Source organism: Lonchura striata, chromosome 17, assembly GCF_046129695.1.
Source record: "Lonchura striata isolate bLonStr1 chromosome 17, bLonStr1.mat, whole genome shotgun sequence".
Classification (NCBI taxonomy): domain Eukaryota; kingdom Metazoa; phylum Chordata; class Aves; order Passeriformes; family Estrildidae; genus Lonchura; species Lonchura striata.
In genome coordinates this window covers 5,984,890-6,126,532 of record NC_134619.1, presented here as the reverse complement: position 1 = coordinate 6,126,532, position 141,643 = coordinate 5,984,890, and the positions used below count along the sequence as shown (strand labels likewise).

The following is a 141,643-nucleotide window of genomic DNA, read 5'->3' as shown; positions in this document are numbered from 1 at the left end:
ATGATTGCTGTTGGCAGTCCTTGCAGCCAGCCCTGCCAGAGCCTCAGTCTCTCCCACTCATTCTCAGCAACTGCAAGTACAAGGAGGCTTCTCCTTGGAGATCTTTTCAGTATTTCTTTCATCTCTACTTTTTAACCAGTTTAAACGTTGCCATCAGGGCAGTGTTGGTGAAATTCAGACTGGAAGCAAGTCAGCATTTGAGGATAAATCCAGGGTGGTTTCATCTCACCTAAAGCAAACATCAGCACCTTGCTCAGAGGAGGAGCTGACCTTTCTTTTCCTGCTTTCCTGAGGAGATGCCACTTCTTGCTGACAGAGCACAAATGGCTGGAGCTGGCACAGCCAGGCATCCTCTCCTGCAAATCAGTGACTGAACAGCTGAGGAATGATCACACTGCAGATCTGTCAGAGCTGCAGCGTTTACAGCTTCCCCACAGCACAGCTCCAGCTCGTTTTCCTCATGGGATTTTCAGTTTTCACCCCATGGCTGCATCCTGCAAACCTCTGCCAAAGCAGAGGGGAGGTGCAGAGCCTCAGGGGGGTCCTTGTGGAGTTTGGGGGGTGATGGTGAAGCTCCTGAGCCCAAAGCCTGCTGCAGATGGCTCCCGTGGACAAATATTCTGGAACAGGTGGGTAGCACGAGGAAGGACACCAGGACACATCCCCAGTGCCTGCCTGCACACCTCAGAGTGCTTGTTGTGTGCAGTGAGTGAGCTGTGAAGCCCAGAGTCACCTTCTGAGCCTGCATCTGCCTCGGAGGGCACCTACACAGATCAACAATGGCAGGAAGCTCCAGCTGGACTTGCTGCTGGTTCTGGGATCAGAGCACAGAGTGGGACATGGCAATGCAGCAGTGACCTGTCCTCCCTCAAGTCCAAGCCTTTTGTCTGCTGGTCTCAGTGTTTTCTGGTCTAGACTCCACTTTCTCTATCAGCTTTTACTGACTGTGCTCAATCTGAAATCCAGAATGAACATCACTGCTTCCTTGGTGTTTCATTTTTAGGTCATTAACTCTGGATGTTGTCGGAATGAGGGGCCCAAATCCTCTCTCCAGAACCAGCATGTCCTGTTTAGCTCCCATGTGAAAACTTTGCACCCCACTCAGCAGCCCTTACAGGAAGGATGGACACAGCCTGTCCATGGAACAATACCGGTGATGTTATCAAAAATGAATGGAGATGTTTTTCGTGTAAAAATCAGGAAAATTACCTCTACACAGCAAGTAGGATTCAGTCCTACTGACTAAGAAGATATTTTAAATTTGCATGAAGTGCAGTCATCTGGAATACTCACGTGGCTCTTTGGCTCATGGAGGAAGCTGGAATCTGAATGTGGAACACCACCACAGCTGTAGGATTTGTCAGAGAACTCTTCTTGCAGGAAAACTGCTTTAAAAGTTACCTTTTTCTGCTGTATTAAGTGCCTCTGTAGACAAGCTAATAAAAATTTCAGAGTGCATAAATTTATCTGCACTTTAATTTCTATTTATAGTTCTCCTTAAATAAGGAGGCAAACAATATCTCCAAACTGTTCCTAAGAGTTTGAAGTTAGACTGTGAAATTCCAATTAAATACAAAGATGTTTTTGGCACTATTAATGTTGGCAGCTTCCTTTCTCCTTTGTTACTGGCTGGGAAAAATATACCTGACACCAGTACCTGGGTTGAAAATTAATTGAAGTCTCCTGAAAAAGCGCTGACCACCATTGTGCTCCAGATCTCCTTGCTTTATTATAATACTTTTTAAAAGATGACACTGCAGTTCAAGTCCAGAACCACTCTACAGAACAATGAATAGTGTTCACTGAAATTGCCATTCCTGTGAACTTCACAAAAAAACACTGCAGGAAAATTAAAGATACAGTACTCCAGACTGACCAAGTTTCTGCTGGCTTGGAAATGAAAGAGGGTTCTGCAGTTAGAGGTCACTCAGCCATTAGAATCAAACTCTTAATAATGGCCATGGAAATGTTCATTTCTGTTTAAATCACTGATTGCTCAAACCTTTCCCTGGGTCACTGAAATTTAGTATTTCAGCCAGAATAAACTAGGAAATACTGAAGTACTTGTGTAGACTGCTATTCTCCAAGAGGATCACTGTATCTTTAAATGTATCCTGGATTAAACAAAGGTTTTATCTACACTTGTTAAATTATTGCACAGACCATTACACTGACAAGTACATTATGAACCCATGGAATGTTACAGTCTGGCCTGGAAAATAAAAGCAGCAGCATTATCCTTGAGGTCTCAACCACGAGGGAGAGCTGGCCAAACACTTCTTGAATTGTACTAATTATTAATAGGTTTCAATACACAAATAAAACATTTTAAAATAATCACTAACTCCCAGAATTATGTCTGGGAGCATTCTCCAAGACTTTCGCTGTTTTGCAAGTGGCAGTTAGTTTGATTTCTTGCCATTTTTCTTGTATCAGACCACCTGCAGGAATCCAGCTGCTCTGTATTTTCCAAAGTTGAAGCCATACAAAGAAATAAAAGCTTGGATCACCAGGGGATTTGAAGCAGCCATTGCAATGTTCAACTGGTGCAGCAATTTCACCTACTGAAATCTCCTGGCAGTTTAAACCTGTGACTCAGGGAGGGGATGAAAGGGGAGCAGAGCCCTGGTCACCCTGCCCAGGCAGAGCCCACGGTGACACCACGGCCCTGCCACAGCACAGGCTCAGATCCACGGCTGGATCCTCACTCAGCCAGGCAGCCTCAGCTCCAGCAGCCTCCTCTCAATGCCTCTGCTCCTCATCAGGACAAAAGGGGAGGTTTTGGGGAGAGGAGGAAGAATTAAAAAATAAAAAAGTCTGATTCATAAACACTTGCTCTGCACACGCAACTTGATGGGATTTTTTCTTCACAGTGCAGAAACCTCCCAGCTACCTACTCTGAAAAAAAAAAAAAGTAAAATTCAATAAAACAGTGGGTGTGCAAAAAAAGAAAATGCCTTTGTTTTGTCCTCTCCTCTGGAAGGCACGATCACACATTCAGGCTCAGAAAAGTCATTAAAAAATGCCCATCTGCCCATCAAACTGGCCAGGTGGCACACAGGTTTTGTGTCTGCAGTTACACCTTCTGCCATTATATTGATTTATTTGCATCTTCCAATAACATCTTTCTGTCAGTTATAGTATTTTGTTGCTTCCTTACAACATTGCAGAGAGAGATGGCAACTGTTCTGTCCCTGTTTCAACTGGAGGAAAAATCCTTACCCAAAGCTTCTGCTTGAGCAGGGCTCTGGCTGTTTGATTTAGAACATAAAAGTTTCAAAAGCTACAAAAATCAAATCAAAAGAACAAACAAATGGCTCATGCCAACTGTGGCTGCAAGTGATACATAAATAAACCACTTTTGTCCCAGACAAAGCTCACAGCTGAGGAGAACGTGCACACACACATCACAATAACAGTGACTGAGTGGACTGAAATAAAGACTCTCCTGCCACAAGCCATTTCAGGAGGTTTATGAAAGAGAAACCGTAATAAACTTGCACAGAAGAAGCTGAATCTGCTTCAGACTGGGCAGCAAACATATTGACAAAGAGGCAACAGAGGTGTAAGCATAAAAAAAACAAAGTTATGTTTGACATGCAGCTAAGCTATGACAATATTATACTGGGAACTGGAGAAAAAGTAGAAAAAAATCCTTTTAGTCAGGCTGTGAAGTGGTGCCAGTGGTACCATGAACAGCACTGCAAACAAAGAGCTCTCGTGCCTTTGGCACTTGCACAGGGTCTGTGCCAGCAGGGACACCTTGGGAATGGCTCAGCCTGGAGCAGCACTTGGCTCTGACAGCTCTGGGTCCTGCTGCAGAGGCTCAGAGACCATCAGCTTCAGACCACACTCTCAGGACAGGCAAGGGGGAAAAAGAAATCCCAGCCCTCACAGAACAGGGTGAGAGAAGACTGGAAAAATATTCCATCACCATCTGAAAGATCCCAGGAATAGAAATACAGACTCAGGCTATAAACAGAGCTACTTCTACTCAGAATTAAACCTTTAAAATCTGCTACTTACGAGGAAATTAATTTTATTTCCTTTTAAAACTGTTGATATTACTATCTGCTCAAAAACCTCGGTGAGCAGTAAAAGAAGTGGAGTGTTATTTAAGATAATTTTGACACCTTCAGTTGGTTGTTGAACAAATTAATCAGGTTTTAAAAGAAAAAGCTTTATAGGTAAGTAATAGGATCTACAAGGCTCACAGAAAGAACTCCATGCTGGAAAAGCAGACCACAGAGAACATCATGATTTGAGTTTTCAAGTGAGCTGATTGTTTTTGTGCTGAGGGTACATTTACAACCAATCCCCCAAAATAAAATGGGATACCTATGACACCTTTGCTGTTAAAAGTCACAATTCTTCTCTAGATATTATGGTTCATGTCATGCAAAGCGATTTGTTGGGTCAAAACTGACACATAACTGAATGTCCTGTTCCAGTCCTTAATGCTGACCAAGAGTTTCTCATGTTTCCAAAGTAGTGTTTCTTTAACAAGATCCAGGAAAAAATGTGGAGAAATATATAACAGAAACAGAGATACAGCTTAACACACTAAAGAATCATTTGGAAAACATGTTTAAATTAAATTTTACTATTAAATCCAGACATTGACTCATCTTGAAAGGGGCTTGCTGCCTGGCTTTTCCCTCAATGTTCTTGTATTTTCCACCTATTTTTTCTTGCTGGAATCTTCTTTATATTTTTTTTTCTTTCACTGCCATGTTGCCAAACACATGTCCAGAAGGACATAAGCAGCAAAAAGACTTCATTTTTTTACCAGCATTAACAAAATACTACACAGGTAGAAGGAAGAAAGAGAAAAAAGAGAGTACATAAAATCCTCAAACTGGGGCAAGGGCATAGGTGAGGAAGAAAAACACAACAGCTTTGCTTTTCTGTGTAGCAGAAACTACAATTGAGTGCAAACTCAATCCACTGAGTAAGGTGGGCAAGTAGAGCCATTCTGGATATCCCTTGAGAGCTCAGGTCAAACATACAAGTTTACACAAATAATTATCTAGCTCTAGATTCTGAATTCTAAGGAGAAAAGTAAGTTTTCAACTACTAAAAAAAAATAATGTCAGAATGTTTAAAAACAAAGCTCCAATAAAAAATATGTTAAAGACCATCTTGAATTGCCAGAGCAATCCATAAGGCATTAGAACTTGATGTATCCAACTGCAGTTTGCCCAGTTAGTGGCTGTCTTTCCAAGTCACACCCTGTCCTTTCTTTGCATTAAACACCCCAAATCTCAAATTAGATGAGGACTGGATGAACACCTATTAACCTACACATGCAAGGTTGTGCCATGGAAGTGTCCTTGCACAGATTTCTTTCCTTTAATATTTGTGTTAAGAAAGTTGCTGTAGCCAGCTCCAATAGTGCAAGGAGAATATACTTATCACTATCCTTAAAAAAGGGAGAGCCACTTTTATGTAAGAAAAGATTCAGATGCTACTTTTTTTTTCCCTATACCAGGGTAGAAGGAAGGAGAATGAATGGGAAGCACGAACAGATCAGAAAGGTCAGCCATGATAATCCACGAGTGTGTAAAACTTCCTCCCCTCCATCAAACCAGCACAGCCTCCCTTTCCCAGCTGTGCAGAGCAGGGTTAACACAGTTCTAAAATTCATCCCACAAACTTTTTGTTGCCTTAGAAGGTTTTCTGGTCTTGCTCTCCCCTCCTGTGTTCTCCCAGTTGGTCTCCCAGTTTTCCCAGCTGTCGCTGTTACTGTTCTTGTTGGAGACTGTTCCTGAGCCCCACACGTCCCAGCTATCCGAGCTCTTCTTCTCTGTGGAATTGTCCACATAGGTCCAGCTCTCACTGCTTGGAGATTTATGAGCTTTTGGTGCATCTGAGTTGCCAAAGGTCTCCCAGAAGCTTTGATCTACAGCATTGTTCTGGTAGCCCTCCCCTCCACTGTTCTGGTAGCTGTCTCCCTCAGCTGGTCTTTTGGGGGGTGAGGGGGAAAGGAAGGTAGAAATAAATTAGTTATGCCAAACATAACAGTAAAAATAAATTACACCAAAGAAAGCCACAATTCTACTGCTCTTTGCTTAAAAAAATGTTTGATGGTAAAGGAAGAACTAAATATTGCTCCAAATGACATAAGCTTGTTGTCTAATTCACAGATTTTTGTTAAGAGATTTATCAGGCCCAAGGAAAGGGAATGTGCATTTAGAGTAAGTTTTAAACCAAAATATGTGCACTGTTTTGTTCTCAGTTTAAAAACAGTTATAAACAAGGTTATATTGAATTCCTCCCTATTACATAGAGGAGGACTATCAGTAAAGACAGAGTAAGTTCATAATATTGAAAAATTACCTTTCACCACTATACTGCAGAGAATGCACAGGAGATAAAAATATATTTTCAAAGGGATAGAAAGCAAGAACAAAATATTACCTGTCAGTATTATCATCTGCTTTGCCTGAAAAGAAAGTGGTGACATCTCTCCATCCCCTACTCCCAGCTCCCTGAACCTATACAAAAAAAAGACACTCTATTCATTTGGACTGAACCAACACCTCTGCCAAGTCCAGCAAAAGCCAGAACAAATTCCTCCACTTGTTCCCATAAATTAAACACATTTAACTCAGAGCTCAATAAGGTTTTTGAGGGGCAGTTAACGTGGTGGATGTAAAGAACATACATTTGACAGCACTGTGCTGCTGGAAGAGGTGGGAAGTAGGTCAGGTTTAGGTTTTTCACCCATTGTTGCAACATCTTTTGAATTCTCTCCTAGATTTCCTTGACAAAAGCACTAGAATTAAATACATAAAATTAAATTTAATGAAAGCACTAATGTTTTATGATTAATGTAACTTATATTTCTACTGCTCTACACAGCTACTTTCACTTGTTTCAGCATTATTTCACTACCCACATAAAACAGGCCAAAAGCTGAGTCCTAGAAATGGATTAGAAATACAATTTTTGAAGTGACAATGTGAAAGGTACTATTCTGAGTTAGAGACAGGGAGGATGAATCCCAGAATTCAGCCTGAGAGCTTCCAGGCTCTAAACAGGACAGGTAACATAATTTATTTTATTTTATTCAAACAGTACCAAAACCTAAGACACTGAGCTGGTCTATGGGAGAGTTTCCAGTGCTGACTTTCCCAGTGCTAGAAGATACACACACTCCTTGGTAACACCATGCAGGTTATGCCAGCAGGTGTTAGTTAGTGCAGCATTTCTGTGCTTGGCAGCCTCAGACAGCACTTACCACGTCCCCGAGAGCAGCGGGAGGCAAAGGAGAAAGGTGCAGAGCATTAGCAAGTTTTACTGTACCCGTGGAACACAAGCTGTCTCCATATTCCCTCACACATTTTCTTTGCTTATAACTACCCCATGTCCTCATTCACATTACTAAGAGGACACCACCATGCCTGTGCAGCTTTAAACACCCCAGCGGATGTGCTGCCTGCTGAAAATTCCACTTGCTGCCTGCTGAAAATTCCACTTCCAAATTTCTCTATTCAACACAAGCACAGACCAAAGCTGCACTGGGGTTTTGTATTATTTTTATAAGAATATGGAGACTGGCTTGACTTGTTTGGCCTCCTGAAAGCCAGGCAGGCCACCTCATACCTTGCTGGCCAACTGCGATACCCCCATGGTGACCTCCTCAAATAGTTTCCCCTCTTTCACCTATGTGGACCAAAGTATTGGTAATTAGTCATAAAACAAAGTATTACTGAAACCTTCAGACAAGCTCTTTTGTGCTTAAATGTCAAGAAACCTAACCCCAAAATGAATCTAAACAGATTAAAGTCAAATCTAAGTAAGTTAAGAAAATTATATATGAAGTCTGTTGATCTATAGTGGAGTGAAGCTCAGTCTTTTGAGTTCATGGGAATTTTCTGTGGCTAAAAACCCAGTCTGAGGAAGGTATCACACCCAGTTTGAGAAAGGTATCATTTAAACACAGTTCAGGTATTGCTCAGCAGTAGTGTAATGATAAAACACAACTACAAAAAACATCTGCAAACATGAAGCTTTATCAATATATTCCACTGCATATAAAGGCTGCATTTAGAAATGTAGCAGGTCCCTTTTATTGTCTATGTTTTATAGATGCTTATTTAAATATTAAAAGGGCTTTGAATTTTGGTGGAACACAATATAACAGGTACCTTTCACCACTTAATAAATGGCAGTTGTTCCAATGCAAGTGACTTTGCATATAGAGCATACTTATTTCATAAAGCAACACTTACTTAGGACTAACAGCCCAATTTCCTAAGGGAAATTTAACTCTTTTTTTTAAAACACAAAATGCATAATTTCTCATTAAATTGTCCTACAAAATAAAAATCAGCTCAAGGAAATGCACCCTAAAAAAAAACCACCAGAAAATAATGCATCTAAGCCCTCTGAAACAAGCTGTGGATAATTCTAGGGAATAGAAAACCAATTACAGTCTTCTCCTGTGGTTTGAAATGCCATGTAAAGAATGGCAAATTAATAAAGGTAATGGAAGAGGAATTAAGTTTGCAGTATGGTTAAAACATTCTTTTCAAATGGCTCAAAGATGTTTGACTGAACTAAAATAAAGCTGGCATGTAGGTAAAACACTAGGAGCTTAACACTCCGAGATACAACTACTAATAGATATAAATACATATATATATATATATATATAAACAACTGATTTTATATCCATTTAGGGTGCATTTCCCCCTTGTTTCATCTTCCATTATTGAACATGAAATCTATAAAATGGTATCTAACATGAGAGAATGTGACAGACTCTGGTGGACACAAGAAAGGAAGGTGGAGGGAGTTTACCCTCATGAACATTTCTCTGATAACAGCCTAACTTGGAGTTGTTTGACGTCTCCCCTTTACAGAAAGACCCCCTGAGAACCTGGGCTGTGGCAGCAGGAATCAACCACTCCCTAAGTACAAGTATTTTTCTGCAAGTCATTTACTAGATCCAAAGTTACCTTTTCCTGTGCAGGTTTGAGAACATTTTCATTTAATGTCTGACCTAACTCTGACGCCTATTTAAAAGCAAAACAAAAACAAAGTCAGTTATATTTTCTTAAAAAAAATAATAAAAACCCACAGCCCAAACTTCTGCAGGCTCATTTCTCAGCAGTATCTCCAAAAACACAAGAAGCCTTTAGCTTTGATTCATACAAGCAGCATGAGCTGTAAAGCACACACAGCAAAGTGCTGCAGAAGACACTAAAAGACAATGAATTAAAATCAGATACACATGGCAATAGATGTCCAGACCCCAAGCAAAGTCTGACCTTGCACTGGAAGCAGAAGCAATGGTGCAATCAGCAACAGTTTTGAAGATGGGCCCCTTGCTAATACCTGCAGCTGAGTATTTGGAAGAACTATCTTCATCTTCTCCTTATTTTTCCATACTAATTAAATTACTCCTAGAATTAGATCTTTTGGGCTGATTTTCCCCCAATTTCCCTGTCTTGTAGTGCTCCAATTATCATCTGTTAGTAAGAGCCCAAGTGTTCCTGAGAAGTAACAAGAGCTAAAGCTGTGACAGAAGATTTTTGTTATTTCCTTTAAAGCTCCAGGCTTGCAGGGAGAAAAAACAATGAACTGCAGAAATCTGTTGCAATCCAGAACAAGATGCACAAGGATATTGTACTTCAAAGGCATCTTACAAAAATGTCAGCCCATGGTCCAAGTCACAAAATTACTTTCCCAAGGCAAAGCTGACAAGGACAGCAAGTTTAGAAGAGTCTGAAATCATTCCTTGCCCACTACTATAATAAGCCTTTGACAGACTTAAACTTTCTTCAGAATTGCCATATCATACTGAGTGCCTCCAGAATTATCCTGGTTAATCCAAAAGGGCCAATATATCAGACAATTAAGTTTCATTTCTTAAGAGTTCATATTTGATTACTACCATTGGTCAGGGTGTGAGCCTTCACTCATGTTCTAACTGGGAAAGGAGCACCTTCCACATCTTTCCTCCACAGATTCCCAGGTGTCTAAGAAGCCTTTCCCTAAGCCACTATATTCCCAGGATCTCCCCTTTTCCCAGCCATTAACTCCAGTACTTCTACTCCTTACAGGATAAAAATTCTTTGAGGAGCAAAGGCAAAAGGAAATCCCACTTCCACCTAGTGAGAAACATGAATGCAAATCACAAAGGGCTTGTTACTTTTGGAAATGATGCTACAAAGTGCTTAAGAAAAACAAGGGAGTGTTCTCACCTTTTAAAAACCCTCTGGAGTCTACTGAACTCAGCAAAGTGTTTGTTTGATAATAAAGAGTTTAACACACCCAGACTAACAGTTCAGGTGTCCAAGTGGAGTCACTGCTAGAATCAGGAAAAATTCTTATCTGATCTCTTACTCAGCCACATAATTTTGTAAATGTGGAATGGAAAAATTTGGCTAAAACCATATTTTCATCTAAATCACTTCACCTTTCCTTCCTATAGCCGAATTTAGGACAGCACTCTAACCACAGTAACAAACATCTCATTCAAGTGTCTGCCTTCCAGCAACACCCAGCTCCTGGCACATTCCTGGGGCAGACATGCAAACAGAAATCCTGAAATCATCAGTGTGGACAGCAGCACAGTCAATTTTCAAACAGCGCTTGGGTATCTCTATCCAACTTCACAAATTTTAACTAGGTTTGCAGAAATGTTACCATACAATGCACACAACATTATTCTAAACAGGTTTGATGTAAGGTAGAGAAAGAAAAGACAGCTCAGGAGCAAATGCACAAATTCAGCACGAACAGACAAGGAGTCCATGCACAAGAACAGATGTGAGGGTGTTACCGGCTCTGGCTGCTGCTTGTAGCCCCAAAACTTTACCCAGAGAGCAAAAGAGAAAAGAGCAAGGAAGGCAGAAGCAGCTTTTAGCAAAAAATTGGCAGCATTTTTTCAGGCAAGTTAGGTATCATGAACCTTTTTCAAATTTTAACATCTACTGACAAGAGAAACAGTGAAATGTGTTTGGTAACTGGGCCCCACATACACTTTTAACCAATGTAGTGCATCAAAAATGTGTTAAATCTGTTCTGCAAAGGGTCAGAAGTTTCAGGAACAAAATTTAACCTTCAGTAACACAGCTTAGACTGTAGAGCATCAAGTTACTGTAGTCCTTGTCAGTACATGTGATGAGCTTTTAAACTTAATACTATAGTTATTAATAATACTAAAGAAAGAGCAGCTTTTATTACACAAGGAAAACTGCCAGAGGGAATGAAGAGGAAGACCTGTAGAAAACTTCATTTTTCTTAAACCAAGTAGTAAATATTTCAAAGCATTGAAGTGGGAAGTTTGGGTGCTTTAACAAGTAATTTTTGTTCCAAACATCCCCAGGTTTGGCCATTTGAAGGATTAATATCCCAGTGCATAGACTTCTCCGAACACCTGCTGCTGCACACTGGTTTTGAGCAATACTTTCTATGCCTATCAGAAAGCCAACCAGGCTAATGCTGCACATACACAAGAGTTATAGTTCAATTAAAACTTCTGAACCATCTATAAATATCTGCAACTCACTCAGAACTAGGCAAATTAGGAACCCCTATTCTTTTATCATTTTTACATTTGAATTTAAAACCTTTCCTTGCAGACAGATCTTGCATGTCAGAGCTCAGTGTAATCAGGTCTGTCTCTGTTTTAACCCCAGTTTGATAAATGAAATCCTTTTGTCACTGCTATTTTTTAGAACATACACAAGCAAGTTGATTCATTAATAATATTGAGCAGTTCTCACTTTTAACATCTTACTAGGCTTTAGCCATGGGAAGCTGGCTTGCATTGTGTTGTATCACCAAGAAAACTACCTCAAGCTAGACCACATTTAAGGTTCACAGAAGTCAACCAGGGGTATGTTGAAGTTTGCAAGCTCTGCAGCCTCTCCAACACATCCAACAGGAATAAACAGCACAGTATCCCTGTTTATCTCTTGCTTAATTTGATCACTGCAGCTGATTGCGATTCCCATGGAATTAAAAGCTAGAACTAAACACTACTGGGCACACTGGTCTGCTGATGATCAAATCTAAGTCAATTGGTGCAGGCAAACACATGGCACTTAAAGACAATTAGATGGAGTAAGAGCTAAATCCATAATCACCTTTTGACTTGCTTGAGATCCAAATCTGGTAGCCTGTGAAGAGAAGCAAATACATGCAGGTTTACCTGGAATAAACTTTCAAAGACATGCATTTAGAAATGCTGCATGATCCTCTCCAAGGCAATGGAGCTTTGGCAGAATTTCACAGTGAAAAGAGAATACCAATATCACCCCCTCTGGTATTCCACTGCTAACTACACCACATTTTATTTACTTACACCCTCTTTAGCAGCTGAGGCAATTTTGCTCGCTCCAGTTGTAAAACTGCTCCATCCCTTTAAAGAAAGCAAGAAAGTTGTGAGCTACATATCAATAGTAACAGTAAATAACCAAGTTTTCATTAAAAACAAATTAGCTGAAGTCAAAATGCTCTAATACAGCTTGTCCTGTATTCATAAGAACTACCTGCTACTGAGAGAAAAATTAGAGCCTCTCACTTAACTGAAATATAGTGATGAACTTCCAGTATTTGTGTGAATTTGAACAAGCCAGAGTGTTTCAGATGTTACTCTGCTAAAAATAGCTGCAAGTGTGGGGAAAAATCATCCCATGCATTGGAAGACAAATTGTTTTCCTCTCCAGAATGAACATCCATGCAAGGAACTCAGCCTCCCAGAAATACAGGACTTCAGACACACTGCAATGTGTGTCTGTGCTCACACGAGGGCATTCCAGCCAGGACATTCAGGCAGATCCTGGGCTCAAAGCATGGCTCACAGGAATGGTTTCACCTCTCTTTGGCTGTCTTAGCTCACCTGCAGTACACTGCAGCTGTGCTTTCTGATCTGAACTCTCTGGCCTAAAATCTGTGAGATACCCAGAAGATATCTAGCTGATCTATACCAAGCAGCCTGTGGGATCACCTGGAATATAGTGATCAACTTGTTCAAAGGCTCAGGCATTACCTTTCTCTGGTAAGTTCTAGTGAAATTATTAATTTATTTTTAAATAAACAGTGGAACCTGGTGTGAGTATTTAGGTAGTGAGGCTCTACAGAGGGCTGTTGGCCACTAACTTTGGTAGAATACCTCATTGTATTTCCAAGTGACTCCAAACCCCAAATATTGCTCAGCAGCGTGACTTTGTAGCCCATCAAAGCAACAGTATGGCCCTGACTGCCTCTGACTTTATTCCCATTTTATTTCAACAATGCATCTTTCACTATCTCTACTTGAATCACGACAACTGTTCAGCCATATGCTGTTATCTCTTCACACCCTGTCACAAGTATTTCAAATGTTTTCATCACTGCTCAGGGCTTCTGGCACCCACATAAACACACATTTCAGTTGTCTTCCTCTGAACATCCCTAATATGGTTAACAGATTTAGAGATATTCCCTACAGGTAATTACATGTTTTTCCTTCAGCCCTGTTGATTATTATTTCTTAATCCATTGCTATATCTTCACTTATTTCTATGAACAGATACCAAACATAATTCTTAAGTTCTGCTCAAGTTTCTCCCTGTTAAAGTCCACCAGTATCTTCTTCACTCTTAGGGAATATAACCAATACTCTGCATCTCTCCATATCCATCTGCAGACTTAGTTTCTCCTCTCCATTCATATTCTCCCACACCAGGGACTAAACGAGAACAGCAATTCAGAAAGCTCCAAGCAATTCCTTACCGAGTACAATGAGGACATGGCATTATTCAGGAAGTCATCCTCTCTTTTTGGAGGGTTTACTGTGTTCCCAAACCCCACATAGCGATTCTCTTGGCCACTGCCACTAGAAAAAGAATAAACAGTACCTGTATCAGCATGCAGCCATTAAAAACATTAAACAAGAACTGAAAACCATGGAAGGATGACAATTGTTTTTGCAAATGGAAAAGAAAGTCCTGTAGCAGCCAGCACCCAAAATACAAAACTACTCAATAAAAACACCAAGGACCCACTGAGAAATCCTAGCTCTATATAATTTCCTCTGTGGAAGCTAATGTGGTCTTAATGATTCTCCAGTTTAACAAATCACTGACATCAGAAAGCTGAGGAAATCCAAATAAAGTGATACATGAAAATGAGAAAAGGAATGAAAGAAGCTTTATAAATGCCTCTGTTTAACTCAAATTACTGTATGGTACAACACACAATCAGAATTCCCTGGTTTGGAACCCACCACAATAATATTTGGAATCACAAACGTTTTCTTCAGTGCTTCAAACATTTTATTATGCTAGAAAGAGAGGCACTCAGAAAGTCAGTAAATATTACATTACCCTTGGTAGGAGCTGACATCATCATTTAACCAGTCTTCAAAAGCCTTGTCAGAAGAGGCAGCTGCAGTCTGAGATTGTCCAGCAGAACTGAAATAAAACATTGAAGAATCAGAGCCATGTTAAGCAAAACCCACCAGCTCAGCAGTGCAGCTTGATGTATATCACCATAATACAGGTTAGAAATTGATTCTTTATTTCATCTATCAAAAAGGGAACTCTAATGCAACCACTAAAAGGCATGAAGCTCTTGTTCCTTTGATTTACAACGGCTTTTGCAGTTAACTAGGATATTTAGTGCACAGAGTAACAAACACCACATGCAAAAACAGAACAACAGAATTGCTGTGGTAGAGAGCTTTAATGCTCCCCTGGTAATTAGCAGCAGAAGGGAAAAGTCTGTTTCTTTTTCCCTGGCATCCAATCCCAAACTGTCACAGCACCACAGTTAAGGTGAGGATGTCACACGCTACCTGTGAGAGACACAAATGTCTAATTTCAGGTGCATTACACGTCAGAATAAAACAAGCATGGCTTTGTCCCTGCTCTTGCTCACTTCTCTCTGCCATGGTTTAAGGCTCAGGTGCAGGGGGTGAGAATTATTACAAAAACAAAGTCCTGTTACTTCATACTCTAACTCCAGCTTGTTCAGACACCAGCACCAACAGGGTAAACCCAGCAGACAAGAAACCATCAGGTTTTGATGTTTTGTCTGTACCTGATGCTGTATCTGTACCAACATTAGATCAGCAGGGCACGTACCGGTGAGCAGAAGACAGAGACATTTTAGGCTGAGGTGGGGTCCAGTTCCTGGCAGGAGAAGTTTCAATGGACCACTCCTTGCCTTCAGCTACTGTAGCTACCTACAAGAGGCAGAATAGTTAAGAATGCCAAGTCAGAGATTTCATACAAATTAAAAACTGGTTCTGTAACAAAAGGACAAGTCATTTTTCCAATTTGCTACTGGATCACTTAACCTTTTTTCCCACAAGATACCAAATTTTTTGACTCCCAGGTTGTGATGTTGAATTGAGCCCTGGTTTTATTTCAGGCAACTGATATAGAAAATTAGACAATTTCCTCAAAGGGGCAGGTTTGGTTTGAAGAGGAAAGACTGGATTAATGAACAGATGTAAGCACTAATCACAGAGTAATGGAGGAACAGAACTACATTATTGTTGTATGTTACTACATACACTAAAGTTCTAGCAAAAATCACTTTGGATAGAAATGTACAGCTGAAGTAGTGAACTGCAGTGAACTGAGGACTGAGATAGCTCTACTGACTAAACAGCTGCAACAAACCACAGCACTGAAAATTGGAGCTACCTCAGCTAAATGCACAAATGAAAATTTCAATAGAAAACTCTTACAAGACTTGGGAAGAAGCACTCTAAGACCTTTAGGGTCCCAAGAGAGCAGTCCTGGACCGCCAGCTCTGAGGTACCAGACCCTTGGAATACCTTGGGCTAAATTAGAACGTGTTACTCAAAATAAGGAAGTTAGTGCAGAAAAGCTCCTTTTCTAACCCCACCTCATCTCCCAGGCAGGACAACATTTCTTTTTCTCTTCTGCTGAATACTTGAGCCATGAACTCATTCAAGTTTATATTAACTCTTCCAGGATTTCAATCTCTTACATTTACCTTTTCAGGAACCACTGCAGCGGTTCAACAAACTGCAACTTTTCCTCCTTTCAAAACCAAGAGTTTACAAAGAACTTTGATATTTTCAGATCATAGAGGTGAGGCCTCACCTAAAACTGAGCTTACCTGGTCTCTAAACAGAGCTGCAGCTTTGCTGTTGTATTTCTCTTGCATTGTCCAGCATGGATCATAATCATCTTGAGACTCCAAGAACTGTCGGAATTTGCTGTTACCTCCCGCTTTCATTTTCTCCAGCTCAATATCCTTCCACTTGTCCATGGTTACAGAACGCACAAAACTGAAAAGCAGGTTAAAAAAAAATAAAATTTAGATCACAGCTTGTTATAATTTCATGCTGTACCACCAGTGACAAAAAAAACTTATTACAACCCATCTCAAAAGTTGAGAGTATAAACATGTTGGAGAACACTCTCCAAGTACAGAAAGACAGATCATCATAAGAAGGTGGGCAGATCCTGACTGAAATAAGCCAAAATCATGTCTTTTATTGGCATTGACAATCAACAGAAGGCAAGTGACTGAAAAAGCAGTTCCTTCAAAGTCCAGAAATTAATCTAGCCCACTATGGAACAGAAACTTTTCCCATACTTCACTCTGCAATTTTCTTTTTCTGTCTATTATGTATTTTGACGGTTGGACTTGATGATCTTAGAGATCTTTTCCAACCTTGGCAATTCTACGATTCTATGTCCTCATCTCAGAAATTTCATCTTTTCTTCCATGCCACTTACAGAACAGTTCAAAATGCTCCTTTCCTATGCTACTTCCACTCACTGATGAGCTTCACATCTTCAAAAGAATGTACTTCAGAATGGCCTCCTTGCTTTGGTGATTTACAAAGTTTGAGTAATTGTTCCCTGCTTTGACCCTATTACATACACACTGTGAGTCTCCAGAACCCGTAACAGTTCTTATTCCATAGACCCCCATCTCAGCTGAGCACAGGTCTTGGAACACAACAAAAAATATCATATATATTACAAAGAAAAAATAAATTTCCTGAACAGAATAAAGCTGTTTCTTAGACTAGTTTTATACACAGCTAATTACAGACTAGGGACAAGAGAACAAAGCCCACTTTGGAGAGGAAAATGAAGCAAAACTGTCAATGAAATGTTGGATTTGAGACATTCTATACATCGCAAACCAACACATGCTGTTCACAGCCATAATAAACCCTGAGGAAATTGAGGAAATGCAACTCAGTCCACAGTCTGTTGGAAAGGCTGACCTGAGGTGAACTCCCAAGCCTCGGTGTTTTCCTGAGCACTCCAGACAGATCCAAATTCCATAGGTCACACTCACCCACTGGGGGTTAAATGCACCACATTCAAAACAGACCTGTGAGAGAAAAGCAGTTATTTCTGCAATCTGTCATCACTGTCCACGGGAAGTTTTCACAGCTCAAAAAGGCGAATTATGAAAACATCACACATCAAAAATAATTTCAGAAGGAAGGGTTCTTAGTGTTTGGAAATACCTTCCATGCTATCATTAACTTCCTTCAGGTATTTATTTATGGTCCTTAGATTATAAAAATTGCTGCATCAACTACAAAAAAAAAACAGTGAGGAAATACAGACAAACAAATGGAAATTACTGTCCAAAGCATTCATTTTGGTATCATTTCCATTGCCTTGAAAGTAACTAAACTAAATTCTTAAGGTTTCCTTGGCAAAATAAAAATGTAATATTTAAAGTTTGGAACATTTTTTCAGTCACACTGAAGCTGGGCAGTAAATTACAGCAGATCTAAACAGAATTTTTTCTTTGGAAATAGCTTTATTGTGCAACAATTTCAGTTTAATGATTCACCACTCAAGATTTAATGTATTGATATAAATAAAACTTAATCTTTCTATGGACTACCACATTTAAGGTATAATCAAGCTACTTGAAGTGGATCATTTTAATTTAAGTTGTGCCCCAGACACCCCTTGTTGAAAAGACCCCAGGGGTTCCAGCCTTACCAGAACTTCTGAAATACTTGCGCTAAATATGCAGCAATGTATTGTAATGCATACATGAGATATCCAAATTTCTATGTTAGCATTAGTGAGCCAGAGCACAAAGGCAACAGCAGCTGTAGCAGACCAGAAAACATATGGAGAAAGTAAAAAGCAAATTCGATTCTACAAAACTGATCTAAACATCAGAATTTTCTCACATTGTTCTCATCTTGTGCTCTGACTTCCTTGAGGACTTTCCTTGTTCTTGGACTTGCCATGATTCTGCAAAGGGAGAAAAAGAAACTTAAGTCATGATGATGGATTTGATGCTGGCAGGATGCTCAGTACCTCACAAGCACAGCTAGTGACAAAGAGCCTGGAATTCAATCCACTGACTCACAACCAGCTGCAGAGGAAAAACAGACAAACCAAACCACCATAAACCCCACAACCTTATTTTTCCATTTACTTTGCACTTTTGGGGCGATTTATTCATCTTAACTCCATCAGTGGAAAGGTGTAATTCAGTTATGGTTGAAAAGTGGGCAGGGGCTGATAAACACAGGAATTCTTCTGTCAGAAGTGGTATCAAAACCAACTCTACTGGATGCTGCTCCCAGAACCATCCACTGCCCTTCCTGAAAGCACTTCCTAACATCCATGATTTCACTGATCACATGTACACAACTCATCAGACCTACACAAAAAATAGCAGAAACTCTTATACTTCAGAGTGCAGAATACATTGCTTAAAGAGCCCCTTACTAGATTATACAAAAATTCGTAATTTTCCAGCAATATGGAGTTTGGTTGTCAACTGAATTCTAAGAAATTAAGGCAATTCTTGGGACCTTTTACACTAAATAGTATTGTAATTCAACAGGCATATCTCACTGGCAGACCTCATCATCTCACTCTAATTTTTATGATGCAGAAAACAGCAGGGAGCAGTGGCATGCTATGGATAAAATTCACATTAAGACAAAAAATGTGATTTACACACAGTAAACAGCCTGGAAAAACCCAAAATGCATAAAGCACTCATGATTTGAAGAACTACAGTGTAGGGTACAGCATAAGGCTGCAATTTAGATAAAAAATAAATTCCTATTATCAACTAATAGCATCATATTTAAATTAACTTTAAATAAGTAACATCTGTTCTCCCTTTTTACTTCCTCTCCATCTTATAATTTCTACTCCAGAAAACAAACTTCTAAGACAGAATTCACCAAGCAGACTAGAAACAGCACCAAGTACTAAATATCAAGCTTATTGGCCAGTCAAGATACAAAGCATAAAACAGCAGGTTGATATTTTCACCAAACAAAGGTTGGTATGAGAGGCAAAAAGGCCTTTAGGCAACTCTGTTCACTGTGCTGTTTGACCAAATAATCAAAAGTCCTTAGAACATCAATAAAATTAACAATCTCACAGTAATTTTAGAAGGTAAATGACTGTTACAGACAACAGCCCTAGGGGATGGAGGAAGTATTTATCTTAAATAAATCAAGGAAGGGTGTTTAAAAAGGTAAAATGCTACAGGTAAGGAAATATTGCATTTGTATGACTGGCAACAATTTCAATCTCTAAAGCAAAGCAGTACAATAAATAGTTCTGTGCATCACCTGCTAAGATAACATGACTCAGAAAGGAAAAGCTCACTGCTGTACCTACATATTGCTACTGCTAAAAGCAGAGGGTGATTGTAGCACAAGTCATTGCTTTTTATCTAAAGCACTTATTCCTCTGTAAATATCTTGTTAACAAATGCTTAATTTTGTGGAATTTAAGGTGAAGTGCTTTCATTGATGTTTAGAATGTGCCACCTTTTCAGCCTTAATTGCTTTGTATTGGGCAAAACCAGGTAATTGCAATAAAAGTCAATGCAAATAGTGGTGAATAAAATCTTCCTGCCATCCTGTATTAAAATAAAACTGAGCACAGTTATTTTTATCAATAATCTAATAAAAATTGTGTAATTTTAAGACAGGAGAATGAAAGTGTGTCAAGTGACTACTCATATAATTAAACACACCTTTTCCAATAGCATTTCAATAACATTTAACCTTCCACAACTCATGTGCATGTGAGCAGGGAGGGAAATAGCACTATGTGCATTTGCTCATGTCCTAAATAACAACCATAAACACATTTATATGATTCTCAGTCTCTGTCTTCAATTCCACTATCTGTCCCTGGTGAGCTAATGTAGAATTCTTCCTCTGCAGTACAGAAATTAAGTAAATAACTCAGCAGGAATAGCCAGACAGACAACAGTGCACCCTCTGGGCCCTCCTCTCTGCCATTATTGCTCTTTGCATGCCAACATCTTTTCCTCAGGAATTAATTTCCCCAGCATCTTCCTGTACATTACTGACAGCTTCCAAAGCTCCCCTCTTTGGTGGGATGTCCAATCCTCTTATTCCTGCCCTTCCTTTACTATTTTTCCTCCTTTTTTTACAGATTTTCAATCAGAATAACCAGCAGAGGCAGTCTACATGCAGAGGCCTGCCTCAATGGCAAACCAGCACTGCTGGAGCTGAACAGGAAAGCCTCTTCCCACTCCAACTCTGCACATGCCAGGAACTGTCTACAAAGCAGAAAGTTACATCCATCCTCCAACAGCCAATATCCAGCCCCCTCCAGAGCTTACACATGAGTTTCAGATCTCCAGCTCCAAGGTGACAAAGGAAGCAATTGCTTTTGGTTCTGCCATAACTACCTTTTTTTAAACAAAAACGGAAAGACTTAGGCAAACTGCAGTCAGAACATACACCCATTCCACATGCACCAAGTTCCCTGCCCAAACCACATCTGTCTAGTGGGAAGGAAGAGCTTCACCCACACCAAGAAAAGGAGGAGGTAACTAAAGGCACCAGCTTTTCATCTTGTCCTCCCCCACCAAAGCATTTGGAAATAAATGACAAAGTAAAAATGTCATGTTCTAAGCTTTCTAATAGGTAACACCTTTAGAGGTGCCTAGTTTACTTTTAATGATTTTCTCACAAAGTTTTAAGGGTTCAAATTATCATTGATCACCACCAAAAAGCTGAGGCCTGATAGCTGACTGGATATATAAGCAGTGCTTAAGTATATAAACTTAAGTATATAAACTTTATATACTTAAATCAGTGTTTAAGTATATAAACCTGTGCCGTTTAAGTTTCATAGCTAAATAATGAAGAAAGAAGCCACCGTAAAGAAATATACATTGTTTTGATCTAATAGAAATAGACATAAGCAGTAAAGAAAAGGTTTCGTTTTGGAGTAAATTTCCATTTATGAATATATATATTTCTGACAAGGGTTCCAAAGTGGAGTTAGCTTCACATAAAGCAATCTCACACTCTTATTTCCCAAACAATCTGCTCCCAGAGCAAAAACTAGATGTTCACCATATGAGTTTTCTGGTTATGAAATCTTTAGTTTGCTAAACAAGGCAAAAAAGGCAGAAGTGGACTAGAAGCGGAAATAATACATAACAGGACTTTGCTCCTCTGACACAGCACGAAATTCAGAGCCAGCCTGCAAAGGGCTTTGCGATTCACACACCAAGAGTCAGCGGGTGACGTGGCCTGGTGCCTTCATGGTGCTCAAGGCTCCCCCTGAGTCCCACCAGTGCAAAAAGGCCACAGCGGCTGAAAAAACCTTGGCAAGCTCACAAAGCGCCCATCTCCACGGAGCTGGCACGGTTCTCCTTCGCAAATACATCAAAGCCGAGCAGCTCCACACTCACCCAGCGCCTCGCGGGGCCGAGGAAGAGCGATTCCTTCAGGCACACCTGCGGTACCCGGATCCCAGCGGCGTCCTGCAGCCTCCCTCCCTCACAACATGGCCGGGATCCGCCGAGCCCTCCGGCCTCTGCTTTCTGGGCAAGAAAACAACGCAGAAAGAGCTGAAACAGCGGGCAGGGCGCTGCCTCCTGCCCGCCGCGCCAGCCTGGCAGCCTGCGGCCGGGGCGGCAGCGCGGGGGCCGAGCAGCGCCGCCTCAGCGCGGGGCTGGGCTGCGGGGAGCCACGGAGACCTGAGCAACGCTGCCGCCCCTGCTGGGTCCCGGTGCCGGTCCTGCTCCCGGTGCCGGCCCTGCTCCCGGTGCCGATCCCGGTCCCGGTGCCGGCCCGGCCCGGTCCCGCCCGGCGCCGCCGACGTTGCAGGGCGCGAGGCATTGTGGGCGCGCGGCTTAACCCGCTGCGGGCCGGGCCGGGTTCCATGGGATCCAGCTCCCCGTGCTCCAGAGAGGAGTCCAAGGGATTTGTTTCCAGCTGAAGTAAAGCTTTGCAGCGAGCCTTGCGGGCGCGCTGCTCTCCCCGTGCGGCTGCAAAAACGACCCCCGGGGTTTGTGGCTGGGGCTGCCCGTGAGGGTGAATTATGTGGAATGTTGTGGAATTCTGTGGGTTTTCCTCACACACCTATGGGTGAGAGTGCAGTGGTGATTTCAGGTGACGGCCCGTGTTGCTCCCAAGCTGGGGATAGCAGATGGAGGGGCTGAAGCTCCCCCAGCTTCACGTCCAGGCTGCTGTGGTCACAGCTGGAGCGCTGGGATGGTTTGGGGTACCCCAATCAATATATGGAGGAGATAAATCCCCTAAGGAGCATCCAAAGGAGGCCACAAGTTTGAGGAAGGATCTAGGGAAAGCCATTAGAGGGGTGGGTGAGGGTCCTTGCGTTGTTCAGCCTGAAGAACAGGAGACTGAGGGGAGACATCATTGAGGTTTGTGCTTCGTCATGAGAGGAGCTTGTTATAAATGAGAATTTATTTAGCCAGATTAAAAATAAAAATAATTTTATTAGCTGTCAAATTCTATCTAGCCAGCCACACAGAAAGGACAGAGCTGAGCCCGGGGTCGACCCTGGGTGTGCCACAAGGAGTCAGCCTCAGCAGAGGTTTTCTCCTATGCCCACACACCTCCATCCTGGCACAGGCGGTTTTTATAGAGAAAATTCCACCTGAGGCCAAGATTTTAGCAATCAGTCCTTTCTTCTATTCAGAGTCCATAGATTAATAAGAATTTCTTTTTTTGGTGATGAGGAGAAATAATTCAATGTCCGGAGTAGGTAAATTCTTGTTGGGAGTTTACAGGAAGGCTGCATCCACATGGATCTGTCTGAGTATTTCCATGATGTCCATCTCAGACGATCAACACCAATGATGGCCCATCACCCAGCCGAGCCACATCCTTTTACTTGTAAATCAGTTTCCAATATATACTCAGTCTCGCCTGCAAAAAAAAAAAAAGGGGGGGGGGGGTTGGAACTAATACAACGGGCATGATTTAACAAGTATCCAAATTACATATTTCATACAAGGAATGGCGCAAATTATATTTATTACACATAACAAGCTGGAGGAGCATCTCTGCTCTCTGTTGACCAGGGGTAGGACACAAGGGAATGGTTGAAACTGTGTCATGGGAGGTTTAGGTTGGATATTATGAAAAGGTTCTTCCCACAGGGGGTGGTTGGGCACTGAACAGGCTCCCCAGGGAATGGTCGTGGCCCCAAGGCTGCCAGAGCTCAAGGAGGTTTTGGACAATGCTCTCAGGGATGCACAGAGTGGGATTTGGGGGTTTCCTGTGCATGGAAACCCCAAAAAGTCTGGGTTGGACTCAGTGATCCTTGTGTGTCCCTTCCAACTCAGGACTTTGTCCCCAGAGATCCTCCCAAAGGTGAGGGTGGATCAGATGGAAAGAGCACCCAGAGTTGCTTTGTGGTGCTTGGAAGCACAGGCCAGGCGAGCACATTTATGCTATTGCTAACTTCTTTTTAATCATCAGCTGTGGGCACAGGGCAATGATTTAGTGTTTACATCTGAATCCCACAGAGACAATACGCTGCTCATTTCGGTGCAACTCCTAGTCTGGCCTCTGTACTTAATAAGTAGGCTATTATCTGACTATCAGCGCACAGGAGATTAACAGGAGCCATTTTCATTACCATTAATGGTGGCTACACACATAATGCCCTCACATCAATGAGAAGATAATGGGCCCTTAAGTGTGCGTTGTGTAAGGCTGACAGAGGAAGGGGTATGAAATATAAAGCAAACTCGGCTTAAATAACTTGCTTTTCCAGTTAAGGAGAAAGTAATCTCTTCTCATAAGCACCATCATTTTCTGGTAAACGTGAACCAACAGGCAATGAGGTTCCCATTACACAAATGCTGTGTTACAGGGCCTAATGAGCATATTAATCTTTGTTTTTCCATATAATTGGTAGATAATCCAGGGATTTGTGTAGGCCTTGGCTCTGCAGTGGTTCTGGGTGAATGTGTGTGCTCACAGCCTGAGCCAGGAGTCATCCTCAACCCCAGACACAGTGAGCAGAAAAGACTCACCTAGGTAAGGGCTGCAGGACAGGCCTGTCTGGTGAGCAGTAGGAATGAAAGGATGCCACAAACATTTGTCTTTCTCAGCAAGCAAATAAATGTGTTCCATTCCCTGGCAAGTGTGATTTGCACTGTTCCAGGAATTTGGGATGGGGGCATAGCTCTCTCCCCATCTCTGCAATGTGTGGCAAATGTCTATTCCGAGATAATAGATAATGCCAAGAAAAAACATTTGCAAAGGCAGCCAGCACTGCCTTCCCTACTTGTTCTCTTTATCTGCTTATGAGCTGTTTCTAGCTTGAAACTAAATGACAAATATTTTTAGCACAATTGCCATTGTTATAATTGTTATGCCCAATGTCAAGAACATATGAAACATGATGATAAGGAACAAATTACAGCATAAAATAATACAAGGCAGGCACAGTATCCTTGAGCTGTTTTCCATGTTGAGATTTTCCAGATAGAAATCATTTTGCTTGGCTTCAAAAGGACAATATGCAAACATGTAAAGGTCAGTCTGATTTGAGAGCACAGAAAACAGCTAGAGCCAAATTCTGCAGAGATTTCATGAATAAGTTCACCATAATTGCAGTGAAGAAGACTAATAGCAAATGGAAACTTACTAAGATGAGCTACCTAGTGTGCAATTTTGCTTGTAAATTAATGATGGTGTTGAAACTTCTTAGGAGAAAAAAAATCTCTGGAATAGGATTTAAACCAAAGAACATTCATTTTCACTTTTTTCTGTTTTACACATTTACTAAACCCTTTATAATCTATTAATAAGACTAGATTTTGGTTATTAAATATTACAGTCCTTGGCATTAATGAAGCGGCATTACCTCTTGGTTTAAACCACACAAAAATACCTGAAAAATTCTCTTCTAGAATAGCTGAAAGCCTGAGCTTCAAATAATAAAGGGAAAAGCCTTTCTGGACTTGTTTACTGATGCCTATGTGGGCTGAATTACAGCCCTCACTAGTAGCAGCACTTGTCATGGACCGAGAAACTGTGAATTTTTATTGCCTTTTTCCTTCCCAACACACCTGAGATGAGCCACTATATCAGGATGTCACAACACTTAAATTGAGGAAGAACAAGAAGAAAACCAGATCCCGTCTTCGATAAATCTAGTTAATAAATCTGAGGAGCAAGGAGGGAGGAATGGACCTGTTTGTATGATAAATGTCACCACTGGAGTTCTGCGTTGTCACTGTGCGTGACTCATGTAACTGTGTGAACAAAGTACACCTGTGAATGTAAGAAGTGTGTCTGTAACTGTGTGAGAAATAATGCAACACCAAACTCAGCCCTTCTAGCACCAGGAGAAGTCTGGTTAACTGATGGGACTGTGGTAACACCCTTTTCCTGCAGGATTTTTTGGTACTCCTGCTCTGAGTAGCACCCTGGGAACTGCAGGTTGTCACCTGAGCCACCAAAGGCTTCACCTCATTTTCAACCTCACAAGCTTGAGAGTTCACAGTGACTATGGGGAGGGTCTTATTTTTGTAAATCTCGACAGAAAATTTCTACTAATCTTATGTCACATAAAAAAAATACTAGAAAAATTGTATGTGACATATTTTCTGCCATGGGATGAAACACCAGTTGTTATTAAATGTTTATTTTTATATTATTATTTATTACACTGAATGAATAAGATTTATTTTTATTAATCATAGCACTTGGGACTATTGATACTCATTGCATTTGTCAGCCACAGTCTAGCAAACCTAGCCAGCTACAATGAATATTGCCATTAAACTACAGAAATGTCACATGCACTTAATAAAACAGTCTCTTCCCTTTCCTTGTACAAGGGAATATTACTTTTTTCCTTCCTTTTCAGCTGAGAACCCCATGTTTTCTGATACATTTCCTCAGTTAACTTGACACTGAGACAAATCAGTAACTCCATCTAATGAGCAGCACAGCCCTGCTTGTGGTGAAGGCACCAGAAGCCAGAGTTTAGGCAGGGCTTTAGTCCTACAGCTAAATCACAGAGTCCTGCCTATGCCATGACCACACACCACAGCTCCAGCACTGAATTTCGTGTCCAGCTCTTCAAAGCACAGACAAAATCAGGACAGTAATCACCCATCCTTCCTTTGCATATTTATAGGGAATTCACTTCTGATTGAGCTCACTGTGCCCACTCCCCCACACAGCTGGGAGGGCATTTTAATGTGCTACCCATCAGGTCACTCAGACATCCTTTCATTATATTTTTCCACCTCAGAGCTTGAGCTGAAACAAAACTTTAGCAGATACGTGTATTTATAAACCCTCATCAGTCCTTCTCCCTGTGCACATTTTTTTCATTTCAAAAACAGAACAAAATTTGGAAAGCTTTTACATGAGACCACAGGAAGCTTTACTCTGATATTTGAACAGCAAACAGAAAAGCAAAACCTTTTATTTTAAAAGCAGCTGTTACTCCACGCAGCTTTAACTTTGTGTTTATGTCACATCCATGTGTGTCACATCACAGTTTGTAGCACTGGCAATCAAAGCTGTCGAAGTGGTCAGTTTGGTCCAGGAGAGGGAAAAAGCCTGGAAGTGCTGCTTGAATCTACTCTGTGGATACTCAGAATGAACTCTGGGAGGCTGGTTCAAGTGGCTTATTTCCAAGGTAATTAAGTCTTTTCTTAAGTAAATGTGTGTAAAAAATGCTCCCTCAGCCTGGTGGCACCTGACACTGCTGACTTCTTAATGCGCATTAGCTCTCCCTGGCTGGGATTGGAGAGAATATCACTGAAAACACAGCAGAAAAATAGCTGGGTTTGTGTGTGTATGTGTTGGAATATCTTTGGACTTCATGTTCCATCCCCTCCTCGGGGCAGGACTCACAAATGCCTGCTCTGACACCGCACACCCACACTGCTGCAGATGTCCTTCAAGAGACATGCTAAAAGAAACTCGTTATTGATTTCTTCTCCAGCACATCACTTGAGACTTGTTAAATTGGCTGGGGGAAGTTTGTAATCATTTGAGAGGGAGAAATGATTCCTAAGCAAATGGGGAAGCAGTTTTTCTAAATGAGAGCTCCCTAAGCCAGTGCCCGAAACCGGAGACTGCTCTCACCCTTCAGGCGCTCTTTTTTGTCATATCATTTGAGAAATGCAACTGTTGCATGGAAACCTTGAATAATCACTTGGTATCAATACCCAGGGACCTTGGCAGCTGCGTTGAATTACTCCTTGGTCACAGTGCCTAGTGAAACTGCCGCTGGAAATGTGGCTGCAACCATGCCAGCTACTCAGATTGCATGGTGGAGGTGCTGTGCGCTCAGCTGTGCTTCCCCTGCGGGCTTTAACCCTTTGGGCACTGCCTCCCCTCTGCTCCAGGCTGTGCCTGTTTCATCAGGAATACTGACATAGAATCATAGAATATCCTAGGCTGGAAAGTACAAGGATCCATCAAGCTCCTGGCCCTGCACAGAACAATTCCTTCATGTGCCTGAGAGCATTGTCCAAACATTCCGTGAGCTCTGCCAGTCTGGGAGGCAAGACCACTTCCCTGGGGAGCTGTTTCAATGTCCAGCCATCCTCTGGGGGCAGAACCTGCTCTAAATACCCAACCTAAACCTCTCCTAACACAACTCCATGCTGCTCCCTGGGTCCTATCCCTGCATATGCCATGCCCAGCGCTACTACGACACTAGTCTGAGCAGCCTTTCTCAAGTTCAGTAGTTGTTACATGTTTTTGGTCTCCAGACCAATAAGACAGGTGGGGAATTTCAGTGGATGAGGGAGGATTTTCAGTGCTGCTGCTTGGGTGAGGTGGTCTGTGGCACAAGGCACCCCCTCAGACTAACAAATATGCTGGCATCTTCCAGGGTGTGTCTGTCTCAATGTTTTTCCTTTATAGCCATGGAGAAATAGAGCAAAGAGGGCTGTGAGAGGCTGTTTGTGGGATGTTATGGCAGAATTACCACATTAGCAAAGCTGTAAAGGTGTGGATTTGAACCTTGACTCCAGCGTAGAGGTAAATGGGTGCTGCTGATGTGTTTGATCCAGGGAAGGAATGATGCCAGTCAGGTTTCCTTCATACAGGCCTCGATCACACAAACAAGGCAGCTATATCAGCCAGATATGTACAAATTGTTCACTTTTTCTTACTCTGACATACCAGAGAACTTGGTGAATCTGCCTTCTCCCTGTGCCATACTCCACCTGCTCATCAAAGAGTGATAAGAATTTTTGTGCAACTCAGCAAGTTAATATTAGAGAATTACAAATGTGAAATGCAGATGATGGTGGTGTAAAAATGCCGAAAAGCCCTGATTAGGAGCTGCCTCCCCCCAACAATGGGGACTTCACAGGGATCAGAGAGAAAATGACAGATTTCACACACCAGTTCTGATGAATTTTAGAGATCGCCCTGGGCTGCAGGGAAACCAATTCAAAGCGTAAAAGTCATTGAGAATTCTTCCTTTCTTGTTCAGCGATGAGAACAATTTCTGAAACATTGTGCTTTGCTGTCACCGGGCTGTTTTCCTCAGCAATTAATTCACCAGGCTGCAAAAGGAGGGGAAGATCAGTGTGTGGTTCCTCTGACCATGGCCTGCTGAGGATGTGCCACTGTGGTGCTGCTCAGTTTGGGCTTCTCTGCTTCTCTAGTCCCTCTGGAGAGAAGAAGGACATGTCTGGGCCATTGCCACCTCTTGGGTCTTCTACCATGATAGCCTTGGCTTCAGCTGGCTTCAGTCCCAGAGCAGCAGTTATTAGCCCAGGGTAATGGCAGGTTTGAAAAATTACAAGTTTAAAATTAGAAGGTCAAAAGTTCTTGTCCTTTTTTTCATACTATCTAGTTGGTTCAGTAATCTTTCTCTATGCTGAAAGTCTTCAATAAGACATGTGGGACACATCACAAAGTCCAGTTTTTACAGCTAGAGCTGCTGCCCAAGGTGACTGGAGGCAACCTCGAGTCACCAGCAGATAGATCCTCTCCCTGCATCCAACGTTAATCTTGGAGACAGGAGAGAGCTCTTTCCTTCTCCCATGCAGGAAGATGATTTATCCTAATTCAGTTGTATATTTTAAACTTCCACAGTGTCCTGTGGCAGGAAGCTTCACAGCTCACCCACCTTGCATGTGCAGACTTGTCAGTGATCATTTTGGATGTGTCTGCAGGAAATCCTGCTGTGTGCAGTGCTGAGCTGCCATCACTCAGGCACTGGCAGTAAGGCTTACTTCTACTTGTGACACAGAAATAGGATGTGACGTGCCACCTAGGGAAGGCTGCTGTGTGCCCCGGAGCAGGGGAGCAGGCTGGCTGATTAGCTCTGGGACAGGCAGGCTTTGCCTTTGGGGTGTGGATGGAAAGGTTGGAACACTCTGACACTGCTGTGTTTGATCGGACATCTGCAAAGGCACCGTGACCCAGCTGATGTTATTAAAATGGAGAGGAGGTGGATGTAAATGAACCGAGTGGAATAATGCACCCCATGGTACCACGGGATGTAAGAGCATCTCCTGCCTTCAGCAGCTGTGACAATTAAAGGGTTTAGCTGTGAAGAGACATGTCCCCAGCTAATACTTTTAGCCTCCACTGCTCCTCTTGATCTGTCAGAGCAAGGAAGCTGCAGGTATTAGAGAGAACAAGCTGTGCTAAGGTGCTCCTGCTTTGTTTCAAGTGTGCTAACTTTGTTTCTTCATCTATTCTAAAGTAAACCTGTGACTTCTCCCAGAAATCTGGATGTAATTGGACAGGTGATAACAAGGTCCCATTAGCTAAGGTTAATCACCCCTGGCAATGCAGCTGGATCCATGAAACAATACATTTGGATGGGAAGAGGCTCCTGATTCAAACACTGTCTAGAACAGGGACATTCAACCTTTGGAGTATCATTTGAACCTGAGGAAGTTTCCCACTCCATGGAGGGATTCCATTCCCTCCATGAAGTCGGGATGTGCATCAGAATCTTAAAATACAGGCACATCCTCAGGAATTAAAGAAGGGTAAAAGAAACAACCAGGATCTCTTAAACATCCCTGTGGCCTGGCATTTGGAGAGAGCTGCAGCAATGACTGCTTGACCAATTCTTTGTCCTTGGTCCTCTCCTCATGGTGAGGGATGCAGGTGCCTGTGATTGCCTTGCTCTGTGTACACAAATCCCTGTACACCAAAATCCCTGCTAAGAATCCCTCACGCCCCATCCAGAACCTCTTAATCAGGAGAAATCCTTCTTAATATTCAGACTGGACTTTTGAAGCAACATTTCATCCATCGAAAGCTGAGGGTGAGTTTATACTTCAGGAAATAAAATATTCAGAATACTGAGCAATTTTGATTTTCTTTCTTTTTTTTTTTTTTTTTTTTTTGCTAAATTAAAGTTGTAGTTGTTTTAGGACTTAAACTTTCAAGGTAGATGTGTGGTCCTGCAGCACTCATGCAAGAATTCAGATGGTCATATACACAGGTAAGAAATCATATCAATTAAGATTATAATATCAGGCTCTGGGAGTTTTAAGTCTCTCTTTGAAATACAGGTTGTGTTATTCCTGTGGCCTCACCCTTAAAAAACTCAGGAAAGTCTGTTTTCCTTCACAGGCATGTGGAGTCCTGGCCAAGCCATGCTTGCTTTCTTCACAGCTTATCAAGATAAAAGTGCAGGTGGAAAAAATCCCATTTCTGTCAAGCTTAGCCCTTCAGCAGCAATACCTTTTGCTGTTTCACACTGTGTCTCCTTTGCAGTACAACTGAGCTGGAAAATAGCAATGCCTACAGGAGGTTTTTAGAAGCAGGAGGTGGAACAAGAGATGCAGAAAACCTTAAGAACCGGCACAAAAGCCAGGTTCTAACGTTCACGGCTGTATCACAGCTTTCCCCTGCTGTTCCCAGCAGTTTCCTGAGCATGTAACAAGTCCAGCCTAACCCCAGGCTGCTTTTGGCCAACTTGAGCTCCTGTTCTAATTCTGATGTCAGTTGCCTGACCCTACAGTGCAGAGTGAGACCTCCCTGTGCAGTTTGTAAGGAATGTTATCTGCATTCATGAAAAAATAAACTGATCTTTGCTCCGTTGCCTTTTCCATTCAGAATCCATCTTCTGGGGAATGTGAATACTGCCAAAGCTTCCTCAGTCCACAGTTTTCTGGGTGAAATAAATTGGTTTCTTCTCTGGGTGCTTTCTCTCTGCGTGTTTTCCTTTCACCTATAATAAAATGTGTTTTATTGTACCTGACTGCATTAATTGATGGTTTGGTTATGTACAGTGGACAGGTCAGATAATCAATATATTTTACAATTTAAAACCAGAAGGGTTTGTGATCAATTCAGAGTCTGCCTTCTAATCTCAGGTATTCAGACTTTGTTTGTTTGTTCTGTTTCTCACTGTGGCTGATGTGAATAACAATAATGTTGTTAATAAAAGGTTTTAAACATTCCTAGCACTTGAGGACCAATCCTGCTTCCTTCGGATATAGGCAGGCAGTGCTTTCCTCGAGTGAAATGATAGAGCTGCTCTGATTTCAGCTGCCACCTCCTTCTCACCCCTCTGCAAGGAGCAGCAGGCCGTGCTTATTTAAACTGGAAGTGGGGCTGATCACTGCTGGTGGGGAGTCACACCCTGCCTGGGAGGCAGAAATGAAACCCTAACTTGCTTCAGAGGAAGAAGGGACAGCCAGAGGCGACAGAACAAACTGTTGTGCAGACTCCAGAGCCACCGGAGATTGCAAAGAGACGACCTTGTCACCAGATGAGGCTGTCCCAAAGCTTCTTATCCTGTTGTGCTGAGCTGAGCAGCAAGTCTGTCCCACTCACAGTGTGTGGTGTGAGACCTGCTCCTCAGGCCGGCCACAAATGTGTGCACAGGGTGGCTGGCAGAGCCGTGCCTTCGGGATCCTGCTTCTCCTTCGGCAGGGAGGCAACGGGAAGGACTCGGGAACGTAAAGGAGATGGTTGTGTGTTTGTGGCCTTGCTCTGCTGTTCAAAATTAAAGTCTACTGCCTGGCTTTTCTGCAGCTGCAGGGTACAGCGAGTGGTGCGTACAAGGTGCTCAGATAGAAGCACTTTTGGAAGTAGAGTGATGCTCTCCTACATCCCTCTGCTCCCAGTCAGCTGGGATTCCTTCTCAAGCCTGGGTACACTGTAAAATACCAAAAAACGTGCATTTTAAAGAATCCCGTGTCTTATCGCCCTTTAGGAGTTTGTTTCCCATGCGCATCCACTCTGACAAAAAAAAAAAAAAAAAATTTAAAAAAATTATGAGAAAAACCATTGCATTTTAGGTTACTTTGGTGCTTCATAATGCTCAGGGTGAACATGCCAGCACCTGCACGGGGGAAAATATGTGGGAAGAGGAGAGGAGCTTCCACAGACCGTGTGGGAAGAGGAGAGGAGTTCCACAGACCGAGTGGGAAGAGGAGAGGAGCTCCACAGACCGAGTGGGAAGAGGAGAGGAGTTCCACAGACCGAGTGGGAAGAGGAGAGGAGCTCCACATCACCTGCACGGGGGCGCATATGTGGGAAGAGGAGAGGAGCTGCACAGACCGCGTGTTCTGCACGCACACCTGGCCAGCCCCGGCACTGACCGCCCACTCCCGCGTCCGGCCAAGAGGAAAACAAGGGGCTGCCCCGTCCGGGGAATCGGAGCTGCCCCCGCCTCCCGGGGGAGGGCCGGGGCCGGGGCCGGAGCATCCCAGCGCGCCTGCGGCGGCCCGGGGGGCGCATCCCGGCGTTGGCGGCAGCCCCCGCCCCGCCAGCCCGCCCAGCCTGCGGGACGGCAGCGCCGCCGGAGCGTTGCCCTTTTAAGCTGTGGCCCCGCTCGCCTCCTCCCCGGCTCCCGGAGGGGCTCCGGCAGCCGGCACCGACCGAGCGACACCGAGCGACCTCCGCGGGCGCCGAGCGGAGCGGAGCCCCAGGGCGGCGGCCAGCGGGCTGCCCCTGCCCTGCCCCGCCGCTCGGGGACCATGGGATGCTGCACCGGCCGCTGCACCCTCATCTTCCTCTGCACTTTGCAGCTGGTGAGTGGAGGCGCTCGGCATCGGGGGGACCGCGGGGACCTGCGGGTTCGGCTGCCCGGGACGGGGCCGCGAACAAAAGCGCCCCGGTGCCCGCTGCCCCGGGCAGGGCTGCGCTCCGCCGCAACTTCGGCTCGGAGCAGCAAGGTGGAGGGATGTCGGGCTGCGCACCGGGGACGCTGTGCCGTGCCAAATGGGATTTACCGGTGCTTAGAACTCAAAAAAAAGAAAAAAAAAAAAAAAAAAAAGAAAGGGGGGAAAAAGTAGTTTTCAATGAATAAGTTGGTGTTTATAAAATACAACTGAAAAAAAGAAGAAAATAATTACTCTTTGAGAGGAGTCCCGGCGGCTCGGTGGCGATGTTGCAACCCGAAGCAAACTTCATACGTGCATAATAAACCCACCGGTACCTTCAGCCTCTTTCACGGAGAGGTTCACCCGCATCCCGCCCTGGTCTCCCGCATCCCACCCTGCTGGGGTCTGTGCTGGCTCGGACGGAATTATTTCAAACCTCCTCGGGATGAAGTGCTTAGATAGAATGTGCCTGTTAATACGGATGTATTTATGTAGGAATAAACTTCCCAGTGTGCGGAGAGTGCGGTCCCTGGTAGGCACGGGTCGGTCCTTGGCGGGTGCGGGTTCCTGGTCCTTATGACATCTGCATTGATGGTAAACAAAGGTCTGGTTGTTCCCTGAGTGTCTGCTCATCCAGCCTGGATCTGGAGGGTCCCCTTCTTGTCAATAGCTAATGGGCTCCAGGGCTCCTCCAGCCTTAAAAAGGAAATGACAGCATCTAGGGTTTTAATTTCATTGCCGTGTCCCAAATTTGCTTTATTTTGGAGCGTTAGCAGCGCGCAGGAAAGGGCAGGCTTCCTGCGAAGTTCTTTTGAATAGTTTGCTGGTGCCAAGGGGTGAGTTTAGTTAAAACTCTTTGTTTTGGAGTTTGGTGCTGTGACAATGTTTCTTTTCTTGCAAAGAGTTAGGGAGCAGGACTGAAGATGGGAGAGGAAAACTGGGAACCTGCTAGTTTTGAAATGATACCCAGCGGCCTAAAATTGCAAGGGAAGAGGGTGGGAATGCACCCCTGTGAACCCAGACTAGCAAAATTGGAAGGTGAATGTGGAGGATTTGACTCATCGTTAAACAAAATACAGAATAGGAGTGATGGGGTTTTCTTGCACAAAGCATCTTGCTCAGCATATTTATGAGCGAGTTGAATGGCTGGGGAGTGTATTTAGTCTCCTGGATTATTTCTTTTGATTTTTCACCCGTGATCACATAGGAAAGAAGCTGCACCCTGTATTGCGTTAGAAATTGGTGTCTCAGTGCTCACTGTCTCTTAAACCCATCACTATGTCATCCTGCTCTAAGCCCACACTCACACACTGGGGGAAAATAAAAGGGAGGGAATGAGAAAAAGAAAAAGAAAAAAAGAAAAAGCCATGAGCTGCTGGTGCTGCTCTGATTTCTGACAAGCGTGGGAGTTTTCTTGTATCCAAGATACGGGGACAAAGAACCCCCAGCATTTTATTTTCCCTAAGACCCTCCTCCTTGAAGAAAAGAATCAGTTTGGCTCATTCTTCAGCAAGTTTGGATGCCTCAAGCTGTAGCGATTTCCCATGGCGCTTGCTGGGTGAATTGGTAGAGCTGGAAAAATGTGAACTATGGTGAGGGAATTTCTGGAGCTGTGCTCTGGTGGGGGTGAGGTCAGGAGATCCTGGCCAATTCCCAGCAAGAGCTTGGGTGAGGGTGAGATCCAGCTTTGATGGTGCTTTGTTATTTACTTGATTATTTAATTAAGCAAACTTTGTCTGTAAATCATCACATTACTTCCACGTCCGCATGGCCGAGTGACGTGCAGGACTCGCTGCTGCCCAGGGTGGGCTCTGCTAAGACAAAACACTGAAGCAATCAGGCCAAGATCATCAATAAATTATAATGACGTGAACTTCCTTTGTTCCTCTCATGTCTCTGCTCAGCTTCATCTGATACTTTGAACCCTTCACAGCCTTCCCTGTTTGTTGCCAAGCTCTGGGTCTCCCACTGCCCAAGTCCCAGGGGTGAAATTTTGGCTCTTGTGTGGACGTTTTGCCTCTGAGTTAAGTGGGGAGAGGATTTTGGTGCTGAGATCTCCCACTTCACTTCTACAGCACACTCCTGAGATCTGCTACGTGTTCTCTTGTCTGTTCCTCAGAGCTTCACACGGCTTTTTATATAAATGATGAATGGAAACATGAACAACCCCCAAAAAAACTCGACTCGGTGATGTGAGTTGCAATGCTTCATATAGATTGTTTTATTATTAGGTGCAAGTCGTTGAGTGAGCGTGTGGGGAGAGTTTGCACACTGCAGTCTAAATGTTTTCCTGGGGGGGGGGGGGGGGGGGGAAAGGCAGAAAACAAACAAATTCATCATTTGCAGTGTGAGCTCCCAAAGAAAAAGTTTGTGCTCCAGCCGGAGAGCAGAACAACCAACGTGTGAATTGAAGGAGCTGCTGCACAATGCGAATACCAACGAGCTCCTCAGCCCCCACGGGCTGAGCCCCGTGGCACAGGGAGAGGAGGAGAGCGTTTGCATCTGTCTGAAGAAAATCAGGGCTGACTCCCCAGCGGTTTGCTAATCAAGGGGGGAGGGAAGGCTGTAGTTTGAATAAATAATTTGCCGTGCTCCAATTTTAGATTATTGTTTCCTTGAAGTGTCCACGTTACGCTCGGTGCTTTGCTGAGCAGTGCTGCAAGGAAGCTGCAAGAAGGTTCTGGCTCTCCCTTTCTCTGTCCTGGTGTGCATCCCTGTCCCTAATCCTTCCATTTTTCCCAGTCCAGCCCTACCTCCAGCAGCAGTTTGGGTGAAAGTTGGCCCAGGTCAGGGCTGCCCTGTGAAAGGGTTTATCCTCAGCCATGGATGGCAAGGAGAAGGACCATCAGCAAAGTGTTGGGGTGTTTTTCCAGGGTTTGTGATTCCCAAAGGTTGTCACCTCCCCATTCTCGCTTTTCCCAAACACCTCTGCCATCCAGGAGCTGTTGCCACCTGTATCAGATCACCAGCCCTTCCTCATCCCTCCCAACCTTTGGGCAGATGCGTATTAAGAAACAAGAGCAAAGTTTAAATGAGCCATAGGCCTCCCCAGGAAAAAAATCATGAGGTTCTCTGTCAGGGAGCCTCTGTAGTGGGTAAAGAAATGCCCCGAGTAGGAATTAGAATTGAAAAAGGTTTGCTAAGGGCAGGATTTCTGAACCCGAATGGAGTGAGGCTGTCACACCCACCATTGGGCTGGGTGGGTCCTGGTGAGGAGCCACAGAGCAGGGCTGGGTCTCAGGCAGGGAGATATGAAATAATCATTGATTTGCTGCTTTCCTCTCGGCCAGTGTGAGATTGCACCCAACTGGTGAATTTTCTGGAGCAGTAAGTGCCTGTGCACCGGAGGCACAATGTGAATTTATTTCCACTGAGCATGGAAAAATTCCCTGGCTCCCTGTGCCCTGTCCCTATAAATCATCAACTGTAGTTTCTTTACATTCTGTCCATGGATTGAGAGCTCAGATGCCAAGCAAAGCCTGGAGACAATTTTACAGATACATTATAAATCCCCCTAGAATAACAGCTTCTAATGGAAAAAGTGACTAATACTTCAAATGAGCACAGAACAAGGCGCCCTGGGATGGGACTGCACATTGAGACTAACCAAAAGTAACTATATACATTTATTTATTTATTTATTTATCCATTTATTTATTTATTTATCCATTTATTTATTTATTTCCTCATGCTCTCTTTCTGCCTTGCTCCTTTCTTAGTGATTCCTTTTTAATCTCTTACAGAAGAGGATAACCAATTCTGGAAGCTCTTTGAAACCAGCACAGATCCTTCTCTCACTACTCTCCTGAAGTGCTTGTATTGGTTTGATTGAGGCATAAAATGATGCAGGGCATGTGAGGAGTGAGGGCAGAAGGGGAGTGGGGCAGACTGGCAGTGGGATGCCATGGAAAAGATGGATCTGGACAAAAATCCAGTGTAAGTTAAAATAATTGGAATAAAGGTATTTTTAACAAGGGCATGTGGTGATAGGACAAGGAGAAATAGCTTTAAATTGAAAGAGAGCAGGTTTAAATTAGATTTTGGGAAGAAATTCTCCCCTGTGAGGGTGGTGAGACCCTGAGAAGCTGTGGCTGCCCCATCCCTGGAAGTGTCCAAGGCCAGGTTGGATGGAGCCTGGAGCAGCCTGGGACAGTGGAAGGTGTCCCTGCCCTGGCAGGGGACTGGAGTGAGATGATCTGAGGTCTCTTCCAAGCCAAACCTGGATTCTGTGATCCTGCTTGTCTGACTCCATCCCTCAGCACACGTGGGCTGCAAGAGGCAGGGTGGCAGAGTGTGTCCCTCTCCATGGTGAGGAGGAGACAGGATTGCAGTGTCTGAGGGCTGCAGGAATTACTTGCTCGGCTTTCTCCTCTCCACCCCAGGGATCATTTGGGCTGGAGGTTGGGCGAGGAGAGCAGGACTTGTCTCTCCCCTCCTCTGCAGCTGCCTCTGGAGCCAGGGCAGAGTCAGGCTGCCCTGGGGGAGCTGTGAGCCTGCCCAGCTGCCGTGAGGCTGAGCACAAAGCCTTGGGGGGAGAGCAGGTGCAAGGGGAAGCACAGCGTCCCTTTGCTCATCACGCTGCCCAGGACCCCTCCAAAATTACCTTGTGCTCTCCCCAGCTGTTTATCTTCTCCATGGCTCGTGCTTAAATCCTAACCCCTCCAGGGAAAGGGCCAGCTTTGGTTGGTGTGCACAGCACCCAGTTATGTGATGGCTCAAACCTATCCTGAAGTCCTTGAACAATATTCCAGGCTAAATAATAATGTAAAACTAAAGACTGCGTTTGACAGATGCTGTCTTCTCCGTGTCTGTTCCAGACAAAGGAAAATTAAAGCTGTGCCAATAATAGAGCTCGTCAGCATTTTCCACTGAAGCTGACTTTCAGTAGAAACCTGGGGATTTGACTAAATGAATATTTTCATGAGACGTATCTGCTTTCCGTAGACAATCCTGACTTTTTCTCCCAAGTTTGGGCCAGAATATTTTGGCGAAAAGTCAAATATGTCCTGGCAAATGTTTACTGTGCTGGCAAACATTTTTAATTTTGGAGCGGTGGAGCTTTTCTTACAAAAAGTTGAATTTTTCGTGAGATTTTTTCCCTCTTCCCCCATTTTTCCTGAGCAGCTGGAGTCAGTACGCTGCAGCAGAAGGGAAGAACAAGGGAGGAGCAGTCTGGGGTCTGTGTTTCAGGCGTGCCCAGGTCTCCTGCCTCCCCACATCCGCCTTTCCTATGGTGCTGCTGGAGATTGCAGATGACTCACAGGAACTGTGTCCTCTAACCAAACCCACTCAGACCAGCAATGAAATTTGGCCAAAGCCAAGCCAAAAAAGCAGCTGAGGGCAGCGTGGTGTTGAAGTCAACTCTCCTTGGAGAGCTGGGGTTTTATTTCGGCTGACACAGAGAATTTGTTGACCACTCTGATTTTTTCTGGTCACTCTCTGCTCCTTTGGCTTCCCCTTTTCCTCTCAGTAGAAGAAGAGAAGGAGCTGGTTTTCCCTGATGGGGACCCTCTCCCTCTGGCTGGTGTGGGGTTAAGGGAGCTGACGTTGCTCCATTGTGTGCTAAGAATATATGGAAACTCAGATCGTTTTGGCTGGGGTGCAAAGTGGAGCTCTTCCAAGAATCTGCTCCAGGGGCCCTCAAGTATGAACTCTTGGAGAACAAACTGGATAACAAAGGCCAGATTGTGATCTCTTTTCCTCCAGGAAAACTCTGGATCAACCCATTGCTTTTTGAGCACTTAAGAAAATGCATATTATCCAGTGAGCAGCAAGTGCCCCAGCTGTAGCATTGCCTTTCCCATTAACAAAATGTTGGGGCTGAGGTCAGTAGAACTAAACCTTTCTTTCTTTTTAAAACACCCTCCAAAACCAGGGATAATTTGTGATTTAATGTTCCCTTTGTCCCCGCTCCACCCACAGTAGATGTGATGAGTACACCCAACTGCACAGGTTGTGTCTCTGTGTTTCAGTTTGGTAGAAAGAGTTTTTAACCAAGTGGAAACTTCTGTCTCAAAAGCAGCACATTCTTCACCCCTTCCCCGTCTAAAGAACACGAGGAGGGAAAAAATTACATTTCTGGACAAAAAAGGAAGAAAATACCCTAGCATTTAGCAATGCTTGCTAAAAATGATGGGGGTGTTTATTGTGCCAAACCCCAAATATTTTGAACTTTTACAGAAGCTTGAAAATACTTCTGAAAACAGTTGAAAAGTCTCCCCAAAAAGCAGTTGGTTTGTTGTTTTTTTTTTCGTTGAGGTTGTGCACCCTGGATGTTCTCACCTTTCAGATATCTCTGACATCATTATGGTCCCCCAAACCCAGCTCATGGTGGGGTTTAAGGAGAAAAATCCTCAAAGGGAAAGCACAGGTTTGGGTGTTGCTCAGGGTGGTGCTTTCCTGCAGTGACTCATCTGCTCACAGTGGTTTGGGGTATTTTTGTTGCAGAAGGAAACTCAGTGAATAAATGCCCAGTGGAAATTGGAATCTGAGATATTTTGTAATCATTGAATCATAATATTACCTTAGAGTTCATGAGATTTCAGACTAAGAATAAACAACTTCTGCTTCATTTGTTTATTGATCTTTGGTAAGAGTCAGAATCTTATTTCATCTTCTTCTTGCCAGGGATAATAGTAGGGATTACAAAAGTATGGATTAACAGGAGTAAAAAGTTGAGAATCAGTAGTAGTAAAGTAATAGTAGGAGAGTAGGTGGTAATAATAGGGAGGAGAAAAACTGAAGTGATTGAAGTATCTGGCAGAAATCTCTGAGATGATGTTTCAGCAGAGTTGCTGCTTCTTACCAGCGTGTCAGAATTGTGTCTCACCTTGAGCACAGAAAAGTCAATGGTGGTGTTGCTCTGGCTCCTCCTGCCTTAGCTAAGCCCTGGTCCCATATCTGAGTGTCCTTGTGAGGAACAGAAGTTTTATTTTGCTCTATGTTCTGAGGCTTCACAGACTATGGAGGAGCAAGCAGCAGATCTCTGCCGGGGCAAGATCAACATCTCCTCCCTTGACTTTGCTGTAGCTCATTAACATCAAATGTCTTTTCCAAGGGGTGCTTTTTGGTCTATTTTCCACAAGGGCTTAATTGCCATTTTCCTGGTGTCTGTGGCTCATTCTTAGCACAGCTGCTTTTGTGTCAGACCATGGGATACAAATATGTTGTTTATGAGGGAAGTGCATGTCCCAGATTTTCTCTCCAAGGTGAGAATTCATGGAAATCAGGAACGCAGCTTTTCTGATCCCCTCTCCCCCATCATCCATCAGGTGCTGCTTGGGTGATTCCAGGTTTAGTAATTGAGATGTCAGATTCCCTGACACCTTTGGGCTGAAAGGATGATGGTGTGGAAGCGATGACCTCAGCTGCCATCTGCCTGGGCCTAATGAAAATATACTGTGGGAATTGAGGCAACAGATTGTCTTCATCACCTGCTCGAGGCGGGCAGACGTCAGGACTTGCTGTGCCAGCTTCCTTTGCCACCTCTCAGCTACTGGCCAGCCCTGCAGGCAGCTTCCCACCTGCTCCCCAGGCTCTCTCTGGCCAGCAAAATATCTGCTTTCTTCCCTATTTCCTTTTTTTTTTTTTTTTTTTAACCCTTCATTTTTTCCCACCAAAGCTCAAAACTCAAGTAAACCAGGATCTTCATTGTGTTCTTTTGAACCAGTGAGCAAGCACACAGATGTGTGCCCAGCCCTGGTGTTTGTGGGAGCACAGGTTGTCCCCGTTTTCAGCAGCAGAGCCATCCCAGTGCCCAGTGGTGGGGTGGGAGGGCTGGATGTGCTGTGCTCTGTCATTGTGCCACCCCCGTGACCTGGGACATCACTGACCTGAGCTCAGAATGATACAGGACACACTCTGTCCTTCCTTGGTGAGCACTTGGCCAACTGGTCAAAGAGGAAAGAGCAAGAATTGAACAGTACTGAGGACAGTTCAGTTCCATTTCTCCTGAAGTCCTAAGACCTTATAAAAAATGTATTCAGGTGCTCAGATGAATACACAGTTACAGCAAATATACAAAACCTGGGAAGGTGCCTCCTGTGACACCTCTCAGGGGACCAGGGACCTGCCTTGTGTCTGTGGTGACCCTCCCAACAGCCTTGGACCCATTAAAGCATTTGGTGCTGATTTCTGTTTTCTAAGTGCTGTTCCCTGGGGATAGTTAATCTGTGAGCACCATTTCATGTGAACAGGAAGGTGAGCTAGAGGACACTGAAGAAGGGGATGGAGCATTTTATTACCCACACAACTTATAAAATATTGAGTGTAGCCTTGCATGGCGTGCTCTGAGTGCTGTGGTCATCCATCATGGATAAACAGGCTCCCCACAATTAACAGTTTGTCACTGTCTATCTCCAGCTCCATTTGAACATTACCTCTGTAGTAACCAGAGTCAATCTCACTACCAGCATGGTTGACCCCCTTGGAGATCAGGAGGAATCTTAAGTCCTAACCTTACTCAGGTTTGTTCATATTTAGGAAGTTTGGATGTTATTGTAAAGTACTACAACAAGAGCATTGTCGTGCATGTTAGAAACTTCTTTGAGTTGAGAGTACACTGGGTTCTACTCTAAGGTCTTCAAGCAAACTTCTTCCCCACCTGAAGCTCAGCAGATGGATGGTGTTTTTGTGGAGGCGTTGTGGCAGGGTCTTTGCTTAATATTACTGCTATGGTCCAGATACTTGGGAGAATGTAACTCTGTGCTGTGGGGCTTAGGGGCAACCTTTTCTTCTTTGAGAGATGCTGGATCATTGATACTCCTTTAAGAACTCCCACTTTGGTGGAAGGACCATATCCAAATGCTCCTTGAACCAGGATATATTCATGGGCACTTAAAAAAAAAAAAAAAAAACCCACAAAATTTTTCTGCTTCCCTGAGAAGGGATTACTGAGTGAAGCTGGCTAGAGGAAAATCTCTTGAATCAAAGACCCACCTCAGCAGGACAAGAAAGAGCTGGCCTGGTCTGACTGTCTTGGACCTTCATTTAAGGTCATTCATTTCAGGAGACCTTGGAAGTGGCGCAGACCACCGATAAGCAGTTGCCAGCTCACAGGTTCACAGAGATAAGGACCAGGCCCATGGGCTGATAACCTCGTGGAGAATGACCAAGATCTGAGCCCTGAGTTTTGGGCTGACTCCCAGAACCTCTCCAGAACCCAAAACACCTCTGAGGCTCTGGGCCAAACACCTGCTGCTCAACTGCAGCACGAAACACCTCCCGCAGCTGATCCCCGAGCGTGGGGAAGGGAACATCCGGATCTCTGGCCAGATTTGGGGACTGTGCATTTAGATAACTTCCATGAATATCTGAGCTGCTGGTCGCTCAGCCAACACAAACCCAGTTCCCAATTCCCCATGGCTGCTGGTAATCCGTGAGCAGATCCCACGTGGGAGATGGGCATGGGCTCTGCCAGGCTGCTGGCACCCCTGGCTCTGGCAGACAACACTCCTGCGATGTCATTGTGGGAAAGGCAACACACCTGCTTACATTGTGGATGTACAGAATTAGGGGAGAAATCAGATTATCCTAATTACTCAGAAATGCTAAATATGTGCAGAATACCGTTTGGCTAATTAGCCTGGGAGATTGCTGGCTGTTCAGCAGGGAGCAGAGTGGGTGCTGGGAGAAGTGTGAGGGGAGTTCACAGGCTGTTTTGTGCCCTTTGCTGTCTGAGCACGTGGAGAAAAGTGAGCTCGGATGCTTGGAGATGTGATTGCCAACCTTAAAACAAATTAAAAGCTGGGAAAGTGCAATTATTTTCTTTTTTTCAGATGTCTGACATTTTTTAGGATTGTGGGTCTCCAAGTTTCCCATCTCATTATTTTGAGCAGAGACATCCAAGGGAAGGATGAATTTGCCTTACTGCAAACAGCTGGTGAGAGCTGCACAGAACTTCTCAAAGGGATCTGCTCTGCTCCTTGTCCTGCCTTGTGCTGACACAGGCACAGCCCCAAATGCTCCTGAAGCCTGAGGAGACCATGATGTAGTTGGTTCTGTGAATGGTGCTGCTTTGTTTGCATTTAATAGGCTCATCTGCACCACTGAGGGGGTCTTGTGGCCCCAAATCTGGCCTGCTTTTTCCAGAGGCACAGAGCAAGTCAAGCAGATGCTAAGCAGGATGGAGGGTGGTTCATGCTTAGGTCCCAAGGTATTAATCCCCACATGTCCAGATCCAGAGAACCAGGCTGGCTCCTCCAGCTGCATGCTGGACACAGATCCAGCAAGGAAACCCTGAGGCTGTTTGAGAGGGCTGCTGGGAGGCTGGGACAGGTGATGTGCACAGCTTGATGTGTCCTACAGCCAGCACAGCTCTGCCATCAGGCCAGGGCCAAACCCAGATCTTCTGGCTGTAATCAGTGCCCAAAACTCACATCCATCCATCTCTCCTTGTAGCTGTGCTTCCTCATGTCTTGAAATAACCCAGCTTGGCTTTTACTCCTGACCTAGCAGAGATGAATGTCCACCTCAAGCTTTTCTGGAAAGGTTCCTCCTCCTGCTCCTGCAAGCTTGGGGTCAGTCCTGTGGTCAGTCCAACACAACATTATCTGGGCACTTCACTGGGAGAAGCTGCAAAAGATTTGGACCTCCAGGGCTGCCACTGAGACAGCTTAAAGCTGAGTTGTGTGACAGTGAGAAAGAATAGATAGGGTGATAGAAAAACTCTGCCATGGCTTCAGACAATAAAGACTGTGTCTCCCTTGTGATGAATAATGGCTCTTTGTTTTGTTCCTTAGATGACAGGGCTGTTAGAACTGCTGAGAACTCTCCAGTGCTAAATATATGGGTGTGCAATAAAGGCTCTGCAATCCATGAACTGAGACTGAATGGATACTTGAGTGAATCATTTCAAGTACAATGAATTTCTAGAGCAGCTCACAGTGACAGGAGGTGTTAGGGCAGTATCCTATAGGATGCTTTCCTTGCATGAGACGTATCCCAGGTTTCACGGCTGCCAGCTTTTTTCCTCATGAAGCCTCCCTTGGCCAGGTAAAATTCCTCACTCCCAGTTTTGGCCACTAACCTCTAAACAAAGGGCATTTCAGATGGAGCCCCAGGGTCTGGTGCTGAGACACTGTCCAGGTTTTCTATCAGAAATCCCAGAATCCCAATCCTGGCACACTCAATGGGGAAGAAGAAGTAAACCCCAGGTTCAGCTACAGGGCAGGGCTGGGAGCTCATCAGAACCCATCAGAAATAGGGTCCTGCTACAAAAAGGAGGAAAATGCTGCATCTTCCTGCTGCAGTGTCACCAGGCTGGAGGAAGAGGCAATGCAAAGATGTTGTTGTCACTGTCTGGAGTCGCCTCCGAGTTCTGCCAGATTAAACTTCCTTGAAATTACTTAATGTAGCAGCAAGGATTTGAATGTCCATTAATGTGGATTAGCTTTTCTATTTTAGCTAATCCTTGCAGCCAGACCCACAAGCAAGAAGATCACAGGACTTGGCGGGGGGAAATGGGCAGGAAGTTTGGAGTAGGAGCAAACCAAAAGTGCCATTGCTCCAGGGATGAAGAATCATCCCACACCTCCAAGGAGAGGTGTGGATGAAGCTTTGGTGTCACAAGCTAATAGAGGACAAGTCTTTGTCCCTTTCCACGGCTGAAGGAGACACAAGAGTCTGTGGGGGCCCCATGGGTGAGCTGCTGGTTGGGACTCAGCCCCCACAGGGTCACCAAAATCTTGCCCTGTGGAGCCAGATCACAAAGATTTGCTGCAAGTGAACATTGTTCCCCAGAGCTGGTCTATTGACCAGCTTCTGTTTCCAAAAGCAGAGGAAAGTGGAAAAAGAGAAGGAAAAGAGAAATTCAGCCTTGCTGTTGAATAAACCATGAGCCATTGAGGAGCTGCGGGTCTGCTGCAGGGGAGGGGCAGGGGCAGCACAGAAATAAGGGGACAAAAATGTCATGTGAAAAATGAAGCACAGGAGGGGCTGGCCATTGTGTGGCACTCCTGGAAACTTGGGGAGTTGGTTGGTGGGAGGCCAAAAGATGTGCACAATGAAGGAGAGACACTCGAGTGAACTGAAAATGCAAACAAATTTGGTAACACAACAGAGGAGATAAATTGTGCTCATAAAATAAACCATGGCTGAGTGACACTGGATAAACAGTTACATATAATAACACCACTGTTTGTCCCAGCCACCCTAATTGGGAGGCTGGGCAGCATCCGATGAAAACTCTGCGTTGCACATTTTCCCCTTCTAATGAGGAAGATTTTCCCTCCCCCCTGGAAGCCTCCTCCCCCCAGTCCCATTTAGCAGCAAACTGAAAGGCCTGGTTTCATTCCATTTTCCCACAGCAAACTCATCCTGGCAGGAACTGCATTAAGGAGGACAAGTAGAAAATGATAATAAATTGAGGACTTGCTTTTATTTCACCTTGTGACAAATCTATCCAGTGGGTGACTCAGGGAGGGTGATAAGAGCATGGACTGGGCTGCTGCTTTCTTTTTGGTGCTTGGTCATGTAGAAAATAACCCCATTCTAGCCCTCACTCAAAAGGGCTTTCCTTTAAAAATAATGCTTTTTAAAAGGCCCTGAATCCCTATTTGCCCTGTTGGAAAGCCAGCAGCTCGCCTCCATCAAAGTGAACGTCATGGCTCTCATTTCATCATCCACTTGGGCTGAGGAGCAAAAACAAAGGCCATGCAGCACCAAAAGTGAGGTGGTCAATGCTGTCAGCGCCAGTGGGAGGATTTGGTAAACCTTGGTGGGTTTTCAGCATGATTCTGTATTGCTGGTAAATCCCTGATGAGAATCTTTGGTTTTGCTGAGCTCCTCTCAAGCACAGCAGGAACCACAGTGGTGCAGGGGACAGTGGGCACAAGAAAACCACAGTGACTTCCCCCACAGCCACTCTCATGCTGTGAATCCCAGAAAATCCACCCTGGAGCCCTGATTCCCAGCACTCAGACTATGTTTTGCAGCAGAGCTGTGCTCTCACCCTTCCATGACTGCCCAGAGCAGACTGCAGTTCCCAAATTGCTCCATCACCCGTGAAAGAGGGAAGCACATCTTCAGCCTCAAATCACGCCTAAACTTTCTGCCAGCTCCCTCTTTAGGTATTTACTTGATTAATCTGTTTGAGCACATTGTGTGTCTCTGTTTTCTTGCTCTTATTAGAGGAAAATAGAGCTGGAGTTCTGCTCTGCAGCCTGCACTGCTCTTGGGAGGTGCAGCTGAGGAAGAAGCCCAGGAGGTGCCCAGCCTTCCTCACCTCTTTGAGACCATGCCGAGGGTGCTGGTGACAGCTCAGAACTCATCTTTGATCACATAAAATTGGCTCTGCCTCCTGAAATGGCTGGAAAACTGCAATATCCCTAGTTGGCATGCCTTGGAGGAGGCAAGGAAAGCCATTTTTTTAACCTGTAATTGCTAAGGTAACGAATCAATTGCTTAAGTAGGACTGATTTTCTTCCAGAGAAGTAATCAGATGATGAAAATCAATAGTGATTGATTCATTTTCTATCCACTTCTTAGAGGGAAGTTCTTTGTGGGGACTGTGGTCATTGGAAAATTCCTACAATACCCCGAAAGCCTCTGACGGTCCCTGTTTTGAACAAAATCATTGTTTTCCTGTTTGCTCCAATTTAAAACTCTTCCTGTCAGAAGCATTTTACTGGAACCAGAAGCTGAACTGCTAAATGTTTTTCTTGTCCAAAATGCTATTTTCTTCCCAGTTCTTTTTTCATTTCATGCTCTGATGACAGGCCTGGAAATTTGCTGGAACATTCATTAGGGGAGAGTTGGTCAGTATTTCTTCACTGATATCTATTTTTCAGCTGAAAAAATGGCTACATGTTTTTTCAACTATAATTTTTCATTTTGTCCTTTTTTTTTTTTTTAACGGATATAAACACATTTTTGTGTTTTGTTTGGTTTTTTTTTTTTTTTTTTTGTGCAAAGCACAAACATCAGTGTTACTGGTGATGATTAAAACCCAGCTGTCACAGTATGGGTCACTTTATATGATGATAGTGTGGATGAAATGCAAACAAACCACTTGGCCTGTTTGCAGCCCAACTCCTAAAATGCCTCCAGCTTCTCATCTGGGGGATGCAGGAAAGGGAACAGGGGGAGTTCACCTCTGTGCTGAGAATGTGACAGTGAAGGGAAAGGTGAGGGGTTAGGGTTGGTGCTGCTGTCACTATGGGAAGTTCCCAACCTAAGATGCCACCTCTTGTTGTCACCAAGGACAGGTGTGTGTCCAAAAAACCACAGTGGTAGTGAAGATGCTGTTAGTGCTGGGGCAGAATTATTGGTGTGGAATGTTACAGAACCTTTCTGCAAGTCTTCAGCAATCCTCTGTGTAAAATGAGGTTGTTATTCCTAATTTCACTGCATGGATGGGAAGACAGAGAGTCCCCAGCTGTGCTGGAGGGCTTTGGTGGAAGGAGCAGGAGCAGGAGCTGCTGCCTGTGGCATTACAAGGGGCAAGAAGCATCATATGGAGTTGCTGGTAGGTGGAAAGGGAAAGCTGCAAAATAAGGGGAATTGCATCCCTTTGGCTTCATGTTGTCTCTTCCTAACACCCCCAAATTGACAGCTAGGTGCTAAGAGCACTTCTCAGTGTCATGGTGAGGTGAGAAAGCCTTGCTCTATGAATAAAGGGTCCATTTGTACAGTAATTGCCATGGAAGTCTCTGGGTGACTGTGCTGAGTCCCCTCCTGCTTCAGGTTGATTAGGATGAGGTTTCCTTCGAGGAGCAAAGCTGCAGCAAGACCGTGGCAGATCCCAATTTCCTAGATTATTAATAACAACAATATCATTTTCTCTCTCTCCCCTATTTCTCACCCACCCTGTGCTTCCCTTTTAATGAATTCTCCTCTCTTGCTGCAGACTCTGCAGTGACACCAGCCTGATTTGTAATGTAAATAGGCAGCCCAGTGTAAAGGCGACCTGCAAGAGCACCGCAGGGCTCTAATTATAATTTTCATTAAATTCCCTCTGTTTACGAATATCCAAGCAATCTGGCATTGCAGCAGAAGCAAGAGGAAATTAAAGCAAAGCTACCACTTAGCTCCAGTGTCAGGGAGCAGGGCCCAGCTGTCGAGCAGAAACTGAAGCAAGGCTCCTCCGGATAAAGTTTTGAAGAGTTATTTCAGCTTTGGCATCTTTCCTCTCCCAAGCTTTTACCCCAGTGGCAGGGTTTGCATGTTTTTCCTTCAGAAGAGCTGGCTGGTGCAAGTGTTTTACACGTGGTCCATTTGTGACCTAATTAAGGGGATCAGCTGCTGGAGCTCCCAGTGCCATGTGCGGGAAGGAGCTGAGCTGGGGGAGCGGGGTGGGAGCTGTGGCTGCAGGGAGGGGACAGAGCAGGGACTTTGCACTCACAAGGCCCTGGAGGGTTCCTACAAAAGTCCAGCAGCACAGGGACCATTTGCCCCATGTGCTGGGAGCATCCTGGGGGCTGCTGTGACACAGACCTGTGCAAAAAACTCTCACCCTCATCCTCTGCTGGATGAGAAAAAGGGCTTCAGGTGGCTTTCTGCAGGTGTTTTGTCTTTTTGTCACTCAAGCCACACAGCTGACCCTTCCTGAAAAGGAGGTGCTGCAGGTGCCACCCGTGAATTAGCCTGGCAGGGCACACCAGTGGACATTTCTGTTCACAAAGACAAAAGCAGGGGGTAGGCTCAGTGTCACCTGGCCACAGTGAATCTTTAGTCTTGTGTGGACAGGACAGAGGGAAAACTGAGCCCGGTTTTAGAGCCTGAAACAAGAGTTACTGCTCCCCTGGGGAAACTGCCAGTGGTGTATTTACAGCCACAATTCTGCTTTGGGGTAAACAGCAGTGAAATAAAATTGCAGTTTGCAGTAAGTGCCTATAAAATAGCAAAGAGCGACAGATTTTTTTCCTAAACTGGGTGAGTCCAGCTGGTGTCTCATGGGCTTTATACACACTGAGAGTTTTGGTCAGATCTCTGAATAATTTAAAGTCTTTCTAGTACACTTGAGAGTTCGAGGGGTCTCTGAGCTCTTTGCATTCTGCTGCTCCCACACCCAGGAGACTCCAGAGAGCTGCATCAGTTCTGTGCTAGCCCTGTCAATGGTTTCCCTTCTCTGTTAGCTAAGCAGATGATGGCTAGGATAGCAGGTCAAAAGGATATAGGTTGTATTCCCTAAACACAACAACCCCTTGGCTAATTTTCAAGTGTTTTCCCTTTTTTCCCTGCATCCCTTTCATGGGAACAAGCCCAAACTTCAGATAGACTTCATGGCTGAGCAGAGCCAGGGATCACACAATATAAAGCCCTGTTGGTAGGGAATAAATCTCCGTATTAGAAAATTAAATTCCTGCTGATCTCTAGCACTGCTCTACCTCACAACCTTTGGAGTGTTTAGATGGGTTCACAACTGGTAGCAGAGCTCCAGAGGGAAATGGCTGCTGAGTTAATGGCACACATTTAATATATATTATTTCATGCAATGGGGAGATTTGTGCTCCTGGCAGGAGAAGTTTCCCCCAGAGCTGAAGCTGTCAGCCACACCAGGATGCTGTTCAGGGAGCAGCTGGGATGTTTGCCCAGGATCAGCAGCATGAGGTGGGCTAAGAGAGCTCAGCAAGTTCTTCAACAGATGAGGGAAAGCCAGGAGAGTGGAGCCTGAGCATGGGTGATAAAAATATAAGTTACTTGTTGAAGAAACTCACTGTTTTTTATGTCATTTGCAAATGCAGTGACATCCCCTTCACCCCAGTGCCTCCTCTCTCTGTCCCAAAGCTGGAGACTCAAAGCTGAGCCATGAAACTGAGGGAGAAGAACATTGAGGGGGGCACAACAGATTAATTTAATTCAATTTAAGTATGTTTGGGCAACTTAGGTTGGAGTGTTGACGTAGGTTGCAAATAAAACAAGTTTGTCATTCCTGTCAGAGTGCTTTTCTGCCTGGATCACAAAGGCACCTGCTTATTAATTTAGGCTGATTGCTGCTCTCAGCAGTCAGCAATCACAGCAGTGTGCAGAGCTGAGGTGCCCCCAGGAGCACAGGGAGCAGCAGCTCCCACATCCAGTGCTGCCTGCACCCCTGGGCTCGGAGCCCCCAGAGGAGGTGGGATCCATGGAACCAAGCTGGGAGGGCTACAGAGCACAAGCCTCATCAGACACATGACTGACCCTGATTTGGGAGAAGTTGAGGCAATCCAGAGCAATCATTTTCCTGAAGCATTCCTAGGAAGCAATGTTTTTCCCAGGAGCTGGATTCTGAGCACCATTCAGAACCTCAGTTAATTCCCTGTCCTGCTGACCACCCTGCTGAGAGGGTTGTGGATCAGCAGAGAGCACCTGAGGATGTGCCATGTGGCAGGGACCATGGGCTGGGGTGCCTTGCTAGAAAAAGTACTGCCAGCTCCTGACGTTTGCCAGTTCCGTGGCACAATCCAACACTTGGAGCAAAAAGACTTAAAGAGGTTTGCTTGGATGTGTGCCTCAGATTGTTCCAAGGAAGGTTGAGAGTGGATATGAGGAACAATTTCCTCACCAGAAGGGTTTTAAAGCACTGGAACACGCTGCCGAGGGCAGTGTTAGAGTCACTATTCATGGGGGAATTTAAAAGATGTTCAAATGTGGCACTTGGGGACAACTTTAGTGGCGGGCTTGGCCATCCTGAGGGAGCAGTTGGACTCAGTGTTCTTGGAGGGCTTTTCCAACCTAAAGGATCCCATGATTCTGTGAATTGCTGGCCATGGCCTGTGTCTTCAGCTGAGCAGAGCTGGTGGTTCTAAGATGCACTTAGGAAACCTCAGTCCCCCTGGAGCCAGAGCCTCAGCTCCAGACACAAACAGCCTTCTGCACTGCTCGGTGCCAGTCTCATCCCTTATGTTTGGCAGGATTGTGCCTTCCCTGGAATGCTAAGCAGCATTTGGGCATGTGGGACTGAATAATGACATCTCTTTGCAGCTCAGATGTTTCTGGGAGGCTTTGGCAGCAGAAAGCTCAGGGCTCAAGGTCACAGCAGTGGCACTCCTGAGAGCATCCCTGCTCACACACAGAATGATGCTGGGAGGGGAGGACTCAGAGCTCAGAGGTGCCAGGCCAGGGGCAATGAGAGGTGAGGGCTCAGCACTGGCATGGTTAACAGCAGGACGCTCCAGACTTCAGCAGGGAAGTTGTGATGAGCACAGGGAGGGTTTTACACCTGCCCAGGCTCTGCCCAGGATGGTTCTGGGCTGGGGGAAGTCCTGATCCTTGGATGCGACACAAGGCAGCCTAAAAGTTGTGTTTGCTGGAATGTGATGGCCAGGAGCAGCCAGGCCCTGCTGCAGGGAGTGACCTGGTGTGGGACCATGATGGGGACCCCCCTGCTGCCCCGTGGGGCCCTTTGGCAGGGCCAGCACAGTGACCAGTTTTCTTCTGAAATATAAATGACTTCAAGGTACCAGCCCTGCTGTTGGAGGCCTCTTTCATGTCTGTGTGAACAGAAGAGGTTTCAGCAGCTTCTGGGGAGAAAACAGAGCAGAGGAGCAGAGAATGGGGCACATTGTATGCAGTGGCCAGAGTGACCAAAGATGCCTGAGAGACCAAGTGACAAACAGAGACCTCCCGTGCAATTAGTCTCTTGACCTCTGTGGTGGGGAGAGGGATGCTGGGAAAGGAGCTGTGGCTCACAAGGCCCCAAGGAAGGTTTCCTTGACAACACTTACTGAAGAAAAATGAGATTTGATGAATGCAGTGGGTGTGAGCACGTGAGAGGCTGACTTTGGGAGAGACAAGGACGTGGCACCTCGCAGAACGAGCCCCTCCACTTGGGGATGGGAAGTAATGGCTCACCGAGCTGCTTTTTCAGATAAACTTAATTAAAGAGCTATTGCAACCATTCATATTTATTTAGAAATGCAGCCACTGTGGTAAAAGCAGACATTGTTTAATTGTTTTTCTACTCACAGAATCTTCTCCACCTTGAATAAGCACTGGCACAGAAGGGATTTTTTTTGCTCACTTCTGATAGTCTCAGCAGCTTAGGTTTAGGATTCTTTAGTTCTAGCATTGTCCCAGCATTTACAAAGTCAAAGGAATTATATAGAAATCTGTGTAGAATTAAGCATTATATCATAATGATACCAATATATTAATAATGATAAACTGCAGACAGGTCTTTAGTATTGCCAAGCTTAAGAACCAAAAAAAAAAAGAAGATATTTGTGTTCAAAACCTAAATAGACATACTTTTCAAATTATGCAATCTGAGACTTTTTAATTCATTCCTGCTGTTACAGGTAGTAGGGTGTAAATTCCCATCATAGGAGTCGTAGCACTGAGACTTTGCCCTGAGCTTGAGCCATCACATCCCATGGCCAAAATACCTCAGGAAACCAGTGCAGGTTTTTCCTCAAGAAAAGGCCTTTTCCAGTGAAAGCTGAGATGATGTTTGCACAGCAGACAAAGAAAGAGCATCTTCTTAAAAAGTGAAGCCACTTGGCAGGAAATCAAACCCTGGATCAGGGTGTTAGATCAGCCAGGAGCCAGAGCAGCATCCCAGCAGTGCAGGGGGGACCCAGGGCTGCAGCTGAGGCTCCTGCTGGGTTCAGGCTGGAGAGAAAGGACAAACAGGGGGTTAAGTGGCAAATAGTGGCAAATTTAGTCTTAGTTGAAGCTGGAGGGAGGACCAAGAGCTGGAGCAGTGCGTGTCCTCACAGCACAGAAAGACAAGAAGTAGCAAAAGAATTTTCAGGTTGTTTTCTTATAGGTCAAGTGGAAAATTACCTGGGTTTCTGGGTAAAATGTTTTTCTTTTTTGTTGTTTTGTTGGTTTCTTTTCTTTTTTTTTTTTTTTTTTTTTTTTTGCAGCAGCAGCAGCAGTAGGATCAGCCTTTCCTATTTCTTCCCTTTATTGCCCTCTTGGATATTTAACATTTCATTTTGACACTTAAGGTTAAAAGCAGGTTTGCTTACAGAAATAAATACAAAAGGATGTGCGACTGTACCTGTTGTGGTGTTTTCTGAGCACCTTTCCTGTGTCTGTATGAGTCAACATGTCTTGAGACTGATATTTTTTTCTTTTGTGACCCAATTGATTTCAGAAATGCAGTGAAAGACACAGTTACAAACCAAATAAGATTAAAGGCTTTAAAAGCTTAATAAATTAAGAAGAGCAAATCTAGCTGATAACATGGCTTTGATAGTAGGCTATAAAGGGAGTTAAGGAATTACAGGTGCCTGACTGTTCAGCAGCATCCCTTCCTCCTCAGCAGTATGGGGGCACAGGGGAGCAGGTTGGACTCTCCAGCTTATCAGCAGGAGAGGAGCAACAGAAGACAAAGTTGAGGGGATAGAAAAGATTTGAGGGACTGGAATTTAAACAAGCACCCCCAGGCCATGCTGCACCAGCTCCGTGTCCTGCTGGCAGTGACACCTGCCAGTGACACTGTCCTGCCAGAGCCATTGGAAAAGCAGTTGGAATGGTTTGAACCCCCAGTGAGAAGCTGTCCCATGTTTTGAGATGTTTTCTAGGACTTTTTTGCTGTTTTGCTTTGGGCACCCCTCCAGCTCAGGTACAGCTTCTCTCTCTGGAGAAGTTTTATGGTGTGATGCCCCTGAGGATCTCCAGAGCTCTCTGTGCTCCCTGTGTGTGGGCTGTGGGATGGGCTCCCTGAGCTGCAGAACATCCCTCTGCCTTTCATCTCTTCCCCAGCTGTATAAATGAATGATGGCCCAAGAGAGAGCTTTGGCTTGTGTTGTTTGCCTGGCTAACAATTGCTTCACGTGGTTATTTGCTACTCCAGTTTCACTCAGATCAGCAGAAATGGGGTTTATTTTAGGAGAGAAAATTCTGCCACAACTCTTCTGATTTTAGTGCTGCAATAAATCATTTAATTTAAAGAAGGAAAGGGAAAAGTATACTATGGGTTAGAGAAGCAGAAGGAGCAGAAGGAATCCTTGTTTTAATAAGAACGGTCATAAAGAAGAAAAATTTGTCCTCCCTGATGGAAAGGTACTGTCAGCTTTGAGTGGGTTGAAACCTGTGTCACAATCGGTGACATTTCTCTTTAGAACCAGTATCTCTGGAATATAATAGGCTTTCTCAGTAGGACAGTGTGAATCATGGTGAGGACCTCCACAGTGAGGATATTGCTGTGCACAAACCTGGCAGCACAGGAGAAAGAAAGATGGCATTTCCCTGCTCAGCAAGAGGCACCCAGAGAGGCTCAGTCCCAGAGAGGGGACAGAGATCAGGGCAAAGCCTGGCCCTGCATCTCTGAGCAGGACTGGAGGGACCAGGGCTGAAGGACACTGTGGCATTCTTCACATCCCAACCCCAAATCAAGCCCCAGCATCAGCTCTGTTTACCTGCAAACCTCAGCAGCATTTTGTGGGTAAGCTGTGCACACAGACCTGCAGTGGAACGAGTGCAATGGGTGTTTCTCAATTTGTTTCCAGCAAATATTTCCTTCATTATGGTAAGTTCCTGAGGGAACAGGGGGAAGCCCAGGATAACTGCAGGCTGTATTTCCAATGTCTGGATTGCAGCAGACTCACTCCCTGCCTGTCACTAACACAGTGTTGGAATTTCAGCAGTAGCATTTGCTTGTCACCAACATGTTTTACAGAAAAATCATAATTTTTTTTTTTATAGATGAGGAAACAGCTTGTGTGAGCTCACACATCCCACATCCCCTCTCCTTCCCTGAGCCAGCAGATGGGCACAGCCCATCTCTGGAGCAGCATCTCTTGCCTGAAGTTCCCATGTACACAAATCCAGTTTAATAATGCTGGGAAAGTGGCACAAGAAAGTAAATCAGGATGGAAAGAACCTGGAGACAAGAGAGGTGAGGGAGAAGGAAGTATGGTGAAGATAATTTTCAGGGTTATGGGGAAAAAGAAGCTGTGCCCAAATCTGAAGTTGTGTAGATTGGCAGATCCATCTCCAGGGTGGTCATTTATCTGTCGCTTCACAGCCCTGGTGCAAACAAACCAGGAAATAAAACAAGGTTGTGGCAGGACAAGCTTTCCCCTAATGACAAATACTCATGGAGTAGAATGGAGAAGAAAACACACTCCAGACATGGCTTGCCCTGATTCTGGGGTGGGAAAGCTCATGGCAGAAGGCTGGGTAGGAGGGGTCTGTGCTCATCCTGGTTTTCAGAGCCTGCAGGCAGGAGGGGAGGCTGGGCAGGGCTGGACCTCAGTGAACACCCCACTGTGTCCCCGGGCAGGGTGAGGCTCTCACACTCCTCCTGGAACACACAAAGCCAATTAAATGCCTGATTGGATGAAGCAGGCACAGTCAAGGGGCCCTGTGCCAGCCAGTCAGGATCCCAAATGTCCCAGTGTTAATCCCTGCTGAAGGATTAAGCGTTTAACCTGTGGCTGGGGTGGCAAACCTGCTGTGCTGGGGGAGCAGCACTCGCCCCACAGCCCCTCTGAGGCCACAGCATCTTCCAGGTGCTTCAGAGGGAGCAGAGGGTCCTGCTTCTAAGGGAAGATTATTTGACAGAAGAGAGAGATTTGGTGACTGCCTCCATTCCTTCCCCACTTTCTGTCCTTCTTGGGAATAGGATAGCACAGAGGGAAAGCTGCCTACCCCCTCCCTGACTGATTGCCCTTAACCACAGATTTCTTTGAAATACAGATTTTTATTGAACTTTCAAAGTAGTGTTGGGAATTGAAATACCTTCCTAGCCCAAGAGAGGTGTGAAGGCAATTTCCCCACTGAGCCAGGAAGAAGGAGGAATAATGGTCATTTAACAGATGTGGCTTCTCTCATCCTGGGGCTTGAGAGGAACCTGCAGCTACTCACATCCTTAAATGCTTTAAGCCATCCCAGAAGCACTGCTGCTTAGATCCCAGCCAGGAAAAGGTGTCACATAGCTGATTACACACAGCAGACCAGGATTACTCATGGTTAATGCCTGATTAGGAGTTAAATTAATATTGACTGTCGATAGTAAATTGTAATTATTTATTTAGCCAAAAATAAATATGAAATGTCATAATGCAATCCCAGTGGCCTACTGTGATAATTAAACATACTTTCAAATCTTGTACTGACAGGGAAGACACAGGTCCATGGAGGGGCTTGCACTGTGCTAATAAAGACAAAAAAAAAACCCAGAAGATCTCTCCATGCAAGGCTGGGCAAGGGAGAAAAGCCTGCATTAGCAGTTTTCCCCCCTACACTCACTATATTTCTCCTACAGATAGATGATTTAAAGGCTGTGGGCATGCAAAAGCCAGCAAGCAATTGCACGTCCTCTGTGCTTTTTCAGCTGCACAGAGGCTCAGGGCCAGGGGACCAGATGTTGTCTGATACACAGATGATGGCTACAGGTAAAAAACACATCTTTATGCAGATGTGGTTTGAGAATCAGCCCCAGCACTCCAACAGTAATGCAGTTTTACATCTAGAACACAGCACTAGCCTTGAAACATGTTATTAGTGCTGGAGAGGAACACAGTCTGTCCTGGAAAACTGATGTGCTGGCAGAATTTCCTTACTGGTGGCAGCATTTTCTGAGGGGCAAAGGTGGAGGAGAGAGTTTCCTCCTCTCCCTCACTTTGATGGATGTGTGCCAGAGAGCAGAAACACAGGAGGTGTCAGGAATGATGGAGTGATGCTGAAGGCTCTGAGAAACGAGCTCTAGAAAGTTACACCGACATCTTTGTGAATGGATTTCACTTTCAACATTGAAGATGTCCCCATCCCTCTGCTCCCCTCTGCCAGAGCCCCACAGAGGAATGTCCCACACAGCCCTGCAGCTCAGCCATCAGAGGAGCTGGGATGGGAGCAGAGGGGATGTGTAAACAAGCCTTGTGTCCTGCTGACCTGGTTCAGGGGCAGCAAATTGCTTTGGGAATGGAGTCCCACCTTCAGCTGCCACAGGGCTTTGCTCAGGGAGCGTGTGAAAGCCCTGAGCACAACCACTGTGGCTGCAGGACTGTAACTCTCCTTGTCCTTCTCCCTCCAGCTCGCTGCACTGGAGAGGCAAGTGTTCGACTTCCTGGGGTACCAGTGGGCCCCCATCCTCGCCAACTTCCTGCACATCATCATCGTCATCCTGGGGCTCTTCGGCACCATCCAGTACAGACCCCGCTACATCGTGGTGGTGAGTGACACCTGGGCAGCCACAGCCTGGCCCAGCCCTGCTCTGGGGGTGAGGGGCAGAGCAGAGCCCCTGGGTGCCCAGGCAGGAGCCCTGCACGCTGCTCTAGGCAGAGGGAGTGCCTGGCTGTGCCCAGGAACCCGCGTGTGCCAGACTGGGAAGGTTGCAGGTCGTTCTAGGGAGCCCTGCCCAAACGCTGCCCAGCTGAGAGGAGGGTGAGGGGCTGGACAAGTGCAGCACAGAAACTCTTCCATCCCTCCAGCCCCTGTGTGGCTTTTCAGTCAAGAGAGCATTTGAATATGGAGAACAATCAGAGGAAGAAAAAAAGGATTTCAGTGTTGACTCAGGGCATTCCACTGCCCCCAGCTAGGGCACACATACATTAATATAAATATATACATAGACACTAATTCCAGTGACTTCCTAATGTTTATTGCTTCTCTCTCCCCAACTCCATTCCTTCCCAGTATGCCATCTGGACTGCAGTCTGGGTCACCTGGAACATCTTCATCATCTGCTTTTACTTAGAAGTGGGAGGGCTCTCAAAGGTGAGTGCCCAGGCTTTGCAGCAGAGGGTGTGGAGCTGAGTGGGGAGGGGTGGGCTGGCATGGCTGAGGTGAGGGCTGGGAGCAGGTCCTGCCCTCCTGTCTGTCGAGGGGGCTGCCTTAGCAAGGATGGGGAAAACTGAGGAGTCACTGTTGGTTTTTGGAGCTCTTGGCTGATTGGTGCAGGTGGTGGCTGGAATAAACCCTGCTACCCTCACAGCAGCTGGAGTGCATTTGCTTTCCAGAGGTGAGAGCAGACCTGGCAGCAGAACCATCCTGCGGGGAGGGGGGGTTTGAGGGCAGCTCCAGCTCCCAGCAGTGGTGCAGAGGAGGGCTAGGAGATCCCCAGATTGCAGCGGATCCTCCTGGGATCTGAGCCCACCTTGGCAGGAGGGTGTGTGATGGAGGGGAGGGCCCTGGTGCAGCACTGAGTGTGGCTTTCTGCCAGCCTGCCCCAGGGAAGGGCTGCCTGGGTTGACCTGAGCCAAGGACTTTGCTGGAACTCTACACCTGACCCTCTCCTGATGTTTTTGTGCCTCCCAGTCCTGCTGAAGACTTGCTTTGCCTGTGGTTGTGGCAAAATATTTCCTGTTGTACCTTTGGGGAGAGGCTCCTCTGTCTGCTGAGCAGAGAACATCCCTCCCCAGAGGGTTCTGGCTCATCTCCTTGGGATGTGCTTCCCTTCTTCCTTTTTAAGTACAGTTGTAGTTTCTCATGGCTGCTGGCCAGGCTGTTGTGAGTTAATATGCAAAGTTCTTTGAAGACTAGATTAGCTGAGTATTGCTGTCTGCCTAATGAGGGGTGAGTCAGAAATAATAAAAATGGGAGGCAGGCCCTAAATGAAGCCTGGGCTGTAAGCAATGAATTCTGAGTGTTGCTGTAGCACAGCAGACTCAGAGTGTGAGATGCAGGTTCATTTCAGAGTGCTCCACATCTGGCCCAAATTCCAGGTCATGGGCTGGAGTTGCAGTCATAATTGGAATTGCCCTGTGGTTTTATCAGGCCTACAGCAAGTCAAGAGTGGCAGCCAAAATCCTTTGCAGATAAGAAAATGTGACTTTCTAATGTCTCAATTCATCTTCATTTCCCCTCTCAATTAACTCCATAAACTTTGAGGGAGTTCTTGCCCAAAACAGTGATTATTCATAGTCTGAAATCTCAGCCTGAGATGATCTCGATGTTGGCCGTGACCAACTGAAAAAAAAAGAATTTTATGTAACTGTTCAAATACTCCCTTCTGCAGAGAAAATGTTGGCTTGATAAACTGCTCTGGGAGCTTCTCAGAGCCAGTGTTTGCTTCCAGCCAGCTGGATACTCATGTTTGCTAATCCCAACCTGCACTGCAACACATCAGGTTGCTGTTCTGCAGTTCAAAAACAGCACCACAAACTCCTTTTGTGCCACACAGGAGCTTCTCCTGGTGACCTTGCTCCGTGCTGGGGCTCATTTTAGCCAAGCCAGCACACAGAGAGGTTTCCTTTAGCCTCCAGGGTGACACTTGTGACTGGGGGTGTTTTTTATAGAGTTGGGCTGCAGTGTAAGTTGTTACTGACTCAGTGGACTTTCCTCTCAGGCTGCAAAGAGAAATTAGTTCATTTAATGGCAACCAGCAAAACCAAGAGAGAATTTGTGCTTGCTTGGCTGTAAAGTAGTTGACAGCCTTGCCTCTGTTCTTAATGAGCTATTCTCACTTTAAAAAGCTGTTTTGTAAGGAAAACTAATGATGCTGCTTCCCATCCTCCTCCACTTTCACTGAAGTAATTTGGGTCTTTGTAGTGGCAAAACAAATCTTCGCTTCCACCAGAGACCAAAAGATCCACCTGAAGCAGGAGCTGAGGTTTCTGTAGGACACTTCACAGGCTCTCCTGCTGCATCTCTGGAAACCTGATCCAAAGGCAGCTGGTGTTTTATTGATGTCAGTCGTGGGATCAGACCCCAGAAGTACATCTGGGCTTGGCTGGACAAGGGCAGGGCAGTGTCAGCCAGGAGTGGATGGCAGATTCTAGGGCTGCAGGTGCCTCTGTGTGCCCCAGGGCCCTCGGGAGGAGGCTGCCCTCCAGCCCTGACCAGGAGTCAAAGCTCATCATGAGCCTGGCAATAGGCAGGGAAATTGCAAATATTGGAAGAAGAGCTTTGGTGGAGGGAGGCTGATGGAGCTGGTCTGATAAACACAAGCTCATTAACTACTAGACTGAGCGTGAGCACACTGGGGAGTGCTTGGACAGCGTTGTGCAAGTCCCTTAAGGGGCTGAGAGCTCTGGAGGTCCTCAGGGTGCTGTTTCCTGTGGGATTGCTGGTGAGCCTGGGGGAGTGGGAGCGTGGCATTCCTGCCAGCCCTGCACTGATCCTGCTGTGCTCTGACAAGGGCAGCCTGCCAGGGCAGGCTTAACAGTGAGAGAATGCAGAAAGGGCAGGGAACTGGAGAGAATGGAGTTTGGTAACTGGTGCCTGGTAATGACAGCCCAGTGCAGCTGACACAGGTGATAACTCAGGTGGGGTGAGAAAGCAGAGAAAGGATTCAAGTGTTTCCAGTGTAACAGATTTGAGAAAACCACAGTGAATTGAAAAGATGAGGAAACAGTTATGTGTGTTCATTGCAAACAATTCTTTGTGCTCTGCTGCCTAGATCTGACTTCACAGCAGTGAAGGGATGCAGGATGAGGGCAGGGAATTGCTGCTCACAAGAACAGGGACGTTGTCCTTGTGCCCCCCTTGCTTTGGGTGCCTGGCTGATCTCATGAACAGAATCCAGGGATCCCACAGTCCCATGTCAGCCCATGAGTGATCTGTCAAAGGAGTTGAGACAATCTCTCAGTTATGAGCTTTAGGTCATCAGTAGAATAGGGCTGATAGGTGCAGTTTGGCTGTTGGCTTTCCCTTACCAAGGAATTGTTCTCTGCTGTGTCTTCCCTCCACTTCTCACCCTCTTTCCTCCTGTCTTTCACATTTCTTGAAGTGCTCCTATATCTTCCAGGTTATTCCAGCATGTCCATTCCATGTCTCCTGGCCCTGGAATTGCTGAGGATACTGTTCTGGTCAGCCCAGCTCAGGGGAATTATAACTAATTACTAACCAGTTACCAATCACTAGTTGTGCTGAATTTTTTATTCAAAGGAAAATTCTGCTGATCGCTGAATCTATTCCCTACTTCTTGGAAGAGCTAAGCTGACTTGATTTCTGTCTTTCTATCCTGCCAGGGTTTTTATCTTGGAATATTTTCTTAGCAGGAGTAAGAGTGTGAAGTATGGCCCAGCAGAACTTCCTTGGGTGGCCAGACCCAGGTGGATCAGCACCTTCCCTTGCTGCTGGAATGCCCAGGCACATAGCTCATGCCAGCTTCCCTGGAAGTGCTCTGTCAGTGAGCAGGAGAGTGCTGGAGCAGCCTGGATTTGCAGAGCTGCTTCTCAGCACTGGCAGGAGGTGGTGATGTGCTCGGAGCAGCTTCTGGCAGCCTTGCCCTGCTGACTTGCTCTACTCCTGAGCACACTTGCAGCTCCAGGTGCTGTGCCACTGCTCCGTGGTGGGGCTCACAGCCCCATTTCCAGGTTGCTGTTGTTCCTCCTGTCCCATCTCCCTCTTTTCCCCACATCCATCTGGCCATTTGGGTAGTGAATTGCTGGGAGTTGCTCTGCAGTTTGCAGGCTGTGTTTGCAATAATATGTTAAGCTTCTCACTGTCTACTCGAGCGTGAAATGCATCCCTCCTGCAACCCCTCAGTCTGAGTTAATTATTAAAATCCTGCTGTTAAGACATATGAGCATATGTCTGTCCAGCTGCCATGCTGACTGACTCTTCATCATGTACTTGCAAAATATTCAGAGAGGTTTGAGGAACTGGTGTCCTGTATTTCAATGTATTCCTTTGTCTTTTCCCTTTGGAATTATCCTTCTTGAATGGTGATTTTCTATTATTTTTTTTATCCTTCCTTTATATTCTCTCTTGTCTATGCACTGCTTTGATCTGAATCCAGAGCTGTGGTGGTCTAAAGCTCCTCTTGAAATGGAAGCAGCCCTTGTGAGACAAACAGGGTTATTTGTATTTCAGAGAATCTGGGTGGCATCTTGGGATGACTTTGTACCTGGTTAAAATACCAGGAGGATGGATAAATGCATGTGTATGTAAAACTGTCCCTCAACTCCTTCTAAATTTAGAACTTGGAAGCCTGAGATTTGGCTTTTAAATGCTGTGGCATTGTCAACAAACCCACTGAGAGACACTGGGAGTGTTTCTCTGTGTCTCAAGGTGGTGCAGGACTGAAAGATGAACATGATATTTCTTATTTTAATAACAAATGTTTCCATCTAAAAAGATTCAAAATGTTTCTGCTGTCAAGCTCTGGTGGCTCCCAAATGAGGTTCAGTTTGTTCCAGAGCTGTCCTAGTGTGGTTTTGCCTGATAATTAAGGAAATTTGGGGGAGGCAATTCAGAAGGCTGTTTAAAACAAGAAATAAAACCACCTCTGATAGTGTCCCTTAGAAAATAATTTCAGAGCAACTTTCAGGAAGCTATTTTAGCAAAAGAGCACAGCTGGCTCCGTGGGTGTTGGAGGTAGGTGTGAGTTTCCCATGGGTCACACTGGGGAAAAGAGGCTCAGGGAAATGTGGGTGCTGCAGGTTCAGTGCTCTTGTCTTCCCTCTCACCCTGGTGCTGATGGGTGGCAGCCAGGTGCTGCAGCAGCTCAGAGTGAGATGTGATGTTTTTTGGCTGGCCTTCAAAGTGCTCCGAGAAGGAGCTTGGGTGGCTGCTGGCTGGTGTTCCCCTCCAGGCTGGGGGTGAAAGAGGCACTGATAGCCCTGGCACACACGGATCCCTCTCCCTGCAGCAGGGCTGGCTCACTGCTGGGGCTGAGTAACATCTCCCAACCCACATTCCACTTCTGGGAGCATTTCAGTGTGTTTAGATTTCAAATGCATCACAGAAAGCTTTTGGGAAACAGCTGTTCCCTAAACCTTCTTAAAACTGTCTCTTTTCTCCCGATTTTTGTGTGCTGTTCTATTCATGGTCTCGCTTCTCTCCAACTGCATTCTCACACAAACGAAGCTGGCAAACCACAGGAGACATCCTGGAGTTGTTTTTGTGGTCTCCCAGCAAGCTCTGAGCAACAAAGGGATTTTCTTGAGTGCCCTTTTTATTGTGCCCCATCACACAGGTATCCCCCGAGGGCACCCAGCCAGGGACACAGGCAAAGGAACTGCTCTGCTTTGCATCTTGAGACCCTCTCGTGCTGCCCTTGCTCCAGACAGGGGCTGGTTCAGGAAGGTGGCTGTGAACACAGAGACATTCCCTGATCCCAGTGTGCAATCAGTATTCACTTTACATCTGTGAGATGGATGGCTCACGAGTCTGAGGCATTGTGGTGCTTTTAGAATCCAAATGTGCTCAGTTTTGCCAATCTGCTCTTCACTGATGTAGAAATTTTTAATTTTTTTCCCCTTCTTTATTTTTTTCTTTTGTTCAGAGCTGGAGTGTGATAGCTGGTTAGTGAGAGCTGGTTAGCACCTCTGTTCCTCCACCTGCCCACCTCCAGCCACACTTGTTCTGCTTTTTTAGGCTGAATTTACAAGCAAGTTCAGCTTCTTTTTCTTCTTTACTGCAAGTACAGCAAAGTTAAGCCAGAGCCAAATCTCCGAAGGCTGACAAAAGGGAGATTCTAGAAGGAAAGCAGCCTGTTTCTTCCTCTGCCAAACACACACTGATGCCTCTGTAAGGAGCAGAAAGGACACTGAGGGCTCTGTCTGCATCAGTGAGGCAGAAGGTTTGGGGAGGCACCATCTGTGAGCTGGGAGAGGGAAGCCCTGGGGACTGAGGTTGAGAGCAGATCCTGTGGTGCCCTGGGGAACAGCTTTGGTTCAGTGCTAATGGGGGGAGCCCCAGGCAAAGAAACAGGAATTCACTTGGGGGTTTTCTTGGTTGTTTCTGTTTGTTTGTGGGGGTTTGTTTTGTTTTTTGAGAAAGATGTTTTCTTCTTTTCCCAACCAAAGCAAGTGAGTGCCTTGTGGGAGAGAGGAGAGCCCAGCCTGGAGGCCTGGCTTTGGCTGGGGAAAATCCATCAGCCTCATAATACACAAACTTGGGGGAAGAAGACCAAGCTTTGCAGAAAAGCTGTGATTTGGTGACTTCCTGAGCTATGTGTGGGCCACTGAAGGGTGAAGCCTAGGAGAGGGCTGATCTCCCAACTCTTCATGGAGTTTTTTCCCCGTTGTCTTTGCTGCCCCGGTGCCACGCTCCATCTCTGTGCCCTCCATCTCCTGCACAGCACATGCCATCTGCTGTGGTGATTATGTCAGGAGCTTGGCAGCTGTCTTCTCACCTCATTGTCCCCATTTCTCAGCACGTGCTTCCTGCAGCAGATTGGAATAAGGGCTCTGCAGGCTGCTTTGGGGTGTCTGTGCTGGACAGAGGGTCCCCACACAAGGTGCAGGCAGGGCAGCTGGGCACTGTTCACTGGTGCTCTGGCTGGCATTCAGGTTCCTGCCCCTGTGACTCGAGTTTGGCCCTGGACATGCTTTTCAGTGTCTGTTTTCTATCTGCAGGACTGCCTGGCTTGGCTCCTGTGTTGGCTGTGGAGACAGGCCCTCTCTGGAGGGTAATTTGGAGCAGGGGCTTGGATAAGCTGCTCTGAATCTGTTTTTCCTTTTGACTCGACGGGGAGCTGACACAAAGGAGCTGCCATGTGAGGTTTTCCATGTTGGGAAGTGTGAATACCCCAAGCTCTGACTGCTGCTGTTCTGGGAGCCATGGCTTTTCTCCCAGGACTGTGTGGGACCCTGGCACGAGCAGTGTGAAATAGTTTATGGATAGGTGCTAAAACCTTTAGTAATGGGTGGGTGACGTGTGGATATCCAGCATTCATCCCTCTCTGTAGAGATACAGGTTCTCTGCCTTTAAATTTTTTAATCTATTCTTCAGAATAAAACTTCCAACCCCTTTCCTCGTTTTATGGTCAAAGGGAATTGTTGATTCTGCATCAAAGTGACCTGAGAGGCTTTCAGGGGCAGCCAGCACTTGGCACTCATCCATGAAGGGTTGCAGCTGTTCAGCCAGTCCTGAGTTTGTCTTTTACCTTTGCCATGTCCTGCAAGCTCAAAATCCCAAAGCTCTTCTGAGTATTCCTACAAATACTAAGCTTTTCTCAAGTGTGAGGAAAGTATGGTAGTTTTTAAATAAGTACTTGGCTGCACACCAAAGCCCTGCACTCCTTGTGTGGCATTTCACTCTGTAACCCCCTCAAGTGGTTTAAAGTATTTACCTAGGAAAGGCAAGGGAGCAAAACACAAACACTTTTGAGGTAAAGTTGATAAGAAATTGCAGGGGAGGAGTTTGGAAGAAGCTGCAGTCAGCACTGTGAGGTCACCTGGGCTTGGCTTGGCTGGGGCTGACAGGAGATGCAGAAGCACCAGATATGAAGAGTGTGGAGGGAGATCAGGTAAAATTGGTGCAAGATCTTGTCAGACCTGCTAAAAGCTAGGAACAGAGGAAGATCTGTTGGGTTTTGAAACTCTCTTTGGGGTTATGAAGTTCATATTTTCCAGGTGCTTGTGTTGATTCCCATGCTGGGAAGAGCCTGGCAGGACACTTAGTGCTGCCTTGTTTACCTTTTTCCTCTGGAGTTACAGGGTTCATCTCCCAAACCCAACACTTGAGAGTTCTTTTCTGGGTGAAAAAACCACTAGCAAAATGTTCTTGGGTCTGCAGCCTGCACCCAAATTGTGCTGCTAGAGGATGGTGGAATAGATTTGTTGCAGGGCTGCCTCAGGAGTGGTTCTCATCACAGCAGCCTGCCTGGGATGTATATTTACATTAGGTAATAGGAAGAAATTCTTCCCTGTGAGGCTGGGGAGGCCCTGGCACAGATTGTCCAGAGAAGCTGTAGCTGCTCCATGCCTGGAAGTGTTCAAGGCCAGGCTGGATGGGGCTTGGAGCAACCTGGGATAGTGGAAGGTTTTTTAAGGTCCCTTCCAAACCAAACCATTCCATGATTCTAGGAAGGTATATCAAGCCAATGTGCTTTGATCTGTGCTAGCATTTTTGGGGAGTGGGGATCTCAGAAACTAAGTTTTCCATTGATTTAACAGAAAACTCCATCTGACAGCATGCCTGCCACTCTCAGAGTAAACAGAGCTCTCTTGGCAACTCTTCCCTTTAGGACAGCGAGCTCCTGACATTCAACATCTCCCGGCACCAATCCTGGTGGAGTGAAAATGGCCCTGGCTGTGTAAGGAAGGAGGCTTCCATGTCTGGCATCAAGGGGCTGGATAACCATTCCTACATCTCTGTCATCGGCTGTGCCCTGGAGTACCGCTACATCGAGGTCATGCACAGCTCCTTCCAGATCCTCATCGCGGTGAGTGCCTCCTGAGGGAGCAGCTCCTCACGAGATGCTGCTTTGGTTTTGTTCTTTTCCAGACACACAGGCTGGCCTGTGTTTTCCACCACTTTTTGTATTGCCTGATTGCAAAAGCCTCTCTAAATGCCTTTTGTTGGATTGTTCTCCTGCTCTCTCTTACGGAAATACTGCTTGAAACAGTTGGAAATGGGTATCAGCAGCCTGATGCCTGAAGTATCGGTGCAACCATGCAGCAACAAAGGGTTCTGAATCCCTGTTGGGGTGTGGGAATTCACATTTTGACAAGGACAGAGACCCGTCTGGAGGAGGGTCAAAAGGAAAGGTTTTGACAGGACAAGAGGAAATGGCATCATATTACACTGGGGAGGTTTAGTTTGGATACTGGGGACAATTTCAGCACAGAAAGGGTTGTAAAGTACTGGAACCAGCTGCTCAGGGAAGTGGTGGAGCCACCATACCTGGAAGTGTTCAAAAAATGTGTGGATATAGAACTTGAGGACATGGTTTAATGATGAACGTGGTGGTGATGCTGGATTGATGATTGACTTGGTCTTAAAAGGTTTCTTCCAACCTTAATTCCATATTTCTATGCAGAATTGCTTTTATTCCCCATGGCTCAGTGATGGGTGGTGGAGCACATACCTACACCTTTGTTGTGAACAATCTCCAGAAAATGAAATCACCTTTTAGGAGGCAGTAAGCAGCATGTTTTCCTTCTGCTGATATCCAAGATATATTCCCTAAATGTTTTCATCCACTCTTTCCTCATCACAGTCTTCCTCAGGCTTTTTAAAGTAATCTGCAAAAAATGCACCGTCCTTAACGTTTGCTGTTAGTTGTTTCTCACTTTTCTGTGAAATTAACTGAAACAAAATATCCACTGTGCCACTCACTTAGGTGCTGCTCCTGCATTTTGTAGACCACGGCTTTAACCTGCTTTGTGTTGTTGCTTTGGGGTTAATGGCTTTAGTTACAAACGTGTACTGGGAAGCCATTCGCATTTTGGCTTTCAGTTTTGGCTTAAAAAAGAAAGGCGACTCACTCTGTTTAAATGCTGAAGGATAGCAGAGATTTTTCAAGTTTCTGGAGTGCCAAGTACTTCTCTGCACGTTTTTGGTACAGCTTTCCACTGTCCTGATCCTGCATTTCCTATTAGCTGGGCTGGTCTGTGTGACCCAGTGAACTGCAGGGAGGGAGGAGGGCTCAGGCCCCTTTCTTGCCATGTCACAGAGAAGAGGCAGAGGCAGAAGCTCTTGTTTCCTGACTTGGATGAGCCCCCTGGAACGTGTGCTGGCTGCTGATATTCCCTCAGTTCTCCTTCAGGCCAAATGATCTGCATGAACCTGTCTGAGAGCTGCTGCCATGCCTGTGTGTGAAAAGGCAAACCTGTGTGTCCAGGAGAATACAGCCTGCTGTCTTTCAGAGAGGGCTTTTAGGTGGAACAGGATTGGTGAAACAAGGGCAGACTTTGCAGTCATAACATCCCCTTTTAAAGCAGAGAGATTTCTCACTCTTAGCATTGTTCCTGAACTCCTGAGCTGGTACAGCCCCTGTGCCCTGGGCCAAAGGTTGAGCCAACAAATGGTACTGAGTTTTTTTGGAGTAGATCTTGTTTTTTTGGCAGCTCACTGACTTAGGCACGTGGCCCTGGGCTAAGTGATCACTCTGATATATAGAACTCTGTCTCTGGCAGTGGCTTTTCCTTTGCTTCTTCCCAAAGGCACATGACAATATTCTCTGTGCATCTGCAAAACATCACTAAGGGCCAGATGGGGAGACAGGAGGGAAATATAAGACAAAATAGGATTTAGGGAAATACTTTCTGTCTCTCTCTTTCTCCCTGAGATTTAAGGTGCAATAAATTTTTGAGTCCTAAACCCTGGAAATGGGGTTAAAATACTCGTAGGCAAGAAACCCATATGGGCTGAGCTATGCAGTGAACTAAATTTCTACTTGTCCTGTAATAAAAGGAGAGTATTGAAGCCCGAGGTCTGTAACTGCTGCTGGTTCTGAAATGCTCATGTAATTTTGTCATGTAGTGGAAGGAATGGAGCTTTTCCCCTCTTCTTTGAGGTCAGGCAAAAAGCAAGTCTTTCTCCCTCAGACCTTGCCTGAAAGCAGTCAGCCAATTCTCTCCCTTTTTTATTCTCTGAGGGTCAAACTCTTTGATCCCTGCCAGTATCTTTTTCTGTTCTCTTTATCTCACTTTGAGGCAGGTTTTATTACGGGCAGCTGTCCCCAGAGTGCTGGCAGGTACAGTGCTGCAGACAGGCAGGGACACAGATCAATAGCACAAAAACACAAGCAGCAATGTGAAGGCTCAGGGGATGCAGCAAGAGACATGACCTCCTTCCCTCCTTGTCTGAGACCAGAATAGGCAGTTCCCTTTTAGGAAAGGCAACAGACAGGCAAAATTTTGCTTTCAGTAGTTTGGTTTTGCTTTGTCTAATGTTTTTGAGAAGTTGTGGGGTGGGGTGGGGGGTGTGTTCTGCTTGGTTTGGTTTTCACCCCAGATACAGCACTGTGAAATCCACACTGTTGGAATATGCAGTGCCCAACTGTGAACACTTGATTTTTTTTTTTTTTTTCTGGAAGTTCCAAGTCCTTGAGACTACTGAGAGACTGTACTGCAGTGCTGTGTACCTGGGACAAGACTGAATTCAGTCTTACATGCCAATGGAGAGGGAAAAGCAAACCTGGACCCATCTGGTGAGCACAGTGTTGGCTGTCAGCTTGACTCCTGCTGATTATATCATCCTGCTCCTGGGCATACATTTGAGGATACATAAGGTCTCAGTCTGCTTTTGCTCAGAGCTTGTCTGCACTCCTTGAAGGCAAAAGCAATTCCTTTAATCTGGAATGCAGTCAAACTTGGGCGTATTAGTCACCACACATGATACAAGTTGCTGTAGGGCCCAGTATGAAAATCTTTCTCAATGCTTTAGCACAAAACATGGAAGTTAAAGGAGGTAAAAGCTCATTGGGGCAACATTTAAAAGTCTGTCCTGGCATAGATATGAACTGTAAAGATAATGCTACCAACCCAGGTAGGAAATGCAGCAGCAACTTTGTCAAGATAAGAATCTGCTTTGCTTTTCCTTAGCAAGGATTCATCTTGCATGTCCCCAGCTCGCCAGCCAGCAGGGAGAGGAGTGATTCCCAGTTCTGAAATACCTGGCATAGCTGTGGGCTCTCCATATGGTACTTCTGGGAGTGGGGAGGCTTGGGCTTTTCCTGAGGCTTCACTGAATGGGGTAGAAATTGGAAATGTCTTCCCAGGCGCCAGAACTCGCTGCCTGCCTGTCTGTTGTTTTCACTCAGACTGACAGGTTGGAAGGTTCCCAGGGAGGCAGCAAGGCAAGCCTTGACAGCAGATGTTATGTGAGAACCAGCGTGCAAGAGATGCCTTGCTCTTGGCAGAAGGTAGATTTTCAGTGGTTGTAATTGCATCCAAAGAGTAAAGAGGTCAAGGAATTAAAGGATTTTGATTGCTTTTCTTTGGCTGTCTGGTCACAATAGCTCTTTCACAAGCTGGATTTTTGCTTTCTCATAGAGGACTTCCCTTCATTTCCCCCTCTTCCACTGATGTCAGTGTGCACCTTTCATTAGCTCTGATTAGAAGTGAAACCTAGAATGCATCTGCCTAGAATGCATCTGAAAGAAGAGTCTTTCTGTGGTGGAAAAAGCAGTGGCAAGTTTGTCTATTGAGAGAAGAGTTTCACTGGGACAGGGGTAGACTAAAGCCAAGATCTTACACAAGTAAGTGTAACACCTCCTAAAATTTGCCTTCCCATCCTTTGTGCATTTTGCACACTTGCAGCCAGCTGGTCCCTTTCTCCAGGTTTTTCTCTGATTTACTCTTTCTGGCTCCAGCGCCTTCATTCAATGCTGCTGTTTGATGAACAGTTTTCAACTCTCTATTAAAAAGTTCACTTCAGAGGACTGAGGGGCAGGGGGATGCTCAGACATATGTTCCCCCCATTCCCTTGGGGCACACTTGTCTCCTCCTGTCCTTCCCACTCTGTTTGCCTGCGGAGTGCTTGGGGCACCCCAGCTCCATCCTCTCCTGTGGGGCAGCGTGTGCGTTCCCAGGCTGACAGAACACACCTGCCCTCAACATGTGTTCCTAATAAAAAGCTTAACCAGATCCTTCTGCAGCTTGGAGAAGCTGGTACTGCACATGCAGAACAAGCAGAGAAACAGCAGCAGGGGCTAAAGCCCTAGAACATTCTTTGGGGAATTAGAGCAGTGGCTTAGTGTCATTTTACATCGCTGACGTTTTCCCTCCTCTTCCACCTCCCCGATGTAATTTGCAAAGATCCAGGAATTATTGGTATTTCCCTGGGATACAGAGCTTGAACTCCTCCTTTGTATTGAAATCAGCAGCCAGGATAGCACTTAGAGCAAGGGTGAAATTATTCCAAATTGTTGGCTTCTGTGAAGTTTCCTGTTGTGTGTTAATTGCTGATAAACTGGGTGATGTTTGGGGGTTTGACACATCTTTATCAAACATGCAGTCAGAAGAGAATTTCAGGTGTTTCTTGGGGACTGCTCATTCCACACTCCAGCAGATTATTCCAGGGGAAAGACTGGATAATCAGAGCAGCATTTCTCCTCCTTAGCTGTATTTCATTCATATTTATTCTGAAGGTGAGACACAGGGATTCTTGTGAATTCAGTTAATCCTTGAGATTATTTAATTTGAGGTTATTTAATTATAGATGAATCCTTTAGAGTATTTAATTACAGTTTAGGTCAGCATATAAAAAAACAGAATTCATATTTATGTTGTACATCTCTTCCCCCCTTGCCACTGAGACTTTCCTGTTCTGGCCAGATCACAAGACAAAGCTTCTTTGAATAAGAAGTTCCACTCAATAAACAAGTTTATTTTTATTGCTGAAATGCATCTAAAGAAGGAAAGGATTATAAAGTTAATAAAAAGTAAATTTTAAACACTAAGCAGATGATTTTGAAACAAAGCCAGGAGATGGAAGGAATCAAAAAAGAAAACCCTCCACTGCAGTGAAGCTGGGATTAGAGATTTAGGGAAGTTCACTTAATTCACTAGCTTTTCATTGGTTGGTTTGTTTTTCTGAATGCAAAAAAAGTCACCTTAGTCATAAAGTGAAAAATGTATGGGGTGAGCAGAATGATGGTTGAGGGTTATGGAGCATTAATTTCTGTGCAAAGCAAACTTCCCAAGTCAATCACATTGCTTGGTGCTTCTGAACCGTGAAAAATGTCCCGAGCTTTATCAGGTTTGCTGTGACAGTACAGCTGATAATCGTTCCTGACTCTGCTCATAAACTGGGCAGGTAAATCATTTTCATTGGTAATTCTATCCAGGGTCTCCTGACACAGGTACCACATAAGATTTGTGTCAGCGTGTTATAGAGTATAATAACAGCGAGTGGATTTAGGGCTGGCACTTTGCATGGCTCTTCACCCAAAGTTCCTACTCTGAAAGGTGTGATGGGAAATCTGGGGAGGGAGAAAACAGTCCTGGAGTTCCCTTGGAATCAGGGTGTGTATTCAGGGTGTATCAGTTTCTCAAGGTTGGGATTGAAGGCACTTGAGACTGTGTTTCATGTTTGGACTCAGGTGTTTATTATTTCTTACCTGTGTTACAGTCTCACTACTGTGAGTTCGGCAGCTTTTTCATTAGCAAGGCACAGAATGGCTAACTGACTCTTGTTACAAGGTCTTTTTAAGACTAAACTATCCAATTAAGAAATGACACCTAGATTATTTTCCCTTTTAACCCAATAACTGATCCCTTGAAGTCTACAATGCAGACCTTTCTGTCCAATCACAAAACATCACCCTATGAAAAAGAAGGAAGAAGCTAAAGAAGAACAACCTGCCTCCCCCCTAAAACCACCATCTTGCTTCATATTTATTTCTATATTCTAAAACCCCAAACTCTTAAGTTTTCCACCCTGTGATATTACATACTTCTAACCAACTACACACCCATAATCCCAGTGCTATTAATCAACTTTAAAAGCATGTTCCACGACCGCAGGTCAAATGCAGTGTTCTCCTGTGGATCTGTGCCTTTTAGCTTTTAAAATTCTCAGCATCCAGGATTCCAACAAGGGTGCATCTTTCCTGCCTGGATATTTGTGTAAATTGTGTTATTTGACCTGATGTAAGAGGCTGGATCTTGTAACTGTAAAAATGCCAGAGCAAGCACAGAGGATGTGTGTGAGCACACTCCCACTTTGTTACTTGGGTTCCAGTGCCTTTATGCTGGAGATCAGGGTGTGCAGAAGGCTGGTTGCACCTCTCCTGGAGTGCTGGGATGTGCAGGACGCACTGCTGTTTTTCCAAGAGCATCTCTTCAGATCCTGCATCCCCGGGGCTTCAGCACCACGGCCAGAGCCCGGACCCGGAGCCCTGCGATCCCTGGGCCCGGCAAAGCTGCCCCAGGCCATCGAGCTCCCCCAGCACTGCCAGCCCCACCACTGAACCTGGCCCCAGGTGCCACATCTACTTGTCTTTTAAATGCCTCCAGGGATGGTGACTCCACCACTGCCCTGGGCAGCCTCTGCCAGGGCTGGATAACTCTTTTAATGATGAAATATTCCCCAATATCCAATCCAAACCTCCCCTGGCACAACTTGAGGCCATTTCCTATTTTCTGCTTGTTTCTTGGGAGAAGAAAACCTTTACCTGGCTACAACCTCTTTCTAGGGAGTCACAGGGAGCATTAAAGTCCTTCCTCAGCCTCTTCTCCTGAGCCCTCTCAGCCATTCCTCATCAAATTTGTGTCCCAGAGCCCTGCCCAGCTTCGTTGCCCTGACCTGCCCAAAAACTGCCACAAACTTCAGGGAAAAAAAAAAACAATTTCCAGGGTTTATGGTACTACAGTACGAGCCATAGGAGAGAGGAAAAATCTATGATATTCTGTTTGGTTTTGATTTGTCTGCCTTAAACAGTGATAGCTCCATTCTGACACAATTCTAAAAGGCAGCAGCTACAATGAGATTGGCCATTGCATGTGGCCAGAGGATTTATGTTTCCCTGTAGCACACAGGAGCTTATCCTGAAGCAGCCTTGGTTTCAGAAATGCCCAGCAGAGGAATGAGGGAGTCCCCAGAGCTGCCCTTCCTCCACTGAGTTTCTGGGATGTGCTCCCATAAGGCTCACCCAAGAGGAAAGGAGTAAGCTGTCTTCTCTTTCAGATGACTGTAGAAAAATCTTCAAAGGAAAAACAGGGTTTAGTGATGCTACAAAAACATTCAATTTCCTCCCAACAAGGCATGTTTTGTCAGGGAGAGCTGGAGGAACCACAAATACTGTAAAACTCCCCAGCAGAAATCTCATTATCTTGCCTTTTGTTTTCGGGTGTGATGTATTTTTCTGTCATATTAGAAATGAATGGACTCTACTTTTCAAGCCCTCCCATGCATCATTCTGTCTCCACTTGGAGTGAGTCACTGTGTGTTACAGGCTGACTCTTGTTCCCAGGAATTGAGTTCACAGTGGAAAACAATTATGCCTCACAATAACTTTACTAATGCAGTTACTGTCAACCAAGATCTCGCTAAGTGGGGTGTTATGTAAAGATGTGAAATGAAGGATGGAGAGGATATTTGATTAACAGGAAGAAGGCAAAGCAAAATAAGACCCTGCTGCATCTGGAATGCTTAACTCCCATAGTAGCAGGAGTTTGTTTCTGTGTTTAGACTGAGGAACACCTTGATAGTGAGCCTGATAGTGAGCTGTTGTAAAGCAGCTCTGATACTTTAGAGTTTCTAGAAACTACCAAGTTACTAAAGATTTTGGTGTCTGAACATGTCTGCCAGTACAGCACCATCCTTATGGTTAACTAATTTTCTATTTCATCTGCATAAAAACTACTCACCTCTAATTGGTAATTTACCCCATATGACAGGAATGCTGAGCTGACGAGTTCTCATTCAAGCTCTATTGTTGTCTGTCCCACAAGGCCCTCTCCTGTCTCCCCATCACTTCTTACAGAGACTTAACTTAGCACAGGAGCTTCAGTTTCAACAAAGCCAACCCATGTTCTTGCCAATAATTTAAGCAACTGAAGGTGAGGATGGGTCTGACAAGTTTTCCTTCTGAAGCTTTGGGTGTGCTCCATCAGTGCCTTCCCTGACACCCACACCTGCCTCCAGCAAATATGGCTTGGCTCCACAGTTACAGAAATGCTGCCAAGCTGAGTGTAAAGAGTGCCTGTTGAAGTTGTGCCCAGTGGGTTCTGACCAGGCTCACACTGGCTGATGCTAAAATAATTTATTCTCTCTCTTTTCCAGCTGGTGGGCTTTGTGTACGCCTGTTACGTGGTTAGTGTTTTTACAGAAGAAGAAGACAGCTGTAAGTATTTATCAACAGATCCCTTGGCAAAGGTTTTAGTAAATTTTATTTTTCAGATGTTTGTCTGTCAGGACTGAGCTGCCATCAGACTTCTTTCCATCTCTGCCTCTGTGTGTTTTGGCACTAACTACCCCTCAAGGATCAGCTACTTTTACCGTGAGGGTTTTTCCCCCTGTGTCACTCTGTGTTAGATGCTGTAATTCTTCTACACTTAGAGCACAAAAAGAGCTTGGTTTTGGCTTTTCAGCTGGACTAAGCCTTGGAGAAAATGGGTAGCTGCTTCTGTTCTCAAGCTCCTATAGCCTGAGAATAATGGCTCTGAAATATTACTGCTGTGATTAAAAGTACCTACAGCAAAGCTTTCAGCCCAGGGCTCGAGTGGGAGACCTGCAGAGTCTCATGTGCCACGAGCTGAGGGTGAAGCAGACCATGAGAGTTCTTGCCAAGAACCAATCTGACCACTAATTTAAGAGCAGAGGAAGTGCTGTGTTTGAATTAGGAGGGGGAAGGAGCCAGCTCGCTCATGTTGGGTACACAAATCTCTTCAGTGACAGCCAGTCACTGTGACAGGTGTCAGGGTCTGTGGGACCTGTGCAGGTATCCAGCTGCTCCTGGATTGCTTTGTCCCTCTAAAATGCTCTTTGAGACCAATATTTTTACAAACAGAAAAATGGATGCATAAAGTAAATGCAAAGTTAGATCTGCTTGGCAAAGTGTTGGGTCTAAGCCAGTTTACTCCAGCAAAGAATCTCATCCAAAAGATTTATATCCAAGTATCAATTCTTTTAAGGCATTGGTTAGGTTTGTGCAAGTAGCTTTGTTGTTTTAAAGAGCAGCTGGCATGGAGGAGAGCTGGAAAACAACAGCTTTGAACTGAATATTTGAAAGTATGTGAAGAATGTGTTTTCATAGGAGTGAGAGGAGATGCATTACTTATCTGCCTTGTCCTTATGTTTTTTTCTTTCTTCCTTCCTGGCTGAACTCATTCTCCTGGCTTTATTGATCATTTCTTTAGAGCTTGGCAGTGCACTTAGAGAAGGTGCTACATTATAGTAATACTTTTTAAATTAGGCTATAGCTCTTCTATTAGCTAAATAGCTCCAGTTCTGAGCCCCTGCTGAATATTGTAAAGCAATAACTTGACAGAACTAATTTTTATAGTAGGGATCTGTTAGGAGAGGCAACAGCATGGAAGGAAGCTTTATCTAGGAAACACAGAGCTGGTAATTTCAGGATATGTATTTTTCTTCCCACTAACAAATTCACTTTCCCTCCCAGTTTCCCAGCTTGGAGTTAAAATGCCAGCTTGAATAATTAACAATGACAAACCATCAATATTTCACACTCACAGGAGTAGATCCTTCCAGTGACCTGAATAAATTTGAGCTGCGTTTTAATTTTCTCTTCCATTTGTGGTTTCCTTTAAATGTTGCTTTGATATGCAGCATGAAGTAATTATAAGTGCAGAGGCACATTAATCAGAAGCTCATGTTAACGTGATTTTCATGAGAAAACACAGCAGTAGGGACCTACTAATGCTGAATTGTGGGCAAGAATATTTTAGATGTGCTAATGCAATGTAGTGAATCACAAGGAACCACACTTCAGATTTTTTTTATAAGTGTCTTGGATTTTGATTGCCCTCATTCTTGTGTGTTCAGATGATAAGACTTGTTTGTTCAAGGTACTTGAGAGTGACTGAAAATTGCAATTCTTTAAAGTTTCCCAATTTAGGCGTTCTACAACTGAGGTAATAAAGTTAATATCTTGGTTTTGTTTAAAATGGCAGCCTGTTTTGATTTTAGAATACTCAAACACTTTCAAAAGTGCCTGAGAAAAGGTAAAGTTTCATTGAAACTGTTTAGGAATTATCTCCACAATTAAGTTAGAACCTCTGCAGATTTCACTCATTACCTCCAGTTGTCCCAAAATCACAGTATCAGCCTGAAGCTCTCCATCAAGATGGAATTTTTCAGAATCTGTTGTCCTTAGGTTTCTAAATATATTTTAAGAAGTTTGGGTATTTTCACATCCTGTATATTAGTAAATATTTCTTCTATTATTTGATCAGCAAAAAACCCTCAAATATCTTCAGCTTAAATTTAAAATAATAGTGCCACCTTCAGGAAAGAAAAGTTAACAGGCACTTAAATAGTTAATAAAACTCACCAGTTATTTTTAAATGGCACTTGGACAGGATGGTTTTCACACTTCCATACAAAATGTACTAACTTGGCATCAAAAAATGATCCAAACTGGGTCAGTTTTAAAGGGTTTTACAAGGCCTGCGAGGTCAGTGACAAATCACAGCACCTCACACCCTCCTGCCCTGGCCAGCTCTGTGCTGCAGCCTTGGCCTGAAATCCAGGGAACTGAGACAGCCTTGGAAAATTCTTCCCTGGTTTCTAAGGGAATTGTCACTCAGAGCTCTCCCCGCTGAGCTATGCTGCCCTTCCGTGAGCCCTGGAGAAGGGAAGCATTGTTCCTGGCTGTGCACAATTCAAAGAAATCCACTTGGCAGAGGGGATGCAAAAAATACCAGAGCTGGAGATAATGAGCTGGTTGCAGTTTTCCAAAGCTGCTCTGTTGTCTTGCAGGAAAGACAAGTGGGGCAAGAAAGTTCCCACTTTGCTGTGTAACCTTCACAGGGAGGGCTGTGCTGCCAGCCTGTCCCTGGCACTCGCTCCAGAGCTGTTCTCCAGCTTCCTCCCCTCAGCTCTGCCTTTGTCTGCTCCTCTCACGTGCAGTCACAGCGTGGTGGCAATACCCAAGGCTTTTCTAGGGTCTTTGTTAGCTCTGCTTTAAGTTTTGTGTTTGCTCAAATCTCCTCTTTGGCATGCTTGCACATCCCAGGAGCTTCCAGAAATCCATACCTGAAAAAATCACTTTTCTGTTCTGTCACTAATTTTTGTGTTTATGCCATGACATTCATCAAGCCTTCCTTTCATTTCCCTTCAACTTTCTGGCCATGTTTGTTTGTTTATTTGAGTTTTAATTTTTTTTCAGTTGATTTCATTGGTGGATTTGATCCATTTCCTCTCTACCATGTCAATGAAAAACCCACCAACCTTTTGTTCAAGCAGACATACCTGTAAGTATCATCTGTGCTAAGACACTCCACGTGCTCCTTGGTTTCATGGCTCAAGGGTACCACAGGTTTGGGCTTTTTCATCCTTGTAGGTTAATTTCTCCAACAGGGTTTTCAGGCATGGAAGGAATGAACAAATGGGCACCAGAAGGTGTAAAGCTGCCCTTTCTCAGCTCCAAAATAATTTTAAATTCTGTTGCCTCGAAGAACAGAACCTTCCACGTGTGGGGCAGCCCAAGAGTTCAGCTGAGAGCAGAAAGGGGAGTTGTCCATAGCACCTTCTCTCATACCAATAATGAAGGGCCGCTGTTGAATTCCCATTTCTGCTCCCTGAGGCACAAGATCACAATTTCACTCTGTCCACTTAAAAGCTGGTTCTTAATGAGATCCTCAAACACAAAGACCAGTTCTGTCTGTTTAAAGCAGCAACGAGATCTGATTTTATATTCTTTAAATGGATATGCAAGAGGCAGTTCAACACATGGAAGTTGTATACAGCAGCTGCTGAGCAAGGCTGTTTTTCAGGAACAATATTACCAGAATCCTGCCAAAAAGAAGAATATGAGTGTGGTGGAAAATAGTGGGGCTGAGAAAGAAAAACTTCCTTGAGGTAGAGTGGTAGATGTGCCCCTCTAGTTTCATAAGGACTTGCTGCCCACTTTGTCACTTCAGCGCAAGTAATTTCTGCAAAGCCATTGAATTCCCTGTAACTTTGGGGGTTCTCTAGTGTTATTACAAGGGATGCTACAGGAGATTAAATATTGATTTCTCTCTCATTTTGTCACAGTGGGGTGGAATTTTTCATAGTCTGCAGAAGCTTTGCAGCTTTAAGCAGCTCCCTGATTTACTAGCTGGATGCAGCAGCATGCTGAAAAAGCATCACATTTTTACAGTATAGGGTTTGGGCTGCTTTTTTTAAATTGGTCATTTTTAAAATGACCAATTCTGCTTTCTGTGGAAGAAGCTGTCACTTCTAAATGAAGATTCCCATATGGGGAGATCGTAATATAAAGAGAAGTTAGCAATGTAAAACTTTCTTCCAGGGCCTCAGTAAGAGGGGAAGCTGCTGCTTAAGTCCACAGAGAATTTTGTTGTTCTTCCCTCCCATTCTTTAGCCCATCACTTCTCTGTTGATATTTTCTGCCAGCACAAAATAATATTTCTTTGAGGCTAACAGAAGGCGAAAACAGCTGCTGAGCTGGAGATAATGCGACGCTGTATAAATTTCAGCAGCCACCAAATAGCAATTTTTGTTTATTTATTTCATCCTATTGCCTCTCTTCCATGTGTGTGAATGGGAGTGAGGGAAGGAAGGGATAATTCATTCCCAGGTTATGGTGCCATGGAGTGTTGCAGGCTGGGGCACTGACTGCCAGATACCCTTGTCCAGCTGCAAAAATCATTTACTGATGACTTGAAGGCAGGTATTTTTATATATATATATATATATATATATATATATATATATATATCCTCTTCAAAAAGATGCAAAACAACAAATACATCCAACCTATTTGAAATTTAAGTTTAAGAAGAGCTAAGGACCATGGGGTTTCTGGTTTGAACTCCTTTTTGTTGACGGAAATGCTGAATGAAACCAAATTTATTCAACAACTGATCACTTGGAGCTGACTGCAAGCAGGAACCTTCATTTTAGGATGGCATCAACCCCTTGGCTGCAGTCAGATGCATTTTCTGGGCTACCACACTTACTCTAATAGGATCACTTTCCTTCATTCCCTAATGGAATGTTCCTATTGATTCCCATTTTACCTATCCTTTTGTGATGATACCACATTCTTTCCTCCCACTGTGCCCTTTCCTGCATTTTTTTCAAATCTCTCTTTTTCATATCTCTGAATTTATGAGTTTTTAGAGATCTGAGTATGAGTTTTCAGAGATCTGCGACCCCACAGAACAATGACATGAGCTGCTGAATTCAGCATTCAAACTGTGCACCCCAGTTCTGGCCTTCAGCTTCCAGCCACAGCACTGAAAGAAGTTCTGAAATACCTTTGCCTCCTGCCAGGAGGAAAACACACCTCCCCAAACTGTTTCTGATAATAGGTACTTCCACACCATAATCCAGTTATGTCCAAGTTTTATCATAATGATCTCCCTGACCTCAGCTTTCAGCCTCCAATCAGTGGAAAACCTCAGAAATTTTTCAAGTCAGGTGTTACTTTTCTCTTTAAAAAAAAGACACCGACAACAATCAACCATCATTTTGTGCTGTTGTTTACAAAGACAAGATTTAAGAGTGCTCATCTCAGTTCACACCTTGGACACTCACACAGCAACAATGGTATTCTAAAAATAAAGTCATTATTTCTGTTTCAAGTTCCACAACTGCTTTTGTTCCACATTTCATTGACTCTGGGGAACTTTGGTTGTGATAGTTACTGTTTGAAGTCACAACCTTAAGTAAAAGAGGCTCAAACTATAATGAAAAAAATTGTTCTGGTGGTTTTACTGCACAAAAGAATTGCCCTTAACTCAGTGCTGATTGCCAATCAAGGCACCACACTAATTATTTAATAATAATAATATATTATCACTCTTGATAGAAGACATTTTAAAGTCTTCAGTGCCTGAGCTTCTGTGTCAAAATACTTATCCAAAGGATAGTAAATCACTTCTGGAAAGACAAAGTTGCTCACCTGAGGTTAAAAGAGAGTATTTCTGGTGAGTTTTTAGGAAGAAAGGGTTGAATTCTTCCCTCAACTGAAGCACAAGTTCAGGCTGTGCCTGCTGTCTCCCCTTGTGCTGCACAGCCCTGGGTTGCTTTTCTTCTTGTTTGTTCATTTGTAGTAACAGAATTCTTATCACTTGAGGCAAAAAAGCATTTTTGCACCAATAACTGGAAGTGCTGGCCAAGCCAGCTTTGACATTTCTCACTCAAGCTGTTCTCTCCAAGCCCCTGCACTACCTGCCAAGTACCCAGAGCATCCTGAGCATTTGTCAGCATCCCCTGCCTGCTGAATCCTTTCAGTTTCCTGACATCACTCTCCAAATTTGTTTTGGAAGGCAGCACTGTGCAGTCTCGATTATAAAGCAGAATAGCCTCAAAGCATGATTTTCTACACAGGGTAGTGCTAAATCAAGAACCTGCTGGATGATAGGAGGTGATCTCTGTTTATTTAAAAGGTACAGGGACAAGCACTAGATCTTCCTGCCTTTTAAGATTGTGTTTGTAAGGCTGAGCAGGGATCTGCACCTCACAAGTTGAGTTCACCCCTAAAGCTGATCTGGCACCTCAAGTACTGCATCACTTTAGGGGCTTCAGAGCTTTAATTAGAGTTGTGTAGCCAGATTTTATGGACTTTCCTCAGATCTACCAATGGAAAGGGCCCTGTGTTAACACAGGGTGTGACTTTTACCAGATGGAGACCTCAGTATTGACAGGGCAGCAACAGGAGGCATTGGTTAATTGAGGGATCTGAGGCTCCTGTTGGCAACTGCTCACCTTAATGGTCCCTGATGGGCCACAGTCTGCTGGCCACAGGCACGAAGCTGCTGTGAGCATTAAAGGATTTGTCCCCATACAACCATCATCCCCTACTGGCTTAAAGTGGGTTCTTCAATACATCAATATGTACAAGCACACAAGTAACATTAAGTCAAAAAGTCAGAGTCCAAGACTGAAACATGGGAATAAGAAGGAGGGGAAGGAAAACTCCTTTAGAATTTCTATTCCAGCTATCTTCTCCAAACTTTGATAAGCAGAATAATTTACAAAGGAAACTTAAACAGGAAAAAAATCCCACTTTGTTCTGAGGAGAGAAAAAAACACAAAACACTTCTGCTTCTCTTTCTAGGTAGACTTTTCCCCAAACAAACAACATGAATTTGCAAACTCTTTTGATCATCCTGAAGCTGCATGTGTAAGAGGTGATGTTCCAGCCAAAAGCATTCACTCACCTTTACTGCTGGCTCCAAAAGTAGATCTGCTTATCCTGCTGCACCTACACAAAAAGCACTTGACTGCAATTTCAAGCAGCTCCTTTATCCTAGAGATGACCCTTAGCTTTTTAAGTTTCTAACCAAAGTTTATGCAGCTCCAAACGCTGAGGATCCATAGATCTAACACTTGAGCCTAACTGCAGCATATTCAGGTCTGACATATGCATTGCATTCTTTCCAGGCTTGAAGACTACTTAACCACATTACTTCTGAGCTCTCAATCCTATTCCTCATCTGTAGTAAATAATATTTAAAAGTCCAGAAGAGGAAAGAAAAAATTGTCCTCATTATTTCCACACCATTTCTGCCACATAAAGAAAGCAGTTGGGTACTTGCTCCACACTCACAGCCTGCCTTCACCTTTTTTCCCCCTTTTCCAGGCCTGCGTAAGTGAAGAGGAGCCAGAGGATGGATAAACCTTGCACTCCACCAAAGGTGCTGCAGGAAACAGTCCCCTGGGGCCTGGATCTTTGGCAAAGGAAATGCAGGATGGTGAACTCCACTCCGTTTTTTTGTTCCTTGTCTCCTTTTCAAACGCAATGAATGTACATCAAAGAACGGCCACACGGTTGGTTTTTAATCCTCCAAGTGCCCTGACGAACCTTTCCTACCACAGTCTGCTGGTACTGGCCCAGAAGTGGCACAGGCCTAAAGACCTCTGGCAGAGCAAGTTCACCAAGAGCCTCTCAAGAGCTGCAGTTCAAGTCGGAGCTGCTTCCTTGTGCCACGGATCCAGAAGAAGGAAGCACTGCCCAACACCCTGGGACATTTCATACCTTCTGTAGTTAGCGTCCTCCCCTTTTTCTGAACAGAGCCTAAATCCCCTAACACGACTTCACATCCTCCCTGCCTGTGTAAAATGAGGTGGGGGCTCTTTACACCCGAGTTACTTAGGCATTGTCGGGTTCCAAGTTAGAGATGAGAACTTCTCCCTCCTTTGTCCCCACCCAGCCAGGAGCCCTTGCTCGTTCTCTGTAGACATGGCAGCAGCTTTGTCCTGGAGCTCAGGGTGCTGTGGCCTGACTCCTGTAACGCTGAGCAGCTGGAAACTACGGCAGCCATCAGCTCTTCACTCAGCTTCACCCCGTTCCAACCAGCCCAGCCATGCTTGGAGCAGCTGTAGCTTACTCTGGGACTGCCCAGCTACGTTGAATTAACCCTGGTGTAGCTGAATCCTGCTGCAGGCCCTGGAAAAGCCCCAGTTCCTCATGGATCAGAGGTGCCTTCATCACCTACAGCCACGCCTATTCCATGGAAACAGCCTGCTGGAAGAGTCTCATTTGTGACAAGCTTTTTGTGGGGAGGGAAAGGGCTGAAGGGGAAATGCAAGTGTAATTAAGTTGCATTAATGAGCTGCAGCAGTTGATTAAAAAGAAGAACAAAACCAAGTCAGCTTTGTTAGCTGTGTCTCCCAGCATGTTACGTGTCAAAAGCAGAGGAGGAGCAGTTGTCAGCCAGCCCTGGTATTTTTGGGCTGGTACTTCAAGTGCTGTTGTAATTCATTATTGTCTTGCCTAATTTGTTTGGGATTACTTGGCATTTTTTGAGAAATGTTTTTCAGAAGGGTCAAGCTTGAAGCTATGCTAGGGAGAAGTGTGAGGGAAAAATTAAATAAAAAATAAAAACATTAAGTGCTAAATCAAAGACAGAATGATGCAGTTTTTTTGGTTTTTTTTTTTTTTTTTTTGTCTCATCCCACAGGGCCCAGGAAGCAAAATCCACTCTTATAAACCCAAATGTACATGCACTGAGAAAGTATTTTTTGCTTCTATTTCAGATAGCCAAACATCCCGAGTTCTGCTTGGGTGCAGCTGCAAGTAAAAATGTTGTTTTTTGTAGGGTGTTTTTTCCCTTATTTTAGGCACCAAAATCCACAGCTTCTCACTGTGCAAAACAGACAACTAGTTTCATCCTAGTTTAATACCTTAAAGAAAAAAGGTCAACCCTGACAGCTCTGCATGACAAAAGAGTAATAAGTAAGAGTAATAAGTACCTCCCTTATTAGTGATAGTGTCACTACTGAGTTAAAAATAGCAGTGAAACACAAGCTGCTCTCCATTTTGAGATCATACACAGCAGTGTGCACACACTTAGAATTCTTTCTCCACCTCTCCTTTATTCACTTTCTTTATGGATCACACACATTCCTGTCTGCCAACCTGATGGTCCCTGGAGAGGCAGAAAAACAAAAAGAGACAAAGAATACACAACCTCTATTCAATGAGATTTTCTCAGGAAAGTTTGCATTTGTTTGGGGCTTTGCAAATTAATCTTTCCTTTTCTCATTAAGCACTGACTTCACACATTTTAGGTTTAATATGGTTTCTTTTCCTCAGAGAGAGTATTATCAATCAGATACCAGCAGTCTTTGTCAGCCTTGTTTGGGAGCAATCAAAAATCAGCATAGATGGTGGAAAAAGCACAGTTTCAGCTCTGAATACCTGGAACATTTTACTGGTAATTTCAGGCAGCAATTCCTCTAGAAGGTAAAGGAGGGAATTTCTGGAATTGAGATCTATATGTTTTTAACACTACACCTCTCCAGCTGACCAAGCCTTGATGCCACTTTCACCAATTAAACTGATCAAAACTCATTACCAAGCACTCTAAAGAGATGAAGCATCAAACTCTGCATTTAACAGCATTGTCTCTTGGCTTTCATAGACACTAGTAAAGATGAATGAAATAAAAATGTGATGACTGAATCACTTCAGAACTACCCCTCAATTGCCTGTGTTCATTGTAGCATAAACCACCAATTAACCAGAAGTAAACACCAAGCCCATCTTCAGGTAAGCCTATAACAATGCAGTATCAGTGACTGCCATTCATCATAAGGAAAAAAAAAAATCAGTCTGAGAATAAACAAAGCTACCAAGGGTCATATTCCACACTTTATCTCCTCCAGGTTTTATTAGTAGAGTCATTCCTCCTCATGCCTTAAGAACTCCTCCCGTGGTCTGCTTGTGCTAGACCCACCCTGAGTCCCTCAAGGTGACAGTGCCCGTGCCCTGCGAGAGCAGGGACTGCCAGCCCATCCCACCCCAGCCCATCCCCAGCATTATCCAGGAGCAGCTGGAGGCGGTGGCTTCCCTTATCTCCAGTTTCGGAGTGCCCTCTGTTGGGGACAGACATCGCTGGAGATGCTTCTCCAAAAACAACGTGGCACCTGGTTCTGAAGGGCCATTTCCCCGCAGGAGATAAACCAGCTGCTCCCTTTCCCTGGGGTGGAAAAGCCATTCACCATTCCCACACTGCTCAGTAGGGTTAGCCCCAGAAATAGTTGGTGCAGCTCCAGCCTCGCTTAGGTTCCAGTCACACTCAGGTGAATTTGGAGGAAATAAGTGTTGCAGCACTGAGCTGGTGTTTTATCTTCTCAGATTACCATATCTATTTAAACTATGAGTTTCTGCTGTATTTATAGAGGCAAAGCAAAGCCAATGATACCTTGAATCCAGACAAGCCCTCATTTGGCATGGTGGTGACATTCTGTTCCCTGGGAAAGCTGCTGTCTGGCAGAGACACAACCAATTCCTCCAAGAGCTGTGGAGTTTAAACCAGCACTCAAGTTGTAATTTATGTCATCTTTGCCAATTACTCTGCTAATATTCCTTTCTTCTGAAGTCAGGGATGAAGAGAGCTGCCCTCTCATGGGATCCACAGATAACTGACACCTTCAAGTGACTCACAGGCAAGCCCTCAAGCTGTTTAGTAACCAGAGCTGGAACCAGAGAAGCACTTCCAGAACTGCAAAAAAAGAGCCACCTACCAAAACTCTGCAAAGACTTCCGATCAGAATTATTCTGCATTTGCAGAGTTTCATGTATCAGAGCCTTATTCTCCTTCATCCTTATCCCTTCTTTTGCAGTTTCAAAGAATTTTGAGGAGAAAAATTCTTCCCTGTGGGGGTGGTGGGGCCGTAGCACAGGGAAGCTGTGGCTGCCCCATCCATCCAAGGTGTCCCTGCCCATGGCAGGTGGTTGGAATGAGATGAGCTTTAAGGTCCCTTCCAACCAAACCATTCTAAGGCTCTATGATCCATGTGTTGGCTGTAAAATTCCAAAGGACACTAATGGATGGCAAGAACATCTGCTTGTCTTAGTTATGCCCACGTAGCACTGAAGGACAGAGGTGATTTACAGCCTGATGTCACTCCAACATCTTAGGACACCACCACACCATTCCCCCAGTAGGGAATTGTACTAGCATCAGATATTCAGACCTCCAAGTTAAATAAAGGAAATATTTTATTCCATTAAAAAGAACAGTTTAATTTTAAAAATGTACTTCCTTTTCCTTCACTTAACAAGGCATAGTGTGGATGAAACTTAATCTCTTTGGCTACATGATAGACTATTCCAAATTCTAATAAGAATCACCAATTTAGCCAGAAAAGAGATGTTCTAGTAAGGTATGTTTCCAGAGCAGTTTTCCACCAGGATAACACTCAACAGCCAGGGAAGAGCTCCATAAGAAGCTTCCAGGAGACCACCCAGTGACCCTGAGCACAGAGCCTTCCACCAGGGGAGGTCAGCTGAGGGCAGAGAGTTAGGCCAGACCTTTTCCACTTAGTTATGCAAATTTGAGTATAACTGAAATGTTTCATCAATTGTTGAAAATTGAACAAAAAGAGGAGAAAAAAAAGACAGCAAAAAGGGGAGAAAAAGGTAGATTCTCCCTCCCCAACAACACATTGTTGCTGAGTATTCTAGTCCCAATGGAATGCATTTTGTACAAAAAATACTCCAGTTTTCAATCAAACTTCCTGAAGGAATCACTAAAAGAACAATCTCTAGACAACTGTTAAGTGAGTGAGAAAGAACCAGAGAGTCTGCTGAAAACAGTCTTTGATTTCAGCACAGGGCAAAGATTCACTTGAGAACACAAAAATGTGGAGAAGGAGAATCTCTTGACAATAAAAACCTCATTTTGGAGGACAAAAGAACCCAGCAGAGTTTTCCTGGAGCAGTCCTAAAGCAAGAGTAGATAAAACCAGCAGTTCTTCCTAGAAACACTGTGCACAGGAGCCACATTTAGTGAGTTTTTACCCTTATGCCAAGCTACCCTGCAAATAAGATTGCGCCAGCAAACTATTGACTTATTTTCTCCCTCTGCTGAGTTGTGAGTTGTATGGACTTCTCTTCCCCTTGGGCGCACCACGGCTCAGGACATGAAGGCTCTCACACGGCCCTGGATGCCAGCCCTGCAGATGGGACACAGCCTCAAATTGAGGGCACATTCTTCACAAGCTACCAGGTGGCCACAGGGGACAAACACAACAGACACATCTTTGTCCATGCACACTTTGCACGTCCTCTCCTCTTGCAGGCGTCGGAGCTGCTCTTCTGTGCTCAGCTGAGACTCATCTTTACCAAAAAAAGGGGAAAAAAAAAAAACCAAACTGTTAGTGTTTTGTCACAGCTCCAAAGTGCCAGTTGTGACAGCTTAGGAAGTCACACAGCAACTTGCCCATTGTTTTGTTCAGAGACTGTGAAGATGGCAGAAATACCTCTCAAGCAAGCTTCATTTAAGCAGAAAAATTACAGCTGCTGTAGACTGGCTTATCTACACAAGGTTCAGCTTATTTACACTCACTGGACTGAGCAGGGACACAGATCAACAGCATTTACTCTGTTAATTATCCCCATAAACTGGATTTTTTTGTAACAGCTGCTCCGCAGGGGCACTCCAATCCCTGAATAAGGGTTCCTGTGCTCAAGTGCCACTCAAACTAGCACACAGTCCCCTTCAAAATTGAAAAAAATGAGTTAGTATAATGACTACTGATACTGTTATTCTAGAACTCCTCCCAATAATGCTTTAGCTCAATTCCCCACACTGCTAGCCCAGAGCACCTGATTCCTTCTGCCGCACAGATCGCATTTCTTGTCTTGATGTTCCAGTCTCTCTCTGAACAGCACCTGTACAACCAGAAAAGAAGATGGTATTCAATGCTACCTCCTTTATCCTTCTCCTGACAGTGCTGTGTGAAAAGAAAAAATAACCTGGGCCTCAGAAGCATTTGGTTAAAAATTTCTTATCTCAGCCTGGCATGGCTGATGTTCTTGTGGTGCTTCACAAGAACCTCTTTGCCAAGGTCTGTCTATCCACATCACGTTCTCTCCTCAAAGGTGTTCATCTACCACATCAGCTGGTCATTCCAGCTCCTTTGCTACTATTTAATCAAAATTTCAGTTTTGTGGAATTTTTTCCATGTTAGCTACAGAAATGGCAGACCATGCTGTGGAGGCAGGAGCTTTGGAACTGCATCGTCAAGTAAGCTTCACTTGGCAAACAGATAACACAAGACAGAAGTTAAAGAAAATATATATTACCCAGGCAAGAACTACAGCTATTTCTAAACAGGTTATTGATTCTAATTTTAAACAGGCTTGGAGTGATCATCCATCCTAGGAGCTTTGCTTCAGGCAACTGCCTCTGCCTGGATCAGCTGTGAATTTGCGCACGAGCCTGCACATCATGGAGTGCAGTTCCTGCAGGTCTGAGGGCAGCAGGAAACACCAAGGATATCCCCACCACAGCCCAGTGCAGGCAGATACAGCAACCACAGCTTCTCCAGGTTTCTTTAACTCAGACCCTCATTGCTCAGGCTCCTGAGGAAAGGCAGGCTTGAGGCATTACCCCTCAATCCAGCCTGGGCAGAGTGAAGGCAGACCCTCAGCACCCAGCAGTGCTCCAGGTGCAGTGAGAAGAGGTGAAACACCCCCTAAGCCCAGCTGTGAGTCAGGCCTACCTCTCCTTCCTCCTGCACTGCTGCTGGCCCCCCAGCCTGACTGCAGCAGGTCTGAAATCAGCTCAGACTCAGACAGGTAGAAAGTCCCAGTCAGCACAAATTTATTCTCTACCAGGTTGGCCACCCAGGTGGGGTCAAAGCCCATCTGCAGGACATTCTGCACTATGAAACTCTGATCCTCAGAAGGATGAGCCAACAATTTCCAGTTCCTCAGGGGATCTGTAAAGCAGTGAACAGGTACTTTATCAAAAAGGCAGAGCTTTGGGCAAAACGTGTGCCATTCCTTGAAGGTGTTCTACATAATATGGCATTAATATATCCTAGAACACTCCTCAAGCTATCCATTTAGCTAGATTAACTTCCACATTTATTTTTTAACTCAAATCATAATTCACAAGGAAATTAATCAAAGCTAATTTCACAAAAGATACTTATTTTGGATGGTTTATTTTACTTTATCAGTGAACAGTTTCCTGTGTTCAGCATCACTCCATAATCCTTATCTCTGTTTTCACATCCCAGAACAGACGCCTCAGAACTGCTTTCATGAGCATCAAGTAGAACATCCCAATTGAAGCCTACCTCAACCATTCAACAGTAACAACAGAAGTAGGAAATTCAGCTGGCAGTCACTTCAAAGGCTCAAGTCTTGCTTAAGCTTATGGGAGCCAAACTTCACCTAATTTACATTTCTGGGAACAACTGATAAATGGGAATAAATCCCAGGAACAACATTTTCATGAACATCTAGACCCTCTACTGTTCTCTGGTTTCTTATCAAGCATGTTTAAAATGTTGCAGTGAAGGGCTTTACAGACAGACATCAACAGCAAGAACATCAAAAGGTGAGTTAGGTAAGCACCCAAAACTCACATGATTATCCAAACTAGCTACATGTCTCTGGCTTTAGACTAAGAGGTCTCAAAATAACAAGTAATTTTGTTTCTTGAACTAGAGACCATTGCCTAAAACCAAAGCAAAACAACTTCTAGAATATCAAAACATCTCAGAAGCACTGCGTCTACAGAGAGCAGAGCAGCTGAGGTGGGCTGGTGGAACTCAGACTAGACCATGTTCACCAGAAGATAAAACACCATGGAATTACAGCACTGACCTTGGGAGGAAGAGGAGTCTTGCTCAGTCTGATCCCAGGAATGTCTCTGAAAATGATACAAAAAGAGAAGCACGTGTTCAAAACTTTCCCATCTACCAAACCTAACCCACTACACACAGTGTTCACGACTCACTGGAGCCAGCAGGGTGCCAGAAAATGTCGCCTGAACGCTGTTAACAAATTCTCTCCCCCTTGAATGCAGCAAAAATTCACACCTATGAGCAGAAAAGTTGAAATACATTAGTACAACATCTCCCAAGTGAAAGTAGCAGTTTGAAATTTAGAAGCAAAGAGTGTTATGGGCAATGAGCAAACCTCTATATAGCCATTAAAGACAGGGTAATCAGGTGTTTCACCTGCCCACCTCTTGCACAAAGGCTGACAGCAATAGGATCATGATCCCTCCCTTTTAACTCAGTCTTCATTTTGGCCCAAGATGAGCTTGGTTGGAATATGCTTTAGCAAAGACCACGGGACAGTGATGGGAGAGCAGTTCACAGAAAGAAACAAGAACTGCTGCAGAACCCCAAGGCTTACAACGTTTGTCTCACCACGCTCCAAGAGTTGTGTGCTGGGCAGCGAGGGAAGGGAGGAATGAGTGTCCCCAGGTGAGCTCTGCAATCCCAGTTACCTGATGGTCCAGCACGGGGACAGGTGGAGGTGACACGGGGCTTGGGTGTCCCAAAACAGGTTCGCCAATTGGAGAAAATGGAACCCAAGACCAACTTGGGAGGGCAAGCAGAAGGTTTTATAGAGAAACACAGGAGGAGGGGTGTAGGAACAATAACCAATGAGGGTAGAATTGGGGAGGGGTCTAAGGCAGGACTAACAGATCATAAACCTATTGGGAAATAGGGGAGTGGAATAAGACAAAGTAACAAATAGGGTGTCAAGTGTAACTAAATGGACAGGGAACACTCTCGAAGAAGGGGAGGTGACTAGAAGGAGTGACAGGGAATGTTCTAGGGAAAGAGGCAGGAAAGGAAGGATTGACAACTTGGAGAGGGAAGAGCTTGGGAAGACTGACAACTGGGGAGGGGAGGAGATTAGGGAGGAGGGAAATAAACAAACATTGAACGAACATCAATTTAAGGAAAAAACACACCACCACGTTACAATACATTACTCCTACTCTGAGGTACAAAAAGAAATGAAAGCTCTTTGTTGCCAAAGAAAGTTATTTATTGAACTCTTAGATGGTGAACTCCAGGTGAAATTAGAGAATCTCAGGTCTGAACTGTGCCATTCCACCTAAGCTTTTACATTTTATTTTGCTTTTAAGGTGAGAGGATATAAATATTGCTATCATATGAAAGAAAAGTATCAGTGCGAAATGCATGACCTATCTTTTGGGGTATTTGTTAAGCAAGACTGACTTACTCTGGGTACCATTTGGCATGTTCCCTCCAAGGATCATCTCCAAAGGACCAGCTCCTCACGCCTCCATCACAGTAAAAACACCTCACTACATCTCCTCGTCCTGAAAGGGAGATCAAGAGATTGTTTGACACCTGAGACACTATATGCCCTACACGAACCCTGGGTGAGACTTGGCACAAAACACAGGCTTTGGACAGGAGAGATGAACACATGACAATTTACTAACAGTGCACATTGTAGAGGGGCAGGAATTCAGTCTGAGCTCCCAGAGCTGGCTGAGAGGATTCCAGAAGGGGATCACAAGCTAACAGGCAGCATCCATGGCAGCAGCTGAGCTGCCATGCACAACCCCCCCAGCCAATCCCCCTGCCTGCCTCTGCAGCAGAGCTGTAATTAGTTACACCTATGAACACACTGTGCTCACTAACCACAATCTGCCATAGTGCAAATATTTCCCCTGGCTGGTCAATTCAGAGGACTATTTCTTCAAACCTGTTACCTAACCAGCAAAGCATTTTCAAAGGGAAAGAACAGCATTTTATTGATATTCACATGCATGCGATTACAAGAAATATTGCCAATTTTCTGCAACAAAAAAAGGTCTCTGATTTCTGTATTTCAAACAAAGAGTCCCTAGAGAAACAAGCCACAGCAACAGCCAGAGGGGCTGGTGCCATACAGCTGTCACTCAGGTTTGGGGTTTTGAGAAGGAAAGGCTTCAGTGCAAGACACAGCCTATCCGCAACATGACACACCAAGCAAGCTCCTCAAGTCCTTTTAGAAGTGCAAGGAATAAATACACCCAATGGATCTTAAAGCACAGACTTTTCTGTCTGTAAAACATCTGTTTAAAACACATCACCTTTTCCTCTCCTGCTGGCAAGGAGGTGTTTACTCATGGACCCCTCAGTACCCAAAGAGGAGTTAAATGTTGGAACAAATTCTGCACAAGCAGCAAGAGAAACAGCACAGACAGAAGGAAGGACATGGTTTTTAACCACAATACACATACACACAGGTATTTGTAAGAACAACAAAACAGTGAAACTTTCAAAAGTTCACTTGAATAAGAGTTAAGGACATTTCCCCAGAGTACCTACCTGTGTAAAAGAACCCTGCTCTAGCCAGTTGCTCTGGATGCATGCTGGAATTTTGTGGCCAGTTCTCAAACGTAGACAGCCTCATCTCCTCTGTCACCATCTCGGGGTACTCTGGCTCATTGGGCTGGGCTGTCTCCTCACTGACTATCCCCTGCAAGACACTCAGGAACTGCCCATCCACAGTGTCAAAGATCTCCTGCAGGGACAGCATCTCCTGGTTCCCAACATCCTCACCAGAGAGGTATTTACAGGAAGGGAAGAAACGCAGGTGCTCTATCATGGGGCAATCACCAGGTCTCCAGTCCTTCAGGATACCACCACAGCAGAAACACTGCACTTCATCCCCGGGGCCCAGGTAGAAAAATCCAGCCTCCACCAGATCTCGGGCAGACACAGGGGCAGTGCGGGGCCACTGCTGGAAAGTTCTGAGCCTCCTGGCCATGCTCCTCATGCTGGCCTCGAAGAGGTGGCGGCGAGCAGCCCTGGGCTCGGGCGGCTGGGCTGGTGCCGTGTCCCCCATGGCCGCGCTCTGCAAGAGAGGAGGAGAGCCCAGAGCGCTCAGCTGCGCTCCCAGCCCCGGGCAGCGCTCACCCTGCTGCATTATTCCTCATCCCCGTGCACATTCCAGAAAGCTCCTGCTCCCAACAAAGCCCAGCTTGGTTCAGAAGCCCAGACACAGATTGCGTTTCTGTGCTTTGCTGTTGAACTTTCGCTGAGCCTGCGCTGGTGTCCCACGGGAAGAGTCCAGTGCTTTCCAAGGCCCTCTGCCAATTCACAGGAAAGATGGAACAGAGAGGGGAGGGCAAAACCTGTGCTGCCTCCCAGCCAGCCTTTGGCATCTGATCTGCAGATAAATCCCCAGCCATTTTGTACGCCTTTAAACTAGCATGAAAAAGGCTCTGCTTTTTATTCCCTAAACCAGGCGTGTCATAACAAAACAGAGCAGCCACACCCAAACAAATAACATCTCCAACTCCCATTTACAGCCACACACCGCACAAAATATCACATTTCTCATGTTTTTATCATCATGATTATTAAGCAGTGATCATCTAGAAATAGCTCTATAAAAGACAGCTTTTCCAAGCCATGGCCTAAAATAATTAGGTACAGTTTCTATGAGGTGGTGCCCTTAAATCGAGGATTTTATAGTTTTTGTCACATTCTACCTGTGCTACGTCTGTGCAAGAGGAAGAGCAAAAGTGAATAAGCTCCCAAGTGCTTGATTCTCTAAATTCTCACCCTGCTTAAGGTAACAGTCCCTCCCTAGGTAATTAAGCTGCACTGCAACTCAGCCACTACTTCCAACATTTTCCCTATGGCTGGCATAGACACTTTCAAAATGCCCTACAACAACACAACTGAGAACCAGGAACAATTTAATTCATTTGGAGAGAAGTCTCTACAAAATGCAACTAAGTAAAAGGTGCAATTAACCCCCTATTTTAAAATTAAGGGCCCTCCAAATTCCCTCCCCCCCCAGCTCAATAAGCGAGTTCAACTCGAGGAAGTGTAACTTCCTATTTACTGGTTATCAGGGTTAAGCATTATTAGAATACAGCCCCCAAAATGTCACACAGGAAAATGTTAAATCAAAGGGAAAAAATATAAATACACATTTTTAAAAAGTACCATTTTTTGAGGCTGGTACAGCACATTAAAATGATAGATAACTACAGCAGCGCACAATAAAATACAAATAAGTGGAGACCACAGATGCAGCAGTTGCTCTGCAGCAAACACCATCACAGACTCTGAAGAGGCATAAGAAACACTTGGGCTATTAGCATCTCTGAAGAACTGTTTCTCTAAATTTAAAGCTGTAGCACATTTAGCGAGGAAAAAAAGCTTACAGGTCATTTTAGTCACAAAACCCATAGCTATCCTCCATAGGTGTTATACATTTAGTGAGATTTTTAAAAGCACAATCAAACTTATTCAACCACATGCCTCTCATAATAAAATGCAGCAAGGAAAAGAAAGTTGATTAGCAACCAGAATTCCCTTCTATAAAGACAGGGACAGAAACAAGGCCTGGAAGAAAAGGCTGTAGAAGTCTCTTTCAGAAACTGTGCTTTATTTAATGCAATAAAGAAGCTACTCAAGAACTATGTCACTGGTATAAGGAGAAGTCCATAGAGGCTTTGAGGCCATCAGTCCCTGAAGCCCAGCAGATTCTGCAAGCTAAGCAGACTGAGGAGAGACAGATTGTTTGCCTTCACAGCAGATTTTGCTCCCAGAAGACAGAAGCTTGTTCATCAGGCACAGCCCCACAATCCATGCTGCTCTCATCTTGAGCCTTAACAAAGCAAAAGCTGTAACTCTTAACCTACAACAAATTTTGGGTTTCACAGAAATGATGGCCAGATTATCTTAGCCTTCCTCCACCTAGAAAGCACTTGAGAGCAAGCTTCACAGGTTTTGCTTTCTGTCTTCACAAAGAAAACTATTTCTTCCACAAAAGACTTTTTTTAATAAGAGGTGCAAGCATAAGAGAACAACTATATTTATATTCTGCTTATTAAGAAGGCCATTATGGTTTTCCTTCATATTCACATACTCTGCAGAAGATTCATTAACTCTGCTAATTAGACTCCCCAAACCAAATTAAAATTTTAAATAGCTATAACACCACTAAAAACCAAAATTCCACCAAAAGCCACTACTTACATAGGAATACAAAGCCACAACAACATTAACACTCATACCGACAATTAACACAATAAAAATATCCCTTAAAATAAACCCCAAATTTACCTGAAACATATTAACTAAACCCCAGAAAGCTTCCATAATTTAAATCTCTCTCAACACCAAAACTTCACACAAAAATCCTCTCTCCTCAGAGGTCTCCCCCAAAGCAGAAACACTCCCAAGGAGTAAGTGAGCCCACCTGCCTCAGAAGCCATTTATAATGCTTAGTAGCCCCCAATTGGTTGGGATGGGCTGAAGTTCTCTATTGGCTAATGAGTCCAAGCTTCATCTTTATAAAAAGTAGTCACAAGGCAAAGTTAAGCTCAAATTTCATCCAGAAAATCTTGTTAAAGCCTAGTCTAGTGCCAGGTGTGACATCCTGACTCCTATGATGTAATGGCTGTCACATCCCTAGTTTGCTGTGACTCTATAAACAGTATTTCTGCATCTTTATCAGCTTGTTTTCACATGTGTTTTGCACCTTACATTTCTTAAGAAAATGTACTGTAAAATTAGCAGATAAATAGCAACAAGAATTTTCTCCAGACAGCTTGAACAGATTGCATTGCCTTTACTTTGAGAATCAAGTCTTTTTCTCCACTTGCATCTTCGCAACTTGAAATCCTCCTGTTCCTTTGCCTTCCTGTGGTCACAATTCCACAAAATGGAAGATTTTAAGGATAATTTTGAAAGGTGCAATTACTTGAAAATGTGTTTTCCTTTACCACTGCCTGAGAAGATGCATAAATCTACTTGTAAACTCTTGAATTATTAGTTCTCCGTGTAAACATAAGAACACAGGTGGTTCATGTTTCTTAGAAATGATAAATGAGCATTTTGCTTTTAATAAAAAGGTCCAGAGTCTTTTTTTTTTTTTTTTTTTTTACAGGCAAGCCCATACAATTGTTCTCATTATAAAAAAGTGTTGGGTTTTTTGCTAATTAAATATTTGTTAATGAAAGCCCCTGAGCAGTAGAGGGCAGTGCTTTTATATGACATTTACAGAATGTTGTAACAAGAGAATGAAGGTCCTTAGTGAATTTCTTTGTAATAAAATACATATAACGATAATTGCATGTTATCTTGCACTCTGTGGGTCCTGTCCTTTCTAAGTCTATGCTGATTTTTGAAGAATGCATCCTAAAAATCCAAAGGTCAGAGTTATCAAAATCCCTCCTGCAGAGGCTGCTTGGGGTCTGCTGATGGCTTGTAGCAAATCACCTGTTAATCAATAAGAGTGATTGATAATTCTGATTTTATAAAGCATTTTACAAATAATGATCTAATTTTCTACTGCTTGTAACCACCTGGCTTCTCAAAGTTGTGCACAATTCCACCTGTTTTAGGAGAAGCTCCAGCCTGATTGTTAAAGAGAGAAAAGCTGTATAAATCTCAGAGGAGCTCAAAAAACAGCTTCTAAGTTGACAACATTGGTCTGTTTCTGGCAGTGATTATTTGTTTTGGCTTTTTTTTTTTCCTTGTATACATAACATTCTTCCATCATAAAAACTTCAGGACAGGTTTAAGGTTGATTATCTGTGGGGATTCACTCATGTGGTTTTGGGGGCAACATTTCACCAGAAGCTGAGGAGGACCAGTGAGATGACAGTAGCAGAAGTAGCATAAATGACTCCAAGTGTGGTGCTGAGAGCAAGTAAAAACAAGTCACCATGTATAAATGATAGGGGCTTATTTTAGCACATCAAAATTTGGAAAGCAAATAACATATTCAGTAATCTGTTGTATGCAACTTATACTGATCTTTTTTAGCAAGTCATGCATTTCCAGTTTCTTTTCAGAGCATTAAGATGCCCTACTGAACTTCTGAATGCTTCATAAAATGAGGAGTGTCATGAGCTAGTGATAAACAAATGTGGGAATCAGTAAACATCAATCAGGAGTCCAGGACAGATCAGTGATAATGATCAACAGTGCCATCACTAGACAGTGATTGGAAACACTCGATGAAGAAAGGAATATAAACATAATTAATCAAAAATCTGCTTGCTATTATCAACCTGATTCAGAAGGAAAACAATCAATACATACAAGGGCCAGAGTATATCTGGAGGCAGCATAATAAAAAGCTTGAAAGCACTGAAGTGACTGGAGGCCCTGGAAAAACTCCAGCAGAATTCATCTCCACCCTGGAGGTGCTACACAGCTGTAAGAGGCTGAAGCTGTTCTGTGTGGCATAGCTTGAGACTATTGTGCTTTCATCAATAAATTAAGAGTTTACTGAGGAAAGAGGCTTTTATAACAGGAGGGAAAAAAGGTATCAGTTGGCACTGGTGAAGAAATGAAGAGGCTGGAACACAAAAGGAGACACCATAGCTTGTCACTTCAACTGATGAGTAAAAGGACTGGGTATCGAGCAAATTTATGGCATCATTCCCATTCCCACTTGCTCAGATGTTAGCCACTATTAAGAGGTGGATCCATTTTTCAGAATAAAGCATTCAGACCCTGAGATGTAACTGCTTTGCAGCCTGAAGCAGAGTAGACAAAATCATTATAGCTGAAGGCCTAGGCACAGATGACTGCTGCTGTTTCTCCATTTAGGGGCTCTCTTCTCCTCTTCTGGCTGCCTCTTCCTGGCATGCTGTCCATGCTGTCCTCCCCCTTCCTTCTCCTGAAGGTCCTGCTGCTCTGGTCCTGCAGGGCAGCACCTGCACTGCTGCTCTGGTCCTGCAGGGCAGGAATTGCACTGCTGCTCTGGTCCTGCAGAGAAGGACTTGCACTGCTGCTCTCTGGGGAGCTCCTGCCACAGGAACACCCGGGAGGAGCCCATCTGCTCAGCTGCCTCCCAGGGCAGCCCCGAAGGACCAAAGCACATCTGGGTGTTGATACGCAGCTCCACAGCATCCCTAAAACAAATCTTGCAGACAGCAAACAGGATCCAACTCAGTGGATAGTGACAAAGCACTCTGAAAAGTGACTGAGGACAAACACAAAGCCATTTCCTCAGGGCAGGGCAAAGCTCAGAAGCCTCACTTTGCTGTCTCATGCAGCTCAAGTTTTTCTTTTCCCATAAGAAGTTCTGCCATACATCTACAGTGATCTTCTCTGTCTATCAACATCTTCCTCACTGCACTTCCCTTGGGCCCTTTTCAATAATAACAAAAAAAAAAAATTAACACATTAATAAATATAAATGGTTTATTTTTCCACACGCTAAGAATCATTCATTCAGGAAGCCTGGAAAATGTTGCTATGAAGTAAATAATAGAATCCCAGAATGGTTTGGGTTGGGACCTTGAAGTTCATCTCATTCCACCCCCTGCCATGGGCAGGGACACCTTCCACTGTCCCAGATTGCTCCAAACCCTGTCCAACCTGGCCTTGGAAACTTCCAGGGATGGGGCAGCCACAGCTTCACTGGGTAATCTGTGCCAGGGCCTCAGCACCATTTGAGTAAATAACTTCTTCCTAATATCAAACTTAAACCGCTTCTCTTTTAGTTTAAAGTCGTTCTCCCTTATCCTGTCACTGCATGCTCTTGTAAAAAGTACATTTACTATACATAGGGACTGCTGGAACTAACACACAGATGAGTAACAAATACCTGTGTTGTGAAGTGATTTCCTAGGGATTCAAATCTATTCATCTCCTGCCCTAATTCTTTCCCCTGGCCCCCATTACTATGGCATTTGATTGCCTCAAAACTTTAGGTATTGTAATAGTTAGGAATAGCTAAATGTAGCTTGCAACATGATTCATAAAAGTACTTCAAATCAAATCCTATTAATATCTCAGCCCACAGAACAGAACACAGTACATATGAAAAGGAAAATCTGCAAAGCACATCAGATACTCAAAAAAATCAGTAGAGGAACAGGCCTTAAAATCTAAAGAACTTCATGGTTTCAGTGTCCAGCCTATTATAAAAAATATTCCTGCTATTGAAGAGTGGGTTGGCCACTGTTCACTTCTTTTTCAAAGGAAAGTGTTTGTAGAAAATAGCTTCTCTTTTATTTTTCTAAATGTCTTTTGAAGCTGAAAAATATGAGTTTCTTTTTCAAAGATTACTTTTTCTCTTTATTCAGTTTTCTAGCCCTTCTTGCCCCTGACAGTGGACCCAATAATCACGAGGGGAAAAAAAAAAAGAAATGTAGAGTAACCCCAAACCCTATCCATTATTTGTTTTCTTTTTTTGTTTCCCATAACATTCTGAATACTTGAAAAAAAATCTGTAAAAATTCTCTGCTGCTGCAAATTGAACAAACTATTTTCAGTTTTCAGCAGATCAACAATCCAGTGATCCAAAGAGCATGCAGAGTGCTCAGAAGCCTGAGCAGCAGCAAAGGGATTGAGAATGCAAATTAAAATTTGAGGAGGAAAACTGTGAGTATGGAAAATATAAATTATATTATCTTGATTTTTTCCTTCTTAAGTAGCATCTGTAGGTTTCTCCAAAGATGAATCACAGCTCTTCCTCTCCCTCTGGCTGACCTTGATAATTTCCCAATTCCTTCTGGTTCTGACATGCAGGAGCCTCACATTTGGGCTCTATTCCTTTCACCTACTTCAAGCCAGGAGGTAGAGAAGCAGAAGAACTGGAGCCTTATGTAAACTGAGTGGTATTGCAACTCTAAATTATTCATTTATAAATCTAACAGCTCAGAAGAGATCCTTGCCCACTTGTGGCCACAGTTCCACCATTCAGCCATTGAATTACCTGTAAAGAAGAATTTGTCAGGGATTGTTGTGATTCTAATGGAGCTCATCCTACTTTATAATTGGCAGAAAATCAGCCATCAAGAATCACAGAACATCTGATTTTCCAATTAAATCCTGCTATACTTTGGACTGTGTTTTTATTGCAGAGAATGTGCCTGGCTGCCTGAATATTGCTTGGGCAACAAGCAGAAAGATCTATTCTCGAGCTATTCACATTACAATTATCTGCTTTTCTCCATGCAAATTGGCTTGGAATTAATTTATTTTGTCCCTGTATCAATAATCAATAGGAAGACTGAAAGATGAGGAAGAAAAACAACAAAGCAACCTGAAGTCACTGCAAAGAGATGAAGGAAAAAATGCATAACAAAGAAACCAGACTGACCTTACAATTTAATAGAAACCCCACCACAGCAGCAAGAAGGAGTTGCCAAGGATGAAGATCAAGAGGGAGACAGGGGAGAGTTCCTGTGCTCAGTCATTGCTCCACTGAGCTCCTTGCCACAGCTTTCCAAGGATTTTGTCTTGCAGGGAACAGCATGTGTGATGCTGATGTCAGATGGGATCTGTTCACAGGCCACACTCTTTGCATATGATTTCCCTCCTCATGTTTTCACAAACAATGTGTCAGTGACATGAGAAACAGGAGAGGAGAACAGCTACAATTTCTCTGTGTGTCTGCTTTTATTTTTCACCCTAAAATGATGGAAGTGAATGCTGGGTCCTTGGTTTGGGAACATTCCGCAGGGGTGTAGGGTGCAGGAGGGACATGATTCCATTATGGCAATATTTGATTTTCTTCCATGCTCATAACAGAGAGGGCTGCATAAAATTCCTGTAAAACCTGAATTAAAAACTAATAATAAAAACACTAACACAAATATGCTGTAGTTTACACATGAACTCTTCTGAGATTTCAGAGTGCGTTAGCAAAGGAAGACAAAGATAAGTACAACTTTTTCTTAAACTAGAAGAACACATTTCATTCAACTAAGAGAGAACCAAACCCCATGTTTCCCCCTGGGTTACTTGTTACCCTCCAAGAGTATCCTAAGTTATATAATATATATATAAATATGAATATTGCTTTATCCATATCCTTCAGCTGAGACTTTTCATCTTACTGGTTTTATCTCTAAAAGACTACGCACTTCTCAATGGATAGACAAGATCATTCATAGCATTACCAGGAAGAAAAAAAAATTTCCAAATGCAACAGAAAAAAAAAAATATTCCCACAAAGACTTAGACGTGTGCATGCATGTAAGTATGTGATATGCTGCCGTTGGGTCTAACCTAACAGGTACAGCCTAAGAGCCCCCTGTGCGTTGGGATGCTGAAGCAGAGAGAGCTTTAACATTCTGCCCACATGCTCTCCTGGCAGGATGATTCATAGTCACATCGTTTCTATATCGAGATGTGAACATACACAATCACATGGACTTCGGAGCAGTGCCCATCACCCAGGCACCCAGCCTTTCCCTTCTCCTTCTGCACACGTGTTCCTCTCTCCAGCCATGCTGATCACTTTCTTTTTAGTCCTGTTTCTTGAAGCTCTGCTCTTTGGACAGACTTCCCAGCTCTCTCAGGGAGTGCCCACAGCAGGGATTTACTGATTTGCTCCATAATTACACTGAAGGCAAACAGAATTGGAACAGGCCACCTTGGACAGGGCTTGGAGCAACCTGGTCGAGTGGGAGCTGTCCCTGCCCACAGCAGGGATTGGAACAAGATGATCTCTGAGGTGTCTTCCAATCCAGTCTGGGAAAATTAGTGTTTTCTAAGAAAATACTAATTATTACTTCCTACCCAAGTCAAACAGAGAAGCCAGAGCATGTCCAGGTGCTGAGGATTAAAGCACCACTCTTTCTTCTTTATCATTGGATGTCTGATCAGAGAAAGGACAAAAGTGCACTCTTCATTTCAGATATTTTATTACAATAGTAAGTACAAACTCAAACTCAGTTTTCAAACATGTGAAGACTCGGGTTTTAACTACGTCTAAAGAAAAGCATGATTGTGTTCTTCAGTGTATTCCACAAGGACCAGAATTTGCCACTTTTACCCCCAAAATTAAGCATGGAGATATTACAACACTTTGTGACTAGGAGGACTTAGATGTTGATCCCACAGAAATCAACATAAACTGGGCTAAGGGGCCCAAATTCCACCCAGGTTCTGCAAAACAGCTGGAAGAGGAAAAAATAATTAATCTGATAAAAACCCATGTTGAGGGTGGCTGCTGGCTGTGTGAGGAAAGGTGGGTCTCCCAAAGCTCTTGGGTGAACCAGAACAGGCTCCCCAGGAAAGTGATCAGGGCACTGAGCCTGATGGAGCTCAAGGAGCTTTGGACAAGGTGGGATTGCTGGGGGTGTCCTGTGCCAGGACAGGAATTGGGCTTTGATCATCCTTGAGAGTCTTAAACTGTACCTGGGTATCAGGAGGAATTTCTTCACAGAAAGAGTGATGAGACATTGGAATGTGTGGCCCCAGGGAGGTGGTGGATGGCCATGGCACTCAGTGCCCTGATGTAGCTGACCAGGGGCACTGGGAATAGGTTGGACTTGATGGTCTCAGAAGTCTTTTCCAACCTAAGTCATTTGGTGATCCTGGGTCCATTCCAGCTCAGGAAGCTCAGGGATTCTGTCTCAGTGATCCTGTGAATCTGCACAGCTGAGCCTGTGGGCAAAGAGTCCTCTCAAAGACTGAGGGAGGAACAGAATCAGAGAATCTTCTGAGTTGGAAGAGACACACAAGGATCGAGTTCACTCCTGGCCCTTAACAGGACGCCCAAGAATCCTCCATGTGCTGTTGTCCACACGTATCTTGAGCAATCAGGCTCGGTGCCGTGGCCACATCCCTGGGGAGCCTGTTCGAGTGCCCGACCATCCTCTGGGTGAAGAACCCTTTGCTCCCAAGGAAGTGAGGCACAGCCTGAGCTGTGCTCCGTGCCCTCGTCCTGCCGCTCCCCGGCTGGGCAGCCCGAGTGCCCTGTGACGGGCTGTGAGGCAGAGCCATGTCTGCCATGCGCCCCCTCCCTCCCTCCCTCCCATGCATAGTATCCCATGGCCTGGCTTCATATAGCATGGCCAACCATAACATAGCATGGCCCAGCATAATATCACATGCCCATGTCACATATAGCATGGCCCAGCCTCATATAACATGGCCCACAATAATATCGCATGGCCCGGGCTCATATCCCATAACCCAGCTCCATGTCCCAGCCCTATATCCCATGTCCCAGCCCATATCCCATGTCCCAGCCCCATATCCCATGTCCCAGCCCCACATCCCATGTCCCAGCCCCACATCCCATGTCCCAGCCCATATCCCATATCCCATATCCCAGCCCCATATCCCATATCCCATGTCCCAGCCCCTATCCCATATCCCAGCCCCTATCCCATATCCCATATCCCCTATCCCAGCCCCATATCCCATATCCCAGTCCCATATCCCCTATCCCCTATCCCAGCCCCATATCCCACATCCCATATCCCAGCCCCATATCCCACATCCCATGCCCCAGCCCCCTATCCCCTATTCCGGCCCCATATCCCATATCCTGGCCCCATATCCCATATCCCGGCCCCATATCCCATATCCCATATCCTATATCCCATATCCCGGCCCCATATCCCCTATCTCAGCCCATATCCCATATCCCATATCCCCTATCCCAGCCCATATCCCATATCCCATATCCCATATCCCATATCCCATATCCCCTATCCCAGCCCATATCCCATATCCCACACCCCACATCCCGGCCCCATATCCCCTATCCCAGCCCATATCCCATATCCCATATCCCGACCCCATATCCCCTATCCCAGCCCATATCCCATATCCCGACCCCGTATCCCCTATCCCAGCCCATATCCCCTATCCCAGCCCATATCCCATATCCCATATCCCACATCCCGGCCCCACATCCCCTATCCCAGCCCCACACCTCCCGCCCTCTCCCGCCGCCCCCCGCCCTCCCCGCGCTCAGCCCTGCCCGCGCTGCCGCGCACGCGCAGAGGCGCCGCCGCCCCGCGCGCCTTTCCCCGTGCGCTCCCGGCGCTCCCCGCGCGCGCTCGCCGCTGACGTCACCGCAGCCCGGCGCCCGCCGCCATTGGAGTCGGCGGCCGCCGCTGCCCCGCTCGCTGCGGCCCCAGGCCCGGCCCGCGGGCATGTGAGACACGGGCCGGCTCCGCCACCGGCTCCGGCACGGCCGCGCCGCGCCTCCGCCGCCCGCTCCGCCGCCCGCTGAGGAGGCGCCCCGAGCAGGCGCCAGGCGGCCCCTTTCCCTCCCCCTCGGCCCCGGCCCCTTCCCCGCCCGGCCGCCGCCTGAGGGGAGCGGAGGCGCCGCCGCCGCCCCTCCGCCAGGCCCCGGAGCTCCGCGCCGCGCCCAGCGGCCCTGCCTCGTTCCCCGGCGCTCTCTGCTGAACCACGGGGCCCTGTGCATGAATTATGTCTGCCACAAGCGTTGACCCTCAGGTGAGCGAGTGGCGAGGCGGCCCGGGGACGGGGGAGCTCCCGGGCCTGCGGGTGCAGGCCCCGCCAGGCTTTTCTTCTCCCCCTTGACTGCTTTAGAGCTCCATCGTTCTCCTCAACTTCCCCCGTGGGCTCAGCGCGCTCCCGCCTCCTCCCCGGAGCCATTTCTCAGCAAGGCCGGGCCTGAGGGATACGTGGAACACGCTGCTCCAGCCCTGCTCCAAACAAACCTTGAGATGCTGCTGGCCATTTTTATAAGTCTCTTTCTTCCCCGTCCTCGTAAGCTGTGGGGTTTGCAGTGCCTATGACAATATAAGCGTTTTTCTAAAATTAACTTTTTTACTTCCCTTTTTCTTTTTTTTCCCCGTAATCACGTGCTGTGGCTTCCCAGAGACCGAAAGGACAGGATAATAAAGGTGAGGAATCGTGCTGTGATCTGGTCGCTTAAATTGTTACTGTAAGAGATCAATTACGCAGGTACCTGTAGGTGAGCAGAAATGTATGGCTGGTACTCTGCATGGAAAACATCTGGGAATGAGGGAACGTGTGCTTTGTTTCGAAAATAACATGACTGCCATTCATCCGAGCTTGCCTGCATCCCACTTACTGCTGCTGGGTTTGCAGTGGGAAGGACTGTGCTGGAACTAAATAATTCTCGTTTAACATGAAGCAAGTTGCTACATAAAGTCACAAGGATATCCCTGTACAGTATATGTATTTTTGCCTACTTTTGCATGCTCTGTGAGTGCAGTTGTGTTGCTGCTCTGCTGTTGGCTGAGATAGTTACTTAAGTCCATAAACTTAATAATTTTGGGAACTTGAAAGATGGTTAATTTATGATGAGGTAATAAGTATTTTTATAACTATTCTGCTTCAATTGAAATTAAACTTAGTAACAAGTCATCTGAGAAATACCTTCATTCTTATTGTGATCGCTTACAAATATGTAACTGTTAAGACTTAGAAAGTAGTAATATCTATCTCATAAATGCTTTTTCATACATCTTAACCTGCCTTGAGAATCCTTCTAGTTAAACGTTAAACACATCTCCCTGTGTTTGTAAACACTCTTTTACCTCTTCTCCCCTTGACAAACTTTGCAGAAATGCTCTGCTAAATTCCCAAACTTGTTTGCTAAACACTTTATTTGGTGTACTATTATATTTAGTTCAGCTGTTCTGTGAAATAGGTAAATATAGCAACTACCACACTGTGTATTTGACCTTGGTTTTTCAAATTTAAAGCAAACAGGAAATTATTTGAAGGGACCTAGTAGCTGGTTTGGGTTTGTATATCATTCAGTAATGGGTTTCACATGAAGTAGGACTTTATGGCAGATATATATATTTTTTTCTACAGATGAGAATGTTGAAACTTAAGTTTTCCTGAAAATATCAGGATAACAAAGCTCTTAGCAGTCTTCATTTCATAATACAATGTAACCTCACCTCATCTTATTTTAGCCAGTTTAAGCAGAGAATAACACATGCTGGGAGAACTGTGAGTTTGTGTGTTCTAATTATGGGCCAGAACAATAGATGCTGTTTCTCAATCCTTTTTCACAAAATTGTTCTCAATAATGATTTTTTTGTTGGGAGTTAATTCACATGAGTTGTTTACTCACCCTCAGCTGTAGAATTTTTTATTACTAATTTTTTTAATTTACTCAAACTTTGTTTTATAAACAGTTATATAAAGAGAAACAATCTGGGGGGTGGGAAGTGTCATCCCTTGGTCTTTTTGTGAGTCTTTCTGGCTTGCAGAAGAAGTATGGCTTTTCCTAAAGTAGCATAGGGTGGAGCATCACTCCTGCTCCAATGCTGCTGCTGTTCTAATGTGCTGTAACCCTTATTTTGTAGTACAAAATGGTTCGTTACATCAGAAGGACACAGTTCACGACAACGATTTTGAACCTTACCTTTCTGGGCAGTCAAATCAGGTTAGTGTCTTTTTAACTTAGTTTTGGTTTTTTTGTTGTTGTTGGGGTTTTTTTTGTTTGTTTTGTTGTTGTTTTTGTTTTTTTTATTCCTTAGGGATGTTGTTGGCACTCCATTCATAGGATTGTGTGGAGGGGGCAAATGCCTTAAATAGAAATGGAAAAAGAAATGGCAGCATATTGTGTTACTTGGTGATAACAAGCAGCATTTGTGTTCCCAAAGCTAATATTACTCTGCATTTCCAGATGGCCACAAGTGAAAATGAAGTTGATGCTCCGAGGAGCTGGAGCTGATTGCTCCTCCCCTTGCAGGTTATTGGTGTGGCTGGACTGGGACAGCCTGATCTTACAGTTCCTTGATAGGCCAGTTGCTTGTGGGAGTTTAAAAATTCTGCTTTAGGGCTCTCCTGATTTCTATTATTTATATAATTATAAAAATTAATGTAGTTGAGATTTGGGTTGGATGCTCTCTAGGTGCTTTGTAGAGTCCCATTTTTTACACTTCAGCAAATGTTCTTTCATGTTCTCTGATACATTTTAAGAATTAAAGATGTGTTACTTAAAAGTAAGGAACTGTAATGTAAACTCTCATTATAATGTACATTAAATCAACATCCATGACTAAAATACTATTATAATTGAAAGTATTCTCTGAAGTAATTCTTGACTTCATATTCAAATCTTTTAAGAGAACAAAATTTTTAGAAACTGGAGCAGCAAAAGGTTTTCATTCACAAGTATGAAACTCCATTTCAGAAAGAAACATTTAGCAGAGGTAAACGATGGGATGGCGAAGTGTTATGTTTTAAAAAGGAAATTTATAATTCAGCCTGAAGCTGTCAGATGCCAGTGTTAATATTGATGACATCACTGAGCTTGCTTGCAGCATAGACATGTTCTCCAGACTTAAAATAATTTAATGGGAGGCATTCCTTCTTTTGGAGTTAACCTACTGTGGAAAGTAGGAAAGCCTTTGTGAGGAAAAAAGGAAGCAAAATCTTAATTTTTAATTCAGAATTAATTATAAATGAAATTGAGGTTTTCACCTCCCCTTGATTTTTTAAAGTTGTGCTTTGTCACATTTGTATGTAATTTTTAATGACTAAAAACTAAACTGTGAAATATACTGAATGTTCACATAGAAAAAATGAACCCATCTATTATAGTTTTATTGTGGGAAATTTGTCTTTGCTGTCAGCAAGCCAAATTATTAGGATTAAATAGAAAAATTGCTATGGTTGTTAGAATTTACATAATTATAATAAAAGTTTTCTTTATGGAAGTGTAGCTCCATTGACCAACTTATTTATGCTGCAGTGAAAAAATTGGCATGGCACAACAAACAATTGTGTAGGTCCTCTTACAATTTTAAGTGGAAAGTGACAGTAGCATTAATTAGGACTGTGAGATTTTGTACTGAAGACAACCATGTTACTGAACAAAGCCTTATTATCCAGTTATCCAGTCAGATTTATTCATCCCTTGAAAATTACTGTAAAGTACAGATAACTTAAAAAAAAGATTTGAAGCCAACTGGATATTTAAAATAAGCTTTAGAAATTAAAGCCCCAGCTGACACAATAATATATTTAACATCAAAAATCAAATGTGAGTAATATTGTGTTAAAAGTACTTTTAAGAGCAGAGAGAACTGAGTCAAGTAGACTCTTCATCTACAGATTTACACTCAGCAAGAGCATCCTCCTGTAAAGTCAGTGAGAACCAAGAGATTCTTCCTATGGAACAGGAATCACCAGCAAGGAACATTTTTGGGGGGAGATTGTTTTCCTGGTTAGCAGAATGGTTAAGTTGGTTTTGTTTTGGGTTTTTTAATAAAAAAGATACAGAAGGGTGCAGAAAGGTCAAGAATATTGAAATAAATGTTCTGCTGTTGAAGGGAAGAACTTCTGTTAGGGTTTTACACACTCTGGCATAAAGCCAGTTAAAATAGATTGAATGTTTGGTAAGGATGGCTGCTGCAACTTTCCTTCAATCTTGTTAGAAAACCTTGTGGAGACTTTACAGGCTGTGTGAAGAGATGACAGCTGCAGGAATTGTCTAAAATTCTTTAGCCTAAATATTTCTGAGACAAAACACTTGCTTTTCTCTAGACTTACTCTTTTTAGTCTTAAATTCTATACTTGTAGAATTTATGAGCATAAGTATCTTGAGAACTGCTTATATCTTCTCCCTTTCATCTACATTTGCTTTTATTTTTTTTCTTAAATTAGCACTTTAAAATACAACATTCAGGCAAAGTCTTTCAGAAAAATGGGTTTTTATGCTAAATATTGATTACTTTAGCTTGGGAGGCTCAGAAAACTCAGTGTATTTTAGAGGATCATCTCATAGAAAGGTGATTTTTGTACCTCTTGTTAGTGATAGAATTTGTGTGTAAATAAGAGAGCTTGAACAGTGGCAGAGATCATTTCTTTTGAATCAATAACATTGGATTTTGGCTGTTTCCAATCTCTGAAGTGTTTGCAGTACTGTATGGATCTCTTGGAGGCATATTGTGGTATCATTCTGTGTATGAAACATAAGGCTATTGAATTACTCTGGCTTTGGGGTGTCATGGAAAAGAGGTCATTGAAAAATGATCAATCAAAATTATTCTGTATCCATTGGATATTAGACTTATCTTCAGCAAGGAGAGATTTTACTTTTTTTTTTTGTTTTTTAAGAAAGCTAAGAAATAATCAGATTTTTGGAGAAATGTCTGAAGTTCTGGTACTGTTTTCCTAATTTTGCAGATAGATTTTTCTTTTCAAGTTTGAAATTTAGCCGTTTGAAAGAAGAGTTCCTCTTCTTAAAATAGTCTTTATGAGTAAGGAAAGACGAGCTACTGTTTGACTCATTAACAGGAGATGTTGACCTTCCCACCCCCTCTCTGGTAATTATGGTTGGAGTGTCACTTTGGAAGGTCTCCAATATATGTGCTTCAAGTTGATTTGAAGAGGAATTAAACCCACTTTAGAACATCCTGGCTTTGTTCTTTTGCATTGCTGAATGTAGAAATCATATGGAATGCTTCAAAATCAGGTGCCAGCCAAGTGTTAGTGAGAGGAAAAGCTTTTCAGCTTGTCTAAGAAACAGTTGAATGGGAGGAATTTTCAGAGGGTGTATAAATGTTTGGTCTCTTTTTCCATGAGTGGGAGAGATGTCCTGTTTGGAAGGACAGTCGGGAACACTCCTGCACAGTTGTAACTTTACTACTGAGGGAAGAAAAGACTTATGCAAAAGGTTGGAAAGGGTCTTTCTCCAAGAGGTTGAATGGCTTGTGTCATGTGCCCTCTGGGCATGGATTTGTGTCTGGTGCACCAGGCCCTGTAATATCAGTTTGTATCTTTCCTGTGGCAAACTTGGTGTGTGTGTGTCAGAAGTAGCCTGTGTATGTTCTATTGCTTGAGGTGTGGTTTTTTTTGTTGGAGACTATTGGCCCCCCAAGACAGCTCCATGATGAGGATTGTAACAGTATGTTATATGTATTGTCATGTTAAGGTGATTTAATCTAAATCTTCTTCCGTGTAGCAAGCCAGAAATGCTAAATATCCTTAGTTCTGTGAGCTACAGAATATAGTTAGATATGTTCCTAGCAATAATTTGGGGTGTTGGATAGTAAATAACCTTAGTAGTGTAAGTGAGATTACATGGTTTCAACATCTCAAGTACTAACGTCAAGGTGAGCCCCTAGTCCTGGGGTATTATAAGTGCCCAGATAGTTCACATTCAAAGAAGCATTCAAGGCTAAAATGAAGTAAGGTCTGTCATTAGAAATTACATTACCTTGTCTCTAGTGTTCTTTTCTGTTTGGTGTTGTGGCTATTTATAAATGAAGGGTTTATTTATCTGGTGACTGTTTTTTCTCTTTAACAGAACAGTAGCTATCCATCAATGACTGATCCTTATCTGTCCAGTTATTATCCACCATCTATTGGGTTCCCCTATTCTCTCAGTGAAGCACCATGGTCTACAGGAGGAGATCCTCCTATCCCTTATCTCACCACCTATGGACAGCTCAGTAATGGGGATCATCATTTTATGCACGATGCCGTTTTTGGACAGCCTGGGGGTCTGGGAAATAATATCTATCAACACCGGTTTAACTTTTTCCCTGAAAATCCTGCCTTCTCAGCTTGGGGGACAAGCGGATCCCAAGGACAGCAGACACAAAGCTCAGCATATGGGAGCAGTTACAGCTACCCACCCAGTTCTCTGGGGGGTACCATTGTGGATGGACAAACAGGATTTCATAATGATACATTGAATAAAGCTCCTGGAATGAACAGTATTGAACAGGGAATGGTTGGACTTAAAATTGGTGGAGATGTTACAACTTCTGCAGTGAAAACAGTAGGTTCTGTTGTTAACAGTGCCGGGATGACAGGCGCCCTCTCTGGGAATGGTGGATCTAATGTAAACTTGCCAGTATCTAAACCAACCTCTTGGGCTGCTATTGCCAGCAAGCCTGCAAAACCACAGCCTAAAATGAAAACAAAAACTGGACCTGTAATCGGAGGAGCGTTACCCCCTCCCCCTATAAAGCATAATATGGACATAGGTACTTGGGACAATAAGGGTCCTGTAGCAAAAGTTCCTGCCCCCCAACAGATACCTTCTCCTCAGTCTGTTCCACAGCCACAGCAACCAATTGTTCAGCCTGTTCCAGCTCAGCCTCCTCCATTGACCCAGCCACAGTATCAGACCCCTCAGCAGCCGCCCCAGAACCGCTGGGTAGCTCCTCGCAACAGAAATGCAGCTTTTGGCCAAAGCGGAGGAACTGGGAATGACACCAACTCAGCTGGCAGCACCCAGCCCAACCCCGTTCCGAGCAGTGAGTCCCATCCTGTCCTTGAAAAACTGAAAGCTGCTCACAGCTATAACCCTAAAGATTTCGAATGGAACCTTAAAAATGGACGTGTGTTCATAATAAAGAGCTATTCCGAGGATGATATTCATCGTTCCATTAAGTATTCTATTTGGTGTAGTACGGAACACGGCAACAAACGCCTGGACAGCGCTTTTCGCTCCATGAACAGTAAGGGCCCAGTGTACTTGCTGTTCAGTGTCAATGGCAGTGGACACTTCTGTGGAGTAGCAGAGATGAAATCACCTGTGGACTATGGCACCAGTGCAGGTGTCTGGTCTCAGGACAAGTGGAAGGGGAAATTTGATGTCAAGTGGATCTTTGTGAAGGATGTGCCCAACAACCAACTGAGACACATCAGGCTGGAGAACAATGACAACAAACCCGTTACAAACTCCCGTGATACACAGGAGGTGCCCTTAGAAAAAGCAAAACAAGTGCTTAAAATTATTGCTACTTACAAGCACACGACCTCCATCTTTGATGACTTTTCTCATTATGAAAAGCGCCAGGAAGAGGAGGAGGTGGTGCGGAAGGTAAACTTCTTAAAAAATTTATTTTATACACAGATATGGGGAAAATAATATGTGAAGGCTGCTATGGTGGAAAAATGTAAGTAGGAATTCAAAATGTTTTTAGTACGGGTCAACTTGATGGTTTCTTGTGTGTTTAACGACACAAATATGATGCATATTTCTTTGTGAAAGTTTCATAAGTCAATGAATTTTCAAAGCAGAAAGCTAAGCAGTAATACAGGTATAGGACTTTATGTCCAGTTTATTGGAGTTTGATTTATTTTTTTATCTTAAAATGGTTAATAGAAAATAGTTTCTGTTTCAGAATTGGGTTCTGCCAGTGATTGTCACTTAAGTTTTTTGCCTTAAATATGAGGTGTTTAAACACTGTTTGACTGGAACTGGGCTATCAAAATTGATACCTGTACTGGTATTTCAAATTTGTATATCACCTTTAAAAATAAGAAACCTGATTTTGTTTATTCAGTTTATCTCTCTGGAAAAGAAAGAGTTACATAATATTGCTGGAAAGTGCTAGAAAGAGTGCATTTATGCTGCTGAAGTCACATGTATTATTTGGATAAATAAAGGTTTTCAGTTCCCAGGTTTAATCTGTCTACTAATTCTTGAAGTTTTGAGTGAAGATGTAGTGAGAGAAGTCTGGGCAGTATCTGGGAGAGTGTAGTAAAACATACGATTTCATGGCTCTAAGTCTGTCACAAGGGATCTCTGTCCCTCTCATCCCACGACCTCAGTTTCAAGAATGCCTTTCTCTAATGAGGCAGTCTAGAAGTAATAACCTGACAAAATAATAGGTGTCAGGATGTGTACTTGAAACTGAAGTAACACTTAAATTTGCTTGGTGTTGATAGTGTTCCTAGACCTTTTCTGTATAGCATTGCAAATACAGCATTTGTTTGACAGGCTGATTTAGGGTAGCTCACACTTGTTTTAAGATGTTTTTAAAGCAAAGACTTAATGCATGTTCCTGCAGCTTAAATTTTAAAATTGCCATTTTCAAGTTTTTGTTGCCATTTAAAAGTGTAGATAAAATTGCTTGAAACTACCTTCATAGATTGTACCATTAAATTGCATGAGAAAAGGAGCTCAGTGTCTTTAAAACTTTGTGGCTGAACTTTTCCTGTCCATGATAGATGTGCATAGCTGACCTCAGCACAGCAGGGAAGGACAGCTTAAAATTGCAAGTTTTTCTTGTGTACTCCCTGTGGGGTTCCACAAGGTAAAACCTAAAGGGCTTTACTTGAACGCTTCATTTCTTCAGTAGATAATTAGCAATTCAGTATTTAATGTGGCCTGTGTCTTGGGGAGGTGTTCCCTTACGTAGGAGAGAGTCCTGACAAAGTGAGGCAGCCTGGGTTCCCCTGCCCAGTGTTTGTGGTGTAGTGGGGTGTGATTGGTTTGGGTTTTTAATTCTGTCTCCCTGTGCTCTGCTGCCAAGGCTGGAGGGGAGAGCTGTGGGTGTTTAAGAAGTGAGAGCACAGGGTAAGTGATAACAGATCTGCTCCTGCACAGATAACTCCCTGGCTTCCAAGATCCCAGTGGTGGCACAAACAGCAGAATTCTGTGCTTTGTGGGATCTCAGAGGGCTTGTGTTTGACTCTTGAGTTGATCTCATTTTGGGTTGATTTAATAAACACAACTAATTCCCACTGTCTGCACAAAAATATTCTTACCCAGGTCACTGCTTTATTTTTAACAGGATCAATTTTTTAAAAATACTGCATTTTCCTTCCTCATGTAAAACAGAGGCTCTGGCTTGTATTACACATTCACAAAATAAACTATGAAGTCTAATTTAATATTTCTTAGATTCACCTGAATAGCTTAGAAAATGGGACACCAAAGTACACTGATGAAGGTAATAGTGCTAGAGAGCTAAAGCAGAGCAGCAATGAAGGAATGAAAAATAAGATGCTGCTTGTCAGGTTGCACTCTATAAAACTTGATTGGAAAGTCACTTCATTGATAAAATGAGTTTTAGAAGTCCAGCTGAGTACTAGAAGAGTGGTTTTTTTTTTACAGGATATACACACACCTAAAGGCTGTTGAAGTTCAAACTATCCTGTTAACAAAGTGAATCTTCCTATGACAGTTATTTTTGAAGAATTTTACTGCCAGTTAAAGTATCTTACGACCTTAATTGACATTTTCAGATAGTTGTTTGTATATGTGCCATCTTAATTGGTTTTCAGATTGCTGGGTTTAATTCATTATAGTCTTGTTTAGCTGTAAAATCATTGAAATTTCATGCTTCCATTTCACTACTGTTGTGATTACAAAGGGACACGATTCTTAAAAAGCTCTATGTGGAGAGTTTAAATGATACAATTTCATTTATACACAAATATTTAGTAGAGAATAATAGTGTAATCTGTGCAGGGCAAGCCACTGGCATTTCAGCTCTTTAGATGGTTCCAGTGTGTTGCTAACCAGCATTTCCATGGCTGCTGTGTGCAGAGCCAGCTCCAGCTTGTGCTGCTGAGTTTAACTGATGTAGGAGCCTCAGTGTCAGTGCCAGATCATCCAGTGAGGCTTTGGCAGGTGCAATGCTGGATGAAATTCCTTCAAGTGCCAAAGATTCATCACTTTGCAGCATTGCTGAAAGAGGGTATCCCTCCAGAATTGAGAGAGGATTTGGTCATGCTGGGATATAAGTCCAGCTTTTGATTTGCCACACTGGAATACTTAAACCCAGTCTGGTGACCCAGAACCCGGGAGAGGATTGGGGCCTGGAATGAAATAGCAAAACAGTGAGTAGCATGAATTCTCACCTGACCCTCACAGCCTTTTTCAGTCAGTTCCAGAGCTGCTACAGTGTCCACAGAGAGCTACTTCTGTAATCAAAGCTCATGCTCTGAAAACTGTAAAAAAGTTGTGAGAGAGAGCTTCTTTTAAACAAGAACATAGAGTATAATGTGGCATTAGTTATTAATATTTCCTAAAAGCATGCCATCAGAGCCCTAACAAAGTTGTCTTCCAAAGTTAAAAAGCAACCTTGTTGCAGATCTTGGTACTTTACAGGTGGCAGATGAGCTGTCAGCAGCTCGTGCTCCTGGATCTGTACCAAAACAGATGGGCCCAGTTGCTGTACTGGGCTGCTGTGCTGTCAGCTCTGAGCCAGGCAAGGCCCTCAATTCTACACATTGCTGTTGTGTTGGCAGAGCTGCACAGTCCCAGAAAGCTCCTGAATCACCAAGATTACCAGTTCTCCTTCAGGTGATTAAATACTGAAAAGTGTTGGCTGCTGGTGCTTGTTAGTATTTGGAAATACTAATTTTCTCCTAGCACTGGGTGATGCCTTTCAGTGATGAGCTTTCTGTGAACACAATCACAGAACTTAAAAGGATGGAATATTGTCCTTCCTCCAAAGCTCTAGTTAAAAAACATGTTTTGAGATTAATACTGTGTTCCTGAGATAAAGAAACATTTCTGGTTTTGTGTTTGAAGATGAATGCTTTGATCCCACTCACTTTAACCAAGTTTAGTAGGAAAGTTGAAGCTACTTTAGCCTGAGGTGAAAAGAAGTTTGACAGGGATGAGTGTCTCCAAGGTGGAAATCTCTGCAAGTTTTGTGGAAACCTATTTTCCCTGTGTCTGAAGACCATACAGATTAGTGTCCTGAAGGAGAAGTGTGCAGCTGGAGCTCTCCTGTGAGATATCAAGAGTATTCCACTGGACAAGAGAAGCTGAAGGTTCCGGATCCTCAGAACCAAAATGAGCACAGCTTTGTTAGCTGCTTACAAAACTGTTTGTTCTTGCTTGCAGTAGTGCTAAGTAGCAGTAAGGAAGAGAATTTGAGAGTTAGAGCTTCTAAAAAGCAGCCATGCTCAAGAGCACGAAGAATTGTTGCACCAGTTTATGCTGTTTCAGACATTTGTAAAGAGGAAGACTCAGATTAGCCCCCAAGACAGAAAGCAAAAAGCAAGGTAGGAGGAACTGCTTGGGAACTTGCTCAGTAAAGAGCACGTTTTACTGAATTACAGAGTCTGAGCTGAGTTTCTGAATGCCATGAGCACTTCAGGTGGAGGTCTCAGGTGCTAGCCTGCCTCTTTTTATGTGGGGCTAGTCCATGAGAATAGAAAGCTTCCATTTCTAAAGAAAGTGGAATTAGGGAAGTCAGTGGATGACTACACAGAAAACTAAAAATAAGTTACATGAGGTAGCAGTGGGAAAGAGTGGCCTCATGAACATGGTAGGACTGTAAAGGGAATGTGCCACCTTGGAAATGGAAGCTGGAAAAGGGATGAAACAATTACTTTTTTTGGAAGCCTGAAAATGGAGTTAATATGATTCAGTTCTAGATACTTGTAACCACCTCTTGTTTGAAATGTCAGGCAGACATAAGCTCTTTTTATTAACAACATGTAATGTTCTGATACTCTGCCATTAGGAAATGGCTTTTGCTGATAATTCATCATAGTTGAGAGGTAAAAGGAGGATTACAGTTTTTTATAATAAATTCTACCACTTTACACAGCTTGTTTTGTTGATTTGGTAAAACAACTCTGAGATGAACTTTATGCAGAATGAATCCACAAGACAAAATATGAAGTGTTAGTTCAGGATTTGGCTGGTGGTGGTGCTTGGGCTAGTTTCTTTACATAGGATTTGGTGCCATTTAAGTGCAGTCAAGTCTTTCCATGCCAGTTCTGCACTGTAAGAAGCAAAAATGGGAAGGCTGAGCCCTTTCTGTTCAGTGTGCAGTGGTGCCCTAGCTGGAGGATGCACAGGACTGACACAGCAGCCTGTTTCTGTCCTGCTGTCATTGCATGTTCTGCACTCGTGGGGTTCCTGAACTCTTGAGTGCAGAAGTGCCCTGTTCTGCTGGGCCCTGCTCAGGTGTCTCTGGAGCCCTGTGCTGCTGCGAGAGCACAGGGTCACTGATGTGGAGCTCACCTGCAGGCAGCCCCCAGCTGTATCCCTCAGGTGACTTTTACTGGCTTCAGTATTTGTGGTTAGCAGAAACTTGGGGGAAAGGCTCAAAGACCCTCCCAGCAGCACTTTGGGACACCCTTGGGTTGGTCAGTCCAGCTGTGCTGGGTTTCATCAGACTATGTAGAAGCACAAAGCTTTCCTTCTACCTGATACTGTTTCTGTCTCTTACCCTCAGGTATTTCTCAGTGCTTCCCAGAATAGTTGAACCAATAGGAACAATTAGGGACAGAATTTCTTGACAGCTCAAATCCCTGCTTTTACTGAATGTGACTAAACTCCAAAGTCATTTGAGTGCTTCAAAATGAGACCGGTTCTGTGGAGTTCACTAATCTGCCATCTGCTTTCTGCTTGTGTATTGGTTGTGCTACTACTGCAGTAGCTAAAATAATCCAGAAAGTAGAATATTGCAGATGCTGGATCTCCTTAGGAGTGTTGATATTTCATACCTTTCTGTCTCTGTGACCTTGGTTTAAAGTGACTGCAGGTATTCATCCAGATGTTCCACCTGAGATTGCACTTAAAAATATTAAATTATCAAGTCCTTGGGTTTGTCGGGTATGAACAGTATATTTATAAAGTGTAGCAGCATTATTTTAAGTGGGTATTTATCTGGGATCACATTAGTTCTGTTAAACTATTAAAAACTCTGCTTGTTCCTTTGACTAAAATCTTAACTTTTTTCTCTTTGCAGGAACGTCAGAATCGAAACAAACAATAAGAATAAACATAAACAGTTTGATATATATACTAGAACTGATATTAGATTCGACTATGAGAAACAAAATTAAGTATAACTGGTGCTGTATCCTGGCATCAGGACAAACTAAAGCTTTCAGTTCCAATATATCTTCTCGTGCAGGGGAAATTAAGTTGTTGCATCTTTAAGTACATTGTAGTTTATTTTTGCCCAAGTGGATCTGCATTAATTTGTATCTTTTTTCTATGTAAAATTTAGTAGAAATCATTAATAAAGGTGTGTCTGTTTTTATTTTTTTAAGTTGGTAAACAGTTATATTAACCTAATGTGGACCTATACATGAGCATACTAAAGTGTCAGTGCTTCCCAAAGACTTTATTTTGGCACGAATTATGTTCCTAGCCAGATATAGAGATTATGGAGAATACATGACAAATCTTCCTTTATCCTCCTCCCAATCCCTTTTTCTTCATGGCAGAAGTGAGAAACCATGCATTGATAATTTTTTTGTCATTGGAAAAAAAAAACAAACTCGTAAGATACTGCACTTCAGAATTTGAATTTTAAAATTAAAAACCCCCTAAATTTCTGATCACTTTGTGCAGCTGCTCTGCCTCTTTATTTATCTGTACAATTACTCTTTTAAAACTGCTGATGCGCCATGTTGGTTTTTTCTGTCTAGTAGAAAATCAAATTGTCAGTGGAATTGTTTCTCTGGAAAATATTTCCTTTTCACATTCTGTTAACCAGTGCTTCAGTGTGCATCTGTTATTCCATATCCCGCCGAGGGTGAGCAAGACGCTTTCTCTCAGCCATAATTCTGCTTTACGGTTTTTGTAGCTTAATGAAATAATAATGTGATGCTATCGACATTGCAGGGGTTTTAAACAATGTGTTTAAACCTGTTTCAGCTTTCAGGTGTTATTAGTTAATTGCAGATCATTTTTAATCCTTCCCTTCATTACTCTCTCCCAACCCCCCCCAAATCCTAATGCCATTTAAAGTTTTTATACCAATAATGCTGAGCTTTAACGTAGGAACTAATAGTACGGATAATATGATGGATTATGCATCAGATGTTTAAAATTGACAGTGTGTTTGTCTAATTTTTTTTTCTGTTGGATGAGTAAAAAAACCTGTTTTAAGAAAATTGAATTTGCTGTCATGTTTTTGTGGAGTGAGGGGACCGTCGGAGAACCTGTCACCAACTGGAGTTCCAGTTAAGCATGGAAATGGTGCTCATGTCCGCTGCTCTAGAACACTGAATCTGCACGTGTTTATTGTAGAGGATCTTTTACTATATTAGAAAGCAAGTATCTTCTGAATACTATTTACTCCAAAAGGACCTCCAATTTAAATAAAGTTTAATCTGTATCATTTAGACTTGTATTTAGAACGTATAACTCTGTCTCTGGACTGTTACTGCCTGTAAGGAGTAATGGACAGCATCAGATTAACTTTTTCCTCTAGGAGAATACAAGCCTTAATAAACAATACATATTTAGCAAGCTTGATGTCATTTTCATTTTTTTCCCTACACTCAGTTGTCTTCCGTTGTTCCAATCATGCTTTTATGCTGATTCCTCAATTAAATCTTAACTTGAGGAGTGTTTTGATTAACTCAGATGTTTGCTCTCAGCACACCTGTATGGTTCACAGGACTCTACAGAGCACATTTAAGCTCCCATCTTCAGAGGACCTGCATCCATGTGCAGTGGCTGCCACTTGTGCTTGCCTTTCTCCTGTACGGTGGAGAAGCTGAGGAGAGGACTGGGAGTTGTGCTGTATCCTTGAGAAGGCAGCAGCAGAGCCTTGGGTCACCAGGGTGAGAAAAGAACTTCCCAAATCTCGTAACGCCCTGACTGCTTTCGTTCCCAGCACTTGGCTGTGTTTCCTAGCTCTAACTGCAGTAATTTGTTTTGATACATTTTTTAAACTAACTTATTGAAGCAACTGTGCATTTTATAAAGGTGTTGCCATCCAATAAAAGCACCTGCTGTTGGTTTCAGTTGTTGCATCAGAACACATCCACTGGTGATTCTAGGGCCAAAAAGAATGCAGCATCTGGATGCTCAAGAGAAATGTTAATTACACAACTTCAGTACTTTTTTTTTCCAGATGTAAACACTCTTTGCTGTGGCACACCAATAGACTTCAGGTAAATGTTTTCTAAAACAAAAAAAATAAATGGGAGCCTTCAGTTGAAACTGGTTTGACAGTATTATGGGATGATGTGTTTCAGCTGTCTGGCTTTGTGGGCTACAGAAAACAGCTTCAGTAAGAGGAGATTTGTTACTGACACTGCAGTGCTGTACAGCCCTATCAGAGAGGTGGGAGAAGATTTAACAGTGGGTAAAATAATCCTGTTCATCACGAGCACGTTGGCTGCTCAGATAACTGCAGTGCCGGCTGCCAGTCCTGATTTTTAATCCCCTGCCACTGCAATTCAAGGGATGACTCACTTTTTGTGTTCCACAGAGTTCACATTTCACTGTGAGGGGGAAGAAACATTCTTTCAGTGCCTCTTGAAGAATAACTTCATGTCACAAGTCTTGCTTATTCTTTATTTAGTCCAAGTAATAGTTCTGAAGGAATGTTCTGTGTGCTTTTGGAATTGGTGCTTAAACTCACTCCTTAAATGAGTTGATTTGCTTGATATTTCTGGAGTTTGGGTCGGACAGTAAGTGCTGCCTTTCACTTTTAAGCCAAATGGAGCTGGTAGTACCAAATGCTGATTAAAATTATGTCTCTGCTTCAGTTACTGGTTAGTGATGGCAGCACGCTGCACTGCTCTAAAGCTGTGAATATGCATCATGAGGGAAAAAAAACCTATTTGTTTTGCAGGTAGCCACACCAAAAGTAATAGTATTGAATAATTAAATCTTTATGGAGATTATGTTTTGTCACTGGGAGTGACTTGAGCTTGTAGAGGAAACAATGACGTTAAACCTACACTTAGATGTGAGGGCAGAAATTCAAGATTAATTCTCTTCCATAACACATCGTGCTCCTAAGGCCAGACTGATTTTTTACTTCTCATTTTTGGGAGATGGAAATAGAGGATGTAAAATTTAAAATTCTACTTTTTTCTTTTCTTTCACCATTTACACTGCTGTTGATATTCAAAGATATGTTTCTTCACAAAATACTTGATATTTCTTTGAAGAGCTCAAAGGTACTTAGAAGTTGCTCAAAGGGTATTAGTGAGATCTCTGTGAAGAAGAGAGCAGTATTTATTTCCAATTATTAGATGACCACAATGCACTACAGAGCATGGGTAAGTGTTTTGCTTTTCCTCTTTAAAACTGAGGGGTTTTATTTGGCCAGAGAAAATGGAAATTCCAATAAATGTTGCCATTAAAAAAAAAAAACCCTTGTAGGCAGAGATAGTGCAAAACTATCAAAAGAAAACTAACTGATGTAATGTTGCTGCCCTTTTCTGGTTTCTGCACCTCTTGAGAAAAGAAGCTGAGAGGAGTAAGGGAAATTTAGTTAAAATAGCAGATAAATGCAAAACTAAGCACAAACATCTGATGGAGGGAAGTGTGTGTTGATGTAATGCTCCTTTTCCTGGTCTCAGCTACTTTGAATTCTTTATGTTGAACAATCTGTTTCCCTTGGAAAAAGCTCTGGCTCTTGCTGAAAGCAGTGCTCAGCATCTGCTCATTTCAGGAGAAAGCTGCTCACTATTTTTGGGAAAGTGCAGGTTTCTAATTTGTGATCCTGCCCAAAACCAGAGCAAGTGTAGCTGTGGCTGGGGCTGTGATCACTGCTTGGCCCTAGCCTGCCTTGTCCACAGCTCCTTTGAGAAAGAACAGCTCTTGTTCAGCCTATTTTTAGAATTAAGAGACTTGACTCAGAATGTTGAAATGACTTAATTGGGGGGTGACTTGGCAAAGGGAGATTTTGGATTTCACAAGAAACATGGTTCAGCCCGATGGACTGTTCCACGGCTGACATCATTCCTACAGTGCATCTTCCCAGTTCACATCTCCTGGTGCTTTGATCTAATGTGAGGATGAAGGGAAATGTCTTGGGTATGAATGTTATCAATTTCACAGCTTTCCTGTCTTCAGAAAGCTTATGTTGATTTTCAAATCTCTCAAATTGCCTGTTGCAGAGGCAGAGCTGCTTTGCACGTGCAGTGTGCTGGCAGTCAGGGATGTTTCTCATTTCCCTGTCAGAGCATGGGCAGGGCTTTAGCAATTCCAAGAACAGCTTTTGTTCAGTGGTACAATACAGGATTAATTTCCTTGTTTTATGTAGGAGCATAGATTCAGGGCACCTTTGTAATCCCTTGGGAAATGCTACACACAGGAGTGCTGACTTGTGTCTCCTCCTTTTGCTTCCTGATCTCCCTTTTGTTCATGTGCTGATGTGAGTTTCTGCCAGCACGAGCAAGACCTTGGAGATGTGCCTTCTTCAACATGCAGGACTTCATGGAACTGGCATCATCACTGTCTTTTACTGAATAGCCTTCAATGTGGAGAGCGTAGGAGGTTTTATGCCATCTGTCTGTTTATAAGTTATTCAAGAAATTATTTTTACCTGGAATGTTACCATGACAACAGACAGACAGTAAAGTCTTCACCAAATGCATTTCTAATGTCCAACTGCTTCTAAATCAGTAGGATCTGGTGTTTTGCTGTGGTTTCAATAATGAAGACAGTGGGAAAGAGGTGTAAATACTTGTTTTACCAAATATACGTTTTCCAGGTATTTTTAGATTATTAATGCAATACCTTGGACAGTAATAGATATTGCAGACAACATGCTTAAACATTTCTCCCCCCTCACCATCTGGATGTGAGAATAGGAAGAAAATAAATTTTATCTGTAAAAGATACATTGATTTATATGGATATTATTAGGGAGATTTTTTCATTATTTATATCTACTTTGATTTCTGTGCTTTGCTCTGTGGGCCTGCAAATTTTAAGTTGGGCAATTTGATGACTGATAACGTTTCAGTCTCTAGGACAGCTCAGCATCTCCTTGGAAGTTGTGTTCTGCAAACCTTCCTGAGTTAGAAACCACTGATATAGTAGGAACTGTTCCTGCTGCTGCTCTCTTGTGACAACACATTTCAGCTGAAAGCACTTGAGGGCAGAGAAATTGAATGTTCAGGTTCTTGCAGCTGAAGGCACTTTGCTGTAATAGTATTTAGTCCATTTTGATAAAACTTTGGGGAGCTGGGAGTCACTTTTTAATTCAAGACTGCACATTCCCTGCAGTGGGCCCAGATTTACCAAATTTGGAGTTAAAAATACTGGTGGAGAGTGGCTTCTTCTTCACCCCCTTTGTGGATAATCAGCCCATTCAGGAAATAATGGATTTTGGAAGGTCTGGAGATTTATGGAGACTGTTCAGCTTTCTTAGCCCATTGGTGCATATGAAAATCATTTTATAATATCAATCTGTTTCATACAAATTTGTAAAATATTGACAGTATACATTTATCTAAGTACAAATTGTCTGATTTGTTGGGGAAGACCTCCTCAGAGGTCTGCAAAGAGCTCCTGCTTGTAACATCAAAAACTGTCAGCAGAGGTTTTGGCCACTTGTAAAAAAGCTGATTACCCAGAGCCTTTGAAAACACTTTGGTGAAAAGACAAGGTGCTTTGATGTCTTGGCCTGTATTCCAGAAATACATCAATGACATTTGTTAGCTGGCATGAAAATTCACATTTGTGAAGTGCAACTATCTGTAAAGTTTCTAGACCTCTGTTCCAGTCTTTAACTTGTGCTAAGCCTTTCTGAAAGGTGCTCTGAGATACACAAAAGCTGAGATCCTTCCCAGCTCTGCTGCTCAGAACTGAGGTAGGACAAAGGCTGGAAGTGGGATGAAGGGTAGGACTGATAACAAAACTGTGCCATTGTGGAGGATTTTTGAACTATTTGTTTAAAGAGTGCAGGTTTAATCCTTAAAGGAGGTATTTTGTACTTTCCCAGAGATAGAGCAGAAACCAGGGGTGAGAGCCAAAAAGGCTGAGCATGGAGGCTCTGGAGGTGTCAGGAAGGAGCAGTTACTGGTAAGAACCCCATTTCTGGGACACTATTAGATTCTGAGGTATCAAAGCAGGTTTTACTTCTTAAGCCACTGGAAAATTGTTGAGATTCTTCTCATATTTTATCCTTTTCAGTCCTCACTGTCACTTTGAGATCTCCCTTTGAATCAAAATACTCAATGGTGTACTGAAATTGAGCTGTTGGCAGCAGTTGGATGGTCAGACAATCACACCAAATTCTCTTCTTTATATGTAGTACCTGCTTAACTGAGCTAGCTTATTTCACAGTGTTCAGGGATCTGTGCTTTTTTTCACTAATGCTGGATCAGCCACCAGAACTTGGAACAAAAGAAGCAATTACAGAGGTGTAGCTGTGTGTTGTATCACTGGTGCACAGCATTTCAAAAATGAAAGCAAAGGAGGCTGCTTTGTATCCTCCAGTTTTATATATTTGACCTCCGTAAAAGAAAAATTACAACTAAAACATTGTAACTGCAGCAATTCCTTGTTTGCTCTGACAAGGAACAAGAATTCCTAGTTTTAATCTGTTAGTCTCTTAAAGAACAGTATTTCAGTGTGCCTTGGCTGAATGCTTGATTTGCAGAACTTGACAGCTCGTTCATTCACTCAGCAACAGCATCAAGGTTAGAAGCATGGTGGGGGAGGGTTTGGTCCAAAATCTTTGTCTTTCTGAAAATGACACTTCAGAATCAGGGACTTGTGGTCAATGAGCTGGGAGAAGAAATAAAGAGCAATTTTTATCAACTAGGAGTAAAGACAACTCCAAAAGATTTCCTGATGCTGAGGAAAGAGCAACACTAATGAGCCCCCATGGGAAATGTAATCTCACTGTAGTGAGTAAAATAGTAGGTGGGGAAGAGGAGTAATTTTATGAGTCAGGTATAATTTCACTTTTTTCCTGAACTTACTGACCTTGCTGAGGATGGGAAAACACTGCAAGTTGCTAATTCAGTTATTTCGAAGAACATGATAGTGGGAGATGAAAAGCAGGGTATTAATAAAAGACCAGCAAATGGGGCGATCTTTAGACAGATTTTTAAAAATTATTTATCCATCAGAGTTTATTTTAAATAATAAATACAAGCAAGGATGTAAACCTGCAGATCACAATTGCACAGAGGTTCCTCTTGCTGAATTCCAAAAGCCTCCTGGTGAAATGAGTGGGTTGTGGGGCACAGCCATCCTCAGAAACAATCCGAATTGTCATCTTTTCTGGGGACTGTGATCTGTGTTGGGACTCCAGAGAGCCCACAGCCCCTTTCCCTCTCACCTCCTCCTGATGGGCTGATGCTCCACAGAGCGAGTGGCCCACTGAGGGTGAGTAAAAACACACCAGGCATTTGTGAAGCTGTGCTTTCAGTCAGGGAACAGATGCAGGTTTTCCCTCAGAAATACTCTGAGCAGGGAGGTCAGTAGCAATCTGTGGATATCCTGTGCTGCAAGTGGGAGAGAAGAGAGAAAATAAGAGAAACCTGAGCAGATGTAAGGGGGAAGGTGGCAAATGTGAAAGCAACCCTGCGGTTTTTGTTCTTATTTGTTTTTTAAAGTGTGAGGGTGTGGTTATGTTAGAGATAAATGGAAAGGCAGGAGGAGGGGAGGGAAAACAAGTGGTGCACAGTATGTGCTGTCATCAGCTTCCCCAGCACACCTGCAGTGAGAAGCCCACATGGGCTTTCCTGAGAGGCTTGTGGCTGCTGCAGCATCCCTCAGTTGTGGCTCATGGAGCAGTAAAGGTGGTGTTTGAATTATTCCCACGATCCCAGCTGTGCCATTAGTCAGCCTGGTGAGGTTTGTCCAGAGGCACAGAGCATCTCCAGCCTGGTGGCTGCAGCAAGCACTCATTCTGTTTGCAAGATTAGTTACAGGAGCTGTCACAGCACAGAGGAAAGGAGGTTTATAGGCAGTACCACTGTGACACCTCTGCCCATAGGAAATGTTGTACAAACACAGAGCCAGGGTCCTGGACAGTTAAAATGGATTTTCTTTGTGATCTCATGTCATCCTTTCCAATGCAGTTGCTTTTGCAGCTTTCTCAGGCTTCATTCTCCAAGGCACTTTTCATCCTCAGTAGAGTAAGATTGTTCTATATATAATAAGCCATTAGTTTTTTCAAATAGATCACACTCTGGAATAAACACGGGGATTTTTCTGCTGTATAATAGCTTTATGTACATCAGTGTGTATATTTCATTTATGTACACATATACCTGCATTTGCTTCCAAGAGGAGATGTGCATGGACAAATAGTGATGGCTTTTTCTTCACACAAATGGGAAGGTGGTAACTATCACTGTGTGTCTGAGCTGAAGGGAATTGGCACAGCCCCAGATGCTGCTGATTTCCACTAGCTGGCAATCTCATTGTGCTTTTTATAAGAATGCATTAAAGGTATTAATGAGGCTAACAAAGAGGAAAGTGGGATGATTAACAATGAAATGAAATAGCAGAGGAGGGAGGAGGTCTGGAAGGCTCAGTGTACATCAGAGACTGTTCTCAGAGATGCAAACCAGGGAAAGCAACCCCTTTTTCACAGCTTTTGTCAGACAGTTGGTCTGGTGTGATGCCTGCCCAGTTGCCCATGCTGCAAAAGCACATCCCACGCTGGGTGGTTCCAGCCCAACAAAGGGATTCTGCAAGTGTGGGTTCTCCTTCCTGCAAGAACTTGCCAATAAATAGAAAAACAATGGGTTTGGGGAGCTCTACAGTTCTTTCACAGTGTAAAAATTCTGGTAAGATAAGGGCTTTCAGTGTTACCTTTTCTCTAATGGCAGCACTGGCTTACAGAACAGGCTGTCACAGAGAGCTGCTCCCTTCCCCATTACAATCCTGCCCACACTTTGTTTTTTAATTGAACTCTAACTATAAAACCCAAAATACCTTATTTCAATGATTGGATCTTCACTCCAGGCTGCACAGTTAGCACAGCTAGTGGAGGGTAAAGGATCAGAATTAGCAAAGCTGGAGGAAATGTAATAGCAAATTCATGCCAAGAAGCCAACTGCAGAGATCCTGATCATCTCCACGGTGCTAATTTGGTGTTGCTGCTGTAGTTCACAGCATTGCCATTTCAGTGGCCATCAGCAGAGCTCAGTTAGATGAGCCTAAGACAGCTGGGCAGGGTATTGGCTCTTTCCATAGGTCTAACTGCATATTTAGGATTCCTTTGAATTAGTTTAAATGTATAAGTATATGTGGACCACTCTGAGGTCATGGGATGTAGTTGGTAAATTGTTCCCAGAGTTCTATGGAGAACAGAACTCTGAGAAGTTCTGTGGAACTAAGGTGGAGAAGTGAAAATAAACTGGTTTGTGGTAAATTGTGTGAGTGTGCTGACCCCCTCAGAGTGCTTTGCATCCTCCTCTGGCAAACAGACTCCTTAACCTGTGTGTGCTCTCTGCTCTCAGGGCAGGCTGGCTTTCTGTTCCCTGTGGGCTGAGTGCTTCAGGAGCCAAGAATATTTTACCCTTTGTTTTCTTTTCCTGAGCTTATGCCATGCTCAGCTCTGACTTCCAGCTCTGGCTCCCACAAGGTGGGAACCTCTCAGACTGGGGTCTTTGCAGGGATGTAGCTCGAGCTGAGAGCCAGCCTGGCTTGTGAGAATTACAACCAAGCAGTGAATTCAAGGACTAGACTAAAAACTCAGCTCCAGTCTTAGTCATGTTGGAGCATTCCCTTAAATCCCTGCTCTGTGTTGCTGAGACCCGGGAACTGAGATGGTTCTTAGGTGCCATTTGCTTGAAATTTGTTTTCACATGTGTCAGATTATTGCATTGCAAGGCTCTTAGCAAAGCTAAAGGGTACAAAATGAGGCTTTTCTGTTCCTCACCTGCCATTCCCATTTCTCTGTGGATTTGCAGAATGCAGGGAAGGATATGGGGAATGTAACTCCCAGTTGGCACCATCTGGCATAGCTGATGCCTGGTCTTCCAAGTATAGGATGTGATCACAGCCATGCAACTGTTCCAACCCCACACTGATGGGGCCTGTGGGTGCTATTGGCACAGTTTGTTCTGAAAGTAGTTTCTGATTTTGTTAAAAAAAAAAACCAAAAAACAAACAAAAAAAAAATCAAAAAAACCCAAACACTTTTAGAGTAATAAAAAAGATGGAAAAAAATATAAATAAGCAGAGTCCCAGCAGCTCTGTTAAAAAAAAAAAAAAAAGGAATAATTTTTTTTTTTTGGAGTATGAAGGGTCACAGAATATGATGTTCAGGACTGAAATGCAGCCAGAGGGCCTTAGGAAGCTCTGTCCTCCCTCACTGCCTTTTGTTCTGCTCCAGACAAGCTGCCTGCACTGCTGCATCCCTGGAATCATTTCCTTCTGACACAGAATGCTTCCATTAGTACCTTCCTGCTTGCATCTTTGTTTCTGGGCAATTTCCAGAGCATTAAGCCACAGCACATCCACTTATTCTGGGACTCCACATCTCAGTCATTAGCTTCTTTTGCAAAGCCCTGTCCACTGCATGCAGCAAACCTAATTGTGCTGTGCTGTTCCCTCCCCTTTGGCTGCTGCAGCAGTTCCAGCCTCAAAGAGCTCCACCTGATTAACCACAACTGTTCCTTGCTGAAATCACCTTGGTCCCTATTACTCAAGCTGTGCTTCTGCATTTGATCTTTTAAATGCTTTGTAATGCTTACCCCACCTTAACGTGAAGCTAATTGGGATGTAACTTCCCACAGCACTTCCAGATCTTTTCCTTTAACAGTGCCAAAAGCTTTTCTGTCTCTGGGGCCTGCACCTGAGTGTAGCTGTGCAGTGACAGCTTTCCAGTGGTAAGGCTTTGCACCAGGATTTGACAGTGTAGATGCCTGACTTTGCTGGCTGTCGCTGGCACTGGGAAAAGGAGGAGCCTTGGCTGGGAAGGGTTTGTGCTGCCAGCAGGATTTAGAGCAGAAAACTGCCAGGCAGCCCAGGAAAACAGCCCCCATGTCCTCCTGCTTTCACTGGCCAGTTTGCAGTGCTGCTTTGCTCCATCCCAGTTCCACCTCCCTTCTCCCTGCTTTGATTTATTTGCAGACACTTGGGTGTCAGCTCCTCGTGCCTTTTGCTCCAACCCTGCAGCTTGGAGCTGGCACCTGGCATCCCTGTGCCTTGGCATGAGCACTGCACAACCTCTCCTGCTGCAGGACCCCGTGGGATGTCTTTTATGAGGGTGCCACACTACAGGTAACCCCTCTAAAATGGAAATTGCCCATTTCCAAGCATGGGATAAAAGTCCTCTTCCTGTGAGCTGATATACAAGCTCCTGACAAATTCTCTCATGTGCACATGCCACCTCCTCCTCTCCCTTGCTTCTGCCTTTTTTTTTTTCCCCCATCTGAATGCAAGAGATTTGACACATCATATTAGATGGTTTCTGTAGGTCTCATTTAAATCCCACTCCTGGTTTGGAGATGCTGCTGGGGATAAGGTGGGCTCGGAGGCAGCTTCTTGTGTTGTGCAATAGCTCAAATCAGGCTCAGCAGCTGCAAGCAAGCCTTTGATCACTGCTTTGCACAAAACATGAACCTCTCTGAATCAGCTGGCATTTCCATATGGGAAGGGATGCAAGATTGTATGGAATGAGGTGGGGGAAGGCTGGATGTTACCACTGTGCAGTGAAGTGCTGAGGAGCAGCACATCCATTCTCCCTGGAGGCTGTGTTAACTTGTCAGGGGCAAGGCTGGGGAAGAGGAGGCTTGTGCTGCCTCTGGGGATGGAGAAGGAGCGTGTTCGTGTGGATCTCAGCTGGGATGGGAGGCCTGTGGAAACGAGGGAAAGGAGGGAGAACTAGTTTTTAGGTGAAGATTCTAACCTTCTCCCATCCTTATGGGGAGAAAGGGTTTTCTTATGAGGCCTGGTTTATTTGCAGACCAGCAGGAGAGGTTTCCCTCCTTGCACACTCCCGGCTGTGTCATTTCAGACCCGAGCTCCCGGCTGACATCCCGTGTCAGTGGCAGCCCTGGCATCCAGAGCTGCTGCGTGGGAGAGAAAGGAGCGGGGCAGGAGCAGATCGGTCTGGGAGGTCCCGAGAGGGGCCGGGGGATGCAGGGAAGGAGCCGAGCACACATCCTCTGACAGAGCAGCCCTTCGCATGGCGCATCGGCAGCCTGTTGGGATGGAGGGCGAGTGCCACCGTGTGCCCAGCCGCAGGATGGCCCAGCCGGCTCCCGGCCCCGCCAGCCTCCTGCCCGGGGCGCAGAGAGCGCTCCTGGGCACACAGGGGCAGATGGGCCAAAATGTTCAGGGTGAAAGGATGCAGAAGAAGCTCAGGGTAGGTGAGTTTTGTTTCCTTATTCTTTTACTGCTTTTGTGTTTTTTTTTTTTTAATTTGTTACATAGTTATGTAATGTTCTTTTTTACTATCTTTTATTTTTAATAAATTAGACGACAGCTAGGGACGTAGGGCAGCCACAAGCCAGTTAGGGGGCTGATAGTGATTAGGGACAGAACCTATTATTTCCTAATGCATCCATTTAAAACCAAATTGGACCACATTACCGGACTTGTCCAAGGTGGATGGGCCGCCTTTATTTAACCTGGAAAAGGAACATATATTATTTATATGTGTTCGAAAAATAGAGTAGAAAATCCCTTTTGGTCGTTTCTATAAATGCCAGAGAGGAGAGGGCTGGCTCTGCCCCCCAGGAAGCCTCCTCAATTCAGAATGAAATTTAACTCAAGCCGCAGTCACGAAACCCAATCCGTAGCTCGGGGCGTGTGCGGGGCAGACACTGCATGGTCCGAGGGCGGCTCGGTGACACAAACGGCCCCGGGGGGACCGGGGCTGCCGGGGGAGCGCTGCCGGCCCCCGGAGCAGAAGCGCTCCCGGTGCCGTCCTGCACGGCGCCTTGGTCCCGCTTTTGCCTTCCCTGGCCCGCAGGAGCCGCTTCTGCCTGGTTGTCCCTTTGTGCTACAGGTGATGAAAGTTGAAAGAGATGCTGTTACTGAGAGGGTTGGGAGAGCGGGCTGGGAAAGCCATCCCTGCGCTCTGCCCGGCCCGGAGAAGCTCCACAAGCAGCGCGGGGAAGCTGTGAAATACAGGCAAGCTCTGCAGGCTGCTGTGCTGGGGATCCCTCGCTTTCTGGTGGCAAAAATCTGGGAAAGCTGTGCTGCAGCTGAGGTGAATTGTCCTGACCACCTAAAGAAATCACCTCTCCCTTCCCTTGAGGGTAGAGCATGGTTCAGGGTCCTTGAGTGAGTGATTTGAATCCGTTTGCAAGTCCTCTGGACAAAGAGACACCCGCATAATGTATATATTATGCATATTCATATATATATAATAAATATCTATTTTCATATGCACCTGTATAATAGATATATAATCCTACACACATCAGATTATTGATGTTTTCCTGCAAATATACCCAGGAAGGTGTGCAGTCTATTAGGAGATGACAGAAAAATGTCAATCCCTCTGGGATGTCACCTGAGGGTATTATACCTTGGTAATGCTCTCAATTGGTTTTGAGCTGGCTTGGACAAATTGTCTGAGGAAGTAATCCCAAACAGGATTATTTCCATAGGACTGATGAAGATATATCCCATTCCTATATTTTTAGGAAAAAATGATGCTTGAATTTTGACCACTTCTGTTGTGATGCCTCAACATTGTTTTTTGTATGATGACAACAAGGCACTGCACTCTTTTATTGTCACTTGAACAGTGGCACCTTTGTGGTCCTTGTGGAGACACAGATGAACCCTCTGGGTTTAGGAAAAGATATGAAGATGTTTGGGGGCTCTGCCATATTTTCAGGAGAAACAGATGTGTGATGCCACCTCCTGCTTGTGGCACTTTAGGGCTGAAGGGGCCAGTGCTACCTTGGGACTCCTGTTAGGCACTTTCCCAGTTATCTTCCCTGGGCAGGAATTTCTCCTTCTTCTCAGGCTGTTCCTTTGCTTCTCTATCCTTTCCACCAGAAGGAATTTTCCTATCACCTGAATCATTCTTGCTGCAGGTTGGGCCTGTTCCTGCCTACACAGCTGTGGAAATTATCCGGTTCCCTCTCCTTGCAGCAGCTTTTTATGCTCTTCACTCTTTCTTAGGTTGACCCTCAGGGCATCAGAAGTCAGGCCTCTGCCCAGGTTGGTTTCTCCTTATCCTATTTGCAAGTAATGCCTGTATTTCTTATTGTGGCTCAAATCCAAGGCCTCCCTGGCACACACAGTGGTCTGATGAGGCTCCATCTGCCCTGTGGTGATTTGGGAGTAAAAGACACCTCTTTTTAACCTATCCTTGGTGGCTGATGTCAAGACTCGGACAGGATGAGCCTGTCATGTACAGAGCCATTCCCTGAGCAGTTGTCATGTGGAGACTGGTGCTTTGTGTACATCTACAACCAAGAGGTGCTTAGAGGGTGGAAGGTAATGCTTCCTTCTCACCCCAACTTGGCTCCAGCCATGCTTTTCCCTGTGGAGAGGAAATTCTGTCACTCCTGAGTGCAGGGGAACTGTACAGGGGAAATAAGATGATGATTTCTCCTCCGTGGTGATTCTATTATAGAATGGCCTGATCCAGACCCATTGCTGCAGCTCATATTTTCCCCAAGGCTTTCCCACCAGGAAACTGGACTAAAGGTGTGACTGGCACAGGAGTATATCTGATCTTGGATAAATCCTCCTTCTGAATGTCAAGGAGGTGGTGCCTGTGACTGGAGGTGACTTGGTGGCAGTGCTGTCCTTGCTGTGTGGCTTATGCTGTTGCTCTGGGGGCTTTTTTCAGCTGAGCAGCCTGTGGGATGTGTGACTTCCTGGAGGAGGTGCCTCCAGCTGAACCAGAGCAGAGCTGAGGCTCTGAGCCAACCAGGAATCACTGCAGGATCACCACCAACCACAGCCGAGGAGCTGGCACTGAAGTGGGACCATATCCTCGAGGGACCTGGGAATCCACACCGAGCAGCAAAGACGATGGAGGAGGTTGGGGAGAGCAATTCATGGCACACAGAGCTCTCTGTGCAGGAGCCCTCTGCTCCCTGTGACTGAGCCTTGACTTACCTAGAGAGGGGTCAGTGTAGGAGCAGGGAATGTGCAACGTGAAACCAGGGCCAGCTGTGCTGCCAGCCCTCCCTGCTCCTCCAGCCGCAGCCCCTGTGGCTCCTGCTGCCTCCTGGGTGTCACATCGGTGACATGGGGAGGGCTCTTTGCAGCGTGGTGGCCCCATAGCTTGGTGGGGTTTGTGTGCCCCCCCGGTGTGGCTCTGCACAGAGCAGGGATGAGGATGGCACCTGCCAGGCACTCTGGAGCAGCAGGGGTGGTAGCACAGGAGGGGGCTTTGTGTGAGGAAAGGGTTACATCTAAGTGATCAAACTTAATGAATCCCCTCTTGTCTAAGAAGGGTGCACACAGAAAGCCTGAGGGAGAATATTCGGGAATTGAGGCTGGCCTGTTTGCTGAGGAGTCTGTGCAAAACCCTCCCCAGCAGACCTGGAGAGAGAGCTGCTCCAGGATAAGCATCTGGCTTGCACAATTTTGGCACAACCGATCTTGATTCTCAATCCCAATCTGGGGACCGGGCCCAGTGTGCTCTATTGGGCCCCACACAGCTCCACCAGCTACCTGCATTCCTCCAGAGCTCTTCCTGGCCTCTTGGTGGCCCCGGAGGAAGCCAGCAGCTTTCCTGCTGCACTGCAGATTCCCTTGGAGTGGCTCGCTCCCTTCCCTCAATGTCAACTTTAGATTCATCAGGATATATCTCCCTGCACTTGGGCTCTTATTCCTCCCTACCAGCTGTGCAAAGAGCCAAGAACTTGTTCAAGAGCAGAACTGCCCTGTGGCTGGAGCTCTGCCCCCACAGGGTTGCATGGAAGAGATTATGGGGTGTTTCCATCCCACATCAGTGAATCCATTCACTGCATAGCCCGCGGGCAAATGAGGTCAAAACGTGTCCTGTGACACTGCAGCACAGGATGGGCATCAGAGCAAGCAGGTCTCCAACACCTCGGTACCTGTGCTGATCTTTTGGGAAAGAGGGAGGGGAGCAGTCCAGCTTCTTTTAAGGATCTCTGTGCCCCTCCTGATGAAGCTGGGCCATCCTGCACCTCGCAGCCTCTCGGCCCATGGGCTGCTGCAGGTACAGGGTACCTGGCCTCACTGGAGCAGCGCTCAGGATCAGGTCCAGGAGAGGGATGGGTGGCTGCAGCAGCACTCGATGGAGCCCTGTGGGCACTGGATGCTGCCTCACTCCTGTCTCCTGACAGGTTTGAACACATGACCCATCCACAACTGCTCGGTTGTGCAATGCCCCTGCAGCAGAACAGCCTCAACACCATGTTCCTGTCCATCACATCTCTGCTTCTTCTCTTGCCCCGCTTCCCCCAGGAGACCTACCTGAGGGTCCCTGCTTTTCACAGGCCAGTTTGAAGTCAAATAATCCCACAGAGTACGGGAAGATGTTCCTTTCCCCCCCTCCTAAGCAAGGCGGGTGCTCTGCCACTGACATTTCCACTGCAGACAAGGTCGTGTGTCCCACACAAGCACTGCAGGGATGGAGGATGGAGCCATCCATGGCCTCGGTTCCTTGGACAGGCACAATGCTGACAAAAGTGGAGCAGAGATGGAGCAGGGAGGGGGCACAGAAAATTTGGTGTATGTGGCTCAATCCGGCTCTGTGGCTTTTTGCTGCCAAGTAATAAAATCCTCCCTTGCCCAAGCACAGTCCTCAGGGAGCTCAAACTTAGGGCTCGCTATGTCTTTAGGAAGCTGAATACACGAGACTTACAAGAGAGATTTATTGAGGTCTGAAGCCTAACCTGGGAGCCGGTGTGGGCTGCTGCAGTCTCGCTGGAGACTGCAAAAGGGGATGTGTGCCACCTTGCAGGCTGCAGTGACAGGGCCGGGTGGCACTGGGGAGGCTGCAGTGCTGCAGCCCCTCACCTTGCCAGCCCTGCTTTGGGAAGAAAAGCAGGCTCATAATTTAGTTCTGTGAGTAGTTGAGTTGCAGAGGGGCTCAGAGGGGCAGGACAGGACCCTGGACCTGTTTTGCAGCTCTGCAGAGCAGCAGGAGCCACATGGCCGAGCCCCCGTGCGCCTGAGGAGCATTGCAGGGGCAACGGCAAAAAATAAAACCGAAAAAGAGCTATTGAAAAAAATGAAGCAAAAAGCGCCCCCCTTCCTCAAATCCCCCAGAGGGGTGTTTTTTCAGGGAGCTTCTGAACGGCATTGTGGAGGCTGAGAAGAGCGGGGGGTGTCCCTTTGCCGGGGAGGGGGGTCCCTGCAACGAGGGGCCGCTCGTCACCCCCCGCCCACGCCCCGCTCCTCGGGGCGCTCCCTGCCCGCGGCCCCCCCAGCTCTGCCCGCATTGTCCTGCCGCTCCTCCTGCCCTTTGTACGCCGGGAGCCCCCGCAAGCCCCGGCGGGGCCGGAGCGGGGCCTCCCCCCGCCTCCCCCCGTGCCCCCGTTAATGCGAGGAGACAGCTGCCCCGCCGGGCGCTGGCGCATTGTTACTCCTATTTGTCAAAAGGCCGAGGATGCTCCATAGATCGCTCCGTGGCTGTTGTTAAGTGTAATTAGAGGGTTTATGTCCCCAATTTCCATGAAAATGAAGCTGTGAGGCTCCTCTCTTGGCATTCACCGCGTGCCTTAATTGTATGGACATTAAATCAAGGTCCGCTGTGAACACGCAGAGAGGGGCTCGGGCTGTCCCCGCTCGGAGCAGGGCAGGCGGCGAGCGGGGCTTGCGGGAGAGAGCCGGGGGGGGAGAGAAAGAGAGAGAGAGGCTGTCAGTGCAGGGTCCACCCCGCCGGGCCCGCCGGCCGCCCTCCCCGCCGCCCGGGGCCCCCCTCCGCGGGGGCGGCCGCGGGGACGCGGCGGGGCCGGGGGCGGCGGGGAGCGGAGGAGGGCTGCGAGGAGGGGCTGCCTTGCGGCCGGGAGGTGCTGCCGTCCTTTTCCCCCCGCTCCTCGCCCTGCCGGAGCCGGCAGCATCCCCCGGACCTCCTCCCAGCCGCACCGCCGCAGCGCAGCCGGGCTGACGCGGAGCGCCGGGCGCGGAGCAGCCCCCGGGGGCGGAGGGGCGGACAGACGGACACATCCCGAGCTCCGGCCCTACCAGCGAGAAAAATGTGGCTGGTAGTGATAATATAATAGTAATAATAATAATAATAATAATGGTAATAATAATAATAATAACAATAACAACGGAGCCAGTAGCGCCGAGGACATCTCGCAACAAGCCTCCGGCTGCCGGAGCCGTGCGGCGCGTCCCGGCACGGAGGCAGGAGCGGAGGCAAAGCGCCCGGAGATGCTTCACAGCCCCCCCCGGTCCCGGGGCTGCGGGAGCGGCTCTCCCCTCCACGCCGGGCCGCCGCCGTCCGAGCCCCGGGCAGCCGGCGGGGGATGCGGGGGATGCGGGGGATGCGGGGGACCCCCGCTCCCTCCCCAGAGCGACATGAAAATCCCGCTCGTGTGCTTGTCTTTGCTGGCCAGGCAAAGGAGCCGGTTTCTCTCCTCTTGAAGGGAAACCGGTGGAGGTTAAACATGCGTTTCCCATCTCTCCGCTCCGCCGCGGTTGGCACAATAATCGCTTCATTTAAAAAAAATTAACAGCAGTGCAAAAAGGAAAAAAAAAAATTAAATTGAGAGGGATTGAAAAAGGGTAGAGCAATTAAACCGGTTTCGTTGATCGCCGTCATGAATTTAGGATGATTTCTCTCTCTAGATATCGCGTCTGAAAAATTCTCACCCCCTCCCCTTGCTCCCCTCTTTTTTTGTCCAAAAGCAAAAAAAAAAAAAAAATTAAAAAACAAAAGGGAAAAAAAAAAAGGAAGAAAGAAAAAAATCACAAGCCCATTAAGGTCGCTTGCACGAGGGGAAGAAAAAAATCCTGATGCTGTTCCAAGTCAGCGATAAAGCCGGTCGCTCCCCGCCACTGTCGCCCGCACCCCGCGCTCACAGCCGGAGCCCCGCTCGTAGCGGATTTACCCACTCGTGGACGCGGCGCCCGGCGGCTCCGGCGGCACAAACTCCGCTCCTCGCTCAGATCCAGTGCAAACGCCCTCCCGTGGCTCAGGACGCTTGTTTTTGTGTAGGCAAGCTGGAGATGAATAAGAAAGGCGCCTAGTCTCTCATTATCTTTGAAATTCAGACTTTTCTCTCTCATTTTTCCCCCCTTTTCTCTCTCTCTCTCTTTTTTTTTTTTTTCCTCTTTTCTCCTCCTGCCCTGGAACAATGCAGAAGGACCTCATCAGAGTGAAAACCAGGCTCCCGCTAGGCTTTAAAAGCAAGATGAACTTGGTGCACCACCCATCTTTCTCTTCTCTTCTCCGAAGCTCTTTAAAGGGGTTATGAGGCGTCTCTCTCAATTTATCCCTTTTCTCTTGATCTTCCTAGCAGAGGGGTTTGGGGTCTAGTCCTGGCTGTTTCAGCTGATCTCATCCAGTCTAAGGGATTAGAGCTTCTTCTCCGCATCCCGGCTCTCAGCACATCTGCTGATTGGGTTCAGCACAAGAGGATTACATTGGGACCCAATGACGTCACCGCTAGGACATAAGTTCTCCTCCATTAACCAAATCCTCATCAGCAAGATGTCCTTGAAACTGGAGGAGTAACATTCAGGACTCCATCGCCAGCCCGTCCCCACCTTCCTCCCGGGCGGGCTGCTGGGGCTTTCGGAAAAAATATTGTTTAAGCTTTGAGCACTTGCAGCTGCATCAATAATGCACCGCTCCGGGCTGGAGGATCGAGGCGGCACAGGAGAACGTGTACCCTATAAATAGGGTTCTGCACCTAAACTGTTAATCAGAGGAGCTTTATATATTCTGTTGCTTTTTCTTTTTTTTTTTTTTTTCCCTTTTTTTTTTTTTTTTCCTTGGGAAGGGAGGGGGTGGAGGGGCAGAGGGGGAGGGGAAAGCTGAATCCTACAGTTATATTTCCAAGCTCAAAAAGACATCAGCGATAATTTTCTTTAGAGCTGACATGGATGTAATTTTAAAACGTGTTTTCTTTCTTTCTTTTTTTTTTTTTTTTTTAAGTAATGTGTAGGATTTCACCCCCGTTCTCTCCGAGAAGAGACAATGTGTCCTGAGTTATATAAAGTAAGCGGCTCCCTTTAAATATACAATACGAATTTTATATTTTGGGGTTTAATGCTAGATTTTTCTTAACGCTGCATGAGCTCAGATTCACAGGAGCGAGGACCTGGAAGGAAATGGGTTTGACTTCCAAGTGAAAAACTGAGAGAGTATTTTTTTTTTTCTTTAAGCTAAAACTTCCACCCTGGAAAACGCCAAAAGCACGTATAGATTTGCTGCTCTCAACCTGCTCTAACCTATGCCGTGGCATCCAGGCGTCTCTCCCCGTCCCTCTCAAGCATCCTGCACTTGCAGTTTAGCTGGTGCCTCACTATATCCTTCCACCACATCCATTTTGCGAGCTGGGAAGCAGAGATGGGTTTGCTGCAGCTCTTGTTGGTTAAACTTACAGACCTCAGCACAGGGCGGCTGCTACAATGGGAATAGGCTCTGAGGTTTATTTATTTATTTATCTCAGGCCACCAAATTTAATCTCTGGGAAAAGAAATCGTGTGTAATAACAAGCAGACTATGTCCAGTTAGTAGAGGTCTTGCTTACAAGCCATGCATGTGTTTAATTTTTTGGGAAACACCCTGCTTCTTCAGTGCTAGTTATCCATCCCTCCCATCCAAACACACACATTCCCCCAAAAAACTGTATACAGACACACTCACACTCATTTTTGTGACAGGGTGTGCAGGTCTGTGGCTTTCTACACGCCCTTATTCCCTGCCTAGAGTAACTTTTATGGCCAGCAGTGCTGTGCGTGTTCGCTGGCAGAGCTTTCAGGTGACGATTTATTTGCCTGGGTGTATTTCTATACACTGTGGTATTTTCCTTCATGGTAGTAAGGCTGTAAGGTGGGGGAAGGCAGGATACAATTGTTTTGATGGAAGGTATCTTGCTCCAGTGCTGGAAGTCTCTCCCTGCTGCAGCACTATGAGCATTTCCAGGACAGCTGGGCAACAACCGCTGGAAGAGGGATCTATTTATTCCTTCCCCGCTGGAGCAAAACAATTGTTTTGAGGCCGTCGTCTCCCTCGCTGCTGGCCGTGCCACGCCAGGCCGGGCTCCGAAGGGGAAGCCGCCTCCAAATAGCAGCTCGTAAAAAACTGGTGGGCCCCGTTGCCTGCTGAAATGCTCTGCAGGGAGGTGAAATATCACCTCCCAAACTCAACAGCCATATTTACAAGGCAGCAACAGCATTGAGAGCCCCTGTCCCTGTTTGTGTGCCTTTTCCTCTTCCTCTTTTATAATGCTGCGGTTCATGACAAGCACAAACCGGGGACAATCGGCGTTTGACATTACACAGCAAAGGGAATTTTACCTTCGCTTTTCATCTTCTGCAACTTAAAAAAAAAAAAAAATCTGCTTATTTAGAGCCTGTTCCATATTGACCTATTTACTCCACCAGACCGAGGCTCTCAATCTTTTATCGATTTAAAAGAAAACAACCTAAACAAATTAACACGGAGGAAAACGCTCAGGTTTACCGTGTGCACGGGGCCTGTCCCCGGGAGAGGCTCGGACCCGGCATCCGCACCCAGCCCCGAGAGCTCTGCTCCGAGCCGAGGGATGCCGAGGGGCTCCGGGGATGCTCGGGATGCGGCGGGGCAGCCTCCCCACTGCCCACCCCCGACCCCTGAGCTCCCATCCGGCCCGGGTTTGGCCTCCCCGCGATGCCCGCTCCCTGTGCCCGCCCTGTGCCCCGGTGCCAGCCCGCCGGTCCCCGCGGCCCCCGGCCCGGCCCGGCCCCGCTTCGCTGTCCATGGTGTTGAAGGAGCGGAGCCGCAGCGGCGGCGCGGGGGCGCCCGGCTCAGCCCTGGGGGGACACGCGGGACACCCCCGGCTTGTTTCTGCCCTTAGATGAGGCGACGTTTCTCTCCGTGCCCTTCCCGACAGCTCCGCAGCCGGCCGGGGAGCCCTGCGGGGAGCTCGCTCTGTCGGTCTGTCTGTCCCCAGCCCTCGCTCCTGCCCTTGCCTGCCCCGTCCCCCCGCCAATCCTCCCCGAACACCCCCAGCCAGGGGCTGATGTTGCTCTCCCCTGCCCCGGTGGAGCGGGGCTGGGGTATTTTCAGCCTCCTGTCAATGCGAAGCCCCGTGGTAGTGACTGAGCGGTGTCATATGGTGGTGGGGGGGAGCGCTGCTGCTCGGCAGGCTGGCAGCAGGGTTTATTTCTCCTTTAAAACAAACCCACCACCGGCTCGGCCCCTCTAAAGTTTGCCATTAAATGCCCTCACCAGCTCATCCCCTGCTTGTGCGGCCCTGCAGCCTTTTTTTCATCCCTTTAAAGGCAGGCTGGGTTTGGCTGCTATTTTACCAACACTTCCAGTGAGACATTTTGTCTTAAGCGCAGCCCTTCCTTAATCTCTAATGCAGCATTTCTCCATCCCAGAAGAAAATAGTCAGATGATTCGTAAAGGGCCATTTTTTTTTCCCCCTTTTTCGTTTCTTTCTTCTTCTCCTCCTCTGTCGCTCTCTGCCTTTTTAAACCTACCACCTACTGTTCCCCGAACAAAGAAATCCCAGAGACAAGCAACATGCCTCCACTTTCCTTCCATTTCCAAGCCCCTGCTCCACCATGCATAGATGACCACATTAGAAAAATATACAAGATTGAACCCCAAATCAACTGCGGCACAACAAACGGCGGAAAACGTGCGCTCAGCCCCGTCCCGGACAACGTGACACGCACGCACACACACAGACACCACACACGTGCTCTCTCTCACACACACACACACACATTGCAGAGCGCTAAAAACCACCCCAAAATCTCATCCCCCTCCTCATTTCTGCTGAATAAGTCAATAATAAGTGGCCTTTGTCTGTCTGTACCAGCGGGATGCGGCCCAGGCACCGGAGCAGCGCCGAGCGGCCGCTGCCCCATCGCCAGCCCGAGCATCGCCTCGGAGCTGACCCACAGCCCGAAGGAGAAAGCAAAATCTCTTTAAAATGAAGCCCAGATCTCTTTCAAGTCTCAGACAAAGGTTTCGCGGGTTCTAGGCCTCTGGTTCCTGCCCCAGAAATCTCTCTGTGTAGTAAAGGCATCAGCAGAGTTTGGTCCCTGATATAATTTCAGACATTCTTCTACAGTTTTTTTATCTTTCTTAGAAAGCAATTCATTTTCTTAGAAAGTAATTACACTTACAAGAGGTTTGGGAATCAGATTTTTCTATCAAGTCTCCTCTCCCTCTTTTCTCTCTCTGTCTCCTTTTGGTCTTCTTAGCTGCTGCAGGGCTTTTAAAATTTTTTTTTTCCAGATCTGTAATAAAAAAAAAAAATAAATAACCCCCCTCCTTCCCCTCTTGCCCTAGAAATATACAATTTGCTGATTTGCAAAGCCTCTTCCTATGTGGAGGAAAGCTGCCTGCTCTCCCCACGACTCGCTTTCCTGGCCTCCCAGCTCCTTGAGAAAGGAGGAGGGCCTTGTGCATTACAATTCCATTCAATCTCATTCATTCTTGCCTCTTTCTAACGGTCTTTGGACAGCAAATCCACACCAACGGGGGGTCCGAGCCCCCTCCCCAGGCCCCCCCAGCCTTAAACACACACAATAGCCGTCAGCTAACAGCACAGCAGCAACTTTGAAACATTCAAGCTTCTGAAGTGAAGAATGCCCGCAGCTCCCCAACCCCCACCCCTGCCACTTCTTCCTGGGCTTGACATTTAAAAAAACATATAATGATCTTAATTTTAAAAAGGGGAAGGGGGGAAAAAAGAGTCCTCACTTGGGTCACACTTGGTTTCTCAGGGCAGAATTCTGGTGTCAAGAATTTCCTCGGCAGGAGAGGATTGCTCCATCACATAGCTAATTACCTGCTTCCCCTCTCGGGCTCCACGCTGCAGAAAGGCTTTTTTCTTCCTTCCCCCCTTTCCCTGGAGATGTTTATTTGGTCGGATCAATCACCAGGACACTTTCCAGCCTAATTTTTCCTGGTCCCCTCGAGAAGGCACGGCCGAGGGCGGGGAGGTGCTGGGGGCGTGGTGGGGTCCTGGGTGTTGTGTGCTGCGCTGGGGTGGGGAATGGGGTCTGACATCCCCCGCTGTGGGGGGAGCAGAAGCTGCCCCGGGGGCTCCCCCGAGCCTGGGGTCACCCCTGTGCTGCTGTCAGGGGGTGCACAGCTCCTTCCCTGCTGAGGTGGCACAGCTGGGGTGTGGGGTTTGCTCTGGCAGGGATGGGGGTCCCTCTCCTGCCCCACCACGGGGGAGGTGTCTCCTGCCTCTCAGATGGGATGTGACCAAGCAGGGGCAACAGCCTGCCCCTGCCAGTTTGGGCTGGGGAGCTCAGGCCTGACCACTTTGTCTCCATCTCCAGCCTCTGCTGGCTGCTGCACAGAGCCAGGACCAGCCTTGGGCACAGATTCCCCACACCAACACCCCCAAGGTTTAAAGTTTGCATATTCCTCCTCTTTGCATTTTCTGAGAGAAGAGTGTTGTTTTCATAATCTCAACCTGCTGATCTACCCTTCTTCTCCAAGGAGCACCCCTGATCCCAGCAATGCTCTCCCAAACTCCAACATTGTCCCAGGGTGTCTTTCCCGGGAGTGGGGAGGAGAGAGGTCCCTGCATGAGACCCCACTGGGATTCTCACTGAAATCCTGGTGGTTTTGGTCCAGGATTTCAGTGGTTGTGGCAGGGGGTCACTGTGCTCAGCAGTGGCCTCACTGAGTTTCCAGGCACTGCTGACTCCCCTGGCCAAGGCTGCAGCCACTGTCCCCTCCCTGGTGGAGGGGACAGCCCAAGTGATGCTCCTGTCCCTCAGGGCTCAGCCTGGCTCTGCTGGCACCCCCTGACGATGGAG

The 141,643-nt window shown here is 44.9% G+C and overlaps 4 protein-coding genes across 12 annotated transcripts; 2 read left to right on the top strand and 2 right to left on the bottom strand.

Annotated features, from left to right (window-relative positions):
- Positions 1 to 1,704: 1,704 nt before the first annotated feature.
- Positions 1,705 to 21,794, bottom strand: ARFGAP1 (ARF GTPase activating protein 1). Of its 6 annotated transcripts, XM_021527255.2 has the most exons (15): positions 21,679 to 21,794; positions 18,158 to 18,221; positions 17,222 to 17,331; positions 16,096 to 16,267; positions 15,087 to 15,187; positions 14,328 to 14,414; positions 13,735 to 13,837; positions 12,323 to 12,379; positions 12,105 to 12,137; positions 10,796 to 10,825; positions 8,967 to 9,023; positions 7,609 to 7,668; positions 6,668 to 6,778; positions 6,421 to 6,497; positions 1,705 to 5,964 (listed from the first exon to the last, which is right to left on the bottom strand). In XM_021527255.2, exons 2-15 carry the CDS (start codon positions 18,215 to 18,217, stop codon positions 5,637 to 5,639), a joined length of 1,386 nt encoding a protein of 461 aa, XP_021382930.2. In that variant the 5' UTR covers positions 18,218 to 18,221; positions 21,679 to 21,794; the 3' UTR covers positions 1,705 to 5,636. The 6 variants fall into 6 exon arrangements, with proteins under 6 accessions (XP_021382930.2, XP_021382933.1, XP_021382932.2 ...); XM_021527258.2 differs by lacking the exon at positions 6,668 to 6,778; XM_021527257.2 differs by lacking the exon at positions 10,796 to 10,825.
- An 11,185-nt stretch (positions 21,795 to 32,979) lies between these two features.
- NKAIN4 (sodium/potassium transporting ATPase interacting 4) lies at positions 32,980 to 84,360 on the top strand. Of its 3 annotated transcripts, XR_002465169.3 has the most exons (8): positions 32,982 to 33,237; positions 57,215 to 57,352; positions 57,817 to 57,897; positions 66,041 to 66,238; positions 74,530 to 74,590; positions 77,597 to 77,681; positions 81,497 to 81,569; positions 82,022 to 84,360. XR_002465169.3 is itself a non-coding variant. In XM_021527252.3 (7 exons), the coding sequence occupies exons 1-7, from the start codon at positions 33,184 to 33,186 to the stop codon at positions 82,029 to 82,031; spliced, it is 627 nt and encodes a 208-aa protein (XP_021382927.1). In that variant the 5' UTR covers positions 32,982 to 33,183; the 3' UTR covers positions 82,032 to 84,360. The 3 variants fall into 3 exon arrangements, 2 of the variants coding, with proteins under 2 accessions (XP_021382929.1, XP_021382927.1); XM_021527252.3 differs by lacking the exon at positions 81,497 to 81,569; XM_021527254.3 differs by lacking the exons at positions 77,597 to 77,681; positions 81,497 to 81,569 and having other exon boundaries at positions 32,980 to 33,237.
- Positions 84,361 to 86,592: 2,232 nt separating this feature from the next.
- Positions 86,593 to 99,907, bottom strand: BIRC7 (baculoviral IAP repeat containing 7). Its single transcript, XM_077787072.1, has 8 exons — positions 99,749 to 99,907; positions 91,990 to 92,518; positions 90,890 to 90,989; positions 89,643 to 89,724; positions 89,510 to 89,555; positions 88,396 to 88,614; positions 87,497 to 87,562; positions 86,593 to 87,007 (listed from the first exon to the last, which is right to left on the bottom strand). Exons 2-8 carry the CDS (start codon positions 92,507 to 92,509, stop codon positions 86,805 to 86,807), a joined length of 1,236 nt encoding a protein of 411 aa, XP_077643198.1. The 5' UTR covers positions 92,510 to 92,518; positions 99,749 to 99,907; the 3' UTR covers positions 86,593 to 86,804.
- A 3,766-nt stretch (positions 99,908 to 103,673) lies between these two features.
- YTHDF1 (YTH N6-methyladenosine RNA binding protein F1) lies at positions 103,674 to 118,327 on the top strand. 2 transcript variants are annotated; one of them, XM_021527251.2, is made up of 5 exons: positions 103,675 to 103,851; positions 104,240 to 104,264; positions 105,708 to 105,787; positions 109,661 to 111,187; positions 116,814 to 118,327. In XM_021527251.2, the coding sequence occupies exons 1-5, from the start codon at positions 103,825 to 103,827 to the stop codon at positions 116,838 to 116,840; spliced, it is 1,686 nt and encodes a 561-aa protein (XP_021382926.1). In that variant the 5' UTR covers positions 103,675 to 103,824; the 3' UTR covers positions 116,841 to 118,327. The 2 variants fall into 2 exon arrangements, with proteins under 2 accessions (XP_031362449.1, XP_021382926.1); XM_031506589.2 differs by lacking the exon at positions 116,814 to 118,327 and having other exon boundaries at positions 103,674 to 103,851; positions 109,661 to 113,145.
- Positions 118,328 to 141,643: the final 23,316 nt, after the last annotated feature.

Coding starts and splice junctions, on each gene's coding strand:
- ARFGAP1 (XM_021527255.2), bottom strand. CDS start 18,217: ATGGCAAGTCCAAGAACAAGGAAAGTCCTCAAGGAAGTCAGAGCACAA. Junction 15,188..16,095: donor CAGCTCTGTTTAGAGACCAG/GTAAGCTCAGTT, acceptor TGCCTCTTGTAG/GTAGCTACAGTAGCTGAAGG. Junction 9,024..10,795: donor ACAAGCAGCAGCCAGAGCCG/GTAACACCCTCA, acceptor GCTTTTAAATAG/GCGTCAGAGTTAGGTCAGAC.
- NKAIN4 (XM_021527252.3), top strand. CDS start 33,184: ATGGGATGCTGCACCGGCCGCTGCACCCTCATCTTCCTCTGCACTTTG. Junction 66,239..74,529: donor CCTTCCAGATCCTCATCGCG/GTGAGTGCCTCC, acceptor TCTCTTTTCCAG/CTGGTGGGCTTTGTGTACGC. Junction 74,591..77,596: donor TACAGAAGAAGAAGACAGCT/GTAAGTATTTAT, acceptor ATTTTTTTTCAG/TTGATTTCATTGGTGGATTT.
- BIRC7 (XM_077787072.1), bottom strand. CDS start 92,509: ATGGGGGACACGGCACCAGCCCAGCCGCCCGAGCCCAGGGCTGCTCGC. Junction 90,990..91,989: donor AGCAGGGTTCTTTTACACAG/GTAGGTACTCTG, acceptor TCTCCCTTTCAG/GACGAGGAGATGTAGTGAGG. Junction 89,556..89,642: donor CTGGCACCCTGCTGGCTCCA/GTGAGTCGTGAA, acceptor TATCATTTTCAG/AGACATTCCTGGGATCAGAC.
- YTHDF1 (XM_031506589.2), top strand. CDS start 103,825: ATGTCTGCCACAAGCGTTGACCCTCAG. Junction 103,852..104,239: donor CCACAAGCGTTGACCCTCAG/GTGAGCGAGTGG, acceptor GTGGCTTCCCAG/AGACCGAAAGGACAGGATAA. Junction 104,265..105,707: donor GAAAGGACAGGATAATAAAG/GTGAGGAATCGT, acceptor CTTATTTTGTAG/TACAAAATGGTTCGTTACAT.